At 49.2% G+C, this 104,581-nt stretch overlaps 2 protein-coding genes and 1 long non-coding RNA gene across 8 annotated transcripts; 2 read left to right on the top strand and 1 right to left on the bottom strand.

Moving 5' to 3' along the window:
- The first annotated feature begins 16,971 nt into the window (after positions 1-16,971).
- Positions 16,972-30,433, top strand: ITM2C (integral membrane protein 2C). The gene is made up of 6 exons (XM_064286566.1): positions 16,972-17,103; positions 24,309-24,449; positions 26,560-26,748; positions 27,919-28,029; positions 28,514-28,664; positions 29,305-30,433. Exons 1-6 carry the CDS (start codon positions 16,996-16,998, stop codon positions 29,394-29,396), a joined length of 792 nt encoding a protein of 263 aa, XP_064142636.1. The 5' UTR covers positions 16,972-16,995; the 3' UTR covers positions 29,397-30,433.
- Positions 30,434-30,476: 43 nt separating this feature from the next.
- Positions 30,477-84,868, top strand: LOC111752758 (uncharacterized). Its single transcript, XR_010322209.1, has 2 exons — positions 30,477-37,494; positions 81,200-84,868. It is a non-coding gene; the product is annotated as an uncharacterized LOC111752758 (long non-coding RNA).
- On the bottom strand, positions 60,879-85,145 carry GPR55 (G protein-coupled receptor 55). Of its 6 annotated transcripts, XM_064286562.1 has the most exons (5): positions 84,790-85,145; positions 75,563-75,791; positions 72,477-72,550; positions 72,163-72,375; positions 60,879-68,121 (listed from the first exon to the last, which is right to left on the bottom strand). In XM_064286562.1, the coding sequence occupies exon 5, from the start codon at positions 67,974-67,976 to the stop codon at positions 67,029-67,031; it is 948 nt and encodes a 315-aa protein (XP_064142632.1). In that variant the 5' UTR covers positions 67,977-68,121; positions 72,163-72,375; positions 72,477-72,550; positions 75,563-75,791; positions 84,790-85,145; the 3' UTR covers positions 60,879-67,028. The 6 variants fall into 6 exon arrangements, with proteins under 6 accessions (XP_064142632.1, XP_064142634.1, XP_023413532.1 ...); XM_064286564.1 differs by lacking the exon at positions 72,163-72,375; XM_023557764.2 differs by lacking the exon at positions 75,563-75,791.
- Between the last annotated feature and the right edge of the window lie 19,436 nt (positions 85,146-104,581).

Genomic DNA, 104,581 nt, shown 5'->3' with positions numbered 1-104,581 from the left:
TGGCCACTAGCAAGCTTTAAGACCCCAGGTACTACAGAACAAACTAGGAGATAGAACAGAAGCACTAACCATGACAGTAGGCCAATTAACTGGGATGGCCCATGGAACCCTGACCTTACTGATGACACTTCTTACTGAATTCTTTCCCTTCCTTGTCTTACTCCCACACAGCAGCAGTGTTCCTGGCATCAAGTCCCAAGTAAATGACTCCCATTTGAACCCTTGGCTCAGGTTCTGCTCTGAAAAAAACCATATTAAGACACTTTGTTCCTTTCTCTAACCCAGAGGTGGGGACAGCTAGCCTGGGTTCCCCCAGGTACAGCACCATCCGTTTTAAAAGAGAAAGCCTGTGGGATGGCAGAGCAGGGCTGCCGCCCTTCTGGAAGCATCCCTCCTGCCCCTCTTACCTCAGTATTGAGAGACTGGCCGCAGTGTGTGTGTATCAAAGCCTGACAGCAAATAGCACAGCAAGGCCACTCTTGCCTGTAGGCTCTGCCACCTGGGAAAGCCCCAGACACAGGGCCCTGCAGGTAGTCAGCTGAAGCCTCAAGGCTCTTTCAAAAGCAGCAGGACAAGACGCACCTGCTGCTGTTGCTGTGAAATAGCTCTTCATGGTCCTCAGAATTGCTAGCAAGACTCCAGTTCTCTCGCTTTTCTCCTCTCAAGACTTTTAAAGGCAGATGTTGCTGGCAGCTGCCATTGAGTTGGCCCCCAATTCGTGGTGACCCCATGCACAATGGGATCAGACCTTTGTGATCCATAGCATTTTCGTTGGCTGATTTTTGGAAGTAGATCACCAGCCTTTCTTCCTAGTCCGTCTTAGTCTGGAAGCTCTGCCTAAACCTGCTCAGCCAGCCTCACAGCAACACTCGAGCCCCCACTGGCAGACAGGAGGTGGCTGAGCACGGGGTGCTTGTGTTCTGAGCACCTCGTCTAACTCCACAAGGGGAAGGAGAGTCATTATCGGCATCAACAGTGCAAGGCTGAGTCCCATGAGGCAGAGGTCAGACATGCCTCCTCTCTCCAACCATTTACCAATTCTGACACCAGCCCTCCCTCCCACGGCACTCTACTTCTCTGCTGGATTCGATAATTCATTCCAGTGACCACATACAACTCACAGACAATACTCAAGATTATGGGGTTTCCTAGGGAAGTAACAGGTTACAGTTCAGGATCACGAATAACTCAGGATACAGTTCTCTGATCAGGACAGCTTCTCAGCTGTGCCCACAGGCACTCCTCTCTGTGGCCCTTGGTGTCTCAGCCTCTTGGCCTGGCCTCTGCCCTGCTCAGGCAAGTGTTACAAAGCTCTTCAGCTCCACCAAGTGCCTGGAGGCACCCCATTCCTCCAGGAAGCTTCCTGCCCAAAGGTGCTCAGTTCTCTTGCACCATGAGTCAGCACACCCACTGTCATCAACTTGTTCTGTGGGCCAGGGAGCCCACCATGCCGTCTTGGGCACGTCCTCTGCTACCACCATTTCTCTGCTGCTGCTTCTCACCATCTCACCGTCTCCAGTGTTACAACTCTCTCTCTCTGTCTCCTGAGTCTATGAGGGTCTTGGCACAGGGACCCCAGGTCCAAAGGACATGCTCCATTCCTAGCTCTTCTTTCTCGGTGGTAGTGAGGTCCCCCTCTGCTCTGGGACTGGCTCTCTTTTAAGCCTACCGGGATGGTAAAACTGACCAATCCCCTCATTATGGTTCCATATACCTTATTTGCGTGGCCCTACCCGCCACGGGGTTCCATGTATCTTATTTGCATAATTGTTAGCAAGTTGTCCAATCCCCTTGGTGGGTCACAAGCACCTCATTCATTTGCGTAGTCCCACCCAATCATTTGGTGGGAGTTGTAAGACCATGGCAAGAAAGGCCATATAAAAACAATCCAGAGAGGCAGGGCCAAGATGGTGGAGTAGTTAGACGCTTCCAGTGAACTTTCTTACAACAAAGACCCAAGAAAACAAGTGAAACGATTATATTTACAACAAGCTAGGAGCCCTGAACATCAAAGGCAAAATTAGAAAACAGACTGAGCGGCAGGGGGAGGGAGAGATGGTTCAGAAGTGGAGAGAAATTGCCAGACCTGAATCACCAGAAACCCTCAGGCTGTGGTGGGCTGGTGGTACCGTTCAGCCGCAGTTTCCTCGGGAAGAAGCAGCCGCACAGCCTGCTCACACCTCCGGAACCAGAGAAGAACGGCGCTCTCTGCAAAAGCTAAGTACTTGCATATATTTTACCACACACCCCACCCCCAAGCCGGCTTCAGTGGTTGGTGATTTTCCTGGGCCTGAGATAGGTCCTGCTGTGTGGTCTGAGCCATTCTCCCAGCCTTGGAGAAGGAATAAATTCACAACTGGGGGAAAAGATAATCTGCCAGCTCCACTAACCTGGGGAGCTCAGGACAGAAGTGGCTCCTGCCCAGTTATAAACGGTCCATGAATACCTTTCCTCCCTGCATGGACCTGTGTGGGCCTATTTCAGGAGCATAGGCCTTTGTTGGCAGACTGCAACTGGTTCAGCTGTGCAGTGGAGAGGTGGGTGTTTGATGTTTGACACCGCTTTGCCTATTAAGCAGGGCCCTCACGTACCCACATCAGGGGCCTAAGGACTGGTGGCTCCACTCAGGTCACCCAGCCACCTGCAACAGGAGTCCAAGGATAACTGGTACCTCCCAGTTCTTACAACCAAAAGCATTGGGTGCCCATGGTCCGTCTGCAGAACCCACCCACCTGTGCGCTCTAGGGAAGAAGGCCATGCTTTCCTCACACTTGGGGGATGGTCGTCAGCCCCCTGCCTTGTTCAGAGCGTGACCCCCTACTGCAACCAGATACTGGTACCTACACCAATCACCCTTGCCCCTCTAAGACTGCAGGACAGCCTGTACCACACTCTTGATGACCAACTACCTGGACACCTGAGCTGAATCTATACGAGAAAAGTGAATGGACACCTAGGCTGATATGCCTGGTAAGAGCTCTAGTCATCTGGTGACAGGACATTAGAGCTTCGAAGACGAAAATAAGCTAGCTCACTCAAGCAACCTATTTGGACGTATCAAAACAAAACAAACAACAGGAATCAAACCCGGGTCTCCCACATGAAAGACAAGAATTCAACCACCAAACACCGATGTCCCCTAAGACACAGATCCCTATAAAATGACTGTATAATATAGCCCTACTACTACCCACTGCTATCGAGTGGATTCCGACTCATAGTGACCCTATAGGACAGAGTAGAACTGTCCCATAGGGTTTCCCAGGAGCGCTTGGTGGTTTTGAACTGCTGATCTTTTGGTCGGCAGCCATAGCTCTTAACCACTATACCACCAGGGTTCCCTACAAAACAACTGATATAGCCCTACTAAAAAAAAAAAAAAAAAAAGACTGCATAATTGGAAATTGACTCAAGTTAGGGAACGTTCATTTCTAGAAAGGAATTTGAAGCGGGATGAGCAGAGAAGGCTGCTAGGGTCCGTGTGGGGTCTGTGCCCACCGTTGGTGCTGCTGCCCTCACGTTGTGAAGTTACGGGGACCCAGCAGTCCGCTTTCCTGCAGTAGCCCTCCCAGTCCGCTTTCCTGCAGTAGCTCTTCCAGTCCACTGGGTGGCAGCAGAGCACCTTCCTAGCAACTGCTGGTCCTGCCGGGATGGCTCCCCACAAGGCAAGTCTGGAGTGACAAACATGGACAGACCCTGAGATTCCAGGGGTGCTGCGTACCGAGCTGGCCTGCGCTTCCGGAACGCTCTTTTCAGCAAAAAGAAGGAGATGGTCAAGAGGGGTTATAAAAGAGAAGGCTGGACAGACATGGTAGTAAAATGTGAATGATAGGATCCAGTTGGTGGGCATATATGTTTTTGTAATAAACTTTATTTTTCAGAACAGTTTTAGATTTACAGAAAAATTTGCCAAGAGAGTACAGACAGTTCCCACATACCTCACGCCCAAGTTTCCCCTACTGGGAACCTCTTACACTTTGCACTGGCCTGCTGACCTAAAGGCTGGCAATTGGAACTAGGCCAGTGACACCACAGGAGAAAGACCTGGGGACCTCCTTCCCTTGAGATCACAGCCAAAACAAAACCAAACCCCGTGGAGCAGTTCTAACCTGTACATGGGGTCACCACGAGTTGGAATTGCCTGGACAGCTACGGGCTTGGTTTTGGGTTTTATATGATACACTTGTTGCAATTGTGTGTGTGCGTTACTTACCCCTGGGTTGCTTGTGACTCATGGAGACCCCATGGGTGCAGAGCAGAACAGCTACACAGGGCCTTCAAGGCTGTGACCTTCCGGAAGCAGATCGCCACGTCTGTCTTCCGAGGCATCTGTGGGTGGGTTTGAACCACCAACCTTTCATTTAGTAGTCCAGGACTTAACCCTTTGTGCCACCCAGGGACTCCTTGTCACAATTCATGGACTAATATTGATACATTACTATTATTAACTGAAATCCATACTTCATTCAGTTTTTTGGTTTTTCCCCAAAGTCCTTGTTGGGTTCCAGGCTCCCACCCAGGATACCACGTGACATCTAGTCATCCTGCCTCTTTAGGCTCCTCTTGGCTGTGACAGTTTCTCAGACTTCCCTTGTTTTGGATGACCTTGACAGTTTTGAGGAGCCCCAGTCAGATATTTTGTAGAATGTCCCTCTGTTGGGATTTGTCAGATGTTTTTCTCATGATTAGACTGGGGTTATGGATTTGGGGGGAGGAAAACTACAGAGATAAAGCGCCCTTCTCATCAAATGATATCAAGGGCCCATACTACCAACGTGTCTTACCCTGCTGACATTGACCTTGACCACCTGGCTGAGGTCGTATTTGTCAGGCTTCTCCACTGTAAAGTTACACCCCTCCCCTCCTTCCATACTGTCCTCTTGGAAGGACGTCACTACGGATACCCACACTTAGGAAGGGGGAGTTGTGCCCTCCGCCCCCGTAAGCAGGGTAGCTACATGAATTATTTGGAATTCTGCCCAAGAGATTTGTCTCCCCCCACCCGCCACTGGTTTTACTCTGTAAAATTCTTTCAGTTTTCTGAGTGCCTGAAAGTTTTCATAATAAAATGGTGGAAGCAAAATAAATGCTCGAGAGAAACGGACGGAATGATAGACACCCAGCCCACATCGCTGAATGCATACGGACAGCCACATGGTTTTCAGGGGTGCCGGGGCCCTTCTCCCACCACGGGCGCTGCCATCTTTGCAAATCCACTGCCATCGAGTCCATTTCGACTCATAGTAACCCTTAAAGGACAGAGTACAGGTGCCCCATAGGGTTTCCAAAGCTGTAAATCTTTATGGAAGCAGACTATAACAGCTTTCTCCCACGGAGCAGCTGGTGGGTTTGAACCGCCAACCTTTTAGTTAGCAGCCAAGTGCTTTAATCACTGTGCCACTAGGCCATCCTTGCAAGGGTTCACTCTTTTTTGGGGGACTGTGGAGGGGCGGGCAGGGCAGAGAGCCAGGACGGTAGCCTGCATCTTTCTGCAAGGGTATGTAGTCTATATTTAAATCAGTTTTGCACAGAAGCAAGCCTGTGTTTCCTAAACTCCGTGGCTTCTCAGCTGTCAGACTCGGAATTCAGTCTAGTCTAGGGAGACGGAGCCAGGTGGTGAGTTTCCTGAGCTCCAAATGCCCCTGTCCCACTGCCCAGCAGCCGCCTCCCTCGGGTCCCCAGCCACAGCTGCAGAACCTGGCGTTCGCCCACCCACCAGGCCCAACCTCAGGGCACTGAGGTCCTCCTGGTTCCTTAGGCCAACACCACATGACTCGCCTGCGATTCCTTACCTGCTCTCCCACCCCACCCCCATCCAAGCAACAGCTAGTCCTATTTGCTCAGCCTGCAAACGCTTCACCCTTGACGTTGCAAGTCAAACATCCTTGAAACTTGTAACAAGCCTTCAAACATTACAAGAAGACTCTCCCTTTCTTAGGAAACAGACATTCAGCTTTATGGTGACACAATACAGAATCGGTATTGGTTTATGTTTTACGGCAACTGGTAGGTAAATGTTTGCTAACCTTCTCCTTAACCATCTGAAAAATCCATCACAGTCTTCCTAAAGCCCCTCTGTCAACGGACCCCCGTTCTTTCAAAGTTCTTCATTAACTGCTAACAATTCTCATTAACATTTACTGAGTGTGAGTGCCTGGGTGGTGCAAAAGGCTAACTTGCTCAGCTGCTAACTGAAAGACTGGAGATTTGAGTCTACCCAGATGCACCTCAGAAGAAAGGCCTGGCAAACTACTTCTGAAAAATCAGCATTGAAAACCCTATAGAACACAGTTCTACTCTGACACATGAGAGGACACCGTGAGACAGAGTCAACTCGAAGGCAACTGGTTGTTTACATGAAATTCTCCCTTGAGCCTCACAATATTTGGTGTCTTGATTTTACAGATGCAGGAGCAGAGGCACAGAGAGGGTAAGGCACCTGCCCAAGCCCACACAGCAGTAGGTTGCAGAGCCATTCCAGACCTGGAAGATTCCACTTTCACTCTCTCAGAAGCCAGCTGCCATGTAAAACACCTTGGGCCAGAGGACTGAGTATTGAGAGACCACATGGAGACAGGGAAGCCACGTGGAACAGAACGGGAGCACCTGCCCAACGGCCAGCGCCAAGGCTCCAGACACGTAAGTGAAGCCACCTTGGAGATTCCAGCACTGGCTAAGCTTCTAGCTGGTTGCATCTAGACAAGTGGCACCAGCTGACACCTCAACAAGCAGAACTGCCCAGTAGACCCATAGAATCATGGGGAACAATAAATTGTCTTAAGCCACAAAGTTTTGGGGTGGTTTCTCATGCCGCAATAGACCATTGAAAGGCTGCTTTCTCTGTAACTGATAGAAAAAGCGACAAAAGACAGTGAAGACAGCTGCGCAGGGACCCTCCCTGAGCTTTGCCACAGCTGCCCAGCCCAAGAGATGAGGTCCTGGGAGGTCCCCAAGGAGCAGAAGGGCCAGCAACTGCAAGAGGTGGAAACGAGAAGATGAAGAGCAAAATGTCAAGTTGGCTGAGCTTCTGGCGCTCTTGGCTCCAGCTGTTCTTCTAGGATAAGAATTAAAAGCTTGTTACCTTTGGGCAAGCAGGAGGAATGACTTGGAGCATCAGTGCTTGCAAGTTTGACATGGATGTTGATTCACTCTGTCATGGAACGCTACAGTGGTTACAGTGGTCTGACTCTATTAGAAACAAGTACCTCAGCCCTGCCAAGGACGAAGCATCCTTACTAGCTGGAGCCCCACCAGACTTGGGAATTTCCCCCCATATTTCCTACTGCCCGGTGGCTGGTGAAGGAAGCCGTAGAAACAAAAGAAGAAATGGGTAACTATACCCCCTCCTACTCAACTGGAATTCCAGTTCCAGAAACCATGTCTTCCTGAGGATGTGAATTCAAGAAGACAGAAGACAAGGCCATCAGAACAATTGTTGATGTCTCCAAGGAGGATGTGGAGCAAAGTCGAGCACCCAGCTAAGCCGTCCCTACATCAGCAGACACCCAGCCAGCCCTGAGACACACAAACCAGTTCAGCCAAGATCAGCATAGCCACCCAGGCCATCCCAGAATCAGCCAACCCACGGCAGACCCTGAGATGATGAGGGAGTTAGATGGAGGCCATCAGAGACCAGCCAACCTTCAGCTGGCCCTTAGTGAGCCCAGCCGAGGGCAGCAGAACTGCCCAGCCCAGTCCAGCTCAAACCAGCCAGCCTCCAGCTGATCTACAGACTCATCGTCAACAAGATCGAGCTGCACATTGAGCTGGACAAAGCCTGGTTCCCCCAGGTCCCAAGGCCCAGCCTCCACTTTGAAGAAGAGCTGAAGCAGCCCAACCTTCCTGCCACTTGAGCAGCGCTCCATCCAGCATTTAAACAGTAATACCCTCTCAGGGCCTCTGCCTGGTCAACTTGTTCACCTGGGCAAGACGAGTTTGAAAGTCATGTCCTCCTTGCTCACCTTGATCTGCATGTTCTTGGAATGTGAGCTTTGAAAATTCCACTACTACTTCCTTGACGTTTAAAGGTGAGGTTAGCAGAGTCAGTCAAAGCCCCTTGTAGAGCCCTCCATAGCCCCTCCTGCATATCCCCTCCTGCATACCCCCTACACACACTGAAGACCAGCTGGACCCAAACCAAGTAGGCACTGAGCACCAGCAGTTTTCTGTAACCTTTTGTGAACAACATGAGGCCTCCGGGGCCCCAGAATAATGTTTGCTCCTGAGAAGAAAGAACATTAGGGAGGATTTCCTGCTCTGTGCCTTCCTCGTCTCCACGGGGAGCTCCCTGTTTGCTGGAGACTGCTTTGACTCCTTGTTCTCTGTGGTCTGTTGTGGCCAGAGAAAGAGGCTTAGCAACCTGAGGGACAGAGCAGTGGCCACAGGGCCCTGGAGCACCTGCTGAGGTTCGTGACGCTCTGGTTCCTGCAGATACAGTGCCAGGCAGTGGCAGTGCTGTACGGGACATTGGACCTGGCCCTGCTGCCCATAAACTGATGGGCTGGATGGCCGCGATGATGGTCATGGCCAGATTTTGAATTATTAAGTACTTACTGCTTTAGGAGTAGAGACAAACTGGCCCCTGGCAATTCTGCCCTCATGAGGCAAAGACATTGAATTTTTCAGATGCTTGACCTCACTGAAAATCAACGTGGAAGCCTCAAATCAACTTTAATGGAAGCCAGACTGAAGAACTAGCTATTGGAAATATAGAAAACTGGAGGTCATTAATAAAGAGCTGAATTCTCCAGCTCTTTACTTGGACTTAAAATAGCGGCTTTTAGGAAAGGACTTACCAAAGAGAGATCTCCACATTTAGAACAAGTTGAGCTGACGGCTGGCATCACATGAAAGATTCCATCTTAGAAGACACATCAGAACACAGCCATTACCAAGTAGCCGCGACCAAAGCCACCTTCAAAATATGAGAAGAAAAAAGAACAACTTTAGACAGTATTCAAAGGTGCTTTAGAGGAAAATGGTGATATTTGGGGGTGCGTAAAGACGCTCTCTCACAAGAAGCCAAGGAATGGCAAGGGAGAGTGAGCGAACTCATTAGACAGAATAAAATGTTCGAGAACTCGCAAGTCAGATTAAGCCTCTGGGTGGCCACTTGGTTACGTAGTGGTTTGGGGCTTCCTTCCTGGGGGAAGACAATACAGATGGTGGGAGCTTGGGATTGCACATCAGAAATGCATCGGAAAACAGGCCTCCTAGAAGACGAATCAAATCAAAGGAGTTTTAAAGAAACTGATTGATGCAACTTGTTATGGATTGAATTGTGTCCCCCCAAAATACGTGTTGGAATACTAACCCCTATACCTGTGAAGGTAATCCCATTTGGGAACAGGGTTCTCTTTGTTACGTTTATGAGGCTGAATCTGTGTAGGGTTTGCCATAATCTAATCATTTCTGGGTTATACAGAAGAGTATAGACTCGGGACAAAAGGGGGAAGATAGATGCCACGTGGAGATTGCCAAGGAACTGAGGGACAGAAGCCGAAAGAGACAAAACTCTTCCCCCAGAGCCGACAGCGAGAGCCTTTCCCTAGAGCTGGCACCCTGAGTTTGGACTTTCAGCCTCCTGAGCTGTGAGAAGATAAATGTCTCTTCACTAAAGCCACCCACTTGTGGCATTTCTGTTACGGCAGCACTAAGACACTAAAACACAACTCAAATATTTATTTTAAAACACTTTAAAAGAAATCGACTGTACGCTAAATTAGCTAAAGAAGGTGCAATAACTGGTGCCCTTAGAGATCATATTTAAAGTCTTTAAACTGAGAAGCACATACTTTGGACATGTTATCAGGAGGGATCAGTCCCTGGAGAGGGACATTATGCTTGGTAAAATAGAGGGTCTGAGAAAAAGAGGAAGACCCTCAACGAGATGGATGAACACAGTGGCTGCAATGATGGGCTCAAGCATAATAATAATGGTGAGGATGGGGCAGGGCCAGGCAGCGCCTCTTTCTGTCGTACGTGGGATCCCTGTGAGTTGGAACCGACTCGTGGCCACCTAACAACAAACTGAGAAGCATCCCTGCAATCGGAAAAATACAGCTAGAGAGAGAGGCAACCACTCTGTCAGAAACTGCAAGTCCTTTCTGAATGACATCAAGAAAAATAGGTACATTTCACCACATATCCAACTTAGAATTTACCCATTATAGACGGAGGAGAATCTTTTCAAAGCATAGGACGAGATCATCCAGGCATGCAAAGAGCTAGACACTTACACAGTACAAATCAAAATTTTGCCAGAAAAATGCAAAAGAATCACTGGGTATTATCAAAGCCTATTTATTTCCCATGACAGAAAAGTGCCTAATAGTGGGTTGAGAGCTCTGACTGGCTGAAAGAAACCCCGATAACTTAAGAGAATTCATACACCAGACAAAAAATTATTGAGGAAGATTTCGAAGAGTATCCTTATGCCCCGGATGTTCCAGATGGGGCATGTGGCAGAGATCAAGAGGGCCAGGCTAGGGTTGCCAGGGAAAATACAGGATGCCAGGTGAAATGGAACATACTTGGCTTCCACCACATTCCAACCTTGTGGCCTTGATCCTAGTACAATGTTCCAAAACTTTCTAAACCCACATTTACAAATGATTTCTTAGAGTCAGTCATTTATCTCAACCGTTATACTTTGATGCTGCTAAATTTCATTCTAAAGACAGCTGGGAGCCCTGCTGGTGCAGTGGCTAAAGCCCTTGGCTGCTAACCAAAAGGTCAGTGGTTCAAGCCCACCAGCTGCTCTGCTGGAGAAAGATGTGACAAGCTGCTTCTGTAAAGATTTATAGCCTTGAAACTCCTATGGGGCAGTTCTACTCTGTCCTCTAGGGTTACTATGAGCCAAAATCGACTCAACAGCAATGGGTTTAATGGGTTAGTGATAGCAGTACCTAAGCGTTATGAATTCCGAGTTTTGCTCCTTGGTATTGACAATTACAATCAGAGCAGAAAAAAAAAAAAAAGTCCTCAACCACAGCCTGAGAGATAGTCCAAGGTCTAGAGAGCAATGCCTCCCACATTCAGACCAAAGCGCCAACTTCCACATTCCCCAAACAGGTATAAATCTTCTCCCCGTGGACAAATATGGACTTCAGCCTTTGCTCTGGGTGAAAATACATAAAGCATTATGAAATATGAGTACCAACAAGTAGGTAAGGCAACAAAAGGACACATATATTCCACTTTTCCCCTGATTGAATTTCTACCTCTATAAAAAGTACAGACTCTGGATTTGACAGGGGTAGGTGATCTTTGGTACACCCATCTTTACCTGGCCGTCAAACAGCTCTAGGCTTAGACGGCAGCTCCTCAGAGAAGCCCTCCTTGATCACCCTAGCTAGCGCTGCTTACCCCCTTTGCTCCCTCCATTCCGATCACATCCCTTGGGAAGAATCATACTTATTGACTTGTTTATTTTCTGTCTTGCTCAGAACGGAATCTCTACAGCCTGGCCCATAAGATGCCCTCAACCAATAGGTGTTTATGAGTGAACGAACAGCTGCTAGATTTTTTTTTTTTAGGAGATTTAGCTTTAGATTTTTCCATTTGTATCTTCCAAATTGTATCTTGCGGACTGTAAAATATTGAAAATCGCTTTCTTCCCTCACGAGGTGAATCAAATGTCTGCTACGAATGAAAATGGAGGAAAGGGGTGAGGTCAAAGGGGAATTGAAAATTAGCAGAGTGCGGCGCGGGAGTCGGCCACAAGGGGGCGCCATTGGCTCCTGGCTGACGGTCTACAAATAGCCTGGAGCGGGAGAGGAGGCTCCAGCTTCCACCTGGACCGGGACCGGAGTGTGGCCCGGCGGGGACAGAGGTGCAGCCACAGTGCCGCTCTGAAGGGCAGGAAGGGCCTCGGAGAAATACACCCTACTGTCCGCAGCCTCCAATTCCACGGCCCCCGAACGAGCTTCCCCTCTCTCTGGGTTCCCAGGAATAGGAGCCTGGCCAGCGATGGTGTCCCCAGGAAGAGGGTGCGGGGCAAGAAAGATTCCTTTCACGATAGCAACTGAAAATATAAAATCCTAAGAATAAATTTTATGACTCATGTAAATAAGAAAGCCAGAAAGCTTTACTGGAGGCCATAAAGCTGAAATAAATGGAGAGAGAAACCATATTCTTGCATGGGAAGAGTGTGAAACTGTCAATTCTCTCCCAAATTAAAGCAAATCCAGTTAAAATCCCAGAAGGTATTTATTTGCAGCCAAGCAGAAAAAACATTCTAAGATTTGTCTTAAAAAGCAAATACATTGCAATTGCCAAGAACTTAAAAAAAAAACAAAAGTAAGGATGACTAATGATTCTGACATCATAAAAAAGGTGCTAGAAGAAAATATTGCTGAATATTTAAGTTTAAGGATGGAAGAGGCTTTCTAAGTTCACAGACAAGGAAGAAACCATAAGGGAAAATTTCATGGTTTTATGTATCAAAGATTCTGTCAATAAAATAAAGAAGCAGATGTCAGACTGGAAAAATACTAGCGAACAGAGCTAATAAAAAAATAGTCTCCTTTTTATGAAGATAACCACAAGCATAAAAAAAAAACAAAAAACAGGGAGAAGACACAGGTGGGACCAGTTGCCACCAAGTTGACCCCAACTCATGGCAACCCCGACCCATGGCGACCCTGACTCATAGTGACCCCATCTAATAGTGCTTTATGTATAACCTAAGGAAACATTGCCCTGTCCTGCACCATCCTGATAGTAGTAGGTACGTTTGAGCCCATTGTTGCACCCACTGTGTCAATCCATCTCACTGAGAGTCTTCCTCGTCTTTGCTGACCCTCTACTTAACCAAGCATGATGTCCTTCTCCGGGGACTGATCCCTCCTGATAATGTATCCAAAGTATGTGAGAGGTAGTCTTGCCATCCTCTCTTCTAAGCATTGCTGTACTTCCTCCAAGACAGATTTGTTTGTTCTTTTGGCAGTCCATGGTATAGTCAATATTCTTTGCCAACACCATAATTAAAATGTGTTAATTCTTCTTTGGTCTTCTTTTCTCATTGCAGATGTCAAAGCAACTGGGGTTGGCACGATTGTCAATCGTCAGCCTACTTAATGGAGTCATTGCAGGCCAGTCCCCTCTTCCTGAGGTCCAGATACCTGGAGAGGGTCAGAAGCTCATTTGGGGAGGTGCCTGAGGTAGTAAGTGGTGGGGATACCAAGGGGTATGTCCCCAGACCACAGAATGTGGATCACTGTACCGCCTCTCTCCAAAGAAACACTTTCCAAACAAAATATTTTACCATCACAAATTCAGCTCTGTGGATCATATCTAAGACCACATGTATGGCAAGACGCTAAATGTAAAGGCTGGCCAATGATTTGGAGCTGACGATGAAGGGCTTCGTTCTTCACACCTTCGGCCCATGCCTTATCACCACGGTGGCTCCTGTATGGAGCATGACCTACCACTGTGAAAGTCTCACCTTCCTGTCTGTGAAATGAATCAGACCCACAAAAAAAGCAAACCTAGTTCCAAAGTACAGAGTAAAACTGCCTATAGGGTCTCCAAATGTGGCTGGTGGATTCGAACTGCCAAGCTTTTGGTTAGCAGCCAAGCTCTTAGCCACTGCACCACAAGGGCTTCAGGTAAATGCTTGTCGTTAGGTGCTGTCAAGTCAGTTCTGACTTTTAGGGACCCTAATGTACAACAGAATGAAACGCTGCCCAGTCCTGTGCCACCCTCACAATTGTTGTTATACTTGAGCCCATTGGTGCAGCCACTGTGTCAATCCATTCTCAGTGAGGGTGTTCCTTTTTTCACTGGCCCTCTACCAAGCATGATGTCCTTCTCCAGGGACTGATCCCTCCTGATAACATGTCCAAAATACATAAGACATAGTCTCACCATCCTTGCTTCTGAGGAGCATCCTGGTTGTATTTCTTCCAAGACAGATTTGTTCATTCTTTTGGCAGTCCATGGTATATTCAATATTCTTCACCAACACATGATTTAAAGGCATCCATTTTTCTTCGGTCTTCCTTATTCATTGTCCAGCTTTCACATGCATACGATGCAACCGGAAAATACCATGGCTTAGGTCAGGCGCACCTGAGTCTTCAAGGTGACATCCTTGCTTTAACACTTTAAAGAGATCTTTTGCAGCAAATTTACCCAACGCACTGCATTGTTTGATTTCTTGACTGCTGCTTCCATGGCTGTTGATTGTGGATCCAAGTAAAATGAAATCCTTGACAACGTCAGTCTTTTCTCCGTTTATCGTGATGTTGCTTATTGGCCCAGTTGTGAGGATTTTTTATTTCTTTATGTTGAGGTATAATCCATACTGAAGGTTGTAGTCTTTCCAGCCTGGCTCACCCCCACCCCAGAGGCACTCATTAGCATAACCCTCCTCCATGTGGTCTGGAAGCTTCGCTAAAGATCAGGGGAAATTCTAAGGTTTCCTAGTTTATCTCTTAGGAACAAAGGAGAGAGATCAAATTCTTTGGCTCAAGCTAAATTCTTTAAGGAGCCCTGGTGGGTAAAGCAGTTGACTGCTAACCGAAAGGTTAGTGGTTCAAAACCACCAGCAGCTCCTCAGGAGAAAGATGTGGCAGTCTGCTTCTGTAGAGATTTACAGCCTTGGAAACCCTATGAGGTTGCTAGGAGTTGGAATCAACTTGATGGCAGTGGTTTTAGTTTGGTTTTGGTGTGGTGGCACAGTGGTTAAGAGCTACAGCTACTAAATTCTTTAAGGACCCCCGGTGGTGCAGTGGTTAAGTGTTCTGCTGTTAAGCAAAAGGTGGGCGGTTCGAACCCACCAGCGGCTCCGTGGGAGAAAGATAAGGCAGTCTGCTTCTGTGAAGACTACCGCCTTGGAAACCCTATGGGGCAGTTCTCCCCTGTCCTACAGGGTCACTATGAGTCAGAATCAGCTCGACGGCAATGGGTAAATTCTTTACCCCACAACATCTTGGTATTATTATAAAAATAGCTTTGACCTCCAGACCTTCCAAAGGTATGTTAGGGATGCCCAGAGTACATGAACCACACTTTGAGGGCCACTGATGTAAATAAACAAGCCAGATTCAATATTTCATTGTTCATCCAGACTTTTACAACTTTAAGCCAAACGCAAACCTGGGTGGTGCAAATAGTTAAGTGCTCAACTACTAACTGAAAGGTTGGAGGTTCAAACTCACCCAGAGGTGCCTCAGAAGACAGGCCTGGTAATCTGCTTCAGAAAGATCACAGCCTTGAAAAGCCTATGAAGCAGTTCTACCCTGTAACATATAGGATCACCATGAGTTGGAAATAATTCGATAGCAACTAACAACAGGTCTGTGCCCCCAGGTTTAGCCTCACTCGTTTCCCTCACTCACAAGAGCAATACTTCTGTCACAGGGGCCAGGGGCTGTGGTGAAGATGAACGGTGATATAACATATGTGGAAAAACTGAGCAGATGGCAGGTTGACCATGATCAGGTCCTCAATTGCTGGTTTGTGTCTTGGGCTTCTCTGTTTTCTGCCATAGAGCTTAGCACAATGCTTGGCACACAGGGGTGCTTGGGAGACACCTGCTGAGTAGAGGTGTGAATTTTGGGGGGTAGGTGGCAGGAATGTAACCAAGGATTGGGAGCTTACAGGTGGTCCCCACTTAGCTCCTCCAGACACCAAGGTTGGCAGTTCACTGAGGTGATTAACAATCATCTATACTACCTTCCTCTCTGGCCTTCATCCAAACCAAATTCCTCCTCATCTCCTCCAAACCATCTTCTTCCACTGCTCCATTCCCTCTACCAGTTCCCCAGGCTGTGGCCTTGACGTCACCTGGGCCTTCTCCTTCCTCTTGGCCTGTCTGTCCTCAAGGCATCCAAGATCTGAGCCAAGATTATCCAAGAGGTCCGGGTCTGGGATGTGGACACCAAGGGCTCAAAGCAGCCCCACAAGACCTGAGGAGAAGAGGTCAGGGCAGACTGTAGTCTCCTCAACAAAGCTCTCAGGCTCCCTGCCCTCCATGGTCAGCCCATTGGCAGAACAACAACTGGGCTTTCAGCACAAGGTTGTATGAGAGTTCCTGGGTTCTCCACCAGGGAGAGTGACCAAAGACCCAGGACTTTGGTGTCAAGAGATATGCCCCAGCAACAGAAGCCACCTCCTCCCCAATTCCCGTGATGTTTTGCAGGAACAGAGTCTTGACTGGAACTCCATTCTCCAGACACCAGCCTAAGGATCTTCCCACTACACTTGCCATGATCCTCCTGGGCAAGGGAGGCATGGGGAGGACAGGGTGGGTCAGCTGGTAACTGAGGCCTCAGCTGACACTTCATTTCTGTTCTCGGACCCTTGGCAGTGTGCACACCCAGGGGTACTCTGGAAGATTCTCCAGGAATGAAGAATGAAGGATAGTGGAGAATCCAAGATTGAGGCAAGCACCTAGCCTTCAAGGACCCTCTCTGGCCAAGGACAGGTGGGTGGACAGGTGGTGGGAGCAGGTACAGTGGAGGCCCCGGCATTTCCAATGAGAAGGCTTTGAGTTGGGTGGCGGATAAGGAACTTGTCTAGACACTACATTTGCCTGGCAAACACTTTTAACAAACTGTGTTGTGGGAGGTGATGCCGGTCATGGGAAAGGATTAAGTCAGGGAAGGAGGCTGAGTCCATGCCTCCTGAATGAATGAGTGCAAAAACGAATGAATGAGCCAGTGAGTGAGTGAATGAGTTGGCGGTTGGTTGGTTGGCTGGCTGGCTGGCTGGCTGAGGTAGCCTCAGCCCTCCCAGGTCCAGGACAGCGCACCGGCAGGGGTCGCCACCGGCGCAGCGGTCCGACCGATGGGCGGGCAGGGGGCGCAGGCGCGGCGGGCAGGCGCCCAGGCCTCCGGCGGGGGCGGGGCGGGGCGGGGCGGGGGCGGGGCTAGAGACGGGGGGGGTGAACCAGCTCCGAGCTTCCGGTGTCTGCGGATCGCGGAGCCGCGGAGGCACAGCGGAGGCACAGCGGAGGCTGCGGGCGGACGTGCGGCCGGCGCAGCCATGGTCAAGATCAGCTTCCAGCCGGCGGTGGCCGGCGTCAAGGGCGACAAGGCCGACAAGGTGCCGGCCGCAGCCCCGGCCACCGAGATCCTGCTGACGCCGGCGCGGGTGAGAGGGCCGGGGGCCCTAGCGGGGCCGGGGGGCTCGGCTGGGTCGTCATCCTAGAGTGGGGAGAGGGCTTGGAAGCGGCGGCAAGTCACAGTCCGAAGAGTGGGAGGGAGCTCGAGGGACTGGCCCCCCAGTGGGAAAACGCTCGAGAGCTCTTCTAAAAGGGGGGGGCCCTGGGCGCCTGCCCCCCAAAATAGGGGGAGGGGGCTGGCCCGAAGAAGTTGGGAGAACGTGGGTGGGGGGACGCTCCTGGTTCCAATCAGGAGGGAGGGGGTGAGTCGAGGCCCTTGGTGGGGGATGGGAGGAGCGTTGGACATCGTTGCCCCAAAGTGTGGGTCTTGATTGGTTGGGGATTGGGGAGGGGGGCGTCTCTAGTGCCAAGGAATGGGGAGGGACCACTGGTTTCGACGCAGACGGGGTGCGGGAGGCGGGGAGGTGCTGCGGAGCTGCCCTGGAATTGGCCGGCCAGAAGTGATGAAATGGAAATAAAGCAGCTCCGGGCGCCCGGGGGTTGGGGGTCCGAGGCTGGTCGCCCACATCCCACCCAGCCCCCGGATCTGAGGAGTGGGTGCTGCCGTCAGGGCCTTCCCGCTCCTCCCTCGTCCTCCCGCTGCCCCCTTCCCGGGCAGGGCTCCCCCAGTGCCCTCCTGCGTCCTTCTCTGCGGTGCTTGGTGGAGGCGGCCCCGCCCCCCTCCAGCGCCCCGGTCCTCCTGTCCCTCGGGCCGGGGGTGGGGGTGGGGAGGGAAGGCCGAGAAGAACTGCCTGAGCTGTGTGGATTGCTCAGGGGAGGGGGCAGGACGCGTGGCGCAGAAAGGGGACCCGGCCCACCCAGTCTTTATATGTCCCTGCAAAGACGCCTCCGCAGCCGCTGCCCCAGGCGATCTCGGCTTGCACCGAGTCCCATCTCCCCAGTCGAGGCAGGACTTTAAAAAGTCTTTGTCCACTCCGTCCGCCTTCCCAAGACAGGCTTCTGAGGAGTTTTCTGCGGAGCCTCGCCCCCTCCCCAAGTTCTGCGGCTTAGACTCTGCCTGACCCGGGGTATTACTAGGCTGCACGCCACACAGCCAGCGGGGGACGCTGGGGAGGGACCTCGGAGATGGGTGTCCCAGCGTGAGCAAAGACGTTGCATGAGGAATTCAAGGGTCTCGGCCTAGCGCACCTGCGCTTTGGTCGTCACTGCAGTGAGGATCTGTCTGTAGCCGCAAGAATCCTCCCATCACCTGGGGCGGGGGGAGCTGTGCACGCAGCCAGAGCAGCTCCATCTTTATCTGTTGCGTAGTTGGGGAGGATTTACGCCATATTTGAAGACCTGCTCTGCAGCTTTACAAGTTTTGAGGGGTTCGACAAACCTCCTGCTTATCTTTGCAGATGGGAGCCAGCCCCCTTCTCTCAGCATGGGGAAGGAGCTGGGGCTGGGGGCAGAAGGCATTGCTCTGGCCCCCACCTTCTTCCCCTATTTGCTTCTCCAAGGGCCACGTGGCCAGCTGAGACCTGGAGCCAGGACCCTTAAGCCAGTGTTGTTTCTATTCCCGCTGGGGGACAGGGGAGAGAGGACACTGAGTCTCCCAGCCTGATTAAAAACCTGGAGCTACATGTCAGTTACTGCCACGACCATGCCAGGCTCTGCCACCCGCCTGACACCCATCAGGCTGCTGTTAGATTTGGGCAGGGAGAGAGCACATCATTCAGACTCCATCAAAAGGTCCCCAGAATTTTGCAGGAGTGGCACATTCTCCCCACAGCAGCCTGATGGCGAAGCCCGGCATGGTCATGGTCGTGACATGCAGCTTCTGGATTTTAATCAGGCTGAGAAATTGAATGTCTTCTCTATCCCTGTCCCTGGTCCCCCAGCATGAATGGAAATATCAACATTTTCCTGCTAGCTGTTTGTGATGGCCTTGAGCCCACTGAGCTGGCTCCTCCCACAAGCTGGTTAGCCTGTGCTCTCTAATTGGCAGGGAGGAGCCAGGGGCTCAGGAGGAGGAGAAAAATGGGCACCTGTCAGACAGAACCACATGTTGGTAAACCCGAGGTGATGCAGGCGACTTTCGGTGTGGAATTTAGCCCTTGGTGCCTTGGGAAGGCAGTGGACTTCTGTGAGCCAATGGGCACATGTCCAAGTAGTTCAGAGCCTGGCTGGTGTGGCCCCGTCCTGCAGTGGGCACAGTAGGCACAAGGCTATTTCACAAAAGTAGCTCAGGAGAGAACGTTGGCCATTAGTGGGGCCAGAAAAAAAACCAGAGGGGAGATCTTTACTGAGGCAGTCAGTTTGGATTTTGTCCCACAGGGAACACAGAGGAAAGCTGGACTGGCTGGGGCCGACCTGGGAACGCTCCTTGGTTTCTGAACCGGATCCCACGCCAAACATGGCTTGGGGGGACCTTCAGGCAGTGAGCGCCTGTCTGGCTTTTATAATAAAACGTCGACTTGGGTCCAGGCTGGGGGTGGGGGCCGCACCCTCACAGGTGGGCTCCCCTTGCTTCGGAGCAGAAACTGACACAAGGAGATGTCTCAGGATCCGAGGCTGGAAGGAAGTGCCTTGGTGGGCCCAGGATGGGGGACGGGGGCGGGGCCTCCCCAGGAGTCCACGCGGTGCCTAGACTGGCTGATGAGCTGCTCATGGTGGGGAGAACGGAAGCCCACCCACCCCTCCTGGCAGCCCGGCCTGGCCCGGCGGCCATGCCCCTCCAGCCTGCCTCCCCTGCTCACACAGGCGGGGGTGGGCAAGTACAAACTTGAAGGGGCCAGGGGCTGCAAGAGAGACACATTAAATGTAGTCATTTTCTCCGCTCTGGAATTTTCTCCCTTGCATTTGCCTTTGATTAACAGCCCCTGTGTCCCCCTCCCCCACCGCATACCTGGGGATCAGGTTTCACTTTCTGTGTGTGTCGGGGCCCCAGCCCTTGGCGGGGAGCTGGAGCTCTAGGAACATTGTCAGGGGGAAGGGGGTTGGCTGGGCAGGTGGGCAGGGCGTTCTCCTCCCAAAGGGCCCCTGGTGCCCACTCCCCTGAGGGCTGGGTCAGGACGACTTTGGTTTTTAGGTGGCTTTGCTCTGGGTCCTTTCCCTAGTGGTGGGGGCTTCCGAAGCCTGCCCAGGGGGACTTTGGCTTCTTGCTCTGTCTCTTCCCAGCATGCTTCAAGGCTGTCCGCAGCCAGCCAGCGAACAGGAATTTCTCTTAGGAAAAAAATGTTTCCTCATAAAATCACAGAAGCGAAGCCCGCCACCTCCCCAGCAGTCTCAAGTTCTCGCTTCCCCGTGAGCAGCGAGTTTGCTTCAGTCCTTCCTGAGCCTTTGTTCTCTCGAGCAGGAGAGAAAATCCACAGCGCCGAGGAGAGAGCATGAGGCCGGAGCTGTCCTTGTCCAGCCGGCACCCAGAGCACCACCAGGCCACACTGTGGGTGGACGCTGGGCCAGCCAGGGAGCAGTACGCTTCTGCACAGATGGGGGGGACATAAGGGCGGGTTCCCCTAATGGTCAAGCCATGACCCGTGTCTCAGAGGTCACCCAGGGGACCTCTGGAATCTGGAGCAGCGAGCTCTCTGTGGTCAGGGCTGTCCAGCAGGCATTTGTCAGCCCCCATCCCCCTCGGTGTGTCTATCTGTCACACACGCCACTGCACCCTTTGCCCTGTGGTCCGGAGCCTGGCAGAGAGATGCTGAGGGTAGAGTGATGCTAGGGAGGCAGAGCAGATGCCGGCCCACCCCCACCCCCGACCGGGCCTCTGAGAGTGCTTCTGCTGGCCTCCTGGGCTGCCTGCAGCCAGAGTGTAATCTGCTTGAGTTAATCTGGACATTGTTGCAGAGGCGAGAGAGCTGGGGAGTTATCTCCTCTGGCCGTGGGGTCTGCTAGTTAATGCTGGAATTGGCTGCTTCCTCAACCGGTTTGGCCCTGGCCTCGCTAAATCATGTCATGAGCCCATGGCCCATCTCAGGGTCCCAGGATGTCGCTCGAGAGCTTCACACGCAGTGCAGAGCACAGAAGCATTTGCACTGAGAGCCGAGTTGCCTTGGAAACAGCATGCTATAGTTTTTCTAAACTGAAGTCCCCCAAATGCGTGGCAGCGGATGCTGCTCCGTGGGAAGCCGAATTTTCCTGGGCCTCAGCAGTTGAGCAGCAGGAGGCCTGCTCAGCCTTTCTCGTGAGTGAGTTGGGCTGCCTGGGGCCTCCAGCCAGCAGGGACGCCAGGGGCTGGGGGCAGCGCTGACTGTGGACACATCACAACAGGTGTAACAACACCAGGTGTTTGGGCTGTGGCATGCCTGGGCTTGGAAATGTGAGCCCTGGTCTCGGTTATGTGTTACTGGGCCCTGTAGGCAAAGGCAGTGATGGGGGTGGGACTCGGGGCTCTCCCTGCCGTTTGGGGCTCTGTGTCGGAAGCAGGGATGCTGTGGTCTCCCCCTGGCAGCCCCTCGGCCTGCCTCCCCTTGCTGCCCTGCGCAGCCATGATGCTTCTGGCCGCAGGTTGACAGGGTGTTAACAGGGCGGGGGAGCGAAGTCACTGTGGCCATTCACCATTCCCAGGTGAGGCGGGGAATTCCCAGTCTTCACAGTGACCCCCACAGACACATGTGAGGACATAGCTAGAAGGCCCTGGATGGAAGCTCTGGCCTCTTCTGCCACACCTGGTCGCCTTCCACTGGGGCCACTCAAGCCCCACCTCTTCCCTGCCCTTGCTGACTTTTCTCTCCCAGCCTCTCCCCCAGCTACACAGAAACACTGCCCAGCCATCAGGAATGCAGGGCAGAAACAGAAAGGTGGTTGTGAAGCAAGAGGCCTCACCCGGCCCTAGCAGGTCTCACCTGGTCCTAGTAGTACTTCTTACCTGGTCCTACCAGGTTTTACCTGGTTGTAGTAGTACATCTCACCTGGTCCTAGTGAGCCTCACCTTGTGCATGAATTTTGAGGTGCAGGCCCTCCAGGTCTCGCTCCTGGCCCGTTTACCCTCTCCCCACCTTTAACAGCTCTCAGCTCACTTCTCTGGTTTCCCGGATGCAAGGAGCCCTAGAACGGCCAGTGCAGCCTCAGCAGTGTCTGTCCTCAGCGCTGGGCTGATAAAGATCTGCTATTTTTATCTAGCACTTCATCCTTTACAAAGGGCTTCCGGGTTCTTTTGTCTCTTTTAACCCCAACAAAACCCTTGTAAGGGAGTGCTGTCCACTTTTTATAGAAGAAACCCAAGGAGGGGAGGTTAAGGTGCTTCCACGCTGCATCTAAGCCCAGGCCCTTGCCAGGGTCTCTGGTCCTTCTCAGCTCTGGGTCCCAGTGGCCATCACCCACCCTGACCCACTCGAGTATGTTGTGCCCGAGGGCAGCCTCAGCGGGTGGGGGCGGCCTGACCAGACTCTGGGTCTGCAGCCTTTCCTGAGGACACACTCCTGCTGCCACTTTCCCCTGGCCTCCGTGCTTGCAGGAGCCCTGGGGTGGCTTGTTGTATGGAGTCCACCCAACCTGTGCTGCTCCCCAGAGGGCCGTGTGGGCCGTGGCCATGCATCAGTGTGGTCAGTGTCTGGGGGCTTGTTTCCCCAGGGAGCCCCTCCACTGGAAGAGCCCCCAGCCCAGAGTGCTGAGGCAACACCCACAGGACCTGTGGCAGGGCCAGGGCAGGGAGAGGCCCCAACCTGCAGAGGAGCTCAGCCAGTGAGGGCAGCTGGTTTAACTCCCCCTTCTGACCGCAGAGCTACGGGAGGGCAGACTGGGTATGGTGGAGTGGGGTGCAGGGGCCAGAGTTCCCCTCCATCCCATCTCCATCCTGTGGCTGGAGCCTGGCGGCCTCAGCAGTGTCTGTTCTCAGTGAGGACAGGTGAGGAATGACAACTGTGCCCAGCTAGGGGATATGTCCTTTGGCCGTCTTCTGTCCTTTTCCTGGGGTGGGGGTGAGGACAGTGCCACTCTGGTGGGACTCACCGCTGTGCCCCGAGGCCTGGGCTCCACCCCCAGTCTTCTCTAAGGCAGGAGGGACTGGGGATGGGACCTGAGCACAGCTGGCCCCACCCCAACCCAGCCAGACCCCTGTGCTGCACTGAGAGCCGGTCCTGGGTGACATGGACCTGAGCCATGTCCCCACCCTCCTGCCACCCCCTTCCAGCGTGAAGGGGCAGAGGAAAAGCAGCACAACCTGAGAATATCAGACTGGAAAGGGCCTGCGAGATCACTTAGTCTGACCGGCTCGTGTTGCAGATGGGGAAACTGAGGCCCAAAGGGGCGAAGAGGCAGCTAGTGGCACAGCCAGAGCAGGAAGCACCAGGCCCCCGGCTGGAGCCCCTTCCTTCCCCCAACACTGCATCCTTGGGGTCGTGGTGGGGGTGGGAGTTCTGGGAACTGATGTCTGACCTCACTCTTGGCTGTGTTTGGGCACCCTCTGAACACCACAGAGGATGGGTTGAATGGTGGACATGGAGGTGGAGACAGGCCCGAGGCTCTTGCAGACATTTCCAAGGGTGAATGAGGGCCTGGCTGAGGGCAGGGTGGCAGGTGGCCAAGGTCACAGCCTGGCCAAGGGCCAGAGTCACCAGCCTCTCAGCCTAGCACTCCCAAGTGACAGCAGCTATATTGGGTTACGCCCTCTCATGCCTTCTTCCGGCACGTTCTGGACACAGTCAGTCGTGTTGGCTTGTTTCCTGGCCGTCCTGAGCCTGAGTCTCCTGGCATCACAAGCAGTTTTCCCCAGGATCCTCTGGTCCTGGCTGCCCGGAGGGAGCACGTCTGACTCCTGGTGGGCGCTCCCCGGCATAGACCCCACTTCTCACAGCCTGTTTGACGTGACTTTCATGCCGGCCAGGACTCAGCTCAGTAATCTTCCCTGGCTCCCCACTGCCTGAGGGATGGCTCCCGAGGCTGCCCAGTGCATCCCTGTAGATTCCGACGTCTGGAGGGATCACTGCATCTGTGCTTCCCACCAGTTTATATCGGAAAGAAATCCTGCGGTCACTCAGGACAAGCTGGTATGACGAGGAGACAGACAGCACGGAGTAATTCAAACTACTTTTGCTGGATCCCAGCTGGTCGTTTCGTGTGGCCTCGGGCAGTCTGGGCTTCTCTTTAAATGGGAGGAAGCTGGGGGTACCAGGAAGGTCTCCTTTCCTTCCAGATGAGGCTGCTCTCCTCCCCTCCCCTCAGGCGCCCTGTGGTCCTCGGGCTGTGGCCCCATTCCTGGGGTGGGGGGTGCCCTCCGGGGCCCTGGCTGACCCTGGTACTGTGTCCACAGGAGGAGCGGTCGCCCCACCCCCGCTACAAGAAGGGCAGCTCTGTGGGCAGCGTGTGCTACCTGTCCATGGGCGTGGTCGTGCTGCTCATGGGCCTGGTGTTTGCCTCCGTCTACATCTACAGATACTTCTTCCTTGCCCAGGTGAGGGGCCTGTGGGAGGGCCAGCGCTGTGAGCCAGGCCTCAGGTTGTTTGCAGTGGGTATGGGAGCAGGGAGCCCGGGGATGCCCCTCAGGTAGGTGAGTGGCGCCTCGGATGGGTGAGTACCCAGGCGAGCCCAAGAGACCAGCTCCTGTCTCCCACCCTGGGGCCTCCTGGGACCAGGCCTGTCCCCCCTCAGCCCCATGTCCTGAGGAGCCCAGCGTTTGCCCTGTGAGAGGGAGAGCTGGGGCTGGGCCCTGTCCTCCGCCTCACAGGGACCCTGAGGAGCTTGTCATCACCCCATATCTGCACATACATTGGAGACTCATAGGAAGCCTCCCAGGGGCCCCCAGGCAGGGTGGGAAGCAGGGGTGGATGCGGGGCTATGTGACTGCAGGCCCAGTGTCACCATGCAGCACCAGCACCAGACACCCAGTGCAGGGGAAATGAGAATGCTGCCGTCCCAGCCCCATGTAGTGCGTGGCTTCATGGGAAATTCCACCTCTTGTAAGGAGTGGGAAGTGGACTCCAGAGGGTCACCTCCACCATGATCCCCGACCCAGCCCACCTGGCGGCTGCTCTCACAGCAAGTAGAGCCCAGAGAGAAAGACAATGCCTCTGTGGTCTCAGAATGGAAGGTTGTTATAAGTAGCTTAAAGGAGTCAGCACAAGCTCAACCAAGTTTTCTTGGTGGTTGTCAAAACTAGGAGTCTCAGAGTGACAAAGCAGCTGGGAATTACCAGTTGTTCATGACACTAGTAGCCTGCTCCCACCCTCGAGCACAGGGGCACTGACTTTGTTGTCACCGATTTCCCCAGGGTGGAAATGCCTGGAATTTGTATTCCATGGGACTTTCTTCTTGAAACCTCAGTTCCCCTTTTGTTCATCGCCTCTTCCTCCCCCTCCTCCTCCCCCCTCCTCCTCCCCCCCCTTCCCCCACCCCCCACCCGGTCTGCTTTGCTTCTCCTGTGTGGGACAGGACAGCCCACAGGCCTGGGACCCTGTCCCAAGCCTTTTCCCATTGGGGCCTTGGCCCTCCCCCAGGACCCACACTGGCTCCTCCTGGTCTCCCGTTCCCTGCCCAAGTCTTGAGCCCCCACCCGAGTTCTCCGGGAATGAGGACACCTCAGAGCAGACCCTGGGTTTGTGACCCTGGAGGCCACAGTGGAGCCCAGCCCTGGGACCCAGTCCTGGAGCAGCACTGAGCCTGCACCCCTGGCCGCACTCAGGAACCACATGGCCCTCAGTGACCCGTCCTCCAGAGAGCTCACACTGAGAAAGGGAGAGGGGTACTGCCTGTCGTCACAGGTTGGTCAGTCCTGAGCATGAATCTGCAAGGGCCCCGGAAACGTCTGAGCAGGCAGGCTGGGTGGTTCATCTGGCATAAGTCTCTCACCCAAGGTGCCTGGGGTGGTAGGTCAGATGTTTGTCACGGTGTCTCGGGTGGCCCAGGGGTCCAGGAGAGGTGAAGAGACTGGTCTGAGGCTAGATGTGAATTAGCGGCAGGGGCAGCTGCCTGTCACCTCCTCCTGGTCCTCTGCTGTCCCCCAAGGTCTGCAGGGCTCCAGGGCAGTAGGTGGAAGGAAGGCAGGGGAGCACCCCCTGGTGGCAGGGAGGGCCTCCCCATAGTGCCTCAGCCCATCCAGTTAGCGGTTGTGGTCTGACCCGGCTTCTGTTTTCTGCAGAGGGCCTGCCCTCCGCACCAGCTGCTTCCTCTGTGTCTAACCCCTGTGGGGGGCACAGGGTGGCCACGGCCTCCCCGTGCCAGCCTACCCCATTTCTCAGTCATGGACTCACAGACTTGAAGGGGCCTTTGGGATCCTCATTCCCAGATGGGGAAACTGAGGCCCGGCAAGGTCATCCACCTAGGAACTGTCAGACTTGGTTCCCCCACCCCTTTGTCTCCCAAGCTGTGAAGTGCCTTGTCCAAGGCCCAGCTCATCTCCTTACAGGCAGCTCCGTGCTCTGACCTCACACCCCTACAGGTCTGTTTCTTCATCTGTGAAATGGGTTTAGCGTCTCACCCTTCCTGCCACCCCAGGCTCCAGGGTGGCAGTGGCAGTGCCAAGAGTGCCACATGACCAGTCTGTCTCCCCTCTCTGCCCTGCTTAGCTGGCCCGGGACAACTTCTTCCACTGCGGTGTGCTCTACGAGGACGCCCTGTCCTCCCAGCTGCGCACACGGATGGAGCTGGAGGAGGATGTGAAGATCTTCCTCGAGGAGAACTATGAGCGCATCAATGTCCCCGTGCCCCAGTTTGGGGGCGGTGACCCTGCCGACATCATCCACGACTTCCAGAGGGTGAGGCCGGCCTCCTGGGGGGGCGGGGGCAGGCAGGAGGCCAGAGCTGCCTTCCATGGAGCCACAAGGAAGGAGAAGGCCGCAGTCCACCGAGCGTCCATGGCCTCTCTGCTGTACAGTGTCAGCTGGTTGTAGTGGTGTGCGGTTTAGGTTTATTAGGGATGAGAAGACGTTGCTCATGTTGTGGGTAACACAGTCACTGCCAAATCTGAACTAACTGTGGCTGATTTTCCCCTCGGCCACCTGGCAGCGTCAGACACTGTCTCCCATGAGTGAGGGAGGCCAGGGTTTCTTGTTTTTGGTTTCATATCTTAGAGCTCAGCCAACATGTCATTCAGTGCACGTACCTTAATGTACAGCTGAGTGGGTTCGTATACCTTCACAGTTGGGTTCAACTACTATCAGAAAGTTTGGCAATTTGAACCTACCCGGTGGCACTGCAGAAGAAAGGCCTGACGACTTGCTTCCATAGAGGTTATAACCACCAAAACCCCATAGAAGAGCTCTACTCTGTCACGTTGGGGTTTCTTGAGTCGAAATCAACTCGACAGAAATGGGTGTGGCTTTTTTGTTTGTTTGTTTTGATACATTTACATAAACCAGGTAAAGACCTGGAACACCGGCAGCCCTCCAGAAGGTTACCTCATGCCCCTTCCCAGCCAGCACCCCCATGCAGAGGTAACCATCCTCTGACTTCTGTCCTCGGCACTGGGTCTGAGGCCCAAGAGGTGCAGGCCCCCGGCCCTCTCCCCCCAGTACTTGCTTCCCAGAGCTTCGTGGAGTGTTTCAGTACTGTCTTCTCTGCACCCCAGGGTTCCTGCAGCAGAAATCCAAGGGGTGGGCAGAGGGGCAGGCTGTCTGCAGGGCTTGGCGGGATGCGTAGCTGGGACAATACAGGACTCCCCAGATCTCAGCTTTATAAACCCTTGAGAAGAGCCCTCGGAACAACCGAGGCACTTAGCAGTTGGTATTTTTCATCTGTTACGGGGAGCCTCCTGCAAACAGGCCAGGAGATCTGGAAGAGGCAGCACACCCAGGTGCGGAGAAGCCTGGGTGTGTTGTACCCAAAGGACCTGGGCCGGGGGTGGCGCGCTGGCTGGGAGCCTCTCACATGCCAGGGTCAGACCCTGGTCTGTGAGACTGACCACCACATGGCCTTTCTCCACGCAGGGCCTGACCGCCTACCATGACATCTCCCTGGACAAGTGCTATGTGATCGAGCTCAACACCACCATTGTGCTGCCCCCTCGCAACTTCTGGGAGCTACTCATGAACGTGAAGGTGGGCTGGGGCTCAGGGCCTGTCTTCTCTGCCCCAGCGGGGGTCGGGGAGCCAGGGACATTGCTGATAGCTGGGCCCACCACCCCAGACTGGCTCCCTTTTTCCAGCCCCCACCCACATCCTGCAGTCAGTGCCTGTCCTTCTCTCCTCCTTCCCTGATATTCTGCCTCCCTCCCTCAAGGAGAGCCCTGTGGCCAGCTTCCTTCACCTTCAAGGCCATGCCCAGTGTCACCAGTGCCAGGAGAAGACGCAGGCCCTGGCACCAAGAAGCATGGCCCCTAGGGTGGGGACCAGACTTGCAGGCATGCATCAGCCCATGGTAGTGTAGGCTCAGGTGCCGGCACAGACAGGAGATACCAGGGCAACACGAGGAGACCCACAGGCCTCTGAATGAGGGGGCAGGCTGGGCGAGGGGAGATCTCGGGAGGTGAGCAGAGGCTTAGGGAAGGTTGGCAGGCGCTGACCGGGGCTGCTGTCTTTGCAGAGAGGGACCTACCTGCCGCAGACGTACATCATCCAGGAGGAGATGGTGGTCACGGAGCACGTCAGCGACAAGGAGGCACTGGGCTCCTTCATCTACCACCTGTGCAGTGGGAAGGACACCTATCGGCTGCGGCGCCGCTCCACCCGGAGGCGTGAGTGCCCACTCCCCCACCGGGCCCCACCCCGAGCTCCAGCCCTCAGCCTCCCCGAGCAGCACCATGCCCCTCAGAGAGCAGAGGCGAGAGGCGCCGACATTAGCTGAGCACTTACTGTGTGCCAAGCACTATTTCACACTCTTTTTGTTGTTCCAAAGAGTGTAAATTGTTATTATCTCTTTTACAGATGAAGAAACTGAGGCACAGAGAGGTTAAGTGCTACCTCTAGGGTCACACAAGGAAGCCCTGGGTGGGGAGTCCTGGGTGGTGAAGTGGTTAATGCATTCAACTGCTGACTGAAAGGTTGGAGATTGGAGTCCACTCAGAGGTGCCTCAGAAGAAAGGCCTGGAGATCTTCTGAAAAATCAGCCCTTGAGAACCCTGTAGAGCACAGTTCTGCTCTGGCACACGTGGGGTTGCCATGAGTCGAGTTGATAGCAACTGTAGTGGAAGGTCACGTGACGGGAGGTGCCGAGCTGAGGGGTCCCACCAGTGCCTGAGCTTAGCCCTTCTCCGTGCTGCTTCCTGGGCCCCGGCTCCTGGGTCCTGAGGTCTGGTTCTGGCCTTGGGGCCTGTGCGCGTGGCCGGTGGTGGACCCTGCCCCGGGTTTCACTGGGATTTCTCTGTCTTCCCCCAGGTATTACCAAGCGAGGGGCCGAGAACTGCAGCGCCATCCGCCACTTTGAGAACACCTTCGTGGTGGAGACGCTCATCTGCGGGGTGGTGTGATGCCGCCCCTCCCGGGCCCACCCTGCCCTCGTCCTCTTTCTTCTTCCTGCCACCTCTGGCCGCCTCCACCCCTTGCTTAGCTTATACCCTGGACGCCTTTCCTTAGATGTGACGTGTCTCACCGTTCTTTCCAGCCCTGCCCCACCTTCCTGTACCAGCGCCATGGCCCCTCGAGGCCCCCATCTCTGCTGACCTCCAGATGTGGGGAGGGGGAGCAGGCGAGGACTCTGGGTGAGAGGATGGAGTGGGGCGGGGTGCAGTGGGGGTTGGGTTCAGAAATACCTGGACGGTGGGAAGGTCCTGAAAGACTTTCTCCTTGTACAGCACAGTCCTTCCTGGGTCCCAGTCCCTCAGCCTGGGGTTTGGGCTGAGGAAGGGTGCCCAGGGCCGGGCCTACTCAGCACAAGGGAAGGTGGCTGTTCTGAGGGCTCTAGGCCCTGTCAGTGCCTTGGCCCACCAGCAGGAGCCTGGGGGTGGGGGGTGGGAATGAGAGTCAAGCACAATAGTCCCAAGTGGAACCAAAGATGCGAGGAGCCAGGGGCCCAGCCCCGGCCCCCAGGAGCACAAGCGGGGTCCCTGCAGCTAGGGCCAGAGCTGCGGGGTGGGATGGGCTCAGGAGGGTCACTTCTCGGTCCCATCTCGCAGCCCTGAGACTGAACTTTCAATAGACGTGAGCTGTGTGTTCGGTCAAGTTGGTGAAGTTCATTGCTTTCTCCAAGCTTAGAGTTGTTTGTTTTCAAAGATAAATTGGGAAGGGAGAGCCACCTGGTACTTGTAAACCCTGCCTCCCCTTCATTCTGAGTTGTCACCCCCTCTGCTCTAGGGGAACGCAGCATTTTTCCTTTTCCTTCTCCTTTTGCATGTTTTTACTGATGCTTCGATGTGTGCCCTTGGAGCTGAGCCTGAAGAGGGGGGCTCACCACCTCTGTCAGACTTGGGTGCTCCCTGGAGACGAAACTCTAAAACGCTTTGTATATTTTCTCAAGTAGATCTCTTCAGAAGTGTCTGTAGAACAATAAAAGATCTTTTACTTCTGACTGTGACTTGGGGGCAGCAGGGGATGTGGGTGGGGGTGCGATGGGCTGGGGGATGCACCTCCATTTTGTGGACTGCGGAGGTATGTTGAGAGAGTGGCTCAGGTGGGCTTCAGTTAAGGCTGTGGGTGGTGGAGAGGTCAGCAGACTTCTTGGGGTCCAGCCCTTAAGGAGATGGGCATATTGCCAGGTTCGGTGAAGGATATCCCCTTCATTCCTGTGAACCTGGCTCTGAGCCAGGCACGGTCCAGGTGTTCCAGGTGAGGGAGGAGTAAAGGGCTGGAGATGTTCCGTAACTTGCCCAAGGTCATGCTGCTTTTGAGGGCCTATACACCACACCAGCCTTTCACACAGCAGGTGACATCGTGGCTCGTCCTTGAGTACAAGGACATTGCTGTGCTTGTCATGGTGCCTAAACAATTGGTAGCCATTCTTGGTGGTTCTGGGCTGAGGTTTGGCATGATGGCCACGTTCTACAGAGAAGGGAAGAGTGAGAAACAGCCCATAGGCTCAGCTGATGTGGACCCCAGGGATGGGACCAGTAACCTGCCCCAGGGTCAACGTGTGTACCTGCACCTGTGTTTTCTAGAATGTTCTGTCAGTACCCTGTAAGGGATGGAAAAGGCTCAGTGAAAGTGTGAAGACACGCCTCGTTCTTAAATCTAAAGATGATTTGCAAACACTTCGAGTTTGCTTTTATTAAACTCAAAACCAAACCTGTTGCAATCGAGTCACTTCTGACTTATGGTGACCATGTGCATTATGTAGTAGAACTGCTCCATAGGATTTTCTTGGCTGTAATCTTTACAGAAGCAGATCGCTACTCCTGAGGTGCTGCTGGGTGGGTTCAAACCACCAACCTTTAGATGCCATTCAGGAACTCACAGTAGCTAGTCTGAATGCAACCCAATCACAAAATACCAACAGGATTTTTTTTTTTTAAACTTTACAACATCAGACCTTTTGGGAACCTAAACGTGGCAACATAGCCAGGTAGATTCTGGAAAGAGGAAAGAACTCGTCGATTTGATTCCAACTCAGCAACCCTGTAAGACAGAATAGGACTACCCCATAGGGTTTCCAAGGAACGGCTGGTGGATTTGAACTGCCAAACTTTTGGTTAGCAGCTGTAGCATTTAACCTCTGCACCACCAGGGCTCCAAAAATATCAAAACTAGGGAGGTACATTTTTGCATGTCAAGTCAATTTTATCATATTTTAAAATTACGAAGTATTTATTATCTAAAAACTAACCAAACCCATTGCCATCAAGTCAATTCCAACTCATAGTGACCCTGTAGGACAGAGTAGAACTGACCCATAAAGCTTCCAAGGAGCACCTGGTGGGTTCAAACTGCCAATCTTTTGGTTAGCACTTAACCACTATGCCACCAGCGTTTCCATTTAGCGTCCATAAAGTATTATGTATGTTATATATAAAGGAACGAACAAATTTGTCTTGGAAGAAGTACAGCCAGAATGCTTCTTAAAAGCAAGGATGGTGAGACTTCACCTCGTGTATGCTTCTTAAAAGCATGGATGGTGAGACTTCCTCTCGTGTACTTTGGACATGTCATCAGGAGGGCCAGTCCCTGGAGAAGGACATCAGGCTTGGTAGACAGTCAGTGAAAAAGGAAGACCCTCAATGAGATGGATTGACACAGTGGCTGCAACAATGGGCTCAAGCATAACAACCATTGTGAGGGTGGCACAGGACCAGGTAGTGTTTTGTTCCGTTGTACATAGGGTTGCTATGACTCAGAACTGACTCGACAGCACCTAAGGACAACAATATGTAAATGATTAGTATGCGAGTTAATGAAGCATAATGATCAGTGTGTACATGGAAACAAGACTGCCAAGAAGACCATTGAAATTCCCTGTACACTCCTCTCCCTTTGCCGCGGCTGACAAACTGCCCCGGAACTCAGTGGCCTGAAACAGCAGTGTATTCTTTCTCCTGATTCTGTGGGCTGACAGTTGGGCTGGATGACAGCAGCTCCACGTGGGGTAGCTGCATTCAGCTGGGCGCTTGGCTGGGGCTGGAGCATCCAAGTTGGCCTCTTCACACGTGACCTCTCATTCAACAGGCGAGCCTGGCCATGGCGACAGCTGGGCAACTGAGCACCAAGAAGGGGAAGCAGAAGCTGCCAGCCCTCCCGGAGCATGAATTCCTCTACTGGTCAAAGCAAGTCACAAACCAGCCTGGATTCAAGGAGAGGGGAAATAGACCACCTCTAAAAAAACCAACCCAAACCCATTGCCGTCGAGTCGATTCCGACTCGATAGGACAGAGTAGAACTGCCCCATAGGAGTGGCTGGTGGATTCGAACTGCCGACCTTTTGTTTAGCAGCCTGAGCTCAACCATTGCACCATCAGAGCTCCAGACCACCTCTAGGTGTGGGGAAAGAACCTTGGTGGCGCAGTGATTAAGCACTGAGCTGCTAACCAAAAGTTCAGTGATTTGAACCCACCAGCAGCTCCACAAGAGAAAGATGGAGCAGTCTGCTTCTGTAGAGCTCACAGCCTTGGAAACCCTATGGGGCAGTTCTACTCGGTCCTACAGGGTTGGTATGAGTCGGAATCGACCTGGGTGGCAATGGGGTTGGTTTTGTTTGCTTTGTTTTAGATGTGGTGAGGGAGTCCTGGGCAATGCAAAGGGCTAACGCACTCAGCTGTAAACCAAAAGGTTAGTAGTTGGAGTCTACCCAGAGTTGTCTCCGAAGAAAGGCCCGGTGATTTCCTTCTGAAAAGTAAGCCTTTGAAAACCCTATGGAGCACAGTTCTACTCAGACACATGGGGCTGTCATGAATCAGAATCAACTCCACTGTTTTGTTTTTTTTTAATGTGGGAGGAGGAAGCACGCGTGTTCAGGGATGGAAGGAATCAATGGCAGCCATATTTGGAGGCTACTTCATCACCCCAGCTCCCTAACCTTCCCCAACTCTGCCTCAATATCCTGTGAGGGACATAGAAGTCAGTTGCCATGGAGTCGATTCAGACCCCACGTGTATCAGTGTAGAACTGTACTCCATAGGGTCTTCAATGGCTGATTTTTTGGAAGTAGATCACCAGGCTTTTCTTCCAACGTGCCTCTGGGTGTACTCAACTGCCAACATTTTGATCAGCAGCTGAGCGTGTTAACCATTTCCACCACCTGGCCACTCCATGACAGACATAAAAGACACGCTTTATTATTTTTATTTATTTATTTTTATTGTGCTTTAGATGAAGGTTTACAGAACAAACTAGTTTCTCATCGAACAGTTAGTACACGCATTGTTCTATGACATTGGTTAACAACCCCACAACGTGTCAACACTCCCTTCTCAACACTGGGTTCCCTATTACCAGGTTTCCCGTTCCCTTCTGCCTTCCAGTCCCTGCCCCAGGGCTGGTGCACCGCTTTAGTCTTGTTTTGTTCCATGGGCCTGTTCAATCTTTGACTGAAGGGTGAACCTCAGGAGTGACCTCATTACTGAGCTGAAAGGGTATCTGGGGCCATACTCTCAGGGTTTCTCCTGTCTCTGTCAGGCCAGCAAGTCTACTCTTCCTTTTTGAGTTAGAATTTTGTTCTACATTTTTCTCCAGCTCTGTCGGGGACTCTCTATTGTGATCCCTGTCAGAGCAATCAGTGTTGGTAGCCGGACACCATCTAGTGGTACTGGACTCAGTCTGGTGGAGGCCGTGGTAGATGTGGTCCATTAGTCCTTTGGACCAATCTTTCCCTTGTATCTTTAGTTTTCTTCATTCTTCCTTGCTTCTGAAGGGGTGAGACAAGTGGAGTATCCTAGATGGCCTTTCACAAGCTTTCAAGAGCCCAGATGCTACTCGCCAAAGTAGAACGTAGAACATATTCTTTATAAACTATGCTATGGTTATGTCAATTGAGCCAGATGTTCCCCAAGATCATGGTCCCCACAGCCCTCAGCCCAGCAATGTGGTCCATCAGGGAGTTTGGATGAAGACACACTCTATTCTTAGATCTAAAGACAGCCTTGAAAATAAGTCCATTTTCCTCGTATTAGCTAATTTCCTTTTGTTAGCCAATTTAGGTAACTCCTATCCTGGGTTTCCCTTTCCTTTATGGTTGTGCCGCGTTTCTATGAACCCCTAAATAGTATCTTGTGACATTTTGCTTGGATTTGAACATAACGGTGGCAACAAAATACATGTGTATTGACTGACTTTCTCTTCTCAACCTTGTATTTCTAAGATTCATCCATGCTGATGCCTATGGTAGTGTTTAATTCATTTTTCCTGCTGTATGTTAATCCATTATGTAAATGTACAGTTTACTCGCTTATTCTCATAACAGTGAATATTTGAGTTGTTCCTAACTGTTTGCAATCACAATGCTTCCATGAACGTTTCTTATATCAACTTCCTGGCGCACCTGTGCAAGGAGTTGTCTGTTGTATATGCCTGGAAGTGGCATCATTGGGTCACATGGTGTGCAAATATTCAACTTGGCGAATTCTACCCAATTGTTTTTCAAGGAACTGAACCAGTTTACACTCCCACCTGTGCTGCATAGACGTTCTCCTTGTCCTGATCCTTGGCGGCCCTTAATGTTAACAACCTTTAGGATTTTGGCCAATCAGTTGAGGGTAAAATGGAATTTCATTACTATTTTAATTTTTATTTCCCTGATTATTATTAAAGCGGAACAAGCTTTACTGTGTTTATTGGACATTCAAATCTCCTTTCCTATAAAATCCCTGTTGGTGTTCTTTTGCCAATTTTCTTGTTACATGCTTGCCTTAGTTATCAAGTGCTGCTATAACAGAAATTCCACAAGCGGATGGCTTTAACAAGGCGAAATTTATTCTCCCACAGTTTAGGAGGCTATAAGTCCGAGTTCTGGATGCCAGCTCCAGGGGAAGGCTTTCTTTTTCTGTTGGCTCTGGAGGAAGATCCGTGTAATCAATCTTCCCCTGGTCTAGGAGCTTCTCAGCGCAGGGACCCCGGGTCCGAAGGATGCACTGCCCTCTTGGTTCCTCATTCTTGGCATTAGGAGGTCCCTCTCCTCTCTGCTTGCGTCTCTCTTTTATATCTCGAAAGGGATTGACTGAAGATACAACCTAACCCTATAGATTGAGTCCTGCCTCATTAACATGACTACCTCTAATCCTGCTTCATTAACACATAAGAAAAATCAGATCACAAAATGGTGGACTACCACACAGTATTGGGCACCATGCCCCGGCCAAATTAACACACATTTTTGGGGGGACACAATTCAATTCATAACAATGCTTTATGTTTGTCTTATTGGTTTGTAGGAGTTCCTTATGTATATATATGTTTTATGCAATTCTTTATCTATTTTGCTGTTAATTGCCTAATTGTGTGACTTGTCTTTTCACTTTCTTTGTATTCTCTTTGATGAGGAAATTATTTAGTGTAGTCAAATATGTCAGCTTTTTTCTTTACAGTTAGGACTTTTTGTGTCCGTGTCAGAAATCCTTCTTATCCCAAGGTTGTAGAGATATTCTCTTATATTTTTCTTCTAATAGTTTTAAAGTTTTGTATTTTACATTCAAGTCTTTTAAGCCCCCTGGACTTAATTCCTAGGTATGGTGTGAGGTAGGGATAACCATTTGTTTGGGGACTTTTTTATTTTCCTCACTGAGATGGAGTCTATGTCTGCAAAGATCAAATGTTCAAATGTGTGAGGTATATTTCTGGGCTTTCTTTTCTGTCCTACTGGGTCTATCCCTTGTATAACCACACTTAAAATAAGTCTTGATATCTGGTTGTGCGAGTCTTCTACCTTGATCTACTTTAGCAGTGTTTTGCCTATTTTTGGCCCTTTATTCCTGCATATACATTTAATAAACAATTCATCATGTTTCATGAAAATTTCTGTAGATGTTTTCATCAGGTTTGTATTAAATCTATAGATCCACTTGGGGAGAACTGAAATCATTGTAATATTGAGTGTTCTGATTCATGAACGTGGTATTTAAAAAATTTATTTAGATCTTTAATATCTTCTAATACAGTTTTATGAAGAGCTGGTGGCACAGCAGTTAAGATCTCAGCTGCTAACGTGAAAAGGTCGGCGGTTTGAATTCACCAACCACTCCTCGGAAACCCCCTGGGGCAGTTCTACTCTGTCCTATAGGGTCAATATGAGTCAGAATCAACTCGATGGCAGTGGGCTTTTGGTAAATACATGTCATGGATTGAATTGTGTCCCCCCAAAATATCTGTCAACTTAGCTGGGCCATGAGTCCCAGTATTGTGTGATTGTCCACCATTTTATGCAATTTCCCTGTGTGTTGTAAATCCCATCACTATGATGAAATGAGATGTATTAGTGGCAGCTGTAATGATGAGATATACAAGATTAGATAGTGTCTTAAGCCAATCTTTTTGAGATATAAAAGAGAGAAGCAAGCAGAGAGACATGGGGACCTCATACCACCAAGAAAGCACTGCTGGGAGCAGAACGTGTCCTTTGGACCTGAGGTTCCTACACTGAGATGCTCCCACACCAAGGGAAGCTTGATGATGACGACCTTCCTTCAGAGCTGACAGAGAGAGAAAGACTTTGCCTGGAGCCGGTGCTTACTTCTAGCCTACTGAACTGTGAGAGAATAAAATTTTCTTTATTAAGGCCATTCATTTGTGGTATTTCTGTTACAGCAGCACTGGATGACCAAGACAGAATTTGGTACTGAGAAAGCGGGGTGCTGCTGTAACAGATACCTAAAATGTCGAAGCAGTTTTGAAACTGTGAATGGATAGAGAACCAGCAGCGGCACAGATGCGGCAGCAGCAGAGAACCAGCAGCAGCAGAACCAGGAGACCAGCGCGAGATGGCGCTGGAGCCAACCCACGGAGCTAGAGAACTGAGTTCCTGTGCGCAGAAGGCTTCCTGGTGGAGTATGGTGCCTCCGGGCACTTATCTGTGGAGCTACAGAGTTTTAGAACACTTGCCCCAGCAGGGCAGATGTGGGTATGAGGCCCAAGGAGCCGAGAGGCCAAGATACCAGGAAGCAGAAGCTGAAGAGACAAGGAACACAAGAAGCAGAGCTGCCTTAGTCTCAGAAGGTATGGCTGCGACCTCTGGGGTTTCAAAGGGTAGAGCTATGGCTTCTGGTGTTTCTAAGGGTGGAGTTGCCACTCAGATGAACTAGGAGAATGGTGGGCCTAAAGCAGAGGGAGCAGAATTGCTGTCCCAGTGGGCCTGGAAGGTGGAGCTGAAGCCCAGAGCCGAGGGGCCTCCACTCAGAATCCGCAGAGTGTGGCCAATACCTAGAGTCTGGAGGGCAGGGCTGTTGTGTAAATGGTCTCAGAGAACAGAGGGTTATTTTCAAGCCTTGAGGGCTAATATAATGTGTTCTGCTGACTTGCTTGGTGCCTGTTATTCCTTCTTTTCCTCCAATTTCTCCCATTTGTAATGGAAATGTCTAGCTCGTGCCTGTTCTGCCATTGTACTTTTGGAAGAGATAATCTATCTGTATTCTAGATTTCACAGATGAGGAAGAATTTTTGGATTTTGAACTCAAAATTGATTTAAGACTTTTGCTGTGATACGGTGGGGTGAATATATTTTACATGTGGCAAGGACATGAATTTTGGGGGCCCAAAGGGTAGAATGTCATGGATTGAATTGTGTCCCCCCAAAATATCTGTCAACTTAGTTGGGCCATGAGTCCCAGTATTGTGTGATTGTCCACCATTTTATGCAATTTCCCTGTGTGTTGTAAATCCTATCACTATGATGAAATGAGATGGATTAGCAGCAGTTATATTGATGAGATATTCAAGATTAGATAGTGTCTTAAGCCGATCTCTTTGAGATATAAAAGAGAGAAGCAAGCAGAGAGACAGGGGGACCTCTTACCACCAAGAGAGTAGCGCAGGGAACAGAGTGCAACCTTTGGACCTGAGGTTCCTGCACTGAGATGCTCCCAGACCAAGGGAAGACTGACGACAAGGACCTTCCTCCAGAGCCAACAGAGAGAGAAAGCCTTCCCCTGGAGCTGGCACTTACTTCTAGCCTACTGGACTGGGAGAAAATAAATTTCTCTTTGTTAAAGCCATCCACTTGTGGTATTTCTGTTACAGCAGCACTAGATGACCAAGACAATACAGTTTTATACTTTTCTTAGTAGAGATCTTGCAAATCTTTTGTTAGATGGATTCCTACATCCCCTATATTTGTTGTTATGATTTATAACTCTTTGTTGCTAGTGTGTAGAATGTAATTTATTTTTGAATATTGATCCAGCAAACTTGCCAAGCTGTCATTCTTATTCTAATAAGTTATCTGAGGGTTCCTTTGTGTTTTCTATGTAAGTAATTGTATTCATTATAAATACATTTTAATTCTTTTGTTCAAATAATTAAAACCTTTCTTGTTCTTGTCCTTCCCTGGCTAGGAGCTCCAGTACCATAGTGATAGCCAAAAGTCTTGTTTATTCTTGATTATGTAGGGAATTCACCATTGAGTATAGTTTTAGCAACAGGTGTTAGGAGAATACCCTTTTAGAGGTTGTCTTAGTCATCTAGTGCTGCTATAACAGAAATACCACAAGTGAATGGCTTTAACAAAGAGAAATTTATTCTCTCACAGTTTAGGAGGCTCGAAGTCTGAATTCAGGGTGCCAGCTCCAGGGAAAGGTTTTCTGTCGGCTCTGGGGGAAGCTCCTTGTTATCAGTCTTCCCCTAGTCTAGGAGCCTTTCAGCACAGGGACCCCAGATCTAAAGGACACGCACTCCTGGCTCTGCTTTCTTGGTGGTGTGAGGTTCCCCTGTCTCTCTGCTCGCCTATCTCTTTTATATCTCAAAAGAGGTTGACTCAAGACACAGCCTAATCTTGTAGATTGAGTCCTGCTCATTAATATAACTGCTACTAATCCCACCTCATTAACATCATATAGATAGGATTTATAACATGTAGGAAAATCACTTCAGATGACAAAATGTGGACAGTCCACAATACTGGGAATCAAGGTCTAGCCAAGTTGACAGATATTTTGGGGGAACACAATTCAATCCATGACAGAGGTTCAAGAAGTTCTCTTCTATTTCTAGTTTTCAGAGAGTTACTTTTAGTCAGGGGTGGATGTTGAATTATTTTATCAAATATTTTTCTGCATCTCTTGATATGATCGTGTGATTTTCCCCTTTAATCTGTTAATATGGATAACATTAATAACCAATTTGGTCATGATGTACTGTCTTGTATTCTGTTGAGGAGTTTCAGGCATATGTTTATTATTAAGATGGGCCTGTAATTTCCCTTTCTCTTACTCTCTTTGTCTGGCTTTTGTGTAAAGTTATGCTGGCCTCACAGAATGAGTTGGGATGATTTGTTCTGTGGGTTTTTGTTGTTGTTTTGGTTCAATAACAGTCTTCTCAAGAATGTACAAGGTCTCTTGTACCAGTCATAAGAATAAATTGGTCCGACAATATCGAATTTTAAACTGCAATATCGTTGTTTTATCATTTTCACGGCTAGGCATTTTCTCCTACAGAGAAACTCAAACAGCATACAAAAATATACGCACAAGGACATTTATTGTAATAGCGAGAAACTGAAAACAAATGTCTCTCAGTTGGGAACTTGGTTAAAAAAAAAAAGAGAGAGTACAATATTTTGTTGCCATTACATGCAATGAGGCAGATCTCTTTGTGCTGGTGTATAAAGCTCTCCAACGCCTGTAATTGGGGTAAAGCAGGTGGCAGAGCAAGAATACAGACAGAGCTCAATGCCGTTTGAGAATTTTGAAAAGACTGCTATATGGGTGTTTGTACGCTCTTTCTGGAAGGATGCTCGAAGCCTTGGTACATCAGTTACCTCTGGAGAGGGGATGGTGAGGAGCTGTAGGCCTTTAGAGCCTTCATATCATGGAGATGTATTCTTTCCATCGCTGGTGTGTGTGTGTCGGTGGATGTATATCCTACTCCTGGGAGTGAGGAGGCCTGCCTGCTGAGGAGATATCCTCACTTGCAGCTAACTGCGCACAGTGTCACCCATTTCCCCTCCAGCCCTTGAAGTGTCACCCACTTCAGCAAGAAAGCCCTGTATTAGGCCCGAATTTGGCCTGGAGAATAAAGCAGTTGGAAATGTTAAAAAAAAAGAAAAAAAAATTTTTTTTTTTTTTTAAGTCGACATAAATAGGAAGCTCTGTAACCTCCTGCAAGTGTTGCCATGGAAACCAGCGCCTGGGCAGTCTCCATGGAGACGGTTCTCAGCCCTGTGCCTGAAGGAGCTACCACCCACTGGAGTCTTATGATGTCACAGAGCTTCAGTAAGTGCTCAAGGAGGGAAGAGGAGGCTGGGCCCTGCCCACCTGGGGTGCCTGGTGTGGGCTCCAGGAAGGAGAAAGCCCATCCCCCTGGGGGCATGCTCCTATGGGGAGGCCTTGTGTGTCCGAGGCAGACCACCCACAGCAGGGCATGCAGTGTCCCCAGAGTGAGGAGGAGGCCATGTCTGTAAAGTCTGCCATTCACCACAGGTGGGGGCTGTACAGCCGTGCTGGGGTAATACAGTCTCTAGTCTCCAATTTACTCCTTTTACAAAATGGAGGACTCCCTGGATGGTGCGAATCGCTAAGCTCTCAGCTACTCACGGAAAGGTCGATGATTTGAAGCCACTTAAAGGTGCCTCAGAAGGAAGGCCTGGGGATCTCTTCTGAAACATTACAGCCATCGAAAACTCTACAGAGCACTGTTCTACTCCAACACACATGGGGGCACCATGAGTCAGAATCGACTCCATGGCAGCTGGTTTGGTTCTGGGTTTTAGAAAATGGAGAGATTGGATTCAGTCACTCCGAAGGCCTGTTCCAGCTCTGATGGTGTGGTTTTCATGTGGTGTGCCCACGTGGGGTTCAGACCTGGCTGGAGGCAGCCAGAGGAAGGAGAGATCAAGCAGGGGTCAGGGGAAGCTTCCTGGAGCTTCAACTGAGCTTTGGAGGGTGGTGAGGAGGAATAAATGAAAGAGGAGAGAAGTGAGCTTTCTGTGGGTAGTGGGCCTGGGTGCAGGGCATGAGAGGCCTGGCTCCTGGGCTGACTTTCCTGAGGGTGGGTGTCTTCATTATCTGTTGTTCATTGTTAGGTGCTGTGAGTCAGTCCTGACTCATAGCAAGCCTACGTACAACAAAACGAAACACTGCGGGTCCTGCACCATTCTCATGCCAGACACTTCATTTATTCATTTCTTTCTTGTCTCAAGGATGAGCATGAATTTCATGGCCACACACTCAGACCGTGCAAAAAACTATTTTTCTATAATCATCTATTTTCTATAACAATCTGTTTTTCAAACCTCCATTTAGTTGGTGGCAGAAAATGTAATCTTGGTCATTTCTGGGTAAACTCGGTAATTACTTCATTTCTAAGTTGAGTTAATGAAGGGTTCACTCTAGGGGTAGATATTGTGGCTCTCCCCCCACAGGGCTCAGCATCCAAATGGCCTTCCCGTATTTGATGTCTTCCTCACTGTGAGAGGGTGAATGTATTTTTGCATGCTGAAGGGCATGAATTTGGAGGGTGGGGCAAAGGATGGAATGTTATGGATTGAATTGTGTCCCCCAAAAGATGCGTTGGAATCCTAACCCCGGTTGCTATGAGTCAGATCAGAATCGACTCGACAGCGCTGGTTTTTTTTTTTTTATACCTATGGATGTAATCCCATTTGGGAATAGGGTTTTCTCTGTAACATTAACGAGGCCACATCAGGTAGGCTGTATTGTAAACTTTTGAGTGGTAAAAAGAGCAGATTAGGCACAAAGACAGGCCAGCATAAATGAGGGACAGAGAGGCTACATGGAGATCACCAAGGAATCGAGGAATGCGGGGATCACAGAAGCTGAGACAAGGGCTTTCCCCCAGAGCAGATAGAGAGAGCCTTCCCTAGAGCTAGTGCCCTGGATTCACGTTTCTAGCCTCCTGAACTGTGAGAAAATACACTTCTGTTCCTTAAGACCACCCTTTTGTGGTATTTCTGTTATAGCAGCACTAAGAAACTAAGACACCCACCAAAAGGAGCTTTGATGGGAGGCAGTGGTCCCTCCTATTAAGGAGCCAGAATGTGGCTTTCCCAGCCACCTTGTAGGTGGAATCAGGTGTGTGGTCCAGGCTCAGCCAGTCCATATGACTACCTGAACCATGACTCGAGGACAAGTGATTCAGGTAGCGGGACATCCTGGCAGAGGCCTGGTGACAGCAACGCCCAGAGTCCTGGGGTGGCAGGGAGGTGGGGGGGCAGTCCTCTTCGTGGCTCTGCAGCCTAGTTTGGACTGTGGTTCCCTTTGTTGCCTGCCAATTGCTGAGCCCATTTCTCCAGCCCACCCTGTGTCCTGTCAGTAAATTCCTTTCTGCTTAAATGAGCCAGAACTGTCTCTGTTGCTGTATAACAGTTTTATTGAGCAAGAGAGCCTTGTAGGGTATAATTAGAAAACAATTTAATTCTTTCTTCCCCACTTCCTTTTCAAACCTGCCCTGTGGGGCTGCTTCTCTCCCAACCGTGGATGAAATCTAGAGTGGGTTACTTGGTTTTTCTGGTTAATCCAAGATAATAAAAATTCCTTAAGGCACTTGTAGCTACAAAAAGCTGATTTCAGTCGTTAAAATGTCTAGTTATGAAAAATAGTCGAATTTCGAAACTTCACCTGACGCTAAAGCTGCTCCCCTCTACTATCTCAGACCCGCTGTGCAGTGGACAGGGAGAGTCTGGACAGCCTCTTCTCTGGTCTGGTACTGTCTTGGTTACCTACTGCTCCTGTAACACAAGATAGCACAAGTGGGTGCTTTGGGAAAAAAAAAAGTTACCGTTGAGTCAATCTTCACTGTCTCTGACTGTCATGCTCTCCTCTCTGACTTCTTCATCCCTCAGCTTGTGGGATCTTTATCTAGACTTGGAGGGGGAGATATGGGAAGAAGGGAAAGGACGAAAACTTCGTCAGGTCTACACATAGTTTAGGCCCTGCAAGCTCCCCAGTGAGCATCGGTCTTAGTTTTTTAGTGCTGTAGCAGAAAGACGTAGATGGCTTTAACAAACAAATTTATTTTCTCACAGTTTTCAATGGCTGATTTTTCAGAAGCAGATCACCAGGGCTTTCTTCCAAGGCACCTCTTGGTGAACTCGAATTTCCAACCTTCCAGCTAGCAGGCAAGTGCATAACAAATTGGGCCACTCAGGGACTGGTTTTAAAGACCAGAAATTTATTTTCTCACAGTTCAGGAGGCTAGAATGTGGAATTCCGGGTGTGGCCCTAAGGGGAGGTCCTTCCTTGTCTATTTCAGCTTCTAGTAGCTGCCAGCAACCCTTGGCATTCCTGGGTTTATAGATGTGCCTGTCTCTGTTGTCCGTCTTCCTCTTCCCCGTCTAAGTGTGTCCACGTCACTTTGGCTCCTTTTATAAGATACTTCTGAGTGATTAAGTTTAGGACCCACCCTACTTTGGTATGACCTCATTAACGTAACGAAAGAAAACCCCTATCTCCAAACAAGGTCCTAGTCATAGGTACAGGGATTAGGACTTCCACATTTGTTTTGGGAGGTGGGTGGCACCATTCAATCCAAACACCTACCTTCTGCTTTTACCCTTCCCTCTCACTAGGCTACCTCAGGCTTCCCCAGGGTATGAGCAATGGGGGTGTTGATGGAAGGCAGGGAGGAGAGACGGGCAGGAGGGTCAGACCAGCCCTGGTTATCTGTTTCCACTCTGTTGGGGAGACACTCCAGGGAAGTCTTTGGTTCTCCTACCTCACCTCCTGCTGTACCACAGTGCAGGTGGCCCCTCCTCCAGCTTCAGCCTTCTTGGGCTGGATCGAAGTCAACCAGGTGAGCTTCTGAATCACTCACACATCCTTTTTTTTTTTTTTTCCAGAATTATTTGTTGTGTTTTAGGTGAAAGTTTACAAATCCAGTCAGTCTCTCATACAAAAAGTTATACACACCTTGCTGTATACTCCCAGCTGCCCCCCTCTTAATGAGACAGCACACTCCTTCTCTCCACCCTGTATTGCCCATGTCCATTCAACCAGCTTCTGTCCCCCTCTTCCTTCTCATCTCGCCTCCAGACAGGAGCTGCCCACATAGTCTTATGTGTCTACTTGAACCATGAAGTTCACTCCTCACCAGCATCATTGTCTATCTTATTGTCCAGGCCAATCCCTGTCTGTAGAGTTGGTTTCGGGAATGGTTCCAATCTTCAGCTATCAAAGGGTCCAGGGACCATGACTGTCAGGGTCTCTCTGGTTTCAATCAGACCATTAAGCCTGGTCTTTTTACGAGAATTTGAGATCTGTATCCCACTATTCTCCTGCTCCATCAGGGATTCTCTGTTGTGTTCCCTGTCAGGGCAGTGATGGGTGGTAGCCGGGCATCATCTAGTTCTGGTCTCTGGCTGATAGAGTCTCTGGTTTATGTGGCCCTTTCTGTCTCTTGGTCACACATCCTTTGATTCTACAAACTCCAGCAGCTGGGCTGTGCCTGGCACAGTCACCTCTCCTTGCTTTGTGGTCCAAGCAGGCAGCTCCAGCCACAACCTTGGGAGCTCGTCACACACCTGCATCACAGGGCCCCCACCCCAACAGAAGGGGACACATAGCAAGCTCTCTGGGTGGTTTCATTGAAGCCCTTCTCACCAGGCATCAGGCAGGGGTGGAACGTGGGACTCCCTGGTCATTCTTCCCTTAGAAATATTCTCTCCATTTAGCCTTCAGTTAGAAAACTCAGAAGATGGGATGGGCTAGAATTGTACACTGGGTTTGGGGTCACCTCCTTTGCACATGGGCCCAACCTCCCTCTCCTCTCAGATCTCCGAGGGGTTGAAATAAATCTCCTCTTTGGAGCCAACCTTAGGTGATGGAGTGGAGGCGACCCAGGCCTCTCCTCTGCACCCTCACTGTCTCTGATTGTCTTGCTCTCCTCTCTGACTTCTTCATCCCTCAGCTTGTGGGATCTTTATCTAGACTTGGAGGGGGAGATATGGGAAGAAGGGAAAGGACGAAAACTTCGTTAGGCCTACACATAGTTTAGGCCCTGCAAGCTCCCCAGTGAGCATCGGTCTTAGTTTTTCAGTGCTGTAGCAGAAAGACGTAGATGGCTTTAACAAACAAATTTATTTGCTCACAGTTTAGGAAGCTAGAAGTCTGAACTCAGGCCTCCAGCTCCAGAGGAAGTCTATCTCTCTGCCCGCTCTGGGGGCAAACCCTTGTCTTAGCTACTCTATCCCTGACATTCCTCAGTTCTCTGGCAATCTCCACTGGCATCCATCTTTCCCCCATTTGTGCTTGCTTCTGTGTGCCTAATGTGCTCTTTTTATTTGTCACAAATGGTTAGGTTTAAGACACACCCTATACTGATGTGACCTCATTAACATAACACAGAGAACCTTATTCCCAAATGGGATCATATCCATAGGTACAGGGGTTAGTATTCCAACACATATTTTTAGAGGACACAATTCAATCCATAACAGCCTCCCAGGCCTGGTGCTATACCCCAGGACGGGCTGGACCAGGGAGCCTGGCCCTGCGGCCAGCTGTTTGCATGGCTCCTGGCTGAGCTGGGATTCAGGAAGCTGTGTGAGGAGGAATGTGCTGAAGCTCCCGGCTTCTTGGGACCTGAACATGTTCCACTTGCATCTTGGACATGAATGGAGGGTGACACAGCCTTACCCCACAGTGAAGGGTAAAAACTCTGGATGATGCCCTACATGTCAACGGTGGCAGTTCAGCCCTGAGGGGTGGTGGTAAGGAGTGGACTCTGGACTCAGCAGACTGGATTCAAATCCCATTTCTGCCACTCACGAGCTGTGTGATTGTTTTGGTTACCTATTGCTGCATAGCAACTCCCATTGTTGTTGTTAGGTGCCTTCAAGTCCATTCCAACTCATAGCAACCCTATGGACCACAGAACAAAACACTGCCTCATCCTATGCCATCCTTACAATCGTTGTTATGTTTGAGCCCATTGTTGCAGCCACTGTGTCAGTCCGTCTCATTGAGGGTCTTCCTCTTTTCTGCTGACCCTGAACTTTACCAAGCATGATGTCCTTCTTCAAGGACTGATCCGTCCTGAGAACATGTCCAAAGTATGTAAGATGTAGTCTTGCCATCCTTGCTTCTAAGGAGCATTCTGGTTGTACTTCTTCTAAGACAGATTTGTTTGTTCTTTTGGCAGTCCATGGTATATTCAATAATCTTCACCAATACCACAATTCAAAGGTGTCAGTTCTTCTTCCTTATCCATTGTCCAGCTTTCACATGCATGTGATGTAATTGAAAATACCATGGCTTACATCAGGCGCACCTTAGTCCTCAAGGTTACATCTTTGCTTTTCAACACTTTAAAGAGGTCCTTTGCAGCAGATTTACCCAATGCAATGCATCTTTTGGTTTCTCAACTGCTGCTTCCACTGGTGTTGATCTTGGATCCAAGAAAAATGAAACCCTTGACAACTTCAATCTTTTCTCCATTTATCATGATGTGACTTATTGGTTCAGTTGTGAAGATTTTTGTTTTCTTTATGGTGAGGTGTAATCCATACTGAAGGCTGTGGTCTTTGATCTTTATCAGTAAGTGCTTCGTATCTTCTTCACTTTCAGCAAGCAAGGTGTGTCATCTGCGTAATACAGGCTGTTAATGAGTCTTCCTCCAATCCTGATGCCCCGTTCTTCTTCATATAATCCACCTTCTCAGATTATTTGCTCAGCATACAGACTGAATACATATGGTGAAAGAATACAACCCTGACACACACCTTTTCCTGATTTGAAACCACGTAGTATCCCTTGTTCTGTCTGAAAAGCTGCCTCTTGTTCTATGTACAGGTTCCCCATGAGCACAATTAAGTGTTCCGGAATTCCCATTTTTCACAATGTTATCCATAATTTGTTATGATCCACACAATCGAATGCTTTTGCATAGTCAATAAAACACAGGTTAACATCCTTCTGGTATTCTCTGCTTCCAGCCAGGATCCATCTGACATCAGCAATGATATCCCTGGTTCCAAGTCCTCTTCTGAAACTGGCCTGAATTTCTAGCAGTTCCCTGTCAATATACTACTGCAGCTGCTTTTGAATGATCTTCAGCAAAATTTTGCTTGCATATGATATTAATGATATTGTTCAATAATTTCCACATTCGGTTGGATCACCTTTGTTGGGAATAGGCATAAATATGGATCTCTTCCAGTCAGTTGGCCAGGAAGCTGTCTTCCATATTTCTTGGCACAGATGAGTGAGTACCTCCAGCACTGCATCTGTTTGTTGAAACGTCTCAATTGATATTCCATCAATTCCTGGAGCCTTGTTTTTCGCCAATGCCTTCAGAGCAGCTTGGACTTCTTCCTTCAGTACCATCGGTTCCTGATCATATGCCACCTCTTGAAATGGTTGAATGTCAGCCAGTTCTTTTTGGTATATTTGTGTATTCCTTCCATCTTCTTTTGATGCTTCCTGTGTCATTCAAGATTTTCCCCATAGAATCCTTCAGTATTGCAACTTGAGGCTTGAATTGTTTCTTCAGTTCTTTCAGCTTGAGAAATGCCGAGCGTGTGCTACCCTTTTGGTTTTCTATCTCCAGCTCTTTGCACATGTCATTATAATACTTTACTTTGCCTTCTCCAGCTACCCTTTGAAATCTTCTGTTCAGTTCTTTTACTTCATCATTTCTTTTGCTTTAGCTACTCAACTTTCAAGAGCAAGTTTCAGAGTCTCTTCTGACATCTATTTTGGTCTTTTCTTTCTATTCTGTCTTTTTAAAGACCTCTTGCTTTCTTCATGTATGATGTCCTTCATTCCACAACTTATCTGATCTTCAGTCATTAGTGTTCAATGTGTCAAGTCTATTGTTGAGATGGTCTCTAAGCTCAGGTGGGATATACTCAAGGTCGTACTTTGGCTCTTGTGGACTTGTTTTAATTTTCTTCAGATTCAACTTGAACTTGCATATGAGCAATTGATGTCTGTTCCACAGTCAGCCCCTGGCCTTGTTCTAACTGATGATATTGAGCTTTTCCATCATCTCTTTCCACAGATGTAGTCAATTTGATTCCTGTGTATTCTATCTGGTGAGGTCCATGTGTATAGCTGCCATTTATGTTGGTGAAAAAAAGTATTTGCAAGAAAAATATTTGAAGAATTCGCTGGTCTTACAAAATTCTATCATATTATCTCCGGCATCGTTTCTATCACCAACGCCATATTTTCCAACTACCGGTCCTTCTTCCAATCACCAGTAATTATCAATGCATCCTGATTGCACTTTCGATCAATTTCAGACTGCAGAAGCTGGTAAAAATCTTCAATTTCTTCATCTTTGGCCTTAGTGGTTGGTGCATGAATTTGAATAATAGTCGTATTAACTGGTCTTCCTTGTAGGCGTATGGATATTATCCTATCACTGACAGTGTTGTACTTCGGGATAGATCTTGAAATCCTCTTTTTGATGATGAATGTGATATCATTCCTCTTCAAGTTGTCATTCCTGGCATAGTAGACCATATGATTGTCTGATTCAAAATAGCCAGTATCAGTCCATTTCTGCTCGCTAATGCCTAGGATATCGGTGTTTATTCGTTCCATTTTATTTTTGCTGAATTCGAATATCCCTAGACTCATAGTTCATTTATTCCACGTTCCAATTATTGGATGTTTGCAGGCGTTTCCTCTCATTTTGATTCATGCCACATCAGCAAATGAAGGTCCCGAAAGCTTGACTCCATCCACATAATTAAGGTCGGCTGTATTTTGAGGAGGCACCTCTTTCCCAGTCACCTTTTGAGTGCCTTCCTCAACACCTAGTGGCCTAAAATAACAGCCCTGTGCTCGCCGCATTGCAACTGGGCAGGGCTCAGTGAGGAGGGCTTGTCTTTGCCCTCTATGTCATCAGCCGAGTTGGCTTTGTGGGGGCAGGAAGATCTACTTCCAAGATAGCTTCGCAGCCGGTGAGTGCTCAGCTGCAGCTGTCAGCTGGGACCCTCAATTCTCCTGCAAATGGCTCTCTCCACTTGACTGCTTGGGCTTCCCCACAGCATGGAGGCTAGGTTCCAATAGGAAGGAAGCAGAAGCTGCCAAGCCTTCTTCTTCTTTTTAATAATTTATTTTATTTTGTTGTTGTAGTGGTTGAGAATGAGAATATACACAGCAAAACATACAATTCAACATTTCTGCAGGTACAATTCAGTGACACTGATTGCATTTTTCAAGTTGGGCAACCACTCTCACCTTCCTTTTCTGAATTGTTTCTCCCCCATTGATACAAACTCACTGCCCCCTAAGCTTCCCAACTAACCTTTCGAGTTGCTGTTGTCGTTTTGATCCCATATAGATATTTCTTCAAAAGAGCACAATGTTCAAGGCAGACATCCTGGTGGCATAGTGGTTAAGAGCTCGACTGCTAACCAAAAAGTTGGCAGTTTGAACCCACTAGCTGCTCCCTGGAAATCCTATGGGGCAGCTCTGCTCTGTCCTGTAGGGGTTGCTATGAGTCGGAGTCAACTCAATGGCAATGGTTTTACTGTTATTGTTTGCTTTAAAGAAGAATTCAGGGGATATTTTCAGTTTAAGGTTTAAAGATCACCTCAGCTGCCACACCCTTCTAATGCCTGAGCCCGGAAATCCCAGAACATCATTTCGTCTGTATTCCATTGGCCAAAGCAGTCATGGTTCCAACCCAGATCCAAGAGGAGGGGACAGAAGCTCCAGCTCTTGATGGGAGAAGTGACACGTGTGTTCTAGGAGGGGCAAAACTGTTTGGGGCCATCTGTGAATACGACCTTACCACAGCGAACTTGAACAAGTCATGCAGTCTCTCCAGTTTCAGTTTCCCTTTCTATAACCTGGGAATAATAACATCTATCGCACTTGCTTCTTGAGTGGATTACATAAGCCCTCAGTTGAGCCCACGAAGTACCAGCGCAGCCTAGGCTTGAAAGAATTCAGTATTAGTATCAGACAATCCTTAATACATACCAGTGCCAGAAGGTGGTGAAAATGGCCCTTTCCCAGTTAGTCCTTGCAGCTCCTACCTCTGACATCTCCTCTCTGATCTCCCCCTCCCTGCTTTGCGTCCTCACTTCCAAACCCCCTCGGTCTTTCCTCCCCCTCTCCTGTGATTCATCCTGGAGAACCAGCAGAGTGCTCAAGGTTCTGAACTTTGCTCCTGGAGGGGCCCTTCACAGGCATCGCTGGAGTGGCTTTTAGGCCACCAGTTCCTCCAGGTTTGGGTGTATCCACCCCGTCATAATTCCCCCAGGGAATAACACTAATATGCCCTCCCCTCCAGGCACAAAACCTGTTTCTATCTAACCCAGGGAGTCCCTGGGTAGTGCCAATGGTCAAAGCGCTTGGCTGCTAACTGAAAGGTTGGAGGTTTGAGTCCACTCAGAGGCAACTAGGAAGAAAGGCGTGATAATCTACTTATGAAAAATCAGCTACCGAAAACCCTATGGAGCACCGTTCTACTCTGACACACATGGGTTGAAATACACTCGGCAGCAACTGGTATCTAAGCCAGTCAGCCCCCTCCTGTCGTAACTAACCAACCTGCGGAGCTCTCCCTTCCTGGTCAGTTAGTCGGGTAGGGGAAGGATTACGCAGGAGAAGAGGAGAGAGAGGTGGTGAGGGCCAGCGCGGGGCAGCAGCTGCAGCTCCTTAGCACTGCAAGGCCTCAGCAGGCCGAGGGGGGCCCTCGGCAGGCCGCACAGCCAGGCCCTGGCAGTGCAGTTTCCGCTGGAAGCAGGGCTACAGCTGATGGATCCTGGGGGATCCCAAGACCTCCTCGGGTCCAGGGGGTTACACAGTCGGTAGCAATCATTTGGAGCACCGGGGAATGTGGGAAATGGGGCAGCTCTAACCAGCCGGTCTAGGGAGCAAGGGCCCTTTCTTCCCATTTTTAAAGAGAAGGGAAACCTGATGTTCTAGGTGTTCAGAAATGAGCAGTTAATGAAGGCAGGGCAGGCCTGGTCTGCCAACAGGGCGGAGGTGGTGGGGGGCCTTGCAGGAAGGGGTTGAGTGAGATGCACCCTGTTTCAGGGGTGGCTTCCTCCTCCCAGGCATCGCAGAGATCCTAGCTCCTGACCATCCTAGCGGCACCCAAGTCCCAGGCCTGCAATCCTGGATGGAAACCCAGCACCCACCAGGGTCCTTTCTCCCTGCACAAGCAGAGCTGCCCCCCACGGCCTGCTGAGCTGGCTCCAGAGACCGCAGCAGGGCCTGAGTTCCCGGTTCTGGTCCCCTCGTTACCGAGTAGACAGCCGGGCCAGGCTTTGCTGAGACTGAGCCTCTGAGATTAGCAAAGCTTCCAGTTGGATCTTTTCCTATTTTGTGCTGTTGCTGCTGGTAATAAAACTCACATTTACCAGAATTGGGGCTAACACAGGATTTCGGTGAAAGGCACCAAGTCCCTGGGCCTCGGCGTGGAGGATTCCATGCCCTGACTGGAGAGCTCAGTGTTCTACCAGTTAGTGCGGCAGCCGGTCGCCACCCCCTCGGACAGCGGGGCTGTGCACCTGGTAAAGACGCTCCACGCAGGCCTTGAGGGAACCCCTCGCCACCCCCGCCTCCTGCCTCCTCCCCCAGAGGGTGTGGTCACAGCTGTCTCAGCTGTGAAGACAAGTCACTTTGCACGTCATTTGTCTCCCCCCTCCCCCCCAACAGCCCGCTGCAGACTGGGATGGAACAAGAGAGGAAATGAGAGCACAGGTGACTGCAGTCATTCACTCCACAGTTGAATTCTCCCTTCCATCAGGAAGACAGGGATTCGAAGCGCGGCCAATGTCTCTCAGGCGTAGCCGCCACCCGGCCTGTCAGTGGAAGCTCGAGTGGTGCTGTGATGCTGAACAGGTTTCAGCCGAGCTTCCAGACTAAGATGGACTGGAAAGAAAGGTCCAACAACCTACTTCTGAAAGTCAGCCATTGAAAACCCTAAGGAGCACAGTTGTATTCTGACTTCACAGCGACTGATTTTCTTACTGGTTTTAAGGGCTATACCTGTAGCTCCGAGGCTTTTGGGAAGGGCTGACCACGCACGTGTGAGCGCTCGCGCGCACACGCACACACACACACACCCCCCTGTCCGTCAGAATCTCCAAGCCCCACCCCCGCCCCGCCCCTGCTCTCCCTTCTCCCCAAAGCCGGTCTTTCCCCCTCCAGGGCAGAACTTCATCTCGCTAGTAGGAGGGCTCTTTGTTGCCAGCAAGAGAAACCAGCTTGATTTAATGCAAGTGAGAAAGGCGCTCCTTGCAGGGAGGCTGTGAAGCTCACAGACGCCAAGGGGTTGCTGAGCAACTAGGCGCTGGGACCCCTCTCCGCAGGGCACCGCCTCTAGGTGAGGCCTCCACCCGCCCTGCCCTGCTCACTGCCCCCTCCTGGGTTTGGGGCAGGCGTCCTGAGCCTGGCATCCTTGGATCACTCGACTGTGGCAGGGGTCAGGGGCACCCGTGAGAAGAATCTGGATTTGCTCTGCCTACCCAGACCTGGGTTTCTCCAGGGACAAAGGGCACGGTCCATACATGCTCAGGCATGAGGCCACCCTGGATATGAGGCACCGCCTATGGGCCATTCAGAAGATTGCACATGTCACAGACATACTTTCCAAATGAGAAGATCCAACTTGGATATATAAATTATTAGGGGTGTGTATGCAATTGTTAAACATCTCATGTAGTAGTTACTGTACGTTTTTGTTGCTGGATGCCATCAAGTCGATTCTGACTCATAGCACGTGACAGAGTAGAACTGCCCCACAGGATTTTCTAGGTTGTAATCTTCACAGGTGCAGATCAACAGGTCTTTTCTCCTGTAGAGAGTCTGGTGAGTCCGAACTTTGTTCACTCTTTACTTAGCAGCTGAGTGCTTAAGTGTTGCACCACCAGGGCTCCTCAGTAGTTACTCTGTGTCTGTCACGTGTGTGTATAAAACCATTTGCCGTTTCAACCTTTTTCCCGTGTACAGTTCAGTGACATTAATTACTTTCAGCATGTTTACAACCATCACCACTATCCATTTCCAAATTTTTTCATCACCCCAAACAGAAACTCAGTGCCCCCCAAGCAGTAATCCCTCCTTCCCCCTCACAGCTGCCCCTGGGAACTACTAATAAACTCTTCTCTACGCATTTGCCTCTTCTGGATATTTCGGATAAGTGGGATCAGACAGTATTTGTCCTTTGGTGACTGACTTATTACACTCAGCGTAATGTTTTCAATGGAGCCGTGGTGGCGCAGTGGTTAAAGAGCTTGGCTGCCAACCAAAAGCTCGGCAGTTCGAATCACCAGTCACTCCTTGGAAACCGTATGGGGCAACTCTGTCCTGTCCAATAGGGTTGATATGAGTTGGAATGGGTCTCGGGTCTGTGTCATAACATGTATCAGAACTTCATTTCTCTTTATGGCTGAATGACTATTAATTTTTGAATAAGGTGTGTTTTAATTCCATAGAATAACTAACCTATTAAGGCAGAAATGTTTCTTTTCACTCTCACATTTCATGGGACACCATGAGCTCAACTTTTACCAGCATCTTTGGTGTCTGTGTCTCCTTCATCCATGGAGCCACTCTTTAGAGTCACCAGCTGCTTCCAGAGCGCGTCACCTCCCCTCTCCCTGCATGATGAATCACTGGGAATTTTATCTCAAGCAATAGCCGCCCCTGCCCATAATGCTGGGGGAGAGGTAGGACTTAGAGCCATTATTTGAACCTTCTGAGAAAGGTGGCCTTATTCGCATCTGCTGTACGTGGTGATGGGGACATATCAGACACCCTAATGTTATCATCATGACTGTCATGGCGGCTCCCGTCTCACGGTGCGGGGAGGGGTTGGGGGAAGACCCCTGCTCTCTGTGATCATCAGCAGGTACCACTGGCTCAGGATGCAGGGCGAGTCGAGCCTCCAGTTGGCCTTGGTCAGAGGTGAGGACAGTCAGTGGGCTCAGTGCAGCTATCAATCACGAGGTATTTACTGGCTCTGCTATGGCCCAGTCTCGTACCAGATGTGCGGGGCGGAGAAGAGATGTGGGCCCCACTGGGAGAGACAGTTAAGAAGGAGTCGCTTCTGTTAGAACAGCCTGGTGCACAGAGCAATGAAGGGCCAATGAGGAGGAACAGAAAAGGAGGGGCAAGTCTGTTCCCGACCAGGTGCTGACTGGGTGGTGGAGGCCACAGTGGGCTTGTGCCAACTGCTGTTGGGAGCAGATGGGTCACCCCCGAGTAGCTCAGGGTACGTGATAAGCCCTTAGCTGGAGAAAGGGTGGTGTCATGGAAAGACAATTTGATGGGAATCAGAGAGCTGGTGCCACTTGTACTCCATGGGCCTCAGTTTCCACTTCCAAAGCGGGGCTTTGAACTGGTCCATCCCGGTTTGACCCCCTGCTGAGAATTTGCATTTCCACCCCAGATATACTGAATCAGAACCTACATTTTAACAAAATCCCCAGGTGATGCTTATGTGTACCTACGCATCACCTAGGGATACATAAGAATCACCTGGGGGTCTTGTTAAAATGTAGATTCTGATTCAGTATATCTGAGATGGAAATGCAAATTCTCAGTAGGGGATTGAACTGGCCAAACTGGCTCAAAGCGCTGTTCCAAAGCCAAGTTCCTACAACCTATTTCTAGCCCCAAGTCCTCCAGTCTCAAGGGGTCGCCCCTTTCTTTAATCTCCAAACAGAAGGGCTTGTGTGTCCCCCCTCCACATTCAGTGAGACCCAAGCACCCTCACAATTCTCAGGGAAAACTGCCAGATTGCCATCTTTGCCCATTCCTTGCTTCCATAAAGAAAAAATGTAGGAGATTTTTTACTGAAGGTGGGAGCACTGCAGATGGATTACAATGCAATAACAGTACAGACAGCAACATGAAGTGCACCCTAGCCTCATCCTCTGCCAAGGCATTTCTCCTTAGCCTTGTGCCGCCCCTTCCCTTCCCCTCCCTCCAGGGCTGTTCATTTCTGGTGCGGTGAGCTCAGCCCTCTCTGCCTTCTACCCCAAACTGATCTCCAGCCACAGATGCCCCTTGGGGTCTCTGCCCATCAGCAGCACAAGCAGGAGCTGTGACAGAAACCTTGGGCAGGGCACCCTCTGCACCGGTGTCTCAAATGGAAGAGGAAGGCTCTAAAGATTTTTTTGTGGAGTGATAGTGGAGCCCTGGTGGTGCAGTGGTTAACAGCTTGGCTGCTAACAAAAGGTTGGCAGTTCAGATCCACCAGCCATTCCTTGTAAACCCTGTGGGGCAGTTCTACTCGGTCCTGTAGGGTTGCTATGAGTTGGAATTGACTTGACAGCAACGGGTTTGGTTTAATTTGGTCAGAGTGATAATAGAAACCCTGATGGCATGGTGGTTAAAGTGTTCAGCTGTTAACCAAAATGTCGGTGACTCAAGCCTACCAGCTGCTCCACGGGAGAAAGATGTAGCAGTCTGCTTCTGTAAAGACTGTTGTTGTTATCGTTAGGTGTCGTCAAGTCAGTTCCAACTCGTAGCGGCCCTATGTACAACAGGATGAAACATTGCCCAGTCCTGCACCTTCCTCATAATCATTGTTATGCTTGAGCCCATTGTTGCAGCCACTGTGTCGATCCATCTCATTGAGGGTCTTCCTCTTTTTCATTGACCCTCTCCTTTACCAAGAATGATGTCCTTCTCCAGAGATTGGTCCCTCCTGACAACATGTCCAACGTATGTGAGACGAGGTCTCGCCATCCTTGTTTCTAAGGAGCATTCTGGCTGTACTTCTTCCAACACTGGCTTGTTCGTTCTTCTGGCAGTCCGTGGTATATTCAATATTCTTCGCCAACACCATGATTCAGAGGCATCAATTCTTCTTCGGTCTTCCTTATTCATTGTCCAGCTTTTGCATGCATATGAGGTGATTAAAAACACCATGGCTTGGGCCAGGGGCATCTTAGACCTTAAAGTGACATCTTTGCTTTAAAGATTACAGCCTTGGAAACCCTATGCGGCAGTTCTCCTCTGTCTTACAGGGTCATTATGATTTGGAATCGACTTGACAGCAGTGGGTTTAGTGGGTTTGGGAGTGATAGTAATGCTGAGATGACATATTTCCCACATCACCAGTTACAGGGGATATGAATACAGTCACATTTCTCTGAAGGTCCAAATAATGACTCTGAGTCCCCCTCCCCCAAGTCCTCAGGGTCGGGGTGGTAGGACATCCTTCCCAGCACAGCATGCGGGACAGTGACATCTCAAAGTCCTGAAGAAATGACAGAGCTTCAGACCTGCTGGAGGCCGAACTTCCAGTACCAGAGACCTCCCCCTGTGTCCAGGCAAATATGGGCCCACATGGACTTCTTGTCCCCTGCCTTAGACTTGAGACCTGCTTTGGTCCAGAGCTTCAAAGCAGCCAGAAGTGTCCCTCTCTCCCTGACTTTTCAGGGAGGTGGGAGTAGAGGAGTAAAGAGGGAGAGGGAGAAGAGAGAAAGGTGGGGCTAGAGAGGGCAGACCAAGGGGAGCCCAGATCAGGGAGCAGACCAGCCAGAAAAAAACAGTTGCTATCAAGTTGATTCCAACTCATGGAGACCCCATATGTCACAGAGCAGAACTGTGCCCTATAGGGTTTTCTTGGCTGTAATCTTTATGGAAGCAAATTCCCAGGCCTTTCTTCTGCTGTGCAACTGGGTGAGTTCAAATAAGCAACCAAGTGTAAACTCTTTTCGCCACCAGGGAGCTCAGAACAGCCAGAGGTGTGGAGGTATCTACCATACATTATACTTGTCAGGGCTCTTGGGTTGCAAGTGACAGGAAAGCAACTCAGACCAGCTTAAAAAGAAATGCGCCGGCCCCGGTAACCCGCCGTGCAGCTACGCAGGCACAGATGGACCCAGGAACCCAAGTACTGTACTTTTACGCAAATAACACTCACCTTCTACGTTTTTTTTTTTTTTGCCAATCACACGCCTCCCCCCGCCCCTGCCCCCAGGTATTCTGGTAAGTACGCTATGCCAATATTTTACAGCAACATAGGGGAAGAAAATTGGCATAGCGATGCTTCTGAAAATACCTGGGGGCCGGGGGAGGCAGTTGGCAAACAAACATAGAGGACGTGCATTATTTGCATAAAAATATGGCAATGAAATGGGACATACTCTCTCTGTCTCCTAAAGGTACTTTTCTGTCAGGAGGTGGGGTCTATGCTCCTTCCCCTTGAGACTGGGCTAGCCTTAGTGACTTGCTTCTCACCAGTAAAATGTGATGGGAATGACACTGTGTGGGTGGGAAAAGGCCACGCAGGGGAATCCAGATGCCTGGCAGAAGCCTGACTCCCTTGAGACCATCATGCTCAAGAGGCCACATGAGGGCGCTCCAGTCCACAGCCTATCTCTTTACCCTGGGGCCCTCTTTCTCCTGCTTTAAATAAGAAAGTTTGCTTCTGGACTCTATCTGGTACCACAGTGTGATCTGCACCACTGCTCAGGAGACTCCCTTTTTGTGTTAAGACTTAATGTTATGCCTTCCACCCAACCAACGGGAGAAATGTTCCTATAAAGAGCCCTCTGAGGCTTTTATGTTATCCAGTCAGGCCCAAATGGAACATTTCTCTTTGAATTCAAGGCCAGGAAAAAGTTCGTGTATCCAAAATAGATGAGGCCTTGGTGGTTTAGTGGTAGAATTCTTGCCCTCCGTGCAGGAGACCCAGGTTTGATTCCTGGCCAATGAACCTCATGCGTAACCACCACCCATCTATCAGTGGAGGCTTGCCTGTTGCTATGATACTTAACTTTTAGACTAAGACAGACTAGGAAGAAAAGCCTGGTGATCTACTTCTGAAAATCAAACAACAAAAACTCTATGAATCACAATGGTCCAATCTATAGCTGATCATGGGGATGGCACAGGACCAGGTAACATTTCGTTCTGTTGTTCGTGGGGTCACCTGAGTCAGGGACCCACTCGACAGTAGCTAACAGTAGCAACAACACAGAATAATAGCTTCCTTTTTTCAAACATCAAAGAGGATATATGTTTCTCTTTTTGCTTTACTTGGTAAGAAAATTCTCCTTTCCCTAGAGGAATTCTTATACCCCAGGAGTCTGGTCACGTCAGCATCATGGCTCCTCTTCCCAAGGTCTAGTTCTGTTTCTGTACCTCTTTAACCCTACCTTATATCATTTCTTTATTATCTTTATTCTTTTTCTGATTATTAATCACTGGAGAAAACCTCGGAACGGCAAAAGATACCATAAATAAAGGATAAGACAAGAACACAGGGAAAGATAATATTTGCAATATATGCAACAGGCAAATGGTTGATTTCCTAGTTGTTTAAGAAATCCAACAAGCGAAAACAGGCAAGAGATGTGAACAGGTAATTACAGAAAAAAGAAAAAATCATACAAAAGACCAATAACCGTATGAAAAGGTATTATATCTCTCAAGTAATTAGAGACTGCAAACTGGGGCAACAGTGAGATCCCATTGTCTGCCCACAGACGGAGAGAAATTAAAAAGATTGAGATTGATAAGAGATGAGACGAAACGGAATGTGGGAAAAACGGTGCGCTCACACTCTCTGGTGGAGCATGTATTAGTCCAGGCTTTTTAGAAGGTAATTTGATTGTGTCTATTGAAACTTACGACACATACTTTGCAGTAATGCCAGTTCTAAAAAGCCATCCTGAGATTCACATACAAAGACGTTCTTCACAGCAGTGCTTTCACTAAAACACTGAAAACAACCTACACGTCTCTCAGCAGGGGAATGGGTAAATAATGGTACGCCTAAATGGTACAATGCTGGGTCTGATGAAAGCTAGATCTATATGGGAGTCCCTGGCTAATGCAGGAGGAGCCCAGGTGGCACAGCAGATAAGTGCTCAGCTGCTAACTGAAGGGTCAGAGGTTCGAACCCAACAGCCACTCCGTGGGAGAAAGGTGTGGCAGTTTGCTTCTCCGTAAAGATTTACGGCCTTGGAAACCTTATGGGGCAGTTCTACTCTGTCTTATAAGGCTGCTGTGAGTCAGAATTGGTTTTGTTTGGGGTAGTGCAAATGGTTAGTGCGCTCAGCTGCTAACCGAAATGTTGAAGGTTCGAGTCCACCCAGACCAACCTCAGAAGGAAGGCCTGGCGATCTACTTTCGAAAAATCAGCCATTGAAAACCCTATGGAGCACAGTTCTACTCTGATACACATGGGGTCACCATGAGTCAGAATCTGGAAACTGTTAAAAAAAAAAAAAAAGACTGAATAAAATAAAAATAGGGCACGTAAAAGAGGTGGGGGATCGGAGAAGGCTGGAGGAGCGAGAGGGTGTGGGCGGTCCTGCCCACTTCCTCCGCAGGCCTCGGGGAACCTATTGTGTACCCACAGATTAATGCAGCTAAATGGGGAGGGGTCCTTCTTGGAGAGGCTCAGGGTGATGGGGAGGGGAGAGAGAAGTTTCGAGATCCTTTCATCATAGCGGGGGCGTGGGAATCAACCTCCATAGAGTCGAGTCTGACTCCTGGTGACCCCATGAGTGCCCAAGGGTGACAGAGAAGTCTCTATTCAAGAGTCAGTGGGCACCGTGGCTGTGACCAGTGTGGATGGGAACCTGGGGAGCCTCTACAAATATTCTGGATACTGTGGGATGCCCCCCGGCCCAGGATTTGCACAGGAATCTGGGTCAGGAGGGAGCCCAGCAATGATGGAGCTGGAATATTCTACGGCAAAGCCTTTGCAGATTATATCTGATTTGAAGAAAGAAGGGAAAGGGGACTCTTCTTTGACTCCACGTAATAGAGACAATGCATTCCTGCTCTGCCTGGATGGGTTTGCGGTGTGAATCCCAGCGAAGAGACAGCAGCAGCCGTGTTAGCCACTGAGTTTCATTCCTGTCTTATCCATGTGTCTTAAATGCCCCAGCCTATGGAGTCAAATTTGCAGGCCTCAAACCGGTTTGGTCCAGTGCGAACCCCTGCTAAGAATTTGCATTTCTAACAGGTTCCCTGCTGAGAATTGGCATTTACAACAAGTTCCCAGGGAGTTATACATAAGAATCACCCTGGGATTCTGATTCAGTATATCTGGGGGTGGTAATGCAAATTCTCTACAGAGAACTTGTTGGAAATGCAAATTCTTGATTCTCCAAGATGAAAGGTGAGCCCTGGCTGCCCCTTTAACACGTCTCCACTGAAGATTTAGGAAAATGAGAAAACAGCAGAGCAAAGAGACTTCTATCTGCTGCTGGTTGTGGGCATTGTCAGAGCCCAGAGCCCAGTTCCACCCAGCACATCCTCAGTTGGATGTCGGATATCTAAGGAGGCTACCTGGTGTCCCAACCCCACCTGAGACCCCAGATGGAGGAGGAGCCTGTGTTCCAGCCCCACAAGCATGTCCTACCCTATGGCCAGGCTTCTGGAGCCTTCCTTACCAGCCATGATGGCTCTGAGCCTTTCAGGGAAACCCTACTGTGATGGTTAATCTTATGGTCAAATTGGCTAGGCTTTGGTACCCAGTTGTTTGGCCAAACACTAGATGTTGCTGTGAAAGTATTTTGTAGGTGTAGTTAACATCTATAATCAGCTGACTCTAAAGGAGATTACTCTTGTTAACATGGGCGGGCCTCATCCAATCAGTTGAAGGTCTTAAGAGGAAAAAATGAAGTTTCTGGGAGAAGATGGAATTCGGCCTTGAGACTGTAACATAGAAATCCTGCCTAGGTGTCCAGCCTGCCTGCCTGCCTGCCTGCAAATTTCAGACCTACCAATCCCATAATCACATGAACCAATTCCTTAAAATAAATAAATGTCATCAATCGCTCTCTCTTCCTCTTTAAGTTGCCGTCCAGCCAATTTCGACTTACGGCAACTATGCGTGTGTCAGTGTAGAACTGTGCTCCACAGGTGTTTCAGTGACTGATTTTGGGGGATATAGGTCTCCAGGCCTTTCTTCTGAGGTGCCTCTGGGAAGACTCAAACCTACAGCCTTTTGGTTAGCAGCTGAGCACATTAACTATTTGTACCACCCAGGGACTCCTCCCTGTAAAGGTATATATATGGGGTCATTGGACATCAGTATCTTCCCCAAGTCAGGGTCATTGAGACTTATATGAGCCATCTGTGAAACTCAACTATTTGGATTATCTGGGTCTGGCCACTTCTGGTCCGATGCCTGGGCAGGACTTGGTGCTGGCTAAAGGGGACGTCCCAGCTTTGCACCTTTCCCAATTACCTGTGATCGCCACTCCCAGCCTACAAGATGCAGTGGCACAAGGACTCAGGTGCGTGCTTGTGGGCAGCCATCTGGTGGTGGTACAGTCCAGGGTGTCATGAGAAAAGAAGGGCTTCTCAGAGGGGACATACTTTGCAGAGACGCCACATTGGCAGCACCCTAGACACTTCGTATAACCGCACTGCACCCTGTGGAACCACAGGTCTCAACATCCCCCCTTGCAGGAAGCATTTCTCACACTTGCCCTAGTGACAACCCCAGAACAAAGGGGTGTTGGAGGCCTCAAAGGTGAACTCAGGGCCCCTCCACCATGCAAAGCCGACTTCGAGGTTTGAAGTGACAATGCTTCTGATCCTACGCTCCCCGTGACTTCAAAGCACACGGGGCCACATCTTGGTCTTGTCGTGGGTCACAATCAAGACACCATTGAGTCCCGCCTGCTGCTAGCACCAGGAGGAGGGTGCGTCTTGCAAGCTGTTGGCCTAGGACGGGGTCTCAGGCCTGAAGTGGAGGCAGGGAGGTCTGGTTTAGCCTCCGCTTCTAGCTCCTGGAGCCCATCCTTGACCTGCTGTGCGCACTCCCTGGGATGTCCATTCCCTGCCCCGGTTGGCAAGGAGCGCAAGGTGGCTGTGATGGCCCTTTGAGAGGAAGCTCCAAAGCGCCACTTTGTGGGTCTTTGAGTCCTTGTCCTCCTTAGCAGTGGGGCTCACCATGGCCCCAGCCTGCCTTCCCTTGGCTGTGGGAAGTGCCTGTGCACAGCACGCCCTACCAACCAGGGGGTTTGGGGTCTCCACCCAGGAATGCCTCCATCCCCGCCTCAGGATTGTCGTGCACACCAGCCTCTGCTCACACCCACAGGGGTTGCTCTTCCCAGTTTCTTTCCTCATTGATCTATTGACAAAATTCCTTTAACTTCTGTTAGTCTCTACAGTTGTCTACAGGTCTCAGTCGTTCCAAACACCTATGCCATTACTATTTATTTATGGCAGCTTGCTGCTACAGGGTGATCTTACTATTCCAAATATCACTAGTAACCCATAGCAGTTACAGAGGGGACACTAGTAGTGATTCACTGGTAGAATTCCCACCTTCCATGTGGAGACCCAGGTTCAGTTCCTGGCCAGTGCACCTCATGTACAGCCAAGTGTCTGTCAGTGGAGGCTTGCATGTTGCTATGAAGCTAAACAGTGTTCAGCAGAGCTTCCAGATTAAGACAGACTAGGAAGAAAGGCCTGGCCACCTACTTTAAAAAATCAGCCAATGAAAACCCTATGGATCACAACAGTCCGATCCCCAGCTGATCACAGGGATGGCGCAGGACCCAGCACTGTTTTGTTCTGTTGTGCGTGGCTTCACATGAATCAGGGGCCGACTCAGCAGCAGCTAATAACAGCAACAACAAGCAGCAACATAGCATTAATATGATGACTTTCAGCTTCATACGGTCCCAACCAAAAACCCGTTGCCATGGAGCTGATTTCAACTCATAGCGACCCTATAGGACAGAGTAGAACTACCCCATAGGGTTTCCAAGGAGTGACCGGTGAATTCTAACTGCCAACCTTTTAGTTAGCAGCGGAGCTCTTAACAACTGCACCAGCAGGGCTCCCATAGGGCCCCTGAGAGGTGACTGAAAAGGAATATAGTTAATATATGCAGCGTGTGGGCTGGCATTTTCCAAGTCAAACCCTGTCTAGGGCATGGCCTGGATGTGCATTGGCTCCTGGCTCCATAGCAGATGACACCGGGGTGTGACCAGGCTGTCCTCAGGATTAGGGGGCACTCAGAAGAAAGGGGTGGCCCGGGCCATGACCTAGCAGCTCACACTCTCCAGGAGCTCTGGACTGGTTGGCAAGATTCACATGTAAGGAACCAAGGGGAAAAATTCAGATCTAACCTGGAGAGTCGGACTGCCTTGTAGGTGGTCAGGGAAGGGAGGGGTCACCAGCAGAGGACCCCTGCAGAGCTGACTCTGGGTCTTTAGTTCCTTGGAGGCTAGCAGGTCTCTTGTGCTGGGCCATATGGTGTATGTGGACCTAGGACCTTAGAAGGAAGCTCTAGTGGTCATGGTAGTATGGTATAGACAGTGAGCGGAGGTTGGGGAGAGGGGAGGGACTGTGGTGGGGACAGGTGGGGTCTGGCTCCTGGCCACCAGGGACAAGCCACTGTCATGCTCAGGAGCACGCATGAGTACCTGTTTCCTGTGGCCTCAGGCTCCATTTCCAGGTGACTACTGAAAGGACCAAGAGTGTTGGGTCATCTGGCAAGGGCCATGAGGGGCCCAGCCCTTCTCTGGAACCAGACGAGGTCACATGACATCATACAAGTTGCTTTATTTGGTAAACCAGATGAATTGAATTGTTTATTCCAATTAATTATGCTGGTTTCACAAATGCCCATGTAACAGGTGTGTCTCAGCTTTCCCAGTCTAGGATAAATATGGCCACGTTTATGCCCTAATAACTTCTTCAAGCCACCACTGGCTTTAGTAACAGAAAGTTTGGCAGGGGGCCCCCGACTCACTAGCTGCTGCTTGCTTGGGGGGTAGGCCCTCAGCTGCTTGCTCACCTGGAGGTGGTGCTCTGCCCCCTTCTGTGCCTGCTGGGCCCCACTGCCAATTGTGGGCCAGGCTCAGTGGCATTTCAGATACAGGAGACCAGAACGTGGACCTTCCACAGAACAGCCACTCTGGACTGCAGCATTCAGCCTGTGCCTTGCTTCCTTCGGCCCTGATGAGTTCTCTGATTCACAGGGCAGGATGAGTCCCCATGGTGATAGAGAGGAGGTCTTCTCCTCCCCTCAGGATATTGGGATCAGTCAAAAGGTCTCCAAACCTCACCCACAGGCCCACAGTTGCCATTTCAACCAAGACTGCTGCACCCCTCCATGGACCTATGCCAATAGCTTGTGGATCTTTCTAGAAGAAGACTGAGTTGGTAGATCTAGCTAGAAGAAGACCCAGCTGGTGGATCTATCTAGAAGAAAACACAGCTGGTGGATCTGTCTAGAAGACTCAGCTGGTGGATCTATCTAGAAGAAGACCCAGCTGATAGATCTATCTAAAAGAAGACCTAGTTCATGGATCTACGTAGAAGAGGACCCAGCTCGTGGATCTATCTAGACTGCCCACCCTTTATGGTGATCCTCCTCTCAGGCATCTAGAGCCCTCTCTGTTACCTGGCTCAGGGAGAGCCAAGCTGCCCACAGACATGACTTTATGTTTGAGCATTGCTGGGATGGTGAGTGGTCTGGTCACCACTGTATATCATAGACACAGTGCAACATGAAGAGAGCCATTCACCTCCACCAGGGCGAACTCCAAGCTCCAAATGCAAAGAGAGAAGTTGAAGCAGGAGCAGTCCCTAACTCCACCCACCCATGGGCTCTGAGTCCCAGACCCTAATCCAGCCCCAAAAGTCCTGTTTTCTATGACAGTCTGAGTCTTTAGAAGTAGCACAGTTGGCATCTCTGTGCCCCTTGGCAGTGGGATGGGCAGCCGAAGGAAGGCAGGCAGAAGAAGAGTGTCCAGGGTGAGGGGCAGTGGGGCAGAACTCTGCCTCATTCCGGGTTCCTGGAGGGCCCTTCTGAGGGCCGGAGTCTTTTGTCCTGGCCGCAGTTACCCCGCCACACCACGTCTACCCCTTCACTGACCCGTTTTTCTTCACCCTTCACTCCAGCCACACACAAGGCCTCTGGAGTGCACCCAGAAGAGGGAGTCAGGGGCTGGTGGCAGCAGGAGAAGAGGGGGCTCCTGCCCTTGAATGGCTGTCAGTCTAGTTGGGGAAATGAGGTTCTCAGGCAGGAAGCAACTCTGCCCTCAGCTCTTCCTGCCCATCCCCTCCCCCACCACCATCCTCACACCCCTCCCAGAGCCAGCCCCAGGACTTCAAGCCCAGGTGATTGCTCAGCCCCCTCCCCAGCAGGTCTTGGGTTTTATCTAAATGGCCCCCACAGGTCTTTGGCCACCACTTGGCATCAAAGCCTCCTACCCCACAGGTAGAACAGGGCTGCTTTTCTTCCCAAGACTTTCACTTTGTCTACATTAAGGCTCAGCTGTTATCTCCTCCCACTCATTCTGCCTACCCCACAATTTATCCTTACAATCGTTTGACTCATTGGAATAGCTGAGTCATCTGAAGGCCTTGGGCTGTGACTGTGCCTCCTTCTTTAGATTGTTCAGAGCCCAATCCAAGCAGGGATCCAATTGTTTACAGTTTCCAACCAAGTTCTGCCAAAAACCCTGTTGCTATCTTTCTCAAAGCCAGGTTTTTGTATCTTGGGAACAAAATGGCCCCCCAGTTCCTGGCTGACTCATTTTCTCACTCCTAGGCACTGGAGAGGGGCAGCTCCATAGGTAGTGCACCCAGGGCCAGCTCCACTGCCAGGACTCAGATGTGCAAAGAAAACTCACCTTCATTGTCCTGTGGCTGAACTGAACCAAGCCTGGGTCTTTCTAATTGTTTTCACAGAAACTGAGTCCAATGAACACCTTGGTCTGTTCAAGATAGAAAGCTGGTCACATTCCCTATTTACCCTCACCCAGGATATTCTTTCACAATCCCTCCTCCCCTGGGCCAATTGCAAAAGCGCCATGCAGGCAACACCCTGATGGCAGTGGGATGGGAGAGGGTAGCCTCCATCACACTCTGGCTTCCTTCCCCAAGGGTATCCTGTCCCCTCTCAGGTGTCACCTACCTCTTTCTGCTCTATTCCCATTGCTTCCACAAAGTATCCACAGTTTTACCATGAACTGGTTCATGCTACCCCCTCAGTCCTTGCATGTCTTTCTTGTGGGCATAGGAAGGTTTGGCTGACGAGCCACGCCTTTCTAAGGCCCATGGGAAACTTGGGGCCGTCCTGTGTACTCGCTCTGCCTCTAACATTCCCACTTGCTGTCATCTCTTTGAGGTTGTTGGCCAAGAGACTTCCAGAAGGGATGGGAAAGTAGAAATCTTTTCCCCAAGCTAGAAAGGGGGATTGATCCTTCCTCCTCCATCTCTGCCCAGGACACCCTCCACCATGACTGATTCTCTTGAATCCCTCTCCTAACTCCTCTTTCTCTCTCTCTTTTTTCCCCTATAGAATTTCATAGTCTAAAAGAAAGACAGGGTAGAGTTGAAAAGTAGTCTTGTTCATATGGTCATCTCATTTTCTTCCTCAACTCTTCTGCCTCGTAGTTTTTGGACTTAGAACTCAAGAATTTGTCTGATTCTCAGGTTTTTCAGAAATCCCCCAAACACTTGGTGATTCAAGTCAAGTTGTCTGGATTTAGAGGAAAGGTCTTTGGGGTACAATGAGCCAAGATGGCTTTCACTGAGCATCGAAAGGGGAAGCATCTCAGTGATTAGTGATCCATATATCCCATCACGTCAAATACTTTGGAACAGACACCTGCTACTGGAATTCAGGGATGGGGTTTCCTTCCTCTGAGCAGGGCTTCTCTTCCCTCAGTCCCTGGTGATCGTGGTGTCCTGGAGGAACAGCTGGGCCCTGGAAGGCCGGTGTGCCATGATGTTCACGCGGAATTCTTTGATGACAAAGTAGTAGCAGAAAACATCCAGGCAGCAGTTGATGTTGGAGAAACAGAGGGACAATTGCAAGAAGAAGCTGATGTTCTGCTTAGCCCTGCACTCCAGGATAAACCCGTTCCTCACCAGGAACTGCAGGAAGAAACCCAGGTGCACTGGTAGAAAGGAGACCACAAAGACAGCCAGGCTGGACGCAATGGTCCAGATGCAAGCCCTCTGCTGGACCCAGTCCTGAGTGTGGTCCTGACGGCCAAGGAGAATGTGAATACTCTTGGAGGAGCAGAAAGCAACGATGCCCAAGGGGAGAAGGAACCCGAACACCTCCAAGGGGAAGAAGATCTCTGGGCTCCAGGTGCCATCAGACATGTTGTGGAAGCATGTGTACTCTTCCATTTCCCCGTGGAAGCTGTAGATAGGGATACTCCCGACCCACACGAGGACCCAGATGGCACAGCAGATCATGAAAATCTTCCTGGGCGAGCGGAGGTGGCTGACCAGGAGTGGGTACTGGATGGCCAAGAAGCGGTCCAGGCTGATGAAGCAAATGGTGAAGATGCTGCCGTACAGGCTGATGAAGTAGAGGCACTCGATCGTGGTGCAGAAGGAAGGCAAGGGCGCCTGCACGTGGGACAGCACCAGCTTGAACGGGAGGGAGAGCACCAGCAGCAGGTCAAAGACCGCCAGGTTGATCATATAGATGGAGGTGGCAGCATAATCCGGCCGCCTCTTCCTCAGGAAGGAGCTGAAGCGTCGGATGGCCAGCAGGTTGAGGACTAAGCCCAGGATGAAGGTGGGGATGTGGACTGCCAGCTGCAGAGCTTTTGTCAGCTCATCCACAGCAGTGAAGGAGCAGTTTAGAGGGCTCATGGTCTTCCCTGTGACACCAACAACAGATTGGCTGAGGGTCCTTTCACCCTCCTGAAATGATGGGCTCAAATCTTTGTCAAGAATAATAAACACTTCCCCTTTAACATGCCATAGTTTGTGTTCGTGGAGTAGCAATTACAGAGCACTGAAAAGAAAGAGAAAATGGACATGACCTCTAATCCTGCTACCCAGATGTAACCACTGCTACCTTTTTGTGTATACCATTACAGGCTTTTTACACACACACACACACACACACACACACACACACACACACCCCTTTTTCTTTTGCAAAAATGTAACCATACTGTGCAGGCGCGTTTGTCTCCCCTCCCTTTTTTTTTTTTTTTTCCAATTAGAACTCCTTCTGTTGAGAGTAGTACCACCACCACAAACCTGGACCCAAACTGGTTTAAGCAAAGAGAGAATGTCACACACTTGGAAACATGACAGCTAGGATCAGGCTGACTTCAGGTGCAGCTGGATCAGAGATTCCAGTGCTATGACCAAGACCCAGCCCCTCTTTCTCTCCTCTCCTTCATCCAGATAGTTGGACAGAGTTGACCTCAATCCTGACTTTGGGTGGCGGCAATCAGTACATCACCCTCCCCTGGGCACTGTGTTTGGCTCAGGGATGGACATTTTGGCTCACACAGAAGCAATGAAAAGCAATAAGATTTTTGCTTCGGTTCTAGGCAGGAAGTGGTGGGCTTTTTTCATTTTTAAGACCCTATATGCAATTCAAGGAGCCCTGGTGGTGCAGTGGTTAAGCGTTCAACTGCTAACCAAAAGGTCAGTGGTTAGAACCCACCAGCCGCTTCACAGAAGGAAGAAGCGGCAGTCTGCTTCCGTAAACATCTACAGCTTAAGAAACCATATGGAGCAGATCTACTGTGTCCTATAGGGTTGCTGTGAGTTGGAATCAACTTGATGGCAATGGGTTCATATGCAGTGCCATTTAAGAGCACCCCAACCCTCTCTAAGGGGGAAGACAGATCTATAGATGATAGATACATAGGTAGCTAGATAGATAGCCAGGTAGCTAGGTAGGTAGATAGATAACATTCATTCAGTACTGTGTGCGACCTGATATACATTATTTAGTCTGGCGGCTTTTCAAAATGAATAGTCTATTCCTTCTTAAATGTTAGGTTTTTGTATGAGCTTATGTCTCAAGAGATCTGGGAAAATGTATTTCCTCGTGTTTGAAGCTTTAGACTCTTGTGGTCTGTGTGACCACAGCCCGCAGTAGTACAGTGTGGAACCTTCTGGGGAGGCCCATCCAGGACTCAGGCCTCCAGGTGTAATCACTTCCACTAGAGAATGCCTAGAATAAACACAAGCTGGCAAGCTGTGTTTGCCTGTGAACACTCCAAAATAGCCATAGGCCTATCTCAAAAAAGAGCTCAAATAACTGTAGCCAATAAGATAAATTTCAAAATTGATGACAAAAAACTCTATCTAAATTGTTGTGGATTGAATTGCGTCCCCCCAAAATGTGTTGTAAATCCTAATCTCTATGACTGTGGTTATAATCCCATTTGAGAATGGATTGTCTTTGTTAAGTTAATGAAACACAATTAGTATAGGGCGTGTCTTGAGTCAATCTCTTTTGAGACATAAAAGAGATTGAACAAGCAAGCTAAGAAGTAGAGATGGGGGAAGTGAGATGCCAAGCCACATGAAGACTGCCCAGGAGCAGAAGCTCAGAAGAGATAAGAACCTTCCTTCAGAGCTGATACAAAGAGAAAGGCTTCCCTTAGGGCGGGCACACTGAATTCGGAGCTTTAGCCTCCTAAACTGTGAGAAAATAAATTTCTATTTTTTGAAGTCATTCACTTGTGGCGTTTTCTTTAGAGCAGCATTAGATAACTTAGACAAGATCTAACTGAAAAGTATCATAACATCAAAGAGGAAGAACAAATTGGTTTGGAGAAGTCACCTTCAAGGGCAGAAATAGCTGAAAACCAAGAACCACAAGAGATAAGAGCAAATACAAGTCTATGTTCAAAAGAGCTCAATAACATGGTGAAAAAGGAACTTGGAGCATTTGTTTTTGACTGAACCACACTCGGACAAACTCCATGGATGCTGAGTTCTCAACGTACATTGCTGGTGGTTCAAAGAATAGGTCTAAAATGGCCAAGAACAACATCAGTGATGCTGAAAGACCAGCCCAAGCCGAAAATATGGCTGAATTGAACAAACCATGAATACCAAGGGGACAAAGTGGACAGGTCTGACAGGAAGCATAACCACCTAGGTGCCAGGACCTGTCTCAATTGTCTGTACCAGGTATGGAAAACAGACATGATCGGACCACCTGTGTTTTCCACTGGGGCTGTCCTACAGGTCACACCTGACTTACTGACCACTTTCCAATGGAACTTCTCAAATGTTAACCTTTGAAGCCAGAGAAAGCATTCTATGGACTGGCAAAAAGAAATTAGATTGAAAAAATCCTTCCACCGAATGGAAATGTGAGTGGACACTCTGAAAAATTAATCTTCTGAATTCCCTCTGAAAGTACAAGGAAACTGTCGTGGATTGAATTATGTCCCCCCAAAAACGTGTGTATCAACTTCGTTAGGACATGATTCCCAGTATTGTGTGGTTGCCCTCCTTTCTGTGATTAAAGGGGATTAGGGTAGGATTGTAACACCCTTACTAGGTCACATCCCTGATCCAATGTAAAGGGAATTTCCCTGGCGTGTGGTCTGCACCACCTTTTATCTGACAAGAGATAAAAGGAAAGGGAGGCAAGCAGAGAGTTGGGGACCTCATACCACCAAGAAAGCAGTGCCAGGAGCAGAGCGCGCGTCCTTTGCACCTGAGGTTCCCGCGCTGAGATACTCCCAGACCAAGGGAAGACTGATGCATCACAAGGACCTTCCTCCAGAGCTGACAGAGAAAGAAAGGCTTCCCCTGGAGCCAGCACCCTGAATTCAGACTTCTAGCCTCCTGGACTGTGAGAGAATAAACTTCTCTTTGTTAAAGCCATCTACTTGTGGTATTTCTGTTATAGCGGCGCCAGATGACTAAGACAGAAACCTTTTTTTTTTTAAATCGAGAGCTTCATTGAAGTAACCTTTAAACCATAAACAGAACTATCCCCGAACTCATCTTTAAACTAAACAATAAAAAAAACAATAGTTTAGCTTAATTATCAAAGAATGTCTGCCTTGAGCATTGTACTCATTGTACTCTTTTAAAGAATTTTCTATATGTGATCCAATTGACAACAGCAACTCAAAAGTTTAGATGAGAATCTAGGGGGCAGTGAATTTCTGTTAATGGTGGTAGAATAATTCGAAAAAGGGTAGCGAGAATGGTGCTAAACTTGAAGAATATAATCAATGTCACTGAATTGTACATGTAGAAATTCTTGAATTGGTGTGTGTTTTGCTGTGTATATTTCCACCAAAAAAGAAAAAGGAAAAACCAGGAACTTCACTAGGATGAAATGAAAAGACATAAATATGCCCCAGGCTGCAGCAAGAGGTAAAACCATCATCCTTCTGGAAAACGACTTGATAATGAAAACCGGTTATACTTGTAGTCTGTGACTTGGTGCTGGGCCCCTGCTCTGGACCAACCCACAGGTCAACACTAATCAATTTATCGCAAGGCTAGGTGGGTGGATGGGTGGCTGAGTCAGCTTGTCTTATGAGAAGCAGGCGCTAAGACAGTATTAGACATCTATGAGATTTATTGGGAGGAAACACCAGTGAAAGATAAAGGGGAAAGGGTGCGGTAGTAGGCAGGGAGAGCCTACAGCCACAGAGCAGGGCTGATGCCTGTGGAAGGAGGGAAAAGGAAGAACTGGGTCAGAAGAGCTCCAGACCACAGGTAGCTCTGAGAAAGTCTTGGCCATGGCAGTGGATGTCCCTGAGCAAAGGATGCCCATTGGAGGAGCCCTATGTCAAGATAGAATTGCTCAAGGCTAGTCCCCCCATCATGTTCAGTCACGGGTTGGGAGCAATCCAGACAGAGCATGGCCTCAGCATCATCACCATGTGAACCAGGAGGGGCAGAGCTGGCTCTCAGTCAACATGCTCCCCCAGCAGGTTCTGTGGAAGGGAGGTCTGAGCAGCACGCCTGCACAGCCCACTCATGTGCCCTTTCACACTAAGGCTGGTCACAGGCAGCAGCAGAGACCCTCCCAGTTACATTCCTGCAGGACTACCTGCAGTGTGTGGCAGTCTTTCTTCAACAGGACCAGCTGGATCCTTTCATCTCACTGAAGGATTTGAGTGAGGACAAATTCCAGCCTCATACCAGGAGGGAAATGAAATTGAATGGAGAAAGGTCATGGGCCAAGCAAATAGGTCCCTAAATAGAGCTGAAGGGCGAGACGACCTTCGTTGATCACCAGCAGCATGGTTCCTGGAAGGTGGGGCTGAATTGAACAACAGAGAAAATGAGAACAGAGATGATAAATAGGTTGGAGGAGATGCCATGTTTCATGAAATAAGGGTCATGCCCAGAGGTACCACTTACGTTCTTAAATGTCCTTAATATAAAGCCTTTTGAACATCCACGAAATAAACAAACCAACTGCCTTGGAGACTTCTCTGAAAAAAAAAAAAAAAAATGCCAGAAGAAGTTTAAGGGAGAAAATTTGAACACAAGAATTCATATCCAACCAGGCTATAGTTCAGGTGTGGAGGCCACAGAAAGACACTCCCAGGTGTGCCTGTTAGCTGCTGTCGAGTTGGCCTCTGACTCGTCACAACCCCACTTACAACCGGATAGGCCCATTGTGATCCATAGGGTTTTCACTGTCGGATTTCCAGGAGTAGATCCTAGTCCATCTTAGTCTGGAAGCCCCACTGAAACCTGTTCAGCATCACAGCCACATACAAGCCTCCACTGACCAATGGGTGGTGGCAGCGCGCTGGCCAGGAATCAAACCCGGGTCTCCAGCGTGCAAAGTGAGAATTCTACCACCTAGCCACCACTGCCCTCCAGGCATACATAACCTCTTGGAAAAAACCTGCCTGAAAGTTTAGGGCTCCATGAGATAATAACAATGAAGAATGCAAGACTGAAGAAATCAAGGTGGGAAAGCTTGGAATAGAGCACTGAAAGCAGGGAACTATGGAAACAGACTTAAATTATGCATGATGGTCAAGTGCTCGGCTGCTAGCTGAAAGGTCGGTGGTTTGAACCCACCCGCTGCTCTGCGGGAGAAAGATGTGGTAGTCTGCTTCCGGAAAGACTACAGCCTTGGAAACCCTATGGGGCAGTTTTACTCTGTCCTCTCGGGTTGCTATGGGTTGGAATCAACTCAACGGCAATGAGTTTTTGTTTTTTTTTTTAATAGTTACAAATTTAAAATTAAAAGAAGAAGCAATAAAAGATAATCTTTTAAAGATAGGATTTGGCAAAGGCAACATGTTCTTGGAGAGGGGGAGTGAAGATAGTGGAGCATAATAGTACATGACGTGGAGTAAATGGCTCTATTAATATCACATAAAGAGGAATCGAGAGTTACTGCTCCATTTTTTACTTTGATAATTAGAGTGTCTTAGTCTGCTAGTGCTGCTACAACAGAAACACCACAAGTGGATGGCTTTAACAAAGAGAAATTTATTCTCTCACAGTCCAGTAGGCTAGAATTCCGAATTCAGGGCATCAGCTCCGGGAGAAGGCTTTCTCTCTCTGTCGGCTCTGGAGGAAGGTCTTTGTCATCAATCTTTCCCTGGTCTAGGAGCTTCTCATCACAGGAACCTCAGGTCCAAAGGACAGACTATTCTTCTGGCTCTTGTTTCTTGGTGGTATGAGGTCCCCCTGTTTTGATGCTTGCCTCTTGCTTTTACATCTCAAAAGAGATTGGCTTAAAACACAACCTCGTCTTGTAGATTGAGTCCTGCCTCATACATAACTGCCTCTAATCCTGGCTCATTAACATCATAGAGGTGGGATTTATAATACATAGGACAATCACATCAGATCACAAAATGGTGGACAATCACACAATACTGGGAATCATGACCTAACCAAGTTGACACATATTTTGGGGGACACAATTCAATCCATGACAGAGGAGTGTAAGCTTAAGATTTTATTTGAAAACCTTAAAGTAACCACTGACTATTAAAAACAGGATATTTATTTTAAAATCACCAAAGAATAAATATTAAAAAAAAAAACAAACAGACTATAAAGCATAGCAACAATTATGAGGATGGCACAGGACTGGGCGGTGTTTTGTTCTGTTGTACATAGGGTTGCTACAAGTTGGATCCTACTCGACAGAACCTAAGAACAACAACATATAGCAAAGGGATAAATGGAATGGAAAAAGAATTTAAGTATAGAAAGTACAACAATAAATTTAAGAAATTCAAGCTTCCCTTTATTAATTGGCAAAGATTCACAGATCAGTAAGAAATAAAGTTCTACTCATTGCTGCTTATAAAGGGCACACTGAAATGACACAGATATTAAAAATAAGTTATACGATGACATAGCAGACAAATATAAACAAAAAGAAAGCCAAACTTTCTATATTCGTAATTAAACCAAAACCAAAGCAGTTGCCGTCACCTCCAACTCATGGCAATTCCGTGTGTGTCCGAGTAGAACTGTGCCCTATAGAGTTTTCTTTTCTTTCTTTCTTTCTTTTTTAATTTTATTTATTTTGTTGTTGTTGAGAATATACACAGCAAAACATACACCAATTCAACCAATTCTGTATGTACAGTTCAGTGACATTGATCACATTCTTCAAGTTGTACAACCATTCTCACCCTCCTTCTCTGAGTTGTTCCTCTCCCATTAACACAAACTCACTGCTCGCTAAGGTTTCTGTCTAGCCTTTTGAGTTGCCATTGTCAATTTGATTTCATATAGATAGTTCTTAAAAGAGCGTAATGCTCAAGGCAGACATTTTTTTACTAGTCAAGCTAAACTATTGTTTGGTTTCAAAAAGACTTCAGGGGATACTTTTGATTCAGGGTTTAAGATTATCTCAGGGCAATAGTTTGGGGGGTTCATCTAGACCCCATGGCTCCAGAAAGTCTGGAGTCCGTGAGAATTTGAAATTCTGTTCTGCATTTTCCCCTTTTGACCAGGATTCTTCTATGGAATCTTTGATCAAAATGTTCAGTAATGGTAGCTGGGCACCATCCAGTTCTTCTGGTCTCATGGCAGAGGAGGCAGTTGTTCATGAAGTCAGTTAGGCATGTATTCCATAGCCTCCTCCCATTCCTGACTTTCCTTCTTCCTCTGTTGCTCTAGCTGAATAAAAACCAGTTGTTGTGCTTTGGATTCATAAATTTTTCAATGGCTGACTTTTTGGAAGGAGATTGCTAGGCCTTTCTTCCGAGGCATCTCTGAGTGGACTCAAACCTCCAAGCATGTCAACCGTTTGCACCATATTCATAATTAGTATTACAGAATTTGAAAAAAAAAAAAAAGCCACTACTCAGGACTATGCAAGTCATTTTATGTTAATAGAAGAAAAACTCAACCATAAAGACAAACGAAGTGATCTTTTATGCACTAACTGGTGACGTATAAAATACATAAAGTAAAATAGAATTTAAAGAGCCAGGAAAAAAAAAACTTGAAACAATTACCATTGAGCCAATTCCAATTCCAACTCAGGGCAACCCCATGTGTGTGTCAGAGTAGAACTGTGTTCCGTAGGGTTTTCAGTAGCTGTGCTCTTTTGGAAGTACATCAGGCCTTCCTTCCAAGGTGCCTCTGGGTGGATTTGAACCATCAAACTTTCGGTTAACAGCCAAGGGCTTAACAGCTTGTGCCACCCATAGGCAAAGACAGATTGTATCAGCAGACTGTAACAAACTATAGGTTAAGACATATCAAATGGGCGAAATATAAATTAGAATACAAGATGACATGAATAATATATTAATACAGTTTAATCGTTCTTAGATTTGGTTTTAAACAAATAGGCAATCCACTTTCTCCACAAGTGTCCAAGAAACAGTTGCCAAAACGAATTATCTACCTTGTAAGAACAAAACCTCCCATAAATAAATCAAGCAGGAATTATATTGGCTGTATCCTCTCCTCCCAATACACAAAAACCTAGGAAACAAAAAATATCATTGGCTATTTAAAATTAAATTGAGAACTACAAAACAAAATGTAATCCAGAAAGACTAGGACTTTTTAGGTTGGTTGTTCAAAAAAAAAACACAACTATACAGAATGGGGCCAAAATTATTTTCAGAGAGCCGTAACTGCAGAAATTATGAAAAAAGGAACTAAATAAATAAACACACCACTTGAGCATTTAGAAAACAAAAAAGTCCTAGGGAAATTAGGAAAAGGAAATGTACAAAGATAAAAGGAGAAATAAGTGAATTAGAAAAGAGGTAAACGCCAGAATCAATAAATTTGACAGCTGGTTCTTGTGTGCGTATGTTGTGGGGGGCGGGGGGGCGGTGACAGTAGCCTAAACGAGACACATACCTCTGACAACTATGACCAAGAAAAAAGATTCAGATGAGTGTAACTAGAAACAGGGAGAGGCTAAGGTAAAATGGAAAGAACAAAAATAATTTTTAAAAAACTGCCTCATCACTTGTGTGATAATTCATTGAAAACCTCGATGTAGTTGATGATTTCCAGGCAAGACATAATTGACCACAGCTGATTCCAGAAGAGGTGGCCCAAGAAGTACTGGTTCTTGGTCTAAGCTTCTCTTTAATTTTCACTTCACTTTCAGAAGTGATTAGACCAATAACCATGGAAGAAACAGAATATTATCAAAGAATTGTCGTTGCAACAGGCACTAGTTTATTTCCAATTTTCAAGGAACTCTATCAACTATTTCTGAACATAAAGAAAAAAAAAATTTTTTTTTTAATTAATTTCTATGATTAACCTCACTTACCCAAATACTAAAACTTGAGAACTTTAGCACAAAAGAGAAAAATTATGGCTCAAGTGCCCTCATGAATACACATGCAAACAACCTGTTTTACATATTTCCAGATAGATTTTAATATATTGAAATTATAGTTTATCCTGCCAAATAAGATTTACCAGAGAAATGCAAGACTGTTTCCACATTAGGAAATCTATTTTTATTGTACACACATTAATTTATCACACTATTAAAGCAAAAAGGAAAAGCTGTCTAATTGTATGAATAGGTAGGTTTTCATAAAAGTCATTTATGAAGAAGGAACAGAAAGGTACTTCTTAAACATGCTGAAGAGCAACCTCGTTACACCAATGTCCAACATTGTGTTTGATGGTAAAATAATAAAGGCATTCTTGTTGAAATCCCTTCCTAACATCCAGAAGTTCCAGACGGTGCGATAAGACATTCAACAGAAATCAAAGAAATAAAGGAGATACCACCAAAATCAATAACAGAAAGTAAGGCTGAGTCAATAAACGATATTGAGACTTCCGTTAAAAATTAGGGGGTAAAAAACCAACTTAGATCCTCATCTCGTACCAAAGAGCAAAAGAAGTTCTAAATTTATTAAGGAATTTAATTAAAAAAAAAAAATCAAACCGTAGAAAAACTAGATGAAAATGTAAGACAATCAGTGGGAAAGCAGTTTGGTTGCTAACCAAAAGGTCAGCAGTTTGAATCCACCGAGCCACTTCTTGGAAATCCTCTGGGGCAGTTCTACTCTGTCCTATAGGGTTCTATGAGATGGAATCGATTCGACAGCAACGGGTTTGGGTTTTTTGGTATAAAAGTCACTGGAAGTTTTGACCTTAGAATGACTGAAAAGCAAAACAAACAGGAAATACACAGGACAAGTCTGACTGCCCAGAAATGGAAAACTTCTTTCTGTTAAAAAATGTTTACCATCAAATTATTAACAATGCAGAAGAAAAACTAGATAACTGGGACCTCCTAAAAATCAAACACCTACACTCATCCAAAGACTTTACCAAAACAGTAGAAAGACTACCTACAGACTGGGAAAAAGTTTTTAGCTATGACATTTCCGATCAGTGCCCGATCTCTAAAATCTACATGATGCTGCAAAAACTCAACTACAAAAAGACAAATAACCCATTTAAAAAATGGGCAAAAGATATGAACAGACACTTCACTAAAGGAGACATTCAGGTACATGAGGAAATTCTCACGATCATTAGCCATTAGAGAAATGCAAATCAGAACTACAATTAGATTTCATCTCACTCCAACAAGACTGGCATTAATCCAAAAAACACAAAATAATAAATGTTGGAGAGGTTGTGGAGAGATTGGAACACTTATACACTGCTGGTGGGAATGTCAAATGGTACAACCACTTTGGAAATCCATTTGGCACTTCCTTAAAAAGCTAGAAATAGAACTACCATATGACCCAGCAATCCCACTTCTTGGAATATATCCTACGGAAATAAGAGCCTTTACACAAACAGATATATGCACACATATGTTCATTGCAGCACTGTTCACAATAGCAAAAAGATGGAAGCAACCAAGGTGCCCCTCAACTGATGAATGGATAAATAAATTATGGTATATTCACACAGTGGAATACTACGCGTCGATAAAGAACAGTGAGGAATCTGTGAAACATTTCATAACATGGAGGAACCTGGAAGGCATTATGCTGAGTGAAATTAGTCAGTTGCAAAAGGACAAATATTGCATAAGACCACTATTATAAGAACTCAAGAAATAGTTTAAACAGAGAAGAAAATATTCTTTGATGGTTACGAGAGGGGGGAGGGAGGGAGGGTGGGGGAGGGAAATTCACTAATTAGATAGTAGATAAGAACTACTTTAGGTGACAGGAAAGACAACACACAATACAGGCAAGGTCAGCACAACTGGACTAAACCAAAAGCAAAGAAATTTCCTGAATAAACCGAATGCTTCGAAGGCCAGCGTAGCACGGGCAGGGGTCTGGGGACCATGGTTTCAGGGGACATCTAAGTCAATTGGCATAATAAAATCTATTAAGAAAACATTCTGCATCCCACTTTGGACAGTGGCTTCTGGGGTCTTAAACGGTAGCAAGCAGGCATCTAAGATTCATCAATTGGTCTCAACCCACCTGGGTCAAAGGAGAATGAAGAACACCAAGGACACAAGGCAATTACGGACCCAAGAGACAGAAAGGGCCACATAAACCAGAGACTACATCATCCTGAGACCAGAAGGACTAGATGGCGCCCGGCTACAACCGATGACCGCCCTGACAGGGAACACAACAGAGAACCCCTGAGGGAGCAGCAGAGCAGTGGGATGCAGACCCCAAATTCTCATAAAAAGACCAGACTTAATGGTCTGACAGACTAGAAGGACCCCAGACCTTCTGTTGGCCCAGGACAGGAACCATTCCCAAAGCCAACTCAAACAGGGAGTGGACTGGTCAACGGGTTGGAGAGGGATGCTGGTGAGGAGTGAGCTTCTTGGATCAGGTGGACATTTGAGACTATGTTGGCATTTCCTGCCTGGAGGGGAGATGAGAGGGTAGAGGGGGTTAGAAGCTGGCGAAATGGACATGAAAAGAGAGAGTGGAGGGAGGGAGCAGGCTGTCTCATTACGGGGAGAGTAATTGGGAGTATGTAGCAAGGTGTATATAAGTTTTTGTGTGAGAGGCTGACTTGATTTGTAAACTTTCACTTAAAGCACAATAAAAATAAAAAAAAAAGTTACATGTTAGCAAAAAAATGTTTACCATCAAATAATATACTGGAGCACACAAAATATAAATAATATTGTGAATAAATTATTTACTTTCTCTATGAGCCATATATAAAAATATATGATACCAAGACCCACCATGGATAAACAGGCAAAAGATGTTTCTAGAAGTTCCTAGAAGCAGAATTAAAAAAAGAGAAGACTTTCACTCATTAAGTTTAGCAAAAGAGCTGGCAAGAGCTCTGTGAAACAGTCCACCAACATGCTGCTAAGTAGGCAAATTAATATCCAACTTTTGGGATTTGAAAACTTATATCGCAAGCCATAAAAACCTTCCTAGTCTCTCAATGAACAGGAGAATTTACCGTAGGTAAATCAGGCAAAGAAGGGGAAATTATGTGTGGAAATTTATTCACTTTGGTTTTTTTTTTTTTTTCTAATAACAAAAAATTCACACATACATTGAAATGTCAACAAGAGGTTAATTTCACTGTGGTAAATCTACTCAATGGAAAATTTTTCGGTCATGAAAGGTTATGTTTATGCTGACCATGTTAAGTAAAAAAACCCACAAACTATAGAATTATACACACAGAATGATTTCAGGTATGATTTTTAAAAACCCACTCACAGGGGAAAAAAACCTAGAAAAAAAAATTTCTGTACGTCAAATAGTAGTTGCATTCTAGCAGTTAGACGGTGAGAGATTTTTAAAAATCTTCTATCTTTATCTTCCTCTCTTTTTGGTGTGTTTTTTCCAATTCATTAATGATAATGTGAACACATCTTTAAAATATTTTAAATTATATTAAATGCTGGAAAAAGGAGAAAATTAAGACTAGCTTTTGACTTTCCCTTACGTATCGCAGAAGAAAAGTGTGGGCTTGTGTGCCAGAAGAACGAACAAATTGGTCTTAGAAGAAATACAGACAGAATGTTCCTTAGAAGCAAAGATGGCAAGACTCCAACTTGCTTACTTTGAACTCATCATCAGCAAACTGCTAGAAAAGGACATCATCCTTGGTAAAGCAGAGGATCAGCGAAAATGAGGGAAACCTTCAACGCGGTGAATTGACGTGGAAGCTGCTGACAGTGGACTGAAACAGACCGACGATCATGAAGACAGTGCAGGACCAGGCGATATTTCATTCTGCTACATATAAGGTCACCGAGAGTTGGAGCCAACTTGATGGCAACTGATGACAACAACCAATACTCAGCTGATGAGACATAAATCTCGGGAGGATCAAAGATGAGCAGGTCAAGATGTGGCATGCAAGAGACTTGGGAACAAAACATGAAGTGATGGAGAGAACTGGAAATGACAGGTGAGAAAGCAGGTCCCATCTGGGATGAGTGGGCAACAGAAAGAGCCCAAACCGGGATAAGTCTCGTTGTCCACAGGTCAGCCATTCTATTGTAAAAACTGTTCATAACAGTAAAGAGCAATATGGAAGAGACCCAAAACGCCAGGCTCACAATGAAAATAAAATACTTAAGATATATTTCCCCAAAGTGTGGTGAGCTATGAATAGAAACAAATGTAAAAGTTAACAACTGAAATATTTTCTAAATTAGATATTTAGGCTAAATTATCTTGTCTCTTTTAAAGGTGCAGAAGGAAGAGAAAACTCACAATGGAAACTGAAAATGAAAAAACCTCCATGTCTCAATATGTAATGCAGAGGGAAGATGCCGTGGAGGCTAAAAAGATGCAACAACGATTATATTAATTACTCCATAAACAGAAGCACCCATCAAAAAAAAAATCAAATCACCTTTTGCTACCAAGAAACACAGAGAAAACCAAAAGAGACAGAGTAAAACAATAGGACAACCTGTTTTCTCAAGCACACAGAATGCCAAAAAAGAAGAGAATCCAGAATCTGACAGTCAGTTTTTTCTAGTGAAGAGGTTTGAGAGAGGAACCTGGAGGCTGCACATTGGGAACAATTATAGTAAAGAATTAAAACACAAAACGCTCAAGTTTGTGTTCCAAAGAGCGTAGCAAGAACCGCATAATGGGAACCTACCAGAACTGCAAAGAGAAATAAATAGACATGGAAATATAGTTGTAGCTGGAGACCTTAATTCCCCCTCTCAGAATACCATTGATCAGATAGAGAAATGAGAGCTTCGAGCAGCCCAATTAAAAAGCAGAACCAGCAGATCAATGACAAGGATGCAATCAAGGGAATGTACTCTCTTTATGAGGGTGCAAGGGTCTTTCACAACATTTATGCCATTCCTGGCCTAGGGCAAAGCACTCAAAGGCCACGGCAATTCCACATACCTAGTTCTCAACCGGTAAAGAAAACACAGCTCTTTGCTGATCCTAACCACTTAGCTATGGCTTCATGATATTAATAACATATAACAGACATTTCTGCATGGTCTCTCAAATCCCCTCTTAAAAAACGCAAGTCAGAGCTAAAATTAGGGGTGCATTATGGAAATATTAGAAATGGAACAAATATGTTGCAGTCCTGGGAGGTTGTTATAATTGTCCCTATTTTATAGATAAGAACAGCAAGTAAGGCTCAGAGAAGCTAAGGAGTCTGCCTGAGGTCAAACAGGCAGTGAGGGGTCTAGCTGGAGCTCACATCCTGAGTCTCCTCTTTATCTTCTCCGGGTCCCAGTCCCTCTCCAGCATCCCCTGCCAGAGTGCCTGGGACATCCAGGAGCTTCTAGCTCACCTCCTCACCCCTTCCCATGCCTGGCTCCGTCAGACACTCCCCTCTCTCCTCACAGGCTTCCCTCCCTCCTAAAACATCTTAAACAAAAATGGGAATTCCTATGTGTCTTTGCAAACAGGAAAGAAAGTGAGCAGTGAAGTGAACCAAAGCTACACATAGAGAATCTAGAAGAGGAGCATGGGGTACCAGTGGCCCCTTGCATGTCTCTGGCCAGCCTAGGATGGTTTGTCTGCAGGAGTTGCCAGCAGGGTGGGGCCTGTGCAGAGGTGAGGGAGCCACACACAGCAGGTGTAGAAAGGACTAGAGCTGCTCATAACCCATGGAAGAAAACACGTCCTCGGCACCCTTCAATGCTCAAGTGGAGCCCCACTGTACGACTTCAAGGGGCAGTGAAGGGAATGGGTTTCCTTTTAAAGCCTGTTAAATATATTAAATATTAAATATATCTCTATTAAAACCAGATTATCTTGCAGCCTGAGTGTCTGAGAGCAGACAAAAACAATCTCGTGAGGTAGTGAGCTCTCCGTCACCAGAGGTATGCAAGCAAAGGCAGGAGGCCTGTTTAACCAGGATATTGTCAAGTGAATTTACACAGATAGAAATGTCTTACTGGAGGGTTTTTTTGTCTTGTTTTGTTTTAAAATCTGAACTGGGATTTTCTTTCATAAAATATATCTTCTAATGTTTAGTGTTCTAAAGTTAGGAAACCCTGGTCACGTAGTGGTTAAGTGCTACAGCTGCTAACCAAAAGGTCCGCAGTTTGGATCCGCCACGTGCTCCTCGGAAACTTTAGGGGGCAGTTCTACTCTGTCCTATAGGGTCGCTATGAGTCGGAATCAACTTGATGGCAGCGGGTTAGTGGGTTTTAATGTTTAGTGAAGATGAGAGAATACCCCATGCATGAAGGGACTAGACTGGGAGTCCTGACTCCTGAATTGGCTAGTTGCCGAGTCTCTGTCTTGGTTCTCTCATTCGTAAAGCCTCCTCGACCCTGCGACCCTGGAGCCCGTGGCCTCCTTGTACTGGCTCTCTCCCTGCTAACTCGGGCTGTGATGCCTGCGCCGTGGTACCCGCGGGTCTGCTCGCGCTTTCAGGATCCGGTGTGCCCCTCAGGACAGCCCAAGGTTATGTCTGCACAGCTGAGATAACTGAACCCAGCTCTCTGGCTCAATACCAAATCTGAACTTCCATCCCTTTGTGGGCTGGATTTTCCCGAGAATGCAAACCACAGGAAGAACACAACCTTGAAGAGGTTTGCTGGCTAAAGAGTCCTCCTCTCTCACCCCGCCAAGCCCGTATCTACAGAGAGCACTGTGATGCCAGCCCTTAGATGTGGTAGAGCCAGTCTGGGGTGAGCAGAGTTGGTGGCAGCCTGAGGATGTCGTTTGGGAGGCCCTGGAACATTCCTCCAGACAAGTCATCCCATCCAGTTTCGTTGCCTGAAATATTAATGTCCTCTGGGTTGCCATGTTGAATGACGCAGTTAGATAGAAATATTTACTTGGCTGCAGCTGCCGGCCACTAACACCATAGTATGAATCAGTTCACCTGTCTACTCTGAGCTCGGAGTCCCTGGGTGGCTCAAATGTTTAAGCACTCGACTACTGGCCAAAAGGTTAGTGATTCAAAGTCACCCAGAGGTGCTTTAGAAGGATCTGCTTCCGAAAGCTCACAGCCTTGAAAACCTTATGAAGCAGTTCTATCTACACACCTGGGGTTGCCACAAATTGGAATCAACAAAGCGCAGCCCAGACCTGTTCTCCCCCATCCCGTCACTCTCAAGGAAGAAGCTAGAACTTCCAGGGTTCCAAATGCTACTGTGTCTTCCCTCCCAGCCTCTCCGTGTGACACTTGGTCAGTGTTCTGGAACAACCCAGGTATAACCTATAACCTCAGTCAAAGCTTATGGGGTCCTTACTAGGGGCAAACACTTCACATCATTTACTGCACTCGAGAGCCCCTTGAGGACGAAGTCGTTATTGGCACATTTCCCAGCAAGTTAAACTGAGGTTAGGAGAGTGGCTAGCGGGCTCCCAGCCATAGCCCTGGCGTGCCACGAGCTGTGTGTGACTCTTGAGAGTGCTTAATCTCAGTACTTGGTGATTCCCCATAAGATTTCTGTGGAGCCAACAGCCGCCCGGCAGAGAGAGGTGGCACGCAAGCTGAGCTAGTGCTGCGGAAGGCTCCTGGGCCACCTACGGCAAGGCTTCCCCAGCCCTCAGACGCTGCAACCCTGACTCAAATCAGGAGGAAGCTGGGGGTTAGTAGAGAAATGTCAGCAGCAATCAGGGACAAACTAGTCGTCTGCCCGCTGCTGCTGCTGTCACAGAGGCTGTTGGAGGCTGCCACGGGGCTGCCACCTGGGGTGCCTATGTCGGGGCAGATGTATACAGAGGCTGCCCATGGAAGCCCCCTGACATCAGGGAAGTCTCCTGCAGTCCCCAAGAGCACCATCAGGTCAGTGGCTCTGTGCCTCAGTTTCTCCAAAGGACTCAGGGGCGCTTACCTACAGGTGGTCCAGTGCATCTGAGTGAGCTGCGAATCGTCATGGTCTGCTCTGGGCTGGCTGCCAGCCTGCTGGGGAGAGTCACTTCCCCTCCTGGCCTCAGCTTCCTCATCTTCAAGATGAGGGGGTGGGACCCGACACTGTCTAGGGGGCTCCAGCACTGGCCTCATCTGACCCAGGGCACTGCCTCAGGGGCTGCAGATGGGCTTTGGAGGGGTCCCACCCCCAAGCGGAATTAGAAGGTCGGCTTGGGAGAGTGTATCTGCACGCTCGCTGAGCTTCCAAAAACAGTCAAGAGCCACCATGTGTGCCAAGGCCTGGAAAAACTTTGCGAAGAAGAAAGGAACTGTGTCCCACACACAGATGTTCTAGTTCCAGCATCACATGGGGACAGGGAGTGTCTAGGACAGTCTGGCCCCCCATCCCAGGGTTTGTGCCTCTGGCATCTGGTAGCTTGGGGTTTGGTCTTCAGGGTTGCTGCCCAGAGAGAAGGTCGGTACCAGCACCTCCATGTTTAGATTGCTGGTACCGGGAAGGCCTCACCACTCAGGGATGCCCCGGCGTCTATGTGTGTGTGCCCGAGTTCTCCCTGGGACCTTCTGTCCCAAGGCTGGGAGACCGGAGACTCCCTGTGGCCTAGAGTGGCTCTGATCAGATTCCCACAAATCGGAAAGGTCTGGGCTGAAATGCAGCCGGCTGGTCAGTGCCCAGTGCCGGGAGCTGCTGGGGGGTCGGGCCAGGACCAGACCAAACCAAACCCGTTGCCATTGAGTCAATTAGGCCGGATATTTTTAAAGCTGTTAAAGCTATGACTTTCAGATGTCTACAGGAATAGAAACGGCCCAGGAGGTCGGGGTGCTTCCCAGCAGGGGGCCTTTGATATAGTAAAATGGCTCTGCCCCACCACTGCCCCCAAAATCCAATCCCCACCTCCCCCTGAGGTTACCACTGTTAACAGCTTCTTCCAGAGTTTCATACGAGTACGTATACGCCTGTAATCTTATTTTCTCCCCCTTTAAACACAAAGGTACAGTACTCTCTGCACTGTTCTGCAGCCGGCTTTTTTCACGTACCACCTCATTGTCCATCTCCCTATCTGAAATGTTTGCTCCTGCCTGTGGTTTGCCAACGGCCCTCAGCAAGGGGGTAACAGCGGATCCTCGCAGGGGAGCCTCAAAGGTCTGAGCTCCTATGGGTGCAGCAGGCAGCAACATGCCCAAGGCCCCACCCTGCAGGGAGTCATAGCATGAAGAACGTGCTTTCTCAGAAGGTTTCCCTTCCTGGGCCACCCTGGTCATGCCCCACCCTCTTGCCTTCCAGAACAAATTAGAGGCCGTGACAGCTTAGGTGGGTTCTGCCTGCCTTCCAGATGGTGAGTCCAAAGTGAGGGAGACATGGGGTGCCTACTTCTGAATTCATCAAGTGAGATGGCCTTCAAGCTCCAGGAACCAGCTCCTTCTAGGGTGAGGAGCAAGCCATTCTGGGTTGTGTTTGTAAAGACCAGCTCCCCGTGTCCCTGGGGCTCATCACCTCCTCTTCTTCTGAAACTGCCTTAAATCTTGCTCTTTTAGCAGTCAAAGGCCCACCCTGCCTTAAATTTAGGTCCTTTAGAATGTTCAGACGCCTGTATGTGACTTGCCTTTTGTTCCTTTCCTAGCTCTGGTTAGTTCTTGTAAGACGGTGGTGCAGTGGTTAGGAGCTCGGCTGCTAATCAAAAGGTCAGCAGTTTGAATCCACCAGTCACTCCTTGGAAAGCCTGTGGGGCAGTTCTACTCTGTCCTATAGGGTTGATATGAGTCAGAATCAATTCGACAGTAACGGGTGCTCTTCCCCACAGTCTTCCTGCCTGAAGCTGTTTATGACCCCGAAGGGGGCTTGGAGTCCCCTGAGTAGGCAGAAGAGGCAAAGGCACTCTTCAAAAGTAAGATGGTTGTCTTGGTGCAGAAAGCCCATAGCATCCAGAGGGGGTCTTTACCATGAATGGAACAAAGACTACCCGTATCAAGTCGATTCCGACTCATAGCAACCCTATAGGAAAGAGTAGAACTGCCCCGTAGGGTTTCCAAGGAGTGGCTGGATGGATTCGAAATACTGACCTTTTGGTTAGCAGCTGAGCACTTAACCACTGAGCCACCAGGGACCCCACATAGTCTGCAAGGTTTGGGAAAAGATGGGCATCCAGAGCTTCTCCTCCTTCCAAACTCCAGGGAGGAAAGGACTCTGTGATTTATGTCTACTGGGTTACCATTTTGAGGGAAGCCTCCAATGGTACATCACTCCCTCATGTGTCTTCTTGTTGTTAGCTGCCATCGAGTCACCCCAACTCACGATGGCCCCATGCACAACGGAACAAAACACTGCCCATCCCTGCAGCAACCTCATGACCAATTTCGGATCAGACTGTGGTAATCATAGGGTTTTCACTGGCTGATTTTTGGAAGTAGATCTCTAGGCCTTCCTCCCTAAAACAAAGGAACAAAAAAAACCATTGACATTGAGTTGATTCCGACTTATAGTGACCCTATAGGACAAGTAGATCTGTCCCATAGGGCTTCCAGAGCTGTAAATCTGCTCTTTCTCCCATGGAGAGACCGGTAGATTCAAACTTCTAGACCTTTCAGTTAGCAGCGAAGAGCTTAACCACTGCACCACCAAGACTCCTTACCTGCTACTCTAAACTGCCTCTATATTTCCACAAAGACTCCTCCCTCCACATTGTGGACTCACAATATGACCTCCCCCTACCCTTAGCACTTGCCCTTCAGCCCCCATCCCCAGACAGAGTAACTCTGGCCCTGAAACGTCCACCATCAAGACCCCTCTCCTTGCAGCCCACCCACTACACCTTGTCAGCAGCACAGAACCTTCCCCCCTGCCTCTCCACTACCCCGTCCACCTCTAGCCCTGGTCCAGTCCCCCACCCCTTTTCCACTTTACCCCTCCACTCCTTGCTAAGTCAGTGAGAAAACGCTCCAACTGGTCAAAGGGAGTCATTCAAAATGGTGGCGCCCAAGGTTGACTGTGCACTTGGGACTCCTACATTCCTTTCCGGGGGTTAGGGCAGCCCCACCCCACCATCGGTCCCATTCCATACCTTCCACTGTCTCCTCAAGAGCCCTCACCCAGCTCCTCACCATCCACAGACAACTTTGCCTCCGACTTCACAGGGAAAATCTAGATTATCTGGCATGGACCTCTGGCTCCTTGACCTGTAAATCTGTCGCCGCCTGCACCCAACCAACGACGATCTAAGGTGTCTCGGCTGCTTTGAGAAACCCACCTCCCACCTCCAGCACATTCCACTTATCTCCTGGGGAACCTACTCCAACAACACTGTTTATGGCGGAGGGGGTAGAGAAAATGCTAGCAGATGTCACCCTAACAAAAGTTCATTCCCTACTTTGTTGACTTGGAAGGTAGAAAATTACTCACGAGTTTGATGGATACTTGCTCTGTAATCTAAGGTGACCAGAAGCTTTAATTTATGCATTATAATTTGAAAATTACAGAGATTTCTATAAAGGTACATTAAATTCTGTTAATGTTATATATATATATATATTTTAATGTTATATGAGGGGAAAGATGTTAGGTAAGGACAAGTTTTCCAAGTTCATTAAAATAATTGGATCCTCACCTCTTCTAAATGAAAAGGACGCGGGAATGAATATTTATGAGATGAAGGCACAGAGGCCTCGTGCCTAAACAAAATCCCCAACCTTCGGAGCTGAAAAAAAAAAAGACGCTGTTAATTACAAGGACTGTCTACACATGGCTGCCCACGTGGCTCTGGCCAAGTCCTGCCTCTTCCAGCTGCCCGGCCGATCTGACCAAGGCCCCAGCTGTCCTGTTACTTCCCCAACATCATCCTGAGCCGGGCCTCCTCACTCCAGTCCCTGATCCTACCTTTCCTGGCCTCCTGAGGCAAAGCACACCTGTTCTAGCCTGATGGCGCCTCCCATGGCTGATTCAGGTTGTAGCAGAACACTGCCAGGGGACAAAGCACACTTGTCACAAAGCACACCTACCTCTAGCTGGAGGGCCACCTCTGACTGCTTCCGTCTGGGCCTCAGCTTCCCCAACTCTACAACGGGCACAGCCATGCTGTAGCAGAGCTTCCAGTGTTCTCTCTAGAATCTCTGGGCCTGATGTCACAAGGGCACATCACAACACACCCCAGATTCCAGAACCTGGGTACCGGCCCTCTCTCCATCCGTTGGCAACAATGAAGAAAAAGCAGCCCAGATATTATCCTGCTGTCCCCAGCCTACCCCCCTGCCCTCCCCCTTCCCTCGCCCCTTCCCCCCTACCGGCCACCCTCCACCCCTGCCTCCCACAGGCCCCTGCTCCGAGACCTCAGCTTGCCCCTTTTCCTGTGTGCCCACCTTGCCCTCTGAGGACCACCCCCTGCCCAGTCAAGCTCCCAGCTCTCAGCTTGGCCTCTCCTCGCTTCCAGCCCAGAAAGGCCCCCAGCCTCAGCAGCCCCCCTGGCCCCTGTGCCCCCTGCCCTGCTTCTCCCCTTTCCCTGGCCACCCTCTGCCCTTTCCACTTGGCCCCCTTCTCTGCACATCACTCAGCCTTTACCCTTCATTCTGGCCCTTCTCTGGCCTCTAGCTACCCCGGCAGACTGCTCAACTGTCCCCACGCCCCTCCCACCCCATCACCTCCTTCCATCCCCTCCCCAGCTTTGGGCCTCCCCGCACACTGTCCCAGGGGCCTGGTGCCCCTGCCCGCCGGTACCTGGGCCTCTCAGAGCCTCAAGAACTTGGAGCCTGGGGGACTCAGGAAGCAGAACGAGAGGGGCAGCCGCCATGCAGCCTGGGGGCCCTTCTGCTGCTCCAGGAAGCCCCTGTCACCACAGTGAGTTCTCAGTCAGCTGGAAGTCTGGCCTGTGCCACTGGGTGGGTGCCCCTCCACTGGATCCTTTGTGTCCACACTCAGCCCCTCCAGGATCTCAGAGCCACCCTGGAAGGGGGTTTGGGCTCAGTGGGCTCAGAGCATCTTTCTTTGCAGCTCCCTCCCCCTCCACGTGGCCAAGCAGCGCCCCCCTCACTTAAAAGGCCCAGCAAGGCCCTGTGTCTGGTACTGACCCCAGCCCCACCCCAGTCTACCTCAGACTCCCTGGGGCAGGGCAAGGCTACATGGGTGGAGGGGCTGTGGCAGCAGACAGCGTGATCCTTCCGGGGCCCAGAGAAAATTGAAGCAAGTCCTTTGTGTCCACACTCGAGCCCTCCAGTTTCTCAAGCTGCCCTGGAAATGGGTTGGGCTCAGAGGGTTCAGAGCATCTTTCTTTGCAGGCCCCTCCCTCTCCACATGGCCAAGCTAATGGGATGGCTTTCAAAAGCCCTGATCCAGGCATGTCCTGCTCCCCAGAGCTCCGGCGTGTCTTCAGCCACGTCACAGTCACTCACATTAAAATAACCAGCGTTAGCCTCCAGGATTCAAACAGCATGTGGCCCAGAATCCCCTCTTAGGCTCCTCACTCCCCCCATGGTCCTCACACCTTGAGTTCAGAAATGATCAAAACTGGAGTCTCTGCTTCCCAGTCCTGGAGGGATTGCCCATAGTTGGCCCCATTGTAAGAGGGCTAGTTTGGGCTCCAGAAGCTCCTGGCACTTTTGCAAGCTCCATATCCTCTCTAAGGACTAGTCAGGCCTCCCTTATTCCTGCCTCCCCCCTGGGTGCTGGGGCCTCTGCTCAGGCCCTTTCCTGCTCCCAGGGTCCTTTAAACTAGCAACAACAACAAAAGTTGCTGTGAAGTCAATTCTGACTCCTGGCAACCCCATGTGTGTCAGAGCAGAACTGTGCTCCAGAAGGTTTTGGGTTTCAGTGCTCCACAGAGTTTTCAGAAGTATATTACCAGGCCTTTCTTACTGAGGTACCTCTGGGTAGACTTGAAATGCCAACCTTTCGAGCTTGTTAACTGTTTGTGCCACCCAGGCACTCCTCAGGGTCCCTTCAGGGAGCCATTACAGGGCCCTCCCCACCGAGCTGAGCCTCAGAAGCCCCCCACATAGGTTTCCAAGGTCACTCCTACAGCCCTGCAGAGAGGCTGGGCCAGACTCCAGTCACCCCATCTGGCCCCCCTCAGCTTGCCTGCCCACAGTGTCCCCGGGGTCAGCCTCTTTCCTTGCCCACTTAATAAACTCTCTTTTTCACATGTCCCCAGGGGCACCGGCCTTGGTGCACACAATGCCCATTCGGGGGCGCCTCACAGCACTGGCTATTTCTCCTCCTATACCTCTTGACACAAAAGGTGGATCACCTCCCTCCTCTGATCCAGAACTCGAGGTTCCTCACCAAACCCGGGCTCTCAAATCACAAAATAGCTGTTTGCTCGGGCCAAGGACCTCTCTGCACCTCTCTCACCCAAAGGAGCGACCTTGAGCTCAGATTAAACATGTCTGGTTCCCAGCCTCACTCTCAGCCTCTGCTCGGACTGGTTTTTCTGCCCCAGGACCTCTGGAAGATAGGTCTGGAGACCTAACGTGAGATGACTAACAGCCATTAGCACAAATCTCAGCTGCAAGCCCCAGGCCCGAGCTCTGATGCTGGGAAGGTAGAAGCAGGCCAGAAGAATCCAGAAAAACCCACCACAACTGAGACCCGCCTTCCCCAGACCACAGATGGCTAGCAACACCCCCAGCTTCCTCCCCACCCCAACCCCCAAGAACACGAACACGATCAGGAGCCTGAGGCCTCTTCCTGAACAAGGGCCAGCTTCCCTTCAGCAGGCTCAGAGCTGAGGCCCCTCAGTGTAGCCCCAGTTTACTACCTGGGGTGGGGTTGTGGTGAACAGCTGTCCCCATTAGCCCAGGGCAGAAGGATCCCTGGGATGCTGGATTTCAGTGTGAAGCCAGGACAATCCCTGACAAACGAGGGTGAGTTGTCTACCGCAGGTCAGGGAGGGACTGAAGGACCTCTTAGTCTGTGAGGCTCTCAGCCTGACTTCAGCCTTCAAGGAAGGACATTGAGCTATTGGGTTTTTAGCTCCCCAGGCACCCACACAGGGTCCCTGATTTAGGTGACTGGGTCACTTTCTCCTCTTCCCATCACTGTCCCCAGGGTGCCCAGGCCCTCTTTGGCCCTGATGCACAGTGGACCCCCCTCCCACACTGGACAAATGAGCACACAGGCCCTTCCCTGACAGATGCACGTGGCCTCAGGGGAAGCACCTGGAGTGGGAAGGTCCAGCTCCTCTCCCTTCAGAGGTGGCTGGCAAATACCCTGGTCTCAGCATCACAGCGACCACATTTCCAAGAAAAAGCTCCCCGATCAGACAAAGGGGCCATGTGTTCCTTGGGGTACAGCCGGTTGCCAGCATGCAGGAATGTCTGGAATACATCAGAGAAAAGACTTCAGATTACCAGGAGGTGGGCCGGCTCAGGAAGGGAGAGTGTGTGGTCCTGGGCCCCCGTGGCCACCCCCAGCCCAGCGTGCTGCCTGGATGAGGGGCTTCACAGGCCTGTTCGCTGTTCTGCCATCAGGAATTCTTTCCTTCTTAACTGCCAGCTCCTGGGGGGCCCCCAGGAGGAAATAGGCAGCAGACACCTTGGCATAAGGGGGCTTTGCCCAATTGGTTCAGGTCCTAAGGTCCAGAATAATGGTGCTGTGGTCTTCCCTCAGGCCTTCCTGGGCTCATAGCCAGAATCACACACACGCACGCGCACACACACACACGCATCCCAAGACACATAGAGGCCCATGAGCCCACACGTACACACACCCCCAGAGACACACATATACATGCACATGCACCCAGACACACACATGTACGCACTCAGAGACATATACTAACCCAGAAAGACACATTCAGAGCCCCATATGTGCACCCAAAGACACACACACGTTCATACACCTACCAACCTACGCTCACAAATTCATCCACAGACATACACAGAAGCATGTACACACGCACACACGTTCATGCACCTACCCACCTATACCCACACATGTACATACACAGCACACGAACATGCCTGTGGACCTACACACACACACGCACCCAAATACACCAACCTAGAGACACATACTCACCTATACACACACCCAAGGGCACCCAGGAGTGCTAATGCCCTCACAGACATCCATACACGCTCACATTCAAAGACACGGGTGTTCACAATACAGACAAATCACACAGGAGATACGAAGTCAGAAAGCCACACATACTCATAATACACCCTCAGAAACTCACACACACCACACACTCGCAGGCAGGTTCAGCCCTGAAGCCACTCACAGATTCTTCTCCGCTCCATGACCTCCTGTCCCTCCCCATGCCCCAGTCCTGGTCTCCCAAGTACCCTACAGCACGAACACTTAGCAGGAGAGAAGGTGGTGGGTCCCAAGAATACACCCAGCGGAGAGGGAGCCTGCGTGCCGGTCAACTTGACCCAAGCCAGTGACAGGGACCTACAACAGTCACAGTGGAGGCCTCATACTCAGCGCAGCACACCGGCCAGGGTGAGACCCTCTCTTAGGCTGGGTTCTCTAGAGAAACAACAGCAATAAAGCATATAAATATGTACATGGAGAGATTTATATTAAGGAAATGTGTCACACAGTTGTAAAGACTGGAATGTCCCAAGTCCGTGGGTTAGGATTGAGGTTTCTCCTGATTCACGTAGCTGCAGGGGCTGGTGAAGCCAAGATCGGCAAGTCAGACAGTAGGGCTCTGGCTCACAGGCTTCAAAGGCTGACGAATCCCAAGATCAGCAGCCAAGACAGCAGCTAAACTGCTAGCTCAAGTCTCAAGAACCAGAGGTCAGATGGACAGGAGCCAGGTGCAGGAGCCAGAGCCAGGAAAAGCCCGTAAGCCTTGCCAGAAAGTCCACCTATCCTGGATGCATTCACACCCCCAAGGAAACTCCCTTTCAATTGATTGGCTACTCACAGCAGGGCCCATCATGGAGGTGATCACATTATATCAAATCTCAACATGGAAGTGATCACATCGTTATAAGACTGCCAAACTACATAACTGCCAAACCACTGAGAATCATGGCCCAGCCAAGTTGACACAGGACCTTAACGGTCACAGACCCCCAGACCTCCCAACCACAGAAGGCTGTTTAAGGAGAATTTGAAAATATTCTTGCAGCCTGAGTTTGTAGAGTCATTAACGTAAAAGGTTTGAAAGAATCCCAAACCCAATAAAACTCTTTTCAGAGTCCTAACCCAGTGAAAACAATTCTAAGATTTTGTTCTAAGAAATGAATCCTATGGAGAATGATATGAGAAATAATGAATTTATTGCTTATAAAGTGAAACATTTGATTAATTACGGTGCACCCTGTGTGAAAGAATTTTGTTAGATTTTTTAGTTATATGAAGTAATAATACATAAGCTATACTATAATTTTAGGAAAATAATTTGATGGAATTCTTTACTGAGTCTAACTATGCAAATAAACAGTATTTGACAAATTAATGGGAAATGCACAGGAAAGAAAATGCTAGTGGTGATAGGAAAATAAGCTTGTGGGAAATTCCTTTCCTTTTCCAGTATTTTTATTAAACGGGCAAATAAAATTTAAAAGTTGTAACCATACAAGTGTGTTGTAATGGAAATCTATCTCGTCACAAAGCACAAAGTTACTACCTCAAGTGTTTAAGGATATCTTCTTTGTAGACATAGAATGAGTCAAGTTTATTAAAATGTGATATTGAGGACATGATCTTGATAATTTACTATTTTAGAGAAGTCAAGCTTTGAGTATTAGGTTTCAGCTCACTAATAAGAGACATCTATTGAGGGCCTGTGTACAGTCTTGGAGGTGCAAAGATGACTAAATCATCATTCTTTAGAGAGTAACGCCGAGACTGTTGCCCTGAGATACTCTTTAAACTTCGGACTGAAGCCACTCCCTGAGGTCATCCTTCTGCCAAATAATAGATTGGCTCATAAAATAAACCATGTCACCTGTGAGTACTGTGCTTCTTAAAATAATCATCTAATATGAGACCAAATGGCCAACATTTACCTTAAAGGAAAGATGAGAAGGTAAAGAGGGGGCAGGGAAGCTAGACGAATAGAAACAGAGCAACCAGAATGGAAATAATTGGAATATGACACATTGTGAAAAATGTAAACAATGTCACTGAACAATACGTCTAGAAATTGTTAAATGAGAACCTAATTTGCTGTAAAACTTTCACCAAAAAAGCACAAAAAAGGTTATAAAAATAATTTTTAAAAATCATTATTCTTTATACCTAAGGCCATGTAGAGAAGATGCTGCCTTAACTGAGGGTGAAGGAGAAGTAAAGAAGGAAGCGTAGATTCCAGGAGAATTGATGGGCCAGGGACCAACCGAAGTAGGATGAAAGGGTTGCGGAGTCAAGAGCAACTCCTAGCTTTCTGACACTGGGACTGGATGGGTCAGGGGGAAACTCGAGAGGAGATGTATGTGGGGCTCTAGAATTAGGCTGGGAGGAAAGTGATTCCTTCTGGGACCAGAGAGTTTGGGGTACCCAAGGAAGATGCCCTGTAACAATCAGATACAGTGGGTTGGAGATACAGATTTGCGAGTCATCAGCGTGAAGGAAGCTTGTGAGTTTGTAGGAAATGATACACAGCGGTATAAAAACGGCATGGTGGCGGTGTCTGACTTCCTTGTTTAACTTCACAAGGGGAGGGTGAGAGAATCACAATCAGCATCAACTCAACGCTGATTCCTATGAGGCAGAGGTCAGACATACCTCCTCTCTAAACTTTTTACCAAGTTTGACACCAACCATCTCTTCCATGGCACCCCCTGCTTCTCTGCTGGGTGCAATAATTCGTTGCAATGGTCACACTGAACTCACAGACAATACTCAAGATTATGGGGTTTATTAGGGAAGTGACAGGTTACAATTCAGGATCAGAAACAACTCAGGGTGCAGTTCTTTGATGAGGACAGCTTCTTCTCAGCCTTGCCCACAGGCAGGCCTCTTTCTGGGCTCTCAGCCTCCCAGCTTTCAGCCCCCTGGGCCCCTCGGACTGGCCCGGCCCAGCTCGGCCTCTGCGCCACTCAGATAAATGTTATAAAGCTCTTTAGCTCTGCTGACAAGTACCTGGAGGCACCCCACTCTGCCAGCAAGCCTCTTGCCCAAAGGTGCTCAGCTTTCTTGCTCTGTGGGCCGGGAAGCTCACTGCACCATCTCCTACTGGTTTCCTGGTTCTGCTACCTCTGCTGCCACCATTTCTCAGCCACTGCTTCCTGCAGTCTCTGGTATCACAACTCCGTCTCTTGGGTTTAGGAGTTTCTCAGGACAGAAATCCGGGATGCAAAGGACATGCTCCACTCCTAGCTCTTCTTTCTTGGTGGTGGTAAGGTCCACCTGTCCACCTCTAGGATGGCTCATTTTAAGCCAAGCAGGATGGCAAAATCGACCAATCCCCTCGTTAGGGTTCCATACACCTTATTTGCATGCTCCCACACCCTCCCCCCCACACACAGGGTTTCATGTACCTTATTTGCATTATTAGCGAGCTATCCAATCCCTTTGGTGGGCTACAAGCACCTCATTTGGGTAGACCCACCCAGTCATTTGGTGGGAATTACAAGACCATGGTGAGAAAACCCATATAAAAGCAATCCATTGCACCACAGGGTGAGAAAATAATCGAGGATCTAACTCTGGGGAGACATGCTCGGCAGCTAACCAAAAGATTGAGGTTCAAGTCTACCCACGGGTGCCGTGGAAGAAAGGCCCGGTGATCTACTTATGCAAAATTAGCCATTGAAAACCCTTTGGAGCACAATTATACTCTGACACCCATAGGGTCACCACGAGCCTGAGTCAATTCCACAGCAACTGGTTTTTGTTTTTTTTAACTCTGGGTGTTATTATTATTAAAATATTAAAGGAGTTGGCAGAGAGAGATTGGAACCAATGAAGACTGAAAGGGGCTGGTTAGAGAGGCAGGGAGAATTGCAAGTCATAAAAACCAAGGGAGAAGAAAGTTTCAAAACAACGGGCAAACCACTATGTAAAATAGCCTCGAAGGGAAACCAAGGCCAGTACTGAATTTTGGGAGGGCGAACCAAGAACATCTTGTTGGAAAATAACCTGGAGCACTTCTACCTAGAGAAGAGACTCAAAGAGGACCAAGCAGAGCATCAAATATGTGGATTTCAGCTCACAGAAGTAGTTGTCCATAAGAAAATCTTAAAGAGAAGTTTGTTGAAAGTTGTCTTAATTCAAAAACGAAATGCTAGGATCCCACATTTTCATCATTATTCAAGTTCTCACAGGCATATTAAAGTTGTATGGCCTGAGGTTAAGTAGAAAGTAATCAATATTTATGATGATTCCTCTTTTATGTAAAAGAATATAAGATTAGTGACTATTGCCATCTAAATTAAGCTGGATTTAGAGCGCCAAATATTGTTTCTAGTCTTGGCGAACTAGTCTCCTAAGTTTACTAAATTTAAGACACAACTGGTTGCTTTGAATAAGATGGTCCTGGTTTTAAGTTGGGCCTTTCGACATACACTGAAAACATTAAATAAAAATGTATTACATAATAATTTCTGATGATTTGCGGATGTGTTGTTGTTAGGTGCCATCAAGTCGGTTCTGACTCATAGTGACCCCATATATAACAGAACAAAACACTGCCCAGTCCTTTGCCATCCTCACAATCGTTGCTATGTTTGAGCCCATCGTTGTAGCCACTGTGTCAATCCATCTCCCTGAGAGTCTTCCTCTTTTTCACCGACCCTCTACTCTACCAAGCATGATGTCCTTCTCCAGGGACTGGTCCCTTCCTGGCAATATGTACATGAGATAAAGTATTGCCATTCTTGCTTCTAAAGAGCACTCTGGCTGTACTTCTTCCTAGACAGATTTGTCCATTCTTCTGGCAGTCCATGGTATATTCAATATTCCTCACCAACACCACAATTCGAAGGCATCAGTTCTTGTTCAGTCGTCCTTATTCATTGTCCAGCTTTTGCATGCACGTGAGGCGACTGAAAATACCATGGCTTGGGTCAGGCACATCTCAGTCCTCAAAGAGACTTCTTTGGTTTTTAACTCTAAAGAGGTCTTCTGCAGCAGATTTTGCCAGTGCAAATATGTCGTTTGATTTCTTGACTGCTGCTTCCACGGGCATTGATTGTGGATTCAGGTAAAGTGAAATCCTTGACAACTTCAGTATTAATTTATCATGCTGTTGTCTATTGGTCCAGTTGTAAGAATTTTTTTTTTTTTTTATGTTGAGGTGTAATCCATACTGAAGGCTGTGGTCTTTGATCTTCAGAAGTGCTTCAAGCCTCTTTGCTTTCAGTAAGCAAGGCTGTGTCACCTGCAAATCAAATGTTGTTAATGAGTCTTCCTCCAATCCCGATGCTGTCTTCTTCTTCACACGGTCCAGCTTCTCGGATTATTTGCTCAGCATACAAATTGAATAAATATGGTGAAAGAATACAATTTTCCATTTTCTTACAAAGGACCAGGTAATACCTTTGACTCCTAAAATATATAAGAAGTGTGATCAGTGTTCCCTTTCTCTAACCAGGTCACAAGAAATGGTTGCCCCAGCCCTGTGTGATCTGGTCTTTTACCCTGTTTTTCTAGGAAATGGTTTTTAAAAATGGTGTTTCTATTACTTTGATAAATATTACTGTTTCCTGATGGTTTATCACTTGAAGGAAGGGCTAGGGCAGCTGATGCTGGGAGGCTGGAACCAGAAAGAGGGCAAATGAAGAGGCCGGGTATTCTTTCTGTTTAATTCTACCAGTTCTGGAAAATATGAATCTCTCCTGGGTCCCTCAAGCTGCAGGCAAAGGACAGGGTTTAGAGGGGGCTCACCGACCCAGCCCACTTCTAGCTACAAGTTCCTTTTTCGTTCCCTTTGGGTGAGAGGAAATAAGGCCTCAAAGTGCAATAATTTGTTTGCGAGAGTCTTTGTTCCAGCTGCACCTCTCAGGGTCTGAGTAAAACTCTGCCAATTAAAGTAGGAAGGCCCAGCCTTTGTCACTGAGTTCGTTGCTCCCAAGTAGTACACCAGAAGGAAGGTCGGCTCAGCATGGCTCCCACCTCCCCACCTGGGAGTCAGCTGCATCTGAAATGGCAGCTCTATTAAAGCGGCAAGGCCGCAGGATGGAGAGCAGCAGACTAGCCAACAACATTCACTCCCTGCTCCCTGCCCAAGAATATCCTTCCCCTAAAGCCTTGAGGCCTGGCCTGAGCTCCGGGGAACCCAGTGCTTACCTTTGTCCCAGGTAAGAGGGACTGGAGGGCACCTGGGGGTAGGGCTTCTTTGCAATGGCTCTGAGGAGCCGAGTCATTAGTTTGCTTGCTTGGTGGACATTGTACAGCTCTGCCCTGAATCAGCCCTTTTGGAGATTCTGGCTGGGGGAGCTGGGAGGTGTCATGAGTCGTAGAGAGAAGGGAGCATCTTCAGCAAGGGGGCAGCTTGGAGCCTGGGAATTACCAGTCCTGAGAAGACTATCTTCCAGGCTGCCTGGCTCCCTGGGCCATGGAATTCTGGACCTCTTGGCCCTGGCTCCGCAGACATGCACAGGGGTTATCTTCCAGGGCACCTGAGCAGGAGGACAGAGGCACCCCAAAGTAAAGGTGTCTGTGGGTCCTTGGCAATGACAGGAGCCCCAATGTGTCCATTTACTAAGTGAAGGGGAGGGAGGAACCGGGGGTGAAGCCCAGCGTGTGGTTTGAAGTGAACAAGAGGGACTCTATATTTGATTTGGAGAAGCGTGTATATGTGTTGTGTGTGTGTGTGTGTGTGTGTGTGTGTGTGTGTGTGTGTGGAGAGAGAAAGAGAATGAGGGTGGACAGGAGGAATTTAAGGAGTGAATGTGGAAGTTCTAGAAGCCCTGGTGGTGCCGTGGTTAAGCACCCAGTTGCTACCCAAAGGTCGTCAGTTCAAACCCACCAGTTGCTCCACAGAAGAAAGATGTGGCAGTCTGCTTCTGTAAAGATTACAGCCTTGGAAGCCCGATTAGGCAGTTCTACTCTGTCCTACAGGGCCACTGTGAGCCGCAATTGATTTGATAGCAACAGGTGAGGTGGCCCAGGCAGGGGCAACCCCCACCCCAGCCCAGATATCTCCTTGGCCTCCATCCCCACTCCAGCAGCCCTCGGAGCCATGTCCAGCAGGTCCTAAGACTGCAGCATCCTGCCCAGCTCTGGAGAGGGCCAGCTGCACCACTCACACCTTGAATGGTACCCCCTGGAGTCCAGCAGTGCCAAGGCCCTGGGGCAGCTGAGGCTCTGGGAGGCAGTTCTTACCTGGCTTGTTGGCCTGTGCCTGGACTAGGACCCAGTAGCAGCTCGACTTTGGGTAGGCCTTACCCCAGGAGCATGGAGGGAGAGAGGAGGAGACTGACCCCTGGGTGGGATCTGTGGAGTCCTCAAACACTGCCTGCCTCCCTCCTGGCACCAGCCCTCAGCATCAGAATTCAGAGCCCAAGGTTGGGGTTTCCTGGAGACTGTATTCACTTCACAATCATTGCAACTCCATGGCTTGTGCAGGAGGGTTCGGCCCTTGTGCCTGCAAATGCTGAGGGTGCTGGGGAAGGGCCACAGTCCGGAGGGTCTGTCTTCAGGGTACAAGCTCTCGCTCTGCAGGAAGGCGGCTCTTGAGAACAAGACATCTATAAAACCAAACCAAACCAGTTGCAGTCAAGTCAGTTCCAACTCATGGTGAACCCGTGTGTGTCAGAGTAGAACCGTGCTCCGGAGGGTTTTCTTGGCTGGGATTTTTCCGTAGCAGATCACCAGGCTTTTTTTCCAAGGTGCCTCTGGGTGGGTTCCAACCCACCAACCTTTGGTTAGTAGTCAAGCACTTAACCGTTTGTGCCAGCCAGGGACTTCAGAGTAATCTATAATGGCTGGGAAAGAATTTCTGGTCCCTGCCACATGCCTAGCTGTGGTCAGGAAGTATCTAGTCAGGATATCCCCTCCCCTGGTGGGGACAAGAAGTCTGTCCCCCCTTTCTGAGTTCTCAGGGGTCACCCCTCCCCACACCTGGTCAGGGCTCACCTTCCTATGGGGACCTGCCATCGCTGTTTGGCCACTGCAATGCATGCTGCCTGGCCCAGCTAGGCAGACAGAACAGATGGGAGAGTACCAGCACAGGTGCCTTTCTCATTGGTCCAGCCCAGCCTTCCTTCTGCCCTTCAAGGGACACAGGAGCATCCCTGGCTGCCACGAAGCCTGCAAGGAAGGGAGTGGAGATGGGCGTGGAGGGCCTCCGGACAGCCCTCCCACTCGGGCTCTCTCTTGACACTCCTGGGAGCCTGCAGCTGCTCCTGGGGAGGTAGCATTCTCCTGACCCAGCTGGACGCTGATGGCAGCCACAGCTGCACAGCTGAGCAGCTGTCCTCTGAGTGCCCAGGGCCCACAGCAAGCCGGGCCCTTTGCTGGAAGGAAGAAAAGTGTCAGGAGGCCCCCAGCCAAGTGAACTCAGCACCTGATACCTGTGCCCAGGTGGGCATCATGGGAGTCCTGCCCACCCTCCCAGACCAGGGTGTTCAGCTAGGACAATCCAGGTCCGCACATGCCCTTGGCCTTCTGTGCTATGGTGAGTGTCTGCTGTGTGCCAGCACCCCCATACACGTCACTGGGTGTCCCCTTACTGAGATGGGGACACTTGTACCTGGTGAGTCTCCCCATATATGATCACTCACTTAACAGAACTGGGCCGTGGCTGGGGGGAGCTCAGAGACAGATGCAGCCCCAGCCCCAGTCACTGCTGAGCCCGGCGGAGGGTCCATGGGCCAGCTTTACTTCTGGTTTTGGGTCACCTGCCCATTGCCCCCTTGTTCTCCAGGTCTCAGGATGAATATTGCTCTCCCTGAGAGGTCTTCCCTGAGCCTTAATCTAAGTCAAAACCAAGAACCAAACCCATTGCTGTCCGGCTGATTCTGACTCATGGTGACTCCATGTGTGTCAGGGTAGAACTATGCTCCACAGAGTTTTCGATGGCTGATTTCTCAGAAGTAGGTCACCAGGCCTTTCCTCTGAGGCACTGCTGGGGGGGTTCAAACCACCAACCTTTTGGTTAGTAGCCAAGTGCTTAACCATTTGTGCCACCTAGAGACTCCTTAATCTAAGTCAGAGCCCCTCTTATCAGCTCTTTTCATGCCTTCATTTTCCTACACAAGTCACGATTTTTTAATATTTGGGTAAGTAAAGCTGGAATGCTTCTTAGAAGCAAGGATGGTAAGACTTCGTCTCACATACTTTGGACATGTTATCAGGAGGGACCAATCCCTGGAGAAGGACATCGTGCTTAATAACATAGAGGGTCAGCGAAAATGAAGACCCTCAATGAGATGAATTGACACGGGCTGCAACAATGGGCTCAAACACAGCAATGACTGCGAGGATGGAGGGGAACCGGGCAGCGTTTCCTTCTGTTGCACATAGGGTCACTATGAGTTGGACCCAACTCAATGGCACCTAACAACAACAACAAATATTCGAGTGTTTGTCTGATATCTGCTTACATCTCCATATCGTAAATTCTAAGAACACAGGAATGACATCTGTTCTGCCTCCACTCAATCTCCAAGAATTGGCAATAGACTGAATAAACATTCAAAGGAATTATCCATCGATAGGCAAGAGAGAGCCCTTCAAGCTCCAGCCCAGGGATCCTGAACTTTCTGGGATTCCAAGGCAGAGCCTGGTGGTGTGGCCACCCTCTGACATGTCCTTCCCATGATGGGGGCCCCCGGGCCTTCCCTTTTCTGAGCAGTTTTGGAAGATCCCTTGAGATCAAAGCGAACACCCTGTGACCCAGACCAGACAGGGCAACAAGACCCATGTCAGGAAGCTCGGAAGGGCAGGGCTCTGTTGTGAGGGGGCACCTGCCAGCCCCCACTCCCAGGCCGGGCATACACCCCAGAGTGCCTGAGAGTCACAGAAGTGGGCCACAGGACACAAGGCCCACAGCCCCTCCTGTCTGTCCAGTTTCCTGGCACTGTCCTCTCAGGGCTCAGCTCTAGGCCCAGCCATCAGCAGGGAAGAAGGTCTCTCCTTCCACCAAGCCCCAGGGACACAGCAGCAAGAGAGAATTCCTGAGTCCTCAGGGTCAGGGGTGGGAGCCCCAGACAGCACCCACAGGGGGCCCATGAACCCCAAGCTTCCACCTCCCAGTACCTTATAGTGAGGCTCACCACCCTTTCTGCTGCCACAGCACCACCCACCCCCCAGCCCCATGTAGCCTTACCCTGCCACAGAGAGCCCAAGGGAGGCTGGGATGGGGCTGGGGTCAGTACCAGACACAAGGCGCTGCTGGGCCTTCTGAGGTGGGGGGGCACTGCTTGGCCACGTGGAGGGGGAGGGACCTGCGAAGACAGAAGCTCTGAGCCCACTGAACACAATCCCCCTTCCAGGGTGGCTCTGAGAAGCTGGAAGGCCTGAGTGCGGACACGAAGGACCTAGAGGAAGGGCGTCTACCCAGTGGAACAGGTCAGACTTCCAGGTGACTGAGAACTCACTGTGGTGACAGGGGCTCCTGGAGCAGCAGAAGGGCTCCCAGGCTGCATGGTGGCTGCCCCTCTCGTTCTGCTTCCTGAGTCCCCCAGGCTCCAAGTTCTTGAGGCTCTGAGAGGCCCAGGTACCGGCGGGTGGGGGCACCAGGCCCCTGGGGGCAGTATGTGGGGAGGCCCAAAGCTGGGGAGGGGATGGAAGGAGGTGATGGGGTGGGAGGGGTGTGGAGACGGTTGAGCAGTCTGCCGGGGTGGCTAGAGGCCAGAGAAGGGCCAGAATGAAGGGCAAAGGCTGAGTGATGTGCAGAGAAAGGGGCCAAGTGGAAAGGGCAGAGGGTGGCCAGGGAAAGGGGAGAAGCAGGGCAGGGGGCACAGGGGCCAGGGGGGCTGCTGAGGCTGGGGGCCTTCCTGGGCTGGAAGTGAGGAGAGGCCAAGCTGAGAGCTGGGAGCTTGACTGGGCAGAGGGTGGTCCTCAGAGGGCAAGGTGGGCACACAGGAAAAGGGGCAAGCTGAGGGCCCAGAGTGGGGGCCTGAAGAAGGCAGGGGTGGAGGGTGGCCGGTAGAGGGGAAGGGGCGAGGGAAGGGGGAGGGCAGGGGGGTAGGCTGGGGACAGCAGGATAATATCTGGGCTGCTTTTTCTTCATTGTTGCCAACGGATGGAGAGAGGGCCGGGACCCAGGTTCTGGAATCTGAGGTGTGTTGTGATGTGCCCTTGTGACATCAGGCCCAGAGATTCTAGAGAGAACACTGGAAGCTCTGCTACAGCATGGCTGTGCCCGTTGTAGAGATGGGGAAGCTGAGGCCCTGACGAAAGCAGTCAGAGGTGGTGCTCCAGCTAGAGACAGCTATGCTCTGGGGAACCCTAGCCAAGGTGGGCCAAGCCAAGAGAGGCAGCAATCGGAGTGTTGGTCAAGAAGGAAGAGCCATAGAGCTATGAATCTCCTGTTAGGGTCTGTGTTAGGAAGTGGTGGGCCAGGTATGTGGTCCCAGGCTGTTCCTGTTCTCCCTGGTTCCCACCCCCTGCCCAGGAATAAGGGCCAGGGAGAACATGTAGGTAAAAAAAAGAAAACCTCTCCCAAAAGATACCTTTGATCATTTGTGGCTCAGGCAGTAACATCCTTCTGCTGCCCAGGTCCCAGGAGGGACCTCAAGGACACTTCACGAGACACTTATGGAAATGACCTAAGATTGGACACCAGACCTGGCATTGGCCTGAGGCAAGCCTGTGGCGTGCAAAGCGGTGAATCCACATCCCTCCCACATGTGACTGAGGGGTCTCTTCTGGGACTTCTATCACCTTAACCACCAGGGCAACAGAACCTGACCTTCTGGTGTTC

Source organism: Loxodonta africana, chromosome 6, assembly GCF_030014295.1.
Source record: "Loxodonta africana isolate mLoxAfr1 chromosome 6, mLoxAfr1.hap2, whole genome shotgun sequence".
Classification (NCBI taxonomy): Eukaryota; Metazoa; Chordata; class Mammalia; order Proboscidea; family Elephantidae; genus Loxodonta; species Loxodonta africana.
This window is presented reverse-complemented; position numbering and strand designations above follow the sequence as displayed.

Coding starts and splice junctions, on each gene's coding strand:
- GPR55 (XM_064286562.1), bottom strand. CDS start 67,976: ATGAGCCCTCTAAACTGCTCCTTCACTGCTGTGGATGAGCTGACAAAA.
- ITM2C (XM_064286566.1), top strand. CDS start 16,996: ATGGTCAAGATCAGCTTCCAGCCGGCGGTGGCCGGCGTCAAGGGCGAC. Junction 24,450..26,559: donor GATACTTCTTCCTTGCCCAG/GTGAGGGGCCTG, acceptor TGCCCTGCTTAG/CTGGCCCGGGACAACTTCTT. Junction 26,749..27,918: donor TCATCCACGACTTCCAGAGG/GTGAGGCCGGCC, acceptor TTCTCCACGCAG/GGCCTGACCGCCTACCATGA.